Source organism: Staurois parvus, unplaced genomic scaffold (assembly GCF_062004578.1).
Source record: "Staurois parvus isolate SC_StPar_1 unplaced genomic scaffold, SC_StPar_1.0 ptg000421l, whole genome shotgun sequence".
NCBI lineage: Eukaryota > Metazoa > Chordata > Amphibia > Anura > Ranidae > Staurois > Staurois parvus.
Genome location: NW_028318217.1, coordinates 155,112 through 299,290, shown reverse-complemented (window position 1 = coordinate 299,290; position 144,179 = coordinate 155,112). Strand labels below are relative to the sequence as shown.

At 44.7% G+C, this 144,179-nt stretch overlaps 1 protein-coding gene and 1 pseudogene across 2 annotated transcripts; both read left to right on the top strand.

Annotated features, from left to right (window-relative positions):
- Window positions 1–23,957: 23,957 nt before the first annotated feature.
- LOC149454671 (RING finger protein 112-like) lies at window positions 23,958–83,663 on the top strand (annotated as a pseudogene). Its single transcript, XR_016314176.1, has 13 exons — window positions 23,958–24,058; window positions 25,967–26,250; window positions 32,779–32,973; window positions 38,865–39,002; window positions 42,287–42,391; window positions 42,498–42,548; window positions 42,919–42,975; window positions 45,513–45,599; window positions 47,943–48,072; window positions 50,700–50,830; window positions 76,375–76,428; window positions 76,610–76,684; window positions 80,640–83,663. The product of XR_016314176.1 is annotated as an RING finger protein 112-like (transcript).
- Window positions 83,664–108,516: 24,853 nt separating this feature from the next.
- Window positions 108,517–134,957, top strand: LOC149454670 (uncharacterized). Its single transcript, XM_089687226.1, has 4 exons — window positions 108,517–108,649; window positions 118,298–118,580; window positions 122,342–122,416; window positions 134,176–134,957. Coding segments are annotated over exons 1-4 (978 nt in total). The 5' UTR covers window positions 108,517–108,647; the 3' UTR covers window positions 134,794–134,957.
- The last annotated feature ends 9,222 nt before the right edge of the window (window positions 134,958–144,179 follow it).

Genomic DNA, 144,179 nt, shown 5'->3' with positions numbered 1-144,179 from the left:
AAGGTAAAAGGGGGTCCAACCCGGGACTAGGAAGGTGGACCTAATCAAGTGTCCGGTGAGTGTATATTGGAAGGACAATGTGGGAATTAAGAAAGTTACTGGCTGAGCACAGCTATGATATTAAAATGTGATTTAAGAATAATTTATCTTTCACTTTAGAATATGGTTTTCTCTCTATTTTGGGGGAATCTAAAGGCTCTGGAGATATTGGAGAGGTTGCAGCTCTACTGGAGAAATTCATAAAAAGAAACCTTCTGATGCATGAAATGAAAAGTTCTTTTACCAGGTAGTCTGGATTTGAATCCCAATTTGAATTACCTATTGAATGAGAGAATATAACTATTGCCAAAGATGGGTGGAATCGCACTGCTGTCCATCCCAGATACCCAGGTACCCTACATGGAAGAAAAATATATTTTAAATATATTTTTAAAATATTATTCACAAATATATTGACATATATTTGAAATACTACAGCTTTGGCCATATTCTATATATATATATATATATATATACACACACACACACACTGTATATTGAAACGCATTTTTTATATGTTACAAAATATATGAAAAATACTTTTAAAAATATATATTTTTTTAAATTTATTCTGCAGATTTTTTTTAACAAATAAAAAAGTCATTTTAACATATATTTTTACATATATGTGTTAATGCTTTCCAAAAATGTAGATTTTAAAGACATACAGTATATTTGAAAATGTATTTTTTAAAATATTTTTTATATATTTTGTAATATATAAAAAAAGCATTTCAACATACAGTGTATGTATATATATATATCATTTTTTTTTTTTTTTTTTTTTTTAATTTCTAAATATATTGCATACGCGAAAATCGTAGTATTTCAAATATATGTCAACATATATGGGAATAATATTTAAAAACTATATTCAAAATATATTTTTTTCTTCCATGTGGGACAGGCTGAATGATGCAGGGTTGGTCTGCAGGAGTCTGACATTGCACTCCTTGATCACAGGTGCAATGCTTCCCAGGCTCCTTTGGGAAAAATAATAAATGTACGTTTTTTTCTTGCAACAATATGTGCATTTAATAATTTTTCCCAAAAGGTAAACTTATCTTTTAAAAGATTTAAAAAAAAGTGAGTGAGTGCATTGCCTACCACAAGGTGGTGTCTTGCACTGTAATAACCAACTTTACTGAGCAGGTGTAAAGGTCTCCGATTTCTGGCAGGTACAGTTGCAAGAAAAAGTATGTGAACCCTTTGGGATTACGTGGAGTTTTGCATGAATTGGGCATAAAATGTGCTCTGAACGTCATCTAAGTCACAACAATAGAAGAACACAGTCTGCTGAACATAATACTACACAAACATTAGATGTTGCCATGGTTTAATTGCACATAACATGTAAACATTCACAGTGCAGGGAGGAAAAAGTATGTGAACCTTTGGACTTAATAACTGGTTGACCCTCCTTTGGCAGGAATAACCTCAACCAAACGTTTCCTGTAGTTGCAGATCAGACCTGCACAACGATCTGGAGTCATTTTGGACCACTCCTCTTCACAAAACTGTTTCAGTGTAGCAATATTCTTGGGATGTCTGGTGTGAATCACTCTCTTAAGGTCATGCCACAGCATTTCAATCGGGTTGAGGTCAGGACTCTGACTGGGCCACTCCAGAAGGCGTATTCTCTGCTGTTGCAGCCATTGTTTTGTTGAATGACTTGTATGCTTTGGGTCATTGTCCTGTTGCATCACCCATCCTCTGCGGAGCTTCAGTTGGCGGACAGATGGTCGTACGTTTTCCTGCAAAATGTCTTGATAAACTCTGGAATTCATTTTCCCATCAATGACAACAATCCGTCCAGGCCCTGAGGCAGCAAAGCAGCCCCAAACCATGATGCTCTCTCCGCCATGTTTCACAGTGGGGATGAGGTTTTGATGTTGGTGTGCTGTGCCTTTTTTTCTCCACACATAGTGTTGTGTGTTCTTCCCAAACAACTCAATCTTGGTTTCATCTGTCCACAGTACATTTTGCCAGTAGTGCTGTGGAACATCCAGGTGCTCTTTTGCAAACTTCAAACGTGCTGCAATATTCTTTTTGGACAGCAATGGCTTCCTCCGTGGTGTCCTCCCATGTACTCCATTCTTGTTTAATGTTTTCCTTATTGTAGATGTGTCAACAAAAATGTTAGCATGTGCCAGAGATTTCTGTAGGTATTTAGCTGACACTCTGGGATTCTTCTTTACCTCATGCAGCATTCTGCGCTGTGCTCTTGCAGTCATTTTTACAGGACGACCTCGCCTAGGGAGAGTAGCAACAGTGCTAAACTTTCTCCATTTGTAGACAGTCTGTCTTACCGTGGACACATGAACATCAAGGCTTTTGGAGATACTTTTGTAACCCTTTCCAGCTTCATGCAAGTCAACAATTCTTGATCGTAGGTCTTCTGAGAGCTCTTTTCTGCAAGGCATGGTTCACATCACACAGTGCTTCTTGAAACCAGTAAACCCAAAACAGGTGTGTGTTTTTTAAGGGCAGGACAGCTGTCAGCAACACATCCAATATCATCACACTGATTGGAGTCAAGGTTGGCTCACTCCTGGCTCCAATTAGCTCTGGGAGAAGTCATTAAGCTAGGGCTTCACATACTTTTTCCTCCCTGCACTGTGAATGTTTACATGTTATGTGCAATTAAACCATGGCAACATCTAATTTTTGTGTAGTATTATGTTCAGCAGACTGTGTTCTTCTATTGTTGTGACTTAGATGACATTCAGAGCACATTTTATGCCCAATTCATGCAAAACTCCACGTAATCCCAAGGGGTTCACATACTTTTTCTTGCAACTGTAGGTCACTCGCTCCTTTTGTAAGAAATAAAACAAGCTGTGGGTGTACTCCCTACCCCAGGATGGTGACCTTTTCACCTGCTCAGGTGGTACAGTAAGACTTGATAATCGCCAACCTTTGCAAAGATAATGGTTTTTCAATCTGAATGTGTTATAAAATAATATCTGTGAGTGTTCAGTTCCTTGACTACCACAATGTGGTTCTTGCGGTGTAAGGATGGGGTTTAGGCTACCTGCCAATGTGATTCCGGCCAGGCTTTGGAAGACATGTGCTGGCACAGTAGGCTGGGCACCAGGAGCAATGGCCACTTACCTATAAAAGGTAGCTGGATATCAGCGGTGAGCAGTCTGAGAGGCTGCGGGGGAGCGGTAGGTTGTGGTGTTGCTGGCTGTTCGAATGTCTTCCAGGCAGACCAGGCACCTCCCAATGCAGAGAAGGCACCAAGCGGGGAAAAAGCAGAGTGCGGTGGGTGGGCCTGCAGGCTCCGGGAGCCAGGAATATTGGGGCTGATTTACTAAAACCGGAGAGTGCATAATCTGGTGCACCTCTACATAGAAACCAATCAGCTTCTAGTTTTTTTTTTTGTCAAAACGTAATTGAACAAGCTGAAGCTAGAAGCTGATTGGCTGCCATGCACAGCTGCACCAGATCCTGAGTGCTCCAGTTTTAGTAAATTAACCCCCTAGTGTCACTCTGCACAAGGCCGGACCGGTTGCACAGATCACCTTGCCTACACACAATGCAGTGCAGATCACTCTGCTTGACCAATAGCTGCGCTGTTCCTGATTGGTGCAGGTGCAGCAGGATACTGGGCATCTTGGATGGAGTATGGGGGGGGGGGGGGTTATAACCCGTCATTGTTTTTGCCATTTGTGTCCCATTGAAAAGATTTTCCTTCATTTCCTGTCTCATAGCCAAACAGGAAGTGACACGAAATCCCTCCAATGTTAGGAAAATCCCTGGCTGTCGCCAGAACTAGTGTCCCCATTAGAAGGTTGCTCCTCTATTCCTGTTCTGGTGACAACCCAAAATGTTGGATTTTTCCATCACCGTCAGTGGCTCCCATACCATATACAGGTGAATCGCCCTAATGGGACACAGACTGCAATAAAAGCCTAACAAGGGTTCCAAAACTAAAATAAAAGTAAAAGTTTTGTCTTTAGTTCTACTTTACCCTATATAAGGGTCCCGTTACTGGGGTCACCCCTTCTTGAGGGTTACAATCTCTGTCAGGCAATGTGTATCTGTAAGATGAAATGTCCCCATAGGGAGGAGGAGAATTCCCATCCTAGACACGTCACGGGAACATTGAAGGATTCCCCCTCACCTCTCGCTCAACTGGCAACTCTACAATTTGTGGTTTCTCCGTCCTTCCAGTCTGTCAGTGAAGGTTTCATATACACAATAAAGCTAGAAGGCCTGACTAACAGCTAGGATGATTTAGTATGTACCAAAAAATCTCTTCTATGTCCCCTAACCCCCCCCCCCCCTCCCCCCGATTTAGTTTCACTGACACCCATGAGTTTTGGGTTTCCCATCAATTACAGTTTTGTTTTTAGGTTTATTATCACTGTAAGGCGTGGCTCACACCAATGCGCATTTTTAGTGCTTTTTGCAGAATTGCACTGCAGTCCATTTAACATGGTTTCCTATGGGATATGTTCACATCTAGGCTCTTTGGAGCTGCCGTGTTTTTGGAAAGGTCAGGGATTTTTTTAAGTGCAAAAAGCAGCATTTTTACCACAATAGAGTTCAATGGAGAAGCTGCTGAAATGCATGGAGTGCATTTTTGCCACGTTTTCGCTGTGTTTTGCGCTTTGTGTTTTTATTCTGCCGAAATAAAAAATAAAATGTTCCCTTTAACAAACAAAAAAAAAAGAAAAAAAATTAAAACGTGGTAAAAACGTGGCAATAATGCACTGCAAAATGGACAAAAAGCACAATGCATTGGTGTGAACCAGGCCTAAGGCTTTTATGAGCATATTTATTTATTTATTTATTTATCGAGTTTATATAGCGCCAAAGGGTTTGCTCAGCGCTGTACAATAGAGGGGGACAATACATGAAACAGTACAGTAACATCAAACAGTACACGAGGGGTAAGAGGGCCCTACTCTTTCGAGCTTACAATCTAGGAGGGAGGGGGTAGAGGTACAGGAGGAAACGGCTGTGGGGGATGGAGTGGTAGGAGGAGGGAAGGGCAGCGGCTGTTAGGTAAGGGTAGGGTAGGCTTCCCTGAAGAGGTGGGTTTTCAGGGAGCGCCTGAAGGTGAGGAGGGAAGGTGACAGTCTGATGGATTGGGGTAGTGAGTTCCAGAGGATGGGGGAGGACCTGGAGAAGTCTTGCAGTCGTGCGTGGGAGGAGGAGACCAGGGAGCAAGATAGAAGGAGGTCCTGTGAAGAGCGAAGGGTACGGGTAGGGTGGTACCTGGGAATCAGGTCGGTGAGGTAGTTAGGGGCAGTGTTGTGAATGGCCTTATAGGTCAGGGTGAGCAGTTTGAATTTAATGCGTTGGGCAATGGGGAGCCAGTGGAGGGAGAGGCAGAGGGGGGTGGCAGAGGTGGAGCGGCTGGTGAGGTGGATGAGCATATAGCCATAAACCAAGCTGGGCTTTGTAAAATGAGGGTTATTGACGGGGTAAGAAAGTCATAAAATATCAGGGTGTGGCCTGAAAACAAACAAACTAAATAACGCTTCTATGACTGAAACAACTGCCAGGGTTATAACTAGAGACAAGGCTAGCCATACATACATGAACAACAGAAATGAATGGATTCCCCCATCCACACTGATCAGCATGGATCTAGTAATCTCCACCGCCAGATATTAGTGTCAAGCAGCCTCGGCTACCTGAAAAGTGACTGCTGATAGGAGACAGACATTGTTTGGCCCAAAGTTTTCCACCCTTCCTCAGTCAGTCTTTAAATTGACTTTTGTTAAGCCCAAGGGGGTTTCGGATTTTGCCCGATTTGGTAGGAAAAGGCTGAAATTGGAGCCATTTGTGGCCAGCTTAAAATGGTATTAAATAAATGTGTCCCATGCTGGTTTATGCCATGCTAGTATGCCAGGCACCCTAGCCTCTTATGGCAGACGTAACCGTCAAATGGAGCTCTCCTCCTCTTCACTGTCAAGGCTTCCATTTACTCCTTGGCTTCTGTCTCTTCAGTGACTTGAATGGTCAGGCTGTGATGACGTCACTCCCATAATGGCGCATGGATGTCACATTACCACGGCACAGACCGGGCCCCATAAATGTGGTCTGAGCCACCTGTGTGCAGCTCCGATTACATTACCACAGACAGCCGGGGGGGGGGACATTTATTGCTAAAGTGATCAGAAGGATCTCTTCTGGTTTAACCCCTTCCCGCCCAGTGTCATTAATACAGCGTCAGTGCTGTTTTTTAAGCACTGATCACTGTATTGGTGTCACTGGGGATGTCAGTGACACCAAGATAGATCTCCCCAGTGTCAGAATGCAGTCCTGCAGTCCCGTTAAAGTTACTGATCGCCACAATTACAAGTAGGAAAAAAAAAATTCCAGTATCTATACCACCATTTGTAAATACTATAACTTTCACGTAAACCAACTAATTTACACGTATTGGGATCTTTTTTTAGCAAAGCCATGTCGCAGAATGCATTTTGGCCTAAATTTATGACGAAATTTGATTTTTAAAATTGCTTTACTGGACATGTTTAATAGCAAAAAGTCCAAAATATGGTTTTTTTTCTCAAAATTGTTGGTCTTTTTTTGCTTTTAGTGCAAAAGAAAAATGCACAGGTGATCAAATACCACCGAAAGAATGCTCAATTCGTGGGAAAAAAAAGGACATAAATTTCATCTAGGTGCAGGGTTGCATGACCGCACAATTGTCAGTTAAAGTGACACAAAGAATGGGCTGGTCAGGTGTCAGGGTCCTGTCCACGGCAGGAGTTCTGGAAGATCTGGCATTTCTGCCAGTACTCTGCATGGCTGCAGAAGTACACATCAGCCTCAGTCTGGTGCCAGACGGCCTTTATAAGGAGGCTCATCACTTCCTCTGGTTGCTGGATGATCTCTAGCTCCCCGTGCCCTGTTCCCAATGACCGACTCGGCTTGCTCCTGGACCTGTCTACTCTGCCTTACCCCTGATCTGACCTCGGCTTGACTTACGGATACTCTCTCTCCCTCTCGCTCTTCTGTGTATGACCTCGGCTATCCCATCTGACTACGTCTGCTCTGATTCCCACCTGGTACCTGACCTTGGCTTGAACCGACTACCCAGTAAACATCTAAATCCCGGAAGGGCTTGCATACCACACACAGGTGCCTCCTGTCTGCAGACCTATCTCTGTGCACCAGCTGTGCTCCTGAGTGGACCACCAACCAGCACTCCTACAGGCGACCTGTGCAACTTTGGGCCTGACTCCCGCTGTCCCACTCTCAGGGGCGTCCGGAACTTAGCCACAAGGGAAGCCCTCTCTCCATTGGCCTCCATCACCAGGTACATGATATCAGGAAGGGGTTAAACCCCCTGCTATCAGCATGTTAAAGAAATTGACTTCACTATCACATTAAAGAGGACTAACATATTTTTCTGATTCCCTTCCCTTTTTCCTCTGGAACTTGCTGGTGTCCCGGAAGGCAGTAGTGACAGTCCTGGCTGCACAGATGCCCCCTGGGAAGGCAATGTCACCATTGCTGTCAGAGAAACCCTATACCTATCTGAGATCTCAACGGATTGTCGTATTCCACATGTGCGAGATGAAGTGCAAGACATGTGCTTCATCTCATGCATGCACTGTATTACATGATATTCATTTGCTGTGGAGAAAACGTTTCCCCCAACAGATGCTTGCATTGTCATACGGTCATCCTAATTAAAAGGTATGCGCTAATAACAAACTTATACAAAGGTGTATATCATCATCCCAAAAAAAAATGTTTTTTTTTTTTTTTTTTTTAGTGTTTTAAATAAATAATTATATTGTCCAAACATACATTAGTGTCCAAAAAATTGCTCCCAGAGCACAAGCGCTGTTGCTGGTTTATAATCTGACCAGCCATTAGCTCTGGTGAGTTCATTTAATCTCCTTTGGTGGTGGATTTTTCATATATATATATATATTTTTTGGACACTAATGTATGTTTGGACAATATAATTATTTATTTAAAACACTAAAAAAAAAATAAAAAATAAAAAATATATATATATTAGTGTCCAAAAAAATATATATATATCTGAAAAATCCACCACCAAAGGAGATTAAATGAACTCACCAGAGCTAATGGCTGGTCAGATTATAAACCAGCAACAGCGCTTGTGCTCTGTGAGCAATTTTTTGGACACTAATGTATGTTTGAACAATATAATTATTTATTTAAAACACTAAAAAAAAAAAAAAATTTTTGGGATGATGATATACACCTTTGTATAAGTTTGTTATTAGCGCATACCTTTTAATTAGGATTATTGTTGCCAAAATTTATTTTGGGTGGGATATGCTGCTGACACTTTGGTGTTTTTTGTAAGTGGCGCTTTTTTCTTTTTTAATTTGGTATTCATTGTCATACGGTGCATGTGAGAGATGAAGCACAGGACATTGTGTACTTCATCTCATGCATGTGCAGAATCGCAGATTTTTTTCAAAATGGTGGTGTGGGAACGGGGACCCGGGCAGCACAGAGGCAGAACAAAAGGAGAACAATTCGCAAGGATCTAGGAAAGTATGATTGTTTATTTCCTCCCTATTCAGGTTTTACAGGACACTGGGAATGTATCCTAGACAGAAGGTATATTCAGCCAATATGTGAATTGTGATCCCTGTAAGGGGGACAGTTTGGAGACATTACTTGTCATTCAGGGGTTCTCACCCAAGTAGGGTCAGGTGATCCAACTAAGTTTGGCTACAGAGAGGATTGGTCAGTCCGTATTACAGATCTGGAATTTCAGAGGTTCAAAGAGTTTTGGTTGGGAAGAACCTCCAAACCCTGACTACCAGGACTCTGGTCTTCAAGAGGTTAAGCCCCAGGCAAGGGAGGCTTGAAAGGCAGCAGAGGGAAATCAGTACCGGTGTCAGAGAGGCAGTGTGGAGGAGTTCATGAGCTGTGAGGGATCTGAATGCTCTGGGAACTGAGACACCAGTTGCTTAAGACTAGGTTCACATCTGTGCGGGTGGTGCGGCTGTGGATCCGCATGAAAATCCGTGCAGTCGCACCACCCACACAGAGGAATGCGGACCCGCAGGCGGGTGCCATTAGTTCTAATGGCACGCCGCCTGCACTGGAAAATGCAACCGTACTGGGAACTGAAAGTTCCTGTGCAGGCTGCGTTTTCAGAAGAAGTGCAGGGACTTCTTCCCTGTGTGTCACAGGGCACTGGAGTCCATTCAAATGAATAGGCTCTCATGCCCACTCAAAACATGGACCACACGGCCACATATATGTGAACCGGGGTAAAAGAGCAGTGCAGGATTTTATTTTTTGTTGCCCAATCATACTTACCTAGGTGGATGCAGCATCGGTCCCCCACCGCCTCTAAGGGTGAGAACTCAGCGATAACATGTTCACCGAGTTCTCACAGCTGCTCTGAGCAGAGAGCAGTGATTGTCAGTCACCGCTCTCTGCTCTGACCCCCAGCACTCACTGGAGCGCTGGGCTGTTGAAGGGGAGGGGCTGGTTCAGGCTCTCAGTGGATCACTGACATGCTGAGCCAGGCGCCGCTCCAGACTCTGGGGTGGATCCCAACTTTGAAGTCGGGATCTTTCTCCAGCCTGGACCGGCTGAGTGATGTCAGCTGATAGCGGGCTTCTGCCTTCTTCTGTCAGCTGAAAACGGGTCACAGGAGTGCAGAACGAACTTCATCTTTGGCTGTACTTCTCCTTTAACTCCAGCCACTTACCCTAACAAGAAAAAAAGAAAAATAAATGAATATTAAAAAAAAAAGAAATAAGAGCAGATGGAAAAGCTAAAAAAGGAGAAAAATCTAGCAACAAATGATGCAACTGATGATATTTTGTCTATTGGCTAATAAAAAAGGCAAAGCTCAAAAACGCCTAAAATAGGCTGTATGAAAACGTGCAAAAATTGTGGTAAAATATGCACAAGAAATCGTGCAACAAAAACGCTCAACTTCACTGCGCTCAGTCTGTTCCATTTTCTGAAAAGGTTGTAGAAGTTTTATTTTCATTTTTTCTATAAACACGTATACAGTAGATATAAAAAGTCTACACACCCCTGTTAAAATGTCAGGTTTCTGTGATGTAAAAAAATAAGACAAAGATAAATCATTTGAGAACTTTATCCACCTTTAATGTGACCTATAAACTGTACAATTCGGTTGAACAACAAACTGAAATCTTTTAGGTGGAGGGAAGTAAAAAAAAAAACAAATTTCATTAAAATTGTGTTTAGAAAAAAAAAGAAAATAATATGGTTGCATAAGTGTGCACACCCTTACACTAATCCTTTGTTGAAGCCCCTTTTGATGTGATTCCAGCACTCAGTCTTTTTGGGGAGGAGTCTATCAGCATGGCACATCCTGACTTGGCAATATTTTCCCGCTCTTCCTTGCAAAAACACAACAAATCTGTCAGATTGTGAGGGCATCTCCTGTGTACAGCCCTCTTCAGATCACTCCACAGATTTTCCATCGGATTCAGTCCTGGGCTCTGGCTGGGTCATTCCAAAACTTGAATCTTCTTCTGGTGAAGCCATTCCTTTGTTGATTTGGATGTATGCTTTGGGTCATTGTCATGCTGGAAGATGTTCATGTTCAGCTTTCTAGCAGAAGCCTGAAGGATTTGTGCCAATATTGACTGGTATTTGGAACTGTTCATAATTCCCTCCACCTTGACTAAGGCCCCAGTTCCAGCTGAAGAAAAACAGCCCCAGAGCATGATTCTGCCACCACCATGCTTCACGGTGGGTATGGTGTTCTTTTGGTGATGTGCAGTGTTGTTTTTGCGCCAAACATATCTTTTGGAATTATGGCCAAAAAGTTCACCCTTGGTTTCATCAGACCAGAACACATTTTCCCACATGCTTTTGGGAGACTTCAGATGTGTTTTTGCTAAATTTAGCCGGGCTTGGATGTGTTTCTTCATGAGAAAAGTCTTCCGTCTTGCCATTCTACCCCATAGCCCAGACATACTGTATGAAGAATACAGGAGATTGCTGTCACATGGACCACACAGCCAGGACTTGCCAGATATTCCTGCAGCTCCTTTATTGTTTCTGTAGGCCTCTTGGCCGCCTTCCAGACCAGTTTTCTTCATGTCTTTTCGTCCATTTTGGAGGGACGTCCAATTCTTGGTGTTGTCACTGTTGGTGTTGTCACTGTTGTACCATATTTCATCCACTTAATGATGACTGTTTTCACTGTGTTCCATGGTATATCTAATGCCTTGGAAATTCTTTTGTACCCTTCTCCTGACTGATACCTTTTAACAACGAGATCCCTCTGATGCTTTGGAAGTTCTCTGCGGACCATGGCTTTTGCTGTAGGATGCGACTAAGAAAATGTCAGGAAAGACCTAATAGAACAGCTGAACGTTATTTGGGGTTAATCAGAGGCACTTTAAATGATGGCGGGTGTGTACTGACTCCTATTTAACATGATTGTGAATGTTATTGCTTAATTCTGAGCACAGCTACATCCCCAGTTATAAGAGGGTGTGCACACTTATGCAAACACATTTATTTTAGTTTTTTATGTTTACTTCCCCCCCTAGAAGATTTCAGTTTGTTTGTAAATTGAGTTGTGCAGTTTATAGGTCACATTAAAAGGTATAAAAAGTTCTGAAATGATTTATCTTTGTCTCATTTTTTTACATCACAGAAGCACGACATTTTAACAGGGGTGTGTAGAATTGTTATGTCCACTGTAAGTATCTCTGTATAGACAATAATGTGAAATTTCTGGTTGGTGCTGTAATCAGATGACTGAAACCCCTATGGCAAAAATAACACTAAAAGGGTAAAACCAACACACCTCAATACATTGATGTACATTCATGTGTACATACCAGGACAAAGGGCAACCTTTAAAATGTATCTAAAGCCCAGGAAAGAAGGAAGATACTCTAATGGGGACACTTGTTCTGATGACAATTTTTGGCTATAAACAAAAAAAAAGACCACAAATTTTGGAAACAAATTATATTTTTCACTTTTGGTTATAAAAAATATCCAATAAACTCAAAGTTAGTCATAAATTTATTAAAATGTATTCTGCTACATGTTTTTGGCAAAAAAAAATCCCAATACATGTATATTAATTGGTTCGTGTGAAAGTCATAGCATCTACAAAGTATGGTGTATATACAGTGTGTATGTGTATGTGGGTGTGTATATATATATATAGGAATTTAAGTTATTACTTTCTGACTGCCTATCACATTTCTTGAGGTGCTGGGCAGTACAACACCCCCCCCAAAGACCCCCTTTTGGAAAGTAGACACCCCAATGATTTTGCAGAGAGGCATGTTGAGTCCATGGAACATTTTATTTTTTGCCACAAATTTTTAGTATGACAATTTTTTTTTTTTTTTACACATAGTTGTCACTGTATATTGCAAGGATTTCATTCAGTATAACAAGCCAACAGTTCAGACATGTACATCGGAATAACACATCGACACATAATGGCAGTATAAAAAGACAAGGGAAAGCAATATGTTCCCCCAAAATAATAATGGTTAGAATAGAAGGGGGGAAAAAAATCACATAGGTCCAATGTTCAATGGAACAAACAACTAAAATGCATCACAGAACACTCTATGTATGAGAATGAGCAAATCCTTCAAGGGGTAATGACATACTGTAGTGAAACAGGCATAGAATACATAAATAAACAAACAAAACTCTTTTGTATAAGTGGATCCTGTGCGGGGGATCTGTAGAGATTAGAAACAGAAATCAGAAAGGGTTTTGAGGAGGGTAAGGGAGCACCTCCGCTTTCTCCCGTGAAAAAAAGAGGCATCGGATCTGGGGCAGAGGCGTATTTGCCGAGAGACAAACAAGGCATTTGCCTACGGCGGCACTTTTCAGGGGGGTGGCACTGCGGCAGCGCTGCCACTCCTTTACCACAGAAGGGACACTTCTGTGAGAAAGGGACAGGGGCTGCTGTGTCTTACCTGTGTCTGTGTCTCCGTGTCCCATGTCGATCCGGTCCACAAGGCACTGCTGGAGGCGGGGTGCAGTGGGTGTCTGTCCGGTGTCTTTACCTTCCTGGATCTTGATCACGATGTGGGCGGGATGACAAGCCACCCCTGGGATCACTGGGAAGCCTATGGCAGCCTGTCCCTCCCTCTGCAAACTCCGCCTCCTCATAGTGAATGGCCACCAGATCTGAAGCTCAGAAAAGGCACACAGGCGGCCAATCACAGGTGAGGAGGTGGAGCTTGGAGAGGGGGAGCTAAGCGGCTGCGCGAAGGTTGAAGATTGAATGAGGAAGCAGCTGGAGCCGGTGAAGAGCAGGAGAGCGGCTGGAGAAGGAAGACAGCTGATGGGTAAGTGTCTGTGCCTGAAGGAGGGAGCCCGGGCTGGAGCAGGGGTCAACACAGCGATGTAAGTATAATTGGTGTCAGTGGGAGTAATAGTGCCCCATCCCTCTGACACCAATGAGGGGGCACTTTTTCTCCCACTGACACCAATGATGGGGCACTATTCCTCCCACTGACACCAATGATGGGGCACTATTCCTCCCACTGACACCAATGATGGGGCACTATTCCTCCCACTGACACCAATGATGGGGCAAGATTCCTCCCTCTGACACCAATGATGAGGCACTATTCCTCCCACTGATACCAATGATGGGGCACTATTCCTCCCACTGATACCAATGATGGGGCACTATTCCCCCCACTGACACTAATGATGGGGCACTATTCCTCCCACTGATACCAATGATGGGGCACTATTCCTCCTACTGATACCAATGATGGGGCACTATTCCTCCCACTGACACTAATGATGGGGCACAATTCCTCCCTCTGACACCAATGATGGAGCACTATTCCTCCCACTGATACCAATGATGGGGCACTATTCCTCCCACTGATACCAATGATGGGACACTATTCCTCCCACTGACACTAATGATGGGGCACTATTCCTCCCACTGATACCAATGATGGGGCACTATTCCTCCCACTGTCACCAATGATGGGGCACTATTCCTCCCACTGACATCAATGATGGGGCACTGATACCAATGATGGGGCACTATTCCTCCCACTGATACCAATGATGGGACACTATTCCTCCCACTGATACCAATGATGGGACACTATTCCTCCCACTGACACCAATGATGGGACACTATTCCTCCCATTGATACCAATGATGGGGCACAATTCCTCCCCCTGACACCAATGATGGGGCACGATTCCTCCTCCTGACACCAATGATGGGGCACTATTCCTCACACACTGACACTAATGATGGGACACCATCATTAGTGTCAGTAGGAGGAATAGTGCCCCATCATTGGTGTCAGTGGGAGGAATAGTGCCCCATCATTGGTGTCAGTGGGATGAATAGTGCCCCATCATTAGTGTCAGTGGGAGGAATAGCGCCCATCGTTGTCCGTGGGCGGAGCTCTACTAGGAAGAGGTGGAGCTTAAAGAGGAAGGGGTGGAGTTTGCAGATAAAAGGGTGGGACAAATCGGGGTTGCCCGATTTTAGTCTTGCCTAGGGCAGCACAAAACCAAAATACACCACTGACTCTGGGTCCTTGGTTTCCAAATGAGATGCAAAAATTGCTCTCATCAGAAAAGAGGACTTTGGACCACTGAGCAACAGACCAGGTATGTTTTTCTTTAGCCCAGGTAAGACGCTTCTGACGTTGTTTGTTGTTCAGGAGCGGCTTGACGAGAGGAATACGACATTTGAAGCCCATGTCCAGGATCCGTCTGTGTGTGGTGGCTCTTGATGCACTGACTCCAGTCTCAGTCCACTCCTTGTGAAAGTCCCCAACACTTTTGAATGGCTTTTTCCTGACAATCCTCTCCAGGCTGCGGTCATCCCTGCTGCTTGTGCACCTTTTTTCTTCCACACTTTTCCCTTCCACATAACTTTCTATTAATATGCTTTGATACAGCACTTTGTGGACATCTTCTTTTGCAATTACCTTTTGAGGCTTTCCCTCCTTATGGAGGGTGTCAATGATGGTTTTCTGCACAACTCTCAGTTCAGCAGTCTTTCCCATGATTGTGATTTCTACTGAACCAGACTAATGCAGGCCATAGACGGGGAGAAAACCGGCTGCAAATTCGTCCAAAAAAATAATCGGCCGATTTTCGGATCGTTAGTGGCTGAATTGGTCGGCCGGTTTTCTTGATTTTGACACTTTTTTTTCATTGTTCATGTTGGGGAAAAAGCGGCCAATTTTGCCCATCAGCCGATTTTCACTGCAATGATGGGCAAATCGGACGATCTTTTTCCTGATTAAAAAAATGCGCATGAGCCGTGACCAAAGAAAAAGAAGAACATCTGTATCTATTTTTATCCATACAAATAGATACAATGTTTGCAACCGCAATACTTAGAAATGTCCAATCTATTAGCGGTGTCCCTGCAGACAGCTCCGCTATGATATTTGACATTTAAAAGTATAAGGGTTGCAACATTGTATCTATTTGTATCTGAAAAGAAACATCTGTATCCGAAATGGATACAAATAGATACAATGTTGCAACCTTTACTTATTATTCATATTCTATTTCTTCTTCTTTTAAATGTCAAATATAGTGGCGCTCTCTGCAGGGACACCGCTATTATATTAATTGGCGACCGTAGATGGGACGAAAATCAGCCGACTTTTTTTTACCAATGGTGGTAACGTCGGCTGATTGAACAACCGATTTTTCATTTTTCTAAAAAATGGCCGGTTTTCTCCCCGTCTATGCCCTGCATTAGAGACCATTTAAAGGCTCAGGAACCCTTTGCAGGTGTTATGGCTTAATTCGCTGATTAAAGTGGGACACTTTGAGCCGAGAATATTGCACCTTTTCACAATATTCTCATTTTCTGAGATTGTGGATTTGGGGTTTTCATGAGCTGTAAACCATAATCATCACAATGATGTCAAATCACGGCTTGAACTATCTTGCTTTGCATGTAATGAGTCTATCTCATATTAGTTTCACTTTTTAAGTTGCATTACTGAAATACATGAACTTTTGCACCATATTCTAATTTTTCGAGTTTCACCTGTATACGTGATGCTGCGCACAGTTGCCGCCCTGTAGCAGTAAATCGACTGTGGGCTGTCCTAAATCGGTTAACACCCATGACAAAGCAATTGCAGACCCATAACAAAAATGTAAAACTTGTGGTTCTCCATAGGGATGTACAGGTGTGAGGGCTGAAGTGGATAAACAAGAAGTCTTAATATTGTCCCTGACCATGTGTGGTGGTTCTTGATGCAGCCCATAGACTGTCTGCCTAGCTCTACCCTCCTACATTGCTCTCAGGCCATCATTGACATAATGCAGCATTAATCTGGTCCTACCGGACCCTTGTACATGTCAATACCTAGTGACTGGGGACCAGGACCACTCACCCAGAAGAAGGAAGGTCCAGGATACACTCGGCAGGTACATAGGTGCCTTTTCCTCACCGTGCTCCGACCACTAATCCAGAGAAGTCAGATGGAGTTATTAGCACTGAGCCTGGGGAATGCAGGTCGACCAGTTCTTTTCATGAATGTGTATTTCTGTGATAAATAGGAACCAGAACCTCACCCTCAGGTCTATAGAAATCTATATCGCTACGTCACCTTTAAAAACTTCAACAGTCATCAGCTGCTTTTGATGGAAGGATATGCTGAGTCTTGTTGTTCCCCACCAACCTCCGATCCACTGATCTATGGGACCAAGCCATTCAGCTGTAGGAGGAGAATAGATCTTGTGGGGTGGATTGGAGAATGCTTCTATAGAAAACTATCTTCCATATTGGGCTACAAGCATAAAATTTCATGTTTTCCATGTAACCCTTCCATCTGGGTTTTTTCTTGTCTCAGCAGCTGCTTTGGATGGAAGGACATGCTGAGTCTTCTTGTTCCTCACCAAATGGTAGTGCGTGTTTTCCACCCCTCCAGGAAAAATCTCAGCTACACTAATCGGTAGCACCAAGCCATTCAGCTGTGTGGGAGATTAGATCTTGTAGGGTGGATTGGAGGAGGCTTCTATTGAACGCCATCTTGCAGATGGGTCCACAAGCCCCACCAATGGTTCATGTTTCACCAAGTCCCAAACTATCTTGCCATGTAGTCTGGGCATCCAGGGGGCTCCAGATGACTATCCTTTCCCTCGTAAATTCAAAACTTATAAGTATAGCCTGTTGCCCTCTCACAGGTCTTCTACATCTTGACCCGATATCTGTCACGCTTGCTGGGGAGAAATTGTTTGACTGCAAGGCGGCCAGAAAAATTAATAAGGGACTCTTCAACGCAGATGTTTTGCTGGGGAGTATAGACATCTGCAAATTTTTGGTTAAGGTGAATTACGAGGGGACGAATTTTGTGGAGCCGGTCAAATTCAGGGTCACCTCGAGGACGACAGAGTGTATTGTCACTGAAATGCATAAAACACATTATACTTTCATATCTACAAATATATGTTGCGCTCCTAAATACTTCTCAATGAATACTAATTAAATTATTACCATTAAATTAATTCAAATTATGATACAAATAACTAATAAAAGTGTATAAATACCAAAAAATATTTAAATAGATAATTTCAGCTAATCAATCTCCTCCAAATAAATATCAAAATAATTCCACATGAAATACTCCTCTAAAAAATATTTTGCCAAGTGCTCATAAATCATCTATTAGTGACATGATGTACTTACTAATACCCTCAATTTCATTTATATTCATAATACCCTCATTTAATATAATAAAAATAGTAAACCAACTAATAACACTCAACTAAAACGCATTTAAATGATCCCCCATAAATAAAAATAACCAAATGCTCATAAATAATTAGTAGTGATTAGTGTGAATCCAAATATCATCAAAATAATAGTCCCATTGAATAAACAATTGTTTATATATAGTGACTTGGTGCTTGTTGTTCTTCAATTTGTGACTTTTGTGAATCCTTCAAATAGTGAAGATGTGCGCTCACCTCCCCCGATGCCTGCAATTAGGCTATACACGCTTTCGGTTCACTTTCCCTGGAACCTGCTGGACATTCAATGGGACTATTATTTTGATGATGTTTGGATTCACACTAATCACTACTAATTATTTATGAGCATTTGGTTATCTTTATTTATGAGGGATCATTTAAATACGTTTTAGTTGAGTGTTATTAGTTGGTTTACTATGTTTATTATATTAAATGAGGGTATTATGAATATAAATGAAATTGAGGGTATTAGTAAGTACATCATGTCACTAATAGATGATTTATGAGCACTTGGTAAAATATTTTTTAGAGGAGTATTTCATGTGGAATTATTTTGATATTTATTTGGAGGAGATTGATTAGTTGAAATTATCTATTTAAATATTTTTTGGTATTTATACACTTTTATTAGTTATTTGTATCATAATTTGAATTAATTTAATGGTAATAATTGAATTAGTATTCATTGAGAAGTATTTAGGAGCGCAACATATATTTGTAGATATTTCCAACACAGTTGTAGTTATGTGTTTCATGTTTGTGATCCTCTAGTAATTATCACACCTGTGGCTCGCAAGTCACTCTGATTCATCTATACTTTCATATCTATGCCTGGCCATGGCAGCAGAGAACACGGGCATATCATGAATCGGGTCTGTGGACCAATACTACTGCAATTTTTATTTTTTCGTAATGCCCATGTTGAGGGTTAGGTCCAAAAATATTTTAAATCGAAAGCCGTAATGAGTTTCCATGCGAATGGTCTGGCAAGGTTTAAATTTGGGTTGGCGGCGATAAATTGTTGTGCATATAAATTGCTTTGATCCACAATCAATGCATACAGATCTTCCATGAAAAACAGCTCCACCTGAATTCCGGGTTGAGCAGTTAATGGGGGAAGTACGGGTGCTGCAGGATTTGTGGGCTGCCAATCGGGATTTGCAAGCACATCCAGAAGGATACTAGGGGCTCTACTGGCCTGTGTGCGAATTCTTGGTGGTTGCGGGACAATACTTGTGCTTGCCACCACACCAGCTTGTACTGCACTCATGGAACTCACCATGTAACCAAGTGATACTGCAGTGCTGGTATGTGAAAGACCAGGATGTAGTAGGCCGCTGGTACTCGCCAGTTCACCAAAAGGTAGCGTGGCACTAGTACTGGCACTCTGCTGCATATGAGAGTCATCAAAATTTACCGACAAGTGCTAACAGAGATCAGGCCTGATTCTGCCAACACTGCGGTTTTGTGTGCAATGTATCAAGTGACATTGACCTACTGACACTGCACTTGCTGGGGGAGAATGGGAGGTAAGCGCAGGGGCTAAACACAGGTGTTGGCAGGTGCCGGGGATGATCCCGCTAACGCTGCATTTTTGGGGGATGCTATACTAATGCGAACGCTGATATAGTGTTGATCTGATCAAAGATATTGACCCGTTCAGACATATACTAGCAATGGAGGTTTGTTGTGTATGAGCGTGTTCCTGGCAATCAAGGAGTTAAATGTGATTACTGGTGTACTGACGGGCAATCTGACGCTATCTGTAGCAGTATTTCTGCTGTAAGGTGGTCAGGAGGCGGTTAGAGAAGCGGTTTGTGTTAAGGTGCTGCGTTACTTTAACTGACAATTGCGCGGTCATGCAGCGCTGCACCAAAATGAAATTTACATCCTTTTTTTCACCAAAATTGAGCTTTCTTTCTGTGGTATTTGATCGCATGTGCGCTTTTTATTTTTTGCACTATAAAAAAACTGCCAACAATTTTGAGGATAAAAAACAATATTTTGGACTTTTTGCTATAAAACATGTCCAGTAAAAAAATGTTAAAATAAAATTTCGTCATAAATTTAGGTAAAAGTGTATTCTGTGATATGTCTTTGCTAAAAAAAAATCCCAATACGTGTAAATTAATTGGTTTACGTGAAAGTTATAGCATTTGGTGGTATAGATACTGGATTTTTTTTATACTGATAATAGTGGTGATCAGCGACTTATGGTGGGACTGCGGCAGACATTCTGACACTGGAGGGGGAACTGACTTTGTGTCATCCCCAGTGACACCAGTACAGTGATCAGTGCTAATAAACAGCACTGACACTGTACTAATAGCACTGGGCAGGAAGGTGTTGAGAGGCAATCAAAGGGTTAACTGTGTGATGGGAATGTTTTACAAGGGGCGGGGGTGTACTTCACTGTAAGCACATTGATGGGGATGGCTGTGCTCATCCATCCCGATCAGTGTGCCCAAACTGACAGGAAGGAGGGCTGCATTGTAAACAATGCAGCTCTCCTCCCTGTTGCTCTTTGCCAGCAATCACTAGGACCCGGTGATTGACTCCCAGGGCCACGAACAGTGGCGCAGGTAGGGCGGTCGCATGCCTCGCATGTGCCCCCTACCCGGAAATGCTGGTTCCTGTTTATTTACGTGATCCTGAGCACAAGGACTGCCTTGCCGCAGTATATTTATTGTGGGAGGTCCCCTAGTGGATAATAAAAAACGATAATAACAATAATAATTATATGTATTTATATTTTTTTACTTGGGTTATGTTGCTATCAATGCTTATTTGGAGTTGTTGTTGTCTATTACAATTATTATTATTATTGCTAATGTTCATGCGATCGTTCCATTGTTATTATCACAGCCACAAGGATCTGTCCCCCATTCACCTGGAGACCAGTATTGTGTCCCCGGCCTCTCCAATCCAATCCAACACAATTCTATTGCGGGCTCCTTTGCTTTCAGTCTCTGAGAGTCCGTGTCCCCTGCCTCTCCTCCTCCGCTTCCTGTGTGAGGTGGAGGCTTGGTACACGATTCTTTCACACTGGAGGTACCCTTTCCATGGACCGGAGGTTGCGGCTGTAACGCACTGCACAGCCGTTCTTCCGGTCCGTCGTGGGTGTGCGCTCCCAATGGGCTGACCGGGGCACACCGTACTACACTGCACATGTGCAGCGGCCTGTCGGATGTGCGTTCCACTAGCGGCTCCGGCGTGCCCCTTTAAGGCACGCACATACTGTCACGCACATGCGCCCTTTGTGTCACGCACATACTGGCATGCGTTCCACTGTCATCTGTAGCCGATTTTGGGATTTGGCTCTCCCTAGAAGCCCACGCACTTCTAGGCACAGCAAGTGTATTCCGGATGATTTTGGAACGTATATTAATATTTATCTTTAAGGTGCACGTTTTATAAAAAGTGAAATAGCGATTGGCTTTTCAAGTTCTTTTAATCATTGTTATCTTTGGAAACACAATCACTTAATTATCAGCTTTTCTGAATTATATATCATGCGTCTCTGCACTGATGGTATTAATATACAGTGGGGATCAAAAGTTTGGGCACCCTGCAGAGTTAATATCTTGTACTGCCCCCTTTGGCAAGTATCACAGCTTGTAAACGCTTTTTGTAGCCAGCCAAGAGTCTTTCAATTCTTGTTTGAGGTATCTTTGCCCATTCTTCCTTACAAAAGTCTTCCAGTTCTTTGAGATTTCTGGGCTGTCTGTCACGCACGGCTCTTTTCAGGTCTATCCATAGATTTTCAATTATGTTGAGGTCAGGAGATTGTGAAGGCCATAGCAAAACCTTCACTTTACGCCTCTTGATGTAATCCCCCGTGGATTTCGAGGTGTGTTTAGGATCATTATCCATTTGTAGAAGCCATCCTCTCTTTAACTTCAGCTTTTTCACAGATGGCATCAAGTTACCATCTAAAATTTGCTGAAATTTTATTGAATCCATTTTTCCTTCTACTCGTGAGATGTTCCCTGTGCCACTGGCTGCAACACAACCCCAAAGCATGATTGATCCAACCCCATGCTTCACAGTTGGACAGAGGTTCTTTTCATTAAATTCTGTTCCCCTTCTTCTCCAATCGTACCTTTGCTCATTCCGGCCAAAAAGTTCAATTTTAACCTCATCGGTCCACAGAACTTGTTTCCAAAATGCATCAGGCTTGTCTATATGTTCATTTGCAAAGTTCAAACGATGATTTTTGTGGTGAGGACGTAGAAGAGGTTTTCTTCTGATGACTCTTCCATGAAGACCATATTTGTACAAGTATCTCTTTATAGTGGAATAGTGTACCACAACTCCAGTGTCTGCCAGATCTTTCTGGAGGGATCGTGCAGTCAAACGTGGGTTTTGAATTGTTTTTCTCACAATCCTGCGAGCTGTTCTGTCTGATATTTTTCTTGGTCTTCCAGATCTTGCTTTAATTTCCACTGTTCCTGATGACTGCCATTTCTTAATTACATTCCGAACAGAGGATATTGACATCTGAAAACGCTTTGCTATCTTCTTATAGCCTTCTGCAGCTTTGTGAGCGTCAACTATTTTCAGTTTCAGTTTTCTAGACAACTGCTTAGAAGAACCCATGGTGCTGATTGTTGGGGCAAGGTCAGATGAGTCTGGGCATTTAAAACCTTTGAGATTGACATAACCTGGTCTTCCCAGACGATGATTGAGAACAATCCACGACACTGGCAGGTCTCAGCTTGGCAAAGGGGTTATTTTGAAAGTGTAAATGATGGAAATAAAATCTAACTTTTGTTGACATATTATAAGAATGTCTAATCTGTAATTTGATGCCTTTTGGAGATTTTTCCATCTTTCCTTGGCTTCTTTATGCACATTAATACAAATTTTTAGCTGGGGTGCCCAAACTTTCGATCCCCACTGTATATGTGTGTAGATGTATATATATATATATTTCTATTTAATATATGTTATAATGTTAAATGATTCCATTTTGTTTAGCATGATTTTCTGACACCTATGCCCAGCCTTCTTTCTTGGGACTGCCCAGCCCATTTAGGAAGGCTCAGTCTTAGTTTCCCTCTTGATGTGACTCGCACTGGTCTTGTACTTCAATGTTCCTTTCAGGATTTTATACGCTTGTTATACTGCTTTGTTTGTGAATATATATCTCATTTTAATATAATCACAATCACATAATCACAGTTTTTTATTGAGGTAATGCACAAGGTTGGTGCACTTTCTTTTAATTTTCACTATGCATGTCCATCAAATTGCCAGACAGAGAAGCGTGATTGATCACTCCAGAGAACACGTCTCCCCTGCTCTAGAGTCCAGTGGCGGCGTGCTTTACACCACGGCATCCGACGCTTTGCATTGCACTTGGTGATGGAAGGCTTGGATGCAGCTGCTCGGCCATGGAAACCCATTCCATGAAGCTCTCTACACACTGTTGTTGGGCTCATCTGAAGGCCACACCAAGTTTGGAGGTCTTTAGCTATTGACTCTGCAGACAGTTGGCGACTTTTGCGCACTGTGCGCTTCAGCATGCGCTGACCCCGCCCTGTCATGTGACGTGGCCTACCACTTGGTGGCTGAGTGGCTGTTGTTCCCAGTTGCTTCCACTTTGTTATAATCCCACTAACAGTTGAGCGTGGAATATTTAGTAGCCAGGAAATGTCACGGATGGACTTATATCACAGGTGGCCACCTATCACGGGACCACGCTTGGAGTCACTGAGCTTCTGAGAGCGACCCATTCTTTCACCAATGTTTGTAGAAGCCGTCTGCATGCCTAGGGGCTTGATTGCATACACCTGTGTCCATGGAGGGGATTGGAACACCTGAATCAGATGATATGGAGGACTGGCAATACTTTTGGCAATGTAGTGTGTATGCAGGGGCGGACTGACAACTCATGGGGCCCCCGGGCAATAGGGGATCATGGGACCCCTGTGTCCTTGCCCAAACTCAAAAAAGCCTATGAAAAAGGTACCAGGGGCATCTAATGGGGCCCCCTACTGACCCCGGGCCCTCGGGCAGTGCCCGAGTTTCCAAATGGTCTGTCCGGCCTGTGTGTATGTGTATACACACGCACACACACACACAGCGGCAGATCAATGTATGCATCGTATACTCTGTGGTTCCCCTCCCCTTCCATCCCTCAGCGATAGGTTCCAGACTTTCCAGCTCTGTGAGTTTCATTTCTCTGTGATATACGGTCATTCTTTTTAGTGTCATTTACATCTAGTAACAAAGTTTATATTTGCAGATCTCACAAAGTGAGGAGGAACCCCACAGAATCTCATGGGGAACAGCACCAGCAAAATGTAAGTTTATTAGATTCAAATATTTCTGTTTTTATATGCGTGTTTCTTATCTTTAGTCAATGATATAGCTCTACATGAGAATAAATCTTAATCACAAAAATATAAACAATAAAAATGAGTCCACTGTGATATCAAAATACGGACTCCTCAGTCCACAATGAGATTTCTAACACTGTAGGTGTAATCCGGTTTTCCGTTGTGGTGATATGGATAGATTGCCTACTCACCAGAAACACAGTGCAAAAACGCATATCTGGATCACATGCATCCTGGGATCTCGAATGAAGACAGCCCGGTGTTTAGGATCCTCTGGTGGTCCCTCAATGGTGTAAGAAAAGGATACTGATCTGGTCTCAAAGTGCTCACTTCCTCAGGTCCACAGCAATGCCTAAAATACTGGGGCTGAGGTGTGGAGGCTCAGTGCCAGATATGGAGAATGAAGGTGCTCATAGTGTAGTATTTATAAACAATAAATTTATTGCGTTTCAAATCTGAAAAATGTTATACATACATAAATGACTGTATATGATTAAAGACTGCTGCGAGCAATAGTACCCAAAAAGCACTGACCAGTATACATCTAATGTGGGCCGCTGGACCTCCTGATGGCATCACCCCTACTGTAGATGTGTGTTTACACGAAACGCGTCTAGGAGGAGCCTCTGCACGCTTTGACGCTACGCCGCCGGATCAGGAGGTCCGGCGGCCCACATTAGATGTATACTGGTCAGTGCTTTTTGGGTACTATTGCTCGCAGCAGTCTTTAATCATATACAGTCATTTATGTATGTATAACATTGCTCAGATTTTAAACGCAATAAATTTATTGTTTATAAATACTACACTATGAGCACCTTCATTCTCCATATCTGGCACTGAGCCTCCACACCTCAGCCCCAGTATTTTAGGCATTGCTGTGGACCTGAGGAAGTGAGCACTTTGAGACCAGATCGGTATCCTTCTCTTACACCATTGAGGGACCACCAGAGGATCCTAAACACCGGGCTGTCTTCATTCGAGATCCCAGGATGCATGTGATCCAGATATGCGTTTTTGCACTGTGTTTCTGGTGAGTAGGCAATCTATCCATATCACCACCAACGGGAGACCGGATTACACCTACAGTGTTAGAAATCTCATTGTGGACTGAGGAATCTGTATTTTGATATCACAGTGGACTCATTTTTATTGTTTATATTTTTGTGATTAAGATTTATTCTCATATAGCGCTGCACTCTTGGTTTTGTGATTCTATTAGAAAGGTTTTTGTGGTTCCTTTTAGTGCATTGGTCGCTTTTCAGATTGCGCTCACTAACTTACATTTTCTGAATGATATAGCTCTGACATATACCGCAGTGTTGAACAGAGAACATTGAGCCAGTCACATCAGTCTCTGTACCAGAGGAGCTTACACTCTAATGTCCCCTCCCCCACAGTCACATCAGTCTCTGTACCAGAGGAGCTTACACTCTAATGTCCCCTCCCCAACAGTCCCCTCAGTCTCTGTACCAAAGGAGCTTACACTCTAATGTCCCCTCCCCCACAGTCACACACTATTATTATTGTACTGTATATTTGTATAGCTCTGACATGATCCAGAGTGTTGCACAGAGAACACTGAGCCTCCAATATTCGTCTACCTGGTGAAGTAACTACCTGCGTTACGTTCTGCTCGTTGTTTGTCTCGTCCGTCACTTATTGCTGTTCCTGATTAGTCCCTCCTTAGCATATCATACAGTATAATGAGGAACCTGCTATGTACAATACACAGTCCTGTCCACCTCCCAGTTTCCAGTTATCTTCTCGTACTTTATGGCTCTTCTCTGAACACTCCCACCTTTCTATATACTTCAGACTGGATATACTGTCTTCTCTATTTAGGGATAATATTTGTTTTATTTCTCCCAGGACTACCATGCCTCAGGAAGGTGCTGCTAATTTTACAAGTTAGAAGAAGAGATTACATGTTCCATTTGTCTCCATGAGCTCTTGGATCCGGTCTCCATCACTTGTGGTCATACCTTCTGTAGAGGCTGTATAGCCAAATATTGGGACGCCCCGGGGCTTCATAGTTACCGCTCTCCCCAGAGTGCAGGAAAATCTGCCCGAAAGACCAGCTCATACCCAGTTATAAGCTGAAGAACATGGTGACCAAGGTCCAACTGGCTGTTAAGGAAGAGCAGAGCAGACAGGTGAGAGTGGAACATTCTACTATATAGGGTGTGGGTATAGCAGAGAGGAAATGTTCCAATGCTGCCATCTTTATCCTTGCTTGACTGCCGAGTAGCGCATGTATTCCAAACCCTATAACAACTGTAACCTTACCCTCACAGAGAATCAAATTTAATTGGATGAAGGAAAAATAGGTCTTTATTACCAAACATAGATGTAGCACCCTCTAGTGTGGATAGTTATTTAGTGTAGATGGAGGCTTGCTAAAAGCCTGGGTGTGAGTCAGAGGGTAACTTCAGGGCACGCTGGAGGGCTCTACAGGTCATTCCTTTGGTGCCTCCGCCTACTAAAAATGTCATATGTAGCAGCAGAAAAGGAATTCTCAGATTTTCAGTGTGAATCTATATGGCAAATGTGTTTTTGGTAACATACCCTTCTGACCATTGCTTTCCTGGGGTGCAAAAAATGAATGAAGATCCTAGTTCCCCAAAGACACATTAAAAATAGGTAGCAGCCGCCATCAGATGGCACCAGGAGATGTGTCCAAAATGGATGGTGAAGCGATGGAGCGCACGCCGTCCATTGACCGGAAGTACAGCGTGGGCTTGCGTTCCAGCCACCATTAGTAAACGTCACTTCTGATAATCCAGAAAAATGGAACCGTAAATACGTCACCACTTGTGCGATTGGACTATGTGTTGCAGCTGCTCGCAGGACGCATTATGCCCATTATAGCTGGTGATGGTAAATATTAAGAGGTGCCTGACGGAGAAAAGCACTTAACCAGGGAAAGAGGTAGTACATACTGTCCACCGCCCAGTCTTGCCGCATGGCGCCCTGGCCTGAACCTCGCAAAAGGGAGCTAGGAAATCTTAGAATAAGTAGATAAATATAATAAAATTAAAATAAATAAAAATGTTTTATTAATTAGGTTGTGTGTGTGTGTAAATACATGTACAGTCATGGCCGAAATTGTTGGCACCCTTGATATTTCTCCAGGAAATCATGTATTTCTCACGAAACGTATTGCATTAACACATGTTTTGCTATACACATGTTTATTCCCTTTGTGTGTATTGGGACAAAACAAAAAAAGGGAGGAAAGAAAGCAAATTCGACATAATGTCACACAAACCTCCAAAAATGGGCTGGACAAAAGTATTGGCACCCTTTCACAACTGCGGATAAATAAGAATGTTACAAGCATGTGATGCTCCTGTAAACTCACCTGGGGCAAGTAACAGGTGTGGGCAATATAGAAATCACACCTGAAAGCAGATAAAAAGGAGAGACGTTCACTTAACCTTTGCATTGTGTGTCTGTCTGTGCCACACTAAGCATGGACAACAGAAAGAGGAGACGAGAACTGTCTGAGGACCTGAGAACCAAAATTGTGGCAAAATATCAACAATCTCAAGGTTACAAGTCCATCTCCAGAGAACTAGATTTGCCTTTGTCCACAGTGCGCAACATTATCAAGAAGTTTGCAACCCATGGCACTGTAGCTAATCTCCCTGGTCGTGGACGGATGAGGAAAATTGATGAAAGATTGCAACGCAGAATAGTCCGGATGGTGGATAAGCAGCCCCAAACATGTTCCAAAGACATTCAAGCTGTCCTGCAGGCTCAGGGAGCATCAGTGTCAGCGCGAACTATCCGTCGACATTTAAATGAAATGAAACGCTATGGCAGGAGACCCAGGAGGACCCCACTGCTGACACAGAGACATAAAAAAGCAAGACTACAGTTTGCCAAAATGTACTTGAGTAAGCCAAAAGCCTTCTGGGAAAACGTCTTGTGGACAGATGAGACCAAGATAGAGCTTTTCGGTAAAGCACATCATTCTACTGTTTACCGAAAACGGAATGAGGCCTACAAAGAACAAAACACAGTACCTACGGTAAAATATGGTGGAGGTTCAATGATGTTTTGGGGTTGTTTTGCTGCCTCTGGCACTGGGTGCCTTGACTGTGTGCAAGGCATCATGAAATCTGAGGATTACCAAAGGATTTTGGGTCGCACTGTAGGGCCCAGTGTCAGAAAGCTGGGTTTGCGTCCAAGATCCTGGGTCTTCCAGCAGGACAATGACCCCAAACATACGTCAAAAAGCACTCAGAAATGGATGGCAAAGAAGCGCTGGAGAGTTCTGAAGTGGCCAGCAATGAGCCCAGATCTAAATCCCATTGAACACCTGTGGAGAGATCTTAAAATTGCTGTTGGGAAAAGGTGTCCTTCCAATAAGAGAGACCTGGAGCTGTTTGCAAAGGAAGAGTGGTCCAAAATTCCGGGTGAGAGGTGTCAGAAGCTTATTGATGGTTATAGGAAGCGACTGATTTCAGTTATGTTTTCCAAAGGGTGTGCAACCAAATATTAAGTTAAGGGTGCCAATACTTTTGTCCAGCCCATTTTTGGGGTTTTGTGTGACATTATGTCATATTTGCTTTTCTGCCTCTGTTTTATATTTGTTCCAATACATACAAAGGGAATAAACATGTGTATAGCAAAACATGTGTTAATGCAATACCTTTTTTGTGTGAAATACTTGATTTTCAGGAAAAATATCAAGGGTGCCAACAATTTCGGCCATGACTGTATGTATAAATAAATTGACATCCCTGTATTGTCTTAGCGATCCAGATGGTATTACATGTCAGAAAATGTATTTCATATTTGTATTGATTAAAATGATACTAACTTAGAATATTGACATGAATTGATATATGTATTAAGGGGAATAGGTACAATGAATGAATATGTACATGTATATACAATCATGTAAAGAAAAAACTGTGTGCATAAATAGATAAAAAAATATTAAAAGAATGATTTGGCATAATTGCATGTATATAAATATGAGCGTACATGCACACACATATAGTGCATTTCCCGATGGATACTATGTCCCAATAGAGTTGAGTCAATAAATAACCAGTTGCCCTCGCCCTATAGCAGAAATACTGCTGCAGGGTGGCAGGGCTGTGCAAACCCATGTGTATATATACGTGATTTGCATTTACGGGCAGTGGGGGGGCGTGCGCACCACCCTACCCACGCTGCCATTGGCGATAGAACACTGACAGGGGAGACACCTGTGTTTAAACAACACAGGTCTCTCTCCTGCCAGCAATAACATGATGCTGTGTATTTCTCTGCACAGCATGTCTCTCTAGTAAAACACAGCACACAGTTAACCCTTTGATCGCCCCAGATGTTAACCCTTTCCTGCCCAGTGCCATTAGTACACTGTCAGTGCTTTTTATTAGCACTGATCACTGTATTAGTGTCATTGGCATGTCAGTGACAGTCAGTTCCCACCCAGTGTCAGAATGGCCACCGCAGTCCTGCTATAAGTCGCTGATCGGCGCCATTACCAGTAGAAAAAAATCAAATTCCAGTATATATACCGCCATTTGTAAATGCTATAACTTTCAAGGAAACCAATTCATTTACATGTATTGGGATTTAGAGCAAGTGCTTAATTAAGCCTATAAATCCTGCATTAGCATTAGGCTGGAGGGCTCTACAGGTTAATCCTCTGGTGCCTCCCTCTACTCTAGAAGCTTGGAAAATTTCTAGAAGTCAGTAGGTGAACGCTAGGAGAGGCTGATCTGCATATTTATTGGGAGTCTGACCAATCCCTGGCAGAAGGTCTGGCAGTGTGGTAGACTGGCCCAAAAATATGAGAGCCTGGCCAGCAGGAGATTCAGGTGGAAGACGGATGGTTGAGATGCTGCTGTGTAGCCTGGGAGGGGACCCTGGAAAAGAGGGGTTTTGCCTCCAGGCTGAATGTTGGAGGTAGGAGGAAAGCTGAAGGAGAGAGCTCTACAGATCTGCAGTCCACTGGGGAAGGACAGCCTGCATAGCCTGGAAAAGAAACAGCCCAGTGGAAGGCCTGAAAACAGTTCTATCCATAGCTGAAGGACAAAGACAGTGTAAGTACCCCTACACCCCCGGGGCCTATAAGGGAGAAGTCTGCTGGATGCAAGTTCCTGGCAAGTCTTCTGGGGACAGTCTAATGCTTACCAAATCCTCTGTCCTGGGACCAGATACTGTAGCCACATGGGCTGGTATTTTTTTCACTAAGGGGACCAAGAGCTCTTACAAGTTGTCACTTTGCTGAAAATTCACTCTGAGAACACCCAATTTCTAGGAGGGGATTACTTTCCTAAAGACTGTTGTGGTTCCGGCTGGAACAGCCAAATATCTGTCATTTTGTGTACTAGAGAAGGAAAATGTTCTCATTTTGTTATTCTTCAATCAAGTTGGGCGTAACTATTTTACCCTATCCAAGTTGATTTCCATAAAAAATCCAAAAAAACAAGCCCATGGATTGTTTCTTTGTTTCTGGATGCAAACTGAAAAAGGCATGTTGCCTGACTGTGCAGGAAATAAGTGGGACCCAAAACCAGCGGCTTTCAAGGGGGTAGCGCTACATGGATAAAGCTTTCAACTTGCTTCCAAGCCCTCTATCATGGGTCAATCTTTTGCTGATCAGGTACAAACACCCAGCAGTACTCCTAAAGAAAAACAGAAGGTGATACACCATAAAGTCCAGCGAGCTTTATTAGTCCAGGACAAGCAACACAACGCCCTGCCACATTTTTCACACAACTAGTCCTAACTGTAGAGAATGTTTTGCTACAATTAAGCCCAGTTGGGTGAAATGCAGCAGAGGAGGAGGTTCCAGGAGAGGATTCATGCTGCTTGTCAAAAACCAACAAAGTTTAAAAACTTTGGACATTGGAGTATGCCCCCAGCTGTTCTTCTCTTTATTAACAAATATCATTAAACACAAGCCCCCTTTTCAATATAATGTTCAGTTAAGTTACAGTTCAGCTACAGTTTCAGTTACAGGTATACTTTGAGCCCCCAAACCTTCTCATCTTAGCCTAAATGCCTGCCCTTACCAAGTGTGCCAGAGTTTGGGACTCTGCTCTTTGTTTCTTGCTCTTAAATTTGCCTCTCTCTCAGCAAAGATGGGTAGATCTTCTTTCCAACTCTAAATGAGGGATAATTTCAGGGTTTATGTTCATACTTGTGCACCATTCACAAGTCAAATGGAGAAATGTGTCCCATTCTAGATCTGAAGGCTCCCAATTTATTTCTGCAGGTTCAAATGTTTTGCATGAGATCAGCAAGGACAGTCATTGCCTCCATCCTTCTGGTCCTGTCCAGAATCTTCCTACCTTGCAAAAACAAACTTTTGTTCCCCCACTCTTGTGCTAGATTTCTTCAGTTTCAGATTCACCTCAATTTGTGTCTGCATGAGGATCGTTGGCCTTAACCTGGTTCTTTTTGCCCTTGAAGGTAGTGCTATATGCCCAGTTTCAAGCCAAAAAAAATGCAACTTAATATTCTGGCAGTGTTGTATAAACAGTCTTGATTTATTATTTCAGGTACTTATATAGTGTCGTCAATTTACACAGCACTTTACATATATATTGTACATTCACATCAGTCCCTGACCCTGAAGGGGCGTACAATCTATGGACCACCCTGTGCATCTCGCCTGAAAGATGCCAGTCTGTCAGGCTGGGGAAGAGTCCCAGATGCCTTCTTGGTGCCTCAGACTTTGCAGTGTCATGACCGTGGCCTACATCAACAATCAGGCAGTCACTAGAAGCCACGCCAGTCAAAGCGAAATGGACTTGATCCTCTTGTGGACAGATTTGCACATTTTGGCTCTGTCTGCCCTTCCACATTTCAGGCATGAAACATTGGAGGTGGAATTTCTCAGCTGTCAGCATCTGAATCCAGGGAATTGGATATTCAGCTGGAGGTGTTCCCAGGCCTTTACCACAGGTTAAGAATGTCAGATGTGGATCTTCCAGTGTCCAGGTTCAACAACAAACTGGACATGTTTGTCTCCAGATCCAGGGACCCCCAAGCTTTCACAGTGGAATTGGTTACATCTGATTTATGCCTTTACACGTCTGCATATACTCTCATCTGTATAACAGGACATGATGGAGAGCATTATGGTGATTTCCATCACACCAAACTGATTCAGGAGGGTGTGGTACTTAGACATACTCCTGTTCCAAGGGCCAGTCCATAGCCCTGCTTCCCAGTAGCTGTCTGTAATCACTTGGCTCACTATTGCATCCCAGGTCCTAAGGGATGGTGGTTATCAAATTTAGTCACCCCTACTCTCTTTGAGACTAGGAAATTGACTTTGCACAAAGCCTACCATCAGGAAGTGTCACTGTCAGAAAGACATCATAGAGCAATAATGTACAGCTGATGCTGGAGTGAGTGCTTGTGGACAGGAAGTGGTTGAACAGGACTCCATGAAGCCAGATGGGAATAAAAGGTAAAAAATGGTAAATACAGTATTTTATAGAAAAAATGAAAATTGTTTGGCACACAGTGCTTTAGCAAATGAAATACAGTATCATCCAGTTAGGATTAGTTCTACTTTAAGACTTAAGATAAGATGCCTCGTTGTGACTCCTGGGAGGATCTCATCTCACCACCTGAGCAGTCCTAGTGCTCAAATATGAAAGGATCGGTTCCCATATTACTGGTGACTTTTTTTCTCTTAATAGATTCCACCTTCAGCCCTTCAACTGGCGTACACAGATCATGATGGAAGATTGCAGCTGGATGAGTCGGTGGTACAGAGATGCTTCTTGGATGCGGAGGTGTCAGAATACTCCCTGTGCCTTATATGTGTGATTGGGGAGACGCGTAGAGGAAAATCCACCCTACTGAATTATATCATGAGAGCTCTTCACTGCCTGGTGAGTAAACCCGTCCATATCATATCCTGAGAGCCCTTCACTGCCCGGTGAGTAAACCCGTCCAAACCATATCCTGAGAGCCCTTCACTGCCTGGTGGGTACAGCCGTCCATATCATATCCTGAGAGCCCTTCACTGCCTGGTGAGTAAACCCGTCCAAACCATATCCTGAGAGCCCTTCACTGCCTGGTGGGTACAGCCGTCCATATCATATCCTGAGAGCCCTTCACTGCCTGGTGAGTAAACCCGTCCAAACCATATCCTGAGAGCCCTTCACTGCCTGGTGAGTAAACCCGTCCAAACCATATCCTGAGAGCCCTTCACTGCCTGGTGGGTACAGCCGTCCATATCATATCCTGAGAGCCCTTCACTGCCTGGTGAGTAAACCCGTCCAAACCATATCCTGAGAGCCCTTCACTGCCTGGTGGGTACAGCCGTCCATATCATATCCTGAGAGCCCTTCACTGCCTGGTGAGTATAGCTGTCCATATCATATCCTGAGAGCCCTTCACTGCCTGGTGAGTAAACCCGTCCATATCATATCCTGAGAGCCCTTCACTGCCTGGTGAGTATAGCTGTCCATATCATATCCTGAGAGCCCTTCACTGCCTGGTGAGTAAACCCGTCCATATCATATCCTGAGAGCCATTCACTGCCTGGTGAGTACAACCATCCATATCATATCCTGAGAGCCCTTCACTGCCTGGTGAGTATAGCCGTCCATATCATATCCTGAGAGCCCTTCACTGCCTGGTGGGTAAACCCATCCAAACCATATCCTGAGAGCCCTTCACTGCCTGGTGAGTAAACCCGTCCATATCATATCCTGAGAGCCCTTCACTGCCTGGTGAGTAAACCCGTCCATATCAAATCCTGGGAGCCCTTCACTGCCTGGTTGGTAAACCTGTCCAAACCATATCCTGAGAGCCCTTCACTGCCTGGTGAGTAAAGCTGTCCAAACCATATCCTGAGAGCCCTTCACTGCCTGGTGAGTACAGCCGTCCATATCATATCCTGAGAGCCCTTCACTGCCTGGTGAGTACAACCGTCCATATCATATCCTGAGAGCCCTTCACTGCCTGGTGAGCGGTGGTGTATTTATGTTTTGTGCTGCCCTGGGCAACACAAAAATCGCCGCCGCCCCCCCCCCCCCCCCCCGTGCACCCCCACTGTCTCTAGTGCCCCAACGTTTGCTGGGTCGAACTTAGTGGTCAGCCACATCTTTCTGTGGTGTCCTTGGTGGTATGAGCTGCGAGAAGGTGTCATTAGTGGGATGAGTAGCGAGAAGGTGTCATTAGTGGTATGAGTGGCGAGAAGGTGTCAGTTAGTGGTATGAGTGGCGAGAAGGTGTCAGTTAGTGGTATGAGTGGCGAGAAAGTGTCATTAGTTGTATGACTGACTAGAAGGTGTCAGTTAGTGGTATGAGCGGCGTGAAGGTGTCAGTTAGTGGTATGAGCCGCGTGAAGGTGTCAGTGGTATGAGCGGCGAGAAGGTGTCAGTTAGTGGTATGAGTCAGTCACCTGGCAGTCTCTCTCTGGTCAGTCTCTGTCAGCTCTCTGCCCCCCCACAATAGTATTCATGGTATACACAGTAGTAGGATGGAGATCACTCACCAGGCTTGGTGAAGGGGCAGAGACCAAGGGGGCAGCCATGTACTGCCGGTATGTATTCTCCTCACAGCCTCGCCTTCCCTCTTCTCAGTGACAGAGATCCTTGCCTCCCCTGGACACTGCCATCCACTGTGGAGAGTTTCGACCCTCAGAACAGCCTACAACCTGGCCGGGCGCACTGGATGCTGGGAATTGTAGTCCTTCCCCCGCACACCCTGCCGGGATTGTAGTTTGCTCCTGTGGAGGCGGCATGTCGGAGGCGGGGGAAAGACTATAACTCCCAGTATGCAGTGCGCCCGGCCAGGCTGTAGGCTACTCTGAGGGTCGGAGCTCCCGGAGCTCTCCGCAGTGGATGGCAGTGAGAAGCCAGGACTGAGAGATGATCCCGGAGGATGGCAGTGTCCAGGGACGGCCTGATACTCCCACTACTCACAGGATTCCTCTTCTGTAGTGACATCACTTGCAGAGGTGCGGCGCCGCCCCCCTCCTGAAAAGTGCCGCCCTAGGCAAGTGCCTTGTTTTACTCGCAGCAAATACGCCCATGCTGGTGAATACACCCGTCCATATCATATCCTGAGAGCCCTTCACTGCCTGGTGAGTACAGCCGTCCATATCATATCCTGAGAGCCCTTCACTGCCTGGTGAGTTCAACCGTCCATATCATATCCTGAGAGCCCTTCACTGCCTGGTGAGTACAACCGTCCATATCATATCCTGAGAGCCATTCACTGCCTGGTGAGTACAACTGTCCATATCATATCCTGAGAGCCCTTCACTGCCTGGTGAGTACAACCGTCCATATCATATCCTGAGAGCCCTTCACTGCCTGGTGAGTACAACTGTCCATATCATATCCTGAGAGCCCTTCACTGCCTGGTGAGTACAACTGTCCATATCATATCCTGAGAGCCCTTCACTGCCTGGTGAGTACAACCGTCCATATCATATCCTGAGAGCCCTTCACTGCCTGGTGAGTACAACCGTCCATATCATATCCTGAGAGCCCTTCACTGCCTGGTGAGTACAGCCGTCCATATCATATCCTGAGAGCCCTTCCCTGCCTGATGGGTAAACTAATTCATATCTCTCATTTTGAATGTCACTTCAGCTCACTAGGGCAATGTATCTTTAACGCACATGCATTGCAGCACACCACAAAGCACATCACTACTGTGCCAATACTGGTGCACATTGCACATTTTGGTGTGTTCTAGCCTATTCATTTGCATTAACGTAACACACCAGGATATCAGGGTCTGAATTGGACCCACATTTATTTTTATTTCATCCTTTTCTACTCCCAGTACTTTCAGTAGATACATTCAGTCATACATAACTACCACCCCATTCTTCCATTATCTTTGCTGTGCTGTCTGCAGCTTGACAATGTGGTAGAGAAGTTTTTCATGCAGTTTAATTTTCACACTAAATACATATGTAACGGAACCGGACCCAGGACGCACTTGGGTATTTTCCGTTATACTCCCGCTTCCCTGTCCGAACACAAATCCCCGGACACCACCCGCTGATCATGCAGGAAATAGACAGCACCAGACTCTTCTTAAGACAGGAAGTCAACTCCTTTATTTTTACATAAAACACAAGATATATACACAGGGCAGGGAAACACAACCAGGGACAGGAAACATATCATCAGCCCGCCCCATCAGTGGGAAGGGCTACAGGAAACACCTCCCCACCCAACCAAGACACAGAACAATGGCATGCAGCACATGGCAGAGGACAATGGACAAGCACCTGGAAGAGAACAAAGGACAACACAACAATACACAGTAGACATTACCACCCTGTACCCCTTAACAGGCACAGGGTGAGTTAAACATAGGAATTTGGGAAGATGATACAGGGGTCCCCCCACCCCCAAAAGTCACTCCTGTCACATATCTCCCCTTTCGGCAGGAGACTAACGCAGGAGTAAATCCCAGATGGATGTACTCTGAAGTTAGTCTGTACCTCCAGTCCCTCAATGCCAGCACCCACACAGTACCCCATGCAAATTGTCCCACACCAAGCATTACTCACCCAGCCAACCTCTGCCTCTCCCGTAGAACATACCCACCGCTGGGGAGAAGTACAGTCCGTACTTCTCCCCAGCGGTAGGTATGTTCTACGGTCCGGTCCTTCTCCCTGAAATCCTCTCAGCCGCTGGAGAGATGACAGGGTGGCTGGGCCGACTCCATAATGCTGTGGGGGATCTGGGCCGACTGCCCAACATCCCTGGGGTATCCAGGTGGTGACTGTAGTCTCATCCACAGACATCAGCTCAAGCTGCTGTTGTGAGGTGCTGATTGCATCCTCTTCCTGTAGCTCCTGCGGTGCTGGTTGTTGTGGGCAGAGGTCGACAACACCATGCCCTGGTGCCAGCTCTTCTGCGGGAGATGTGTCAGCTGGTTCCTCCTCAGCAGAAAAGTCAATCAAATCCCCAGCCTCTGGAACTGGTGTCTGGGGATAGGGGTTAACCATCTCCTGTCCATGGAACTCAGAAGACGTTGCCAGGTCTACTGTTGGTTCCTCCTCAGCCGAGAAGTCTATCAGATCCCCAGCCTCTGGAATTTCCACTGCTGATTCTTAGGCATGCTGCTGAACATGTTTTAGCAGTTGCCTGTATGCCCTTTCCAGATGCTGTTCTTTCATCAGCAGGTATTCCAGATCTGGTTCAAGCTCTGAGACCCCTGTGAGACCGAACATAGCCTCTCTGCCTTCTCGCAACTACTCCAGGGTAGGTTCTTCTTCATCGCCAAACACAAAATGATCTGTAAGGCTCTCCCACAGCAATCATATCCCTCTGGAGAGCATTCTGTTGTCACCCCTAAATATTCCTGCTCTGCGTACCATTGCAAAGCCCGATATCTGTTGTCCAGTTGTATCTCCTGGACCAACCTGTCCAACTCAGTCACCCATTGCTCCTGAGGTCGCTCTCCCAGGAATGGCATCCGTAACTTCCAATGGTCCCTGGCCCTTTCCCCTGGGGTTGGATAACACTTGCCTTTGTCTATACCAGCAGCCTGAAGAACTCCTTTCCAAAGCACCTCCCTAATCCGCTGCCTGAGCTCCAGGTACTGATCTGTAGACACAGTCCTGGGGTATGTTGCAAGAACAGTCTGTAGCAGCCCTGGGAACTCTGATGCCAGGTCCATATCTCCACTGGGGTGACTGATGTCTCCTTTCCTGATCTTGGATCCCGATGGTGGTTTGGACGTGTACACAGCTTGGAAGCACAATCCCACCGCTTGCCACCAATGTAACGGAATCGGACCCAGAACCGCACTTGGGTATTTTCCGTTATACTGCAGCTTCCCTGTCCGAAAACAAAATCCGCGGACACCACCCGCTGATCATGCAGGAAATAGACAGCACCAGCCTCTCTTAAGACAGGAAGTCAACTCCTTTATTTTTACACAAACACAAGATATATACACAGGGTGGGGAAATACAACCAAGGACAGGAAACACATCATCAGCCCGCCCCATCAGTGGGAAGGGCTACAGGAAACACCCCCACCCAACCAAGACACAGAACAATAGGATGCAGCACATGGCAGAGAACAAAGGACAACACACCAATACACAATAGACATTCCCACCCTGTACTCCTTAACAGGCACAAGGTAGGTTAAACATAAGAATTTGGGAAGATGATACAGGGGTCCCCCCACCCCCAAAAGTCACTCCCGTCACAACATACATGAAATGTATGGTATTACTGACCAACTAACCGTAAGATTTACACACAGGAGGAAAACTGTTTTTTCTCTGCAGCAGTTAAAATGCAGCAGAAACTGACACCTCCCAGCAGTGGGTTTTAATGCCCAAGCGGAGCAGATTTTCTATCAAGTGACTGTTGTGATTGGACATTCAGCGAATCAGTGTGGACAGTGAAAGGACAAAAAGCAAACTGATAAGCACCTCTTTCTGTCTTTCCGCTTTCTCCTCCTATCAGCATGCTTCTTCTTAGCACATGAGCACGCCAGCACAACTGATTGGCTCTTTGTGAAGCTTCTGTCTCTCAGTCTGAGCTCTGCTGTACAGGAATGACAAGAGGCCACATTAAGGTGCTTATACTGCTTGTATTTCAAAATACAGTTAATGATGTAATATTGAATGTAGAGCTGCTTTAATATTTGTCTTTTTCATATCTGCCTGGAGTTCAGATTCAACCTATACATGAATCTGATTGATAAAATCTACTTTTTATGTTTGTGGTGTTGTGTCTTTTACAGACTGAGCATGTTGAAGTGACAGTGATTTTCCTTTTTTGTAGGAAAGACACCAGCCGGTCAGTCTTGGGCAGGACGAGGAGCCCCTCTCAGGGTTTGAATGGAGAAATGACACTGACAGTGTAACAAAGGGGATCTGGATCTGGAGCAAACCCTTCATCCTGGAGAGGAATGAGGAGAAGGTTTGATGGAGACATTCTCTATTAAATTATAAGCTGATCTATTCTCATGTACAGAGATGGACAAATTGATGGGGGATACACTTCATTATTGCCTTGTCCTGCCATTGACCAAGCTAGAGCTGAGCAAACAGACAGCAAATCTGGATCCAAACTGTACAAATGGATCATCTCAGGATCACTGCCAATCCATCTGTGACTTTGATCTGTCAGTAGATGTATTGCTTGCCTGCAAAGGTGTAGCGGAGCCCCTCATCCAGGGAAATAATCCTAACAGAGGCTAGCGCCAAGAAAACACAGGGCCGGTACTCCTAGAGGTAATGATAGTGAGGCCTACATGTGTTCCAGCACACGGTCGGTACCTATAATATAGGAGCACCAAGGACACAAAGGTACATGTCCTTCTAAAACTGGTGCTGGGTTGTAGGGCAGAGATGAGCTCTTTTTCCATTTTCCTGGCTCAGAAGATATGTTGCAAGGATCAGACTTTTTGTACTTGTAGTCTGGCCTCTTTTGGATTTAACAGGCAAAATGCAGTGAGAAAAAAAAAAGATAGTTCTGTTCAGCTGGACTTGTTCTGCAATGTTTTGATTCCCTCACTGAGTGTTATGAGCACGCTCAATCATTTTTAACAATGTAGTGATAAGGAAATCAACAACCTCTACTCTGCGGTGAAGGTTCTGGTGTGGACATCCTTTAGTCATGGCTGATGTACCAACTATTTGGAGGTTTTTAAGCTCCAGTCCTGGACAGCTGCCATGAAGGAACCTCCCCAACATAAACAGTTTACTTACGAGGGGCATTCAAGTCAAACTGGGACTTTTTAATTTTCCAGGTATAAAAAGGGATGCTGGCGAGGTGGAACTACATGCAGTAGTAAGTGGCCAGTGTGTCCTATTACTGATACGCGGCGTACATGTCGGGGGCCAGTCCAGAGTCCATTAATCAAGATGGCAGACGGCGGTGTTAGTGCATGCATGGAACAGAGTGTGGTGATGATGTTTCTTGTGAACAAAGGTGTAAAATTTGCGATTATCTACAGAAGACTCCAAGCACAATACGGGATGAGGCGTTCAGCTGCAGTAAGATATTTGAATGGTGTAAACATTTCAAAGATGGCCGTACGTCCGTCAATGATAGTCCTGGCCATGGTGGTTTCCAGCCCACAGCAGTCATTCCTGTGAACATTCAAAGCCTGTAACACCTGATTCTGGATAATTGATGCATAACCTGTTGTGAAATTGTACAAGAGACAAATCTTTCTGTGGGAACGGTGAACACCATGATGGGGAAGTGAAGCCGGCTGTCCTAGGATGGTTCAGGGGTACTGACAAATCTTTCTATGCCAAAGCACTCCACTCATTAGCTAAATGTTGGGATCAGTGTATAAATGTAGCAGGGGAGTATGTCGAAAAATAAATGCAGTTTCCAATTGAAATTTGTTGCAATTTGTTCTTTTATTATATAAACATATATAAAAATCCTGGTTTGACTTGAACATCCCTTGTATTAAGATGCGGTGTAGGTTGTGATGTTACCACTCCACCTTTCCACCTAGTCCAGTCAGAGAACACATTGAGATCATTGAGAAATTGCAAAGTGCTCTCTGCATTGGCGCCCAACCCAAATGGGTGACCCTCTTTGTTCAGTAAGCAGCAGGACGACCGCTCAGTACAGGACCCAGAAGCTAATGAACATCACCTTTAGTAGCTGTGCCTATCACAGTGATCTTCAGCTTCCATTGAGATCCCACAGGTATGGTATATGCAGAGTTACATTGACCCAAGCTGGACCAATGTAACTATGGAGGAATATCCATACCTGGAATTCAGCTTTAGGAATTTGCACAAGAAAATCATCATTACTTACAAGAGACAATACATTCTGTTATCCCAGAACACCTTGTTAGTTTGACTGACCTCCAGACTCCCAAATGCCTAACATTAGAACAAGGAGACTAATTGTCTTTATCTTCCATAACAAGACATTTGAAGAATGCAGTGAACAAAACATTCTTCTAATAAAATCTTTCTTCAAAGTCATTCTAGCAAGTGAACCAAACATTGGCATATGAGCACTTAACTTTGGTCTTTTTTAATTAGTAAAACTCATGATAATTCTTTTTCTTTATAAATATGTAACTGTATAAATGCTGGGGTATGTTCCTGACACACGTTAGAACTTGGGAAGCCATGTGGATTAGTGGTAAAATGTCCTTAGTATCTGGAATTCCAATTAATTATGCCTAACTACTTTTTGCTAGATCATGACAAATAAGCTTTGATCATTTTATAAACACCATTCACCAGTTCAGTAACCACTTTACTACCGCATTATAGCTGAATGATGGCTACAGCGCGGTCATTCAGTTCTGGGAGGGCATCATATGACGTCCTTCCAGAACGTGCCCCCACGGCATTGTCTGTGATCGCTGTGTCCTTTGGACATAGCTGATCACATGACACAGTAAAGTGCCAATCACAATGGCCTTTTACTACTTGATCAGCTGTATCCAATCACAGCAGGCCACCATGTAAATACACTTGCCCGTTATTGTCAGTACTTTCCTCACACTGTTGCAGCATGAGGAAAGTACTGTCGGTAACTGGCAACTGTCCAAGCAGACATCTACACTGATAATCAGGGCAACTGATTATCAGTACAGCCCCAAAAGTGCCCATCAGTGCCCAACAGTGCTTCCAATCTGCCTATCAGTGCCACCTATCAGTGCTGCCAACCAGTGCCCTTCAGTGCTACCTATTAATGTCCATCAGTGCCACCTATAAGTGCCCCATATCAATGCGGCATCATCAGTGCTTCCTCATCAATGCCTGCCAGTGCAGCCTATCAGTGCCTATCAGTGCTGCCTATCAGTGCAGTCTCATCAACGCACATCAGTGAAGGAGAAAAATCACCTGTTTGCAAAATTTTATAATAAAGAAAACTTTTTTCCGAAATGTTTGCTCTTTTTTTTGTTTTATAAAAACCCCAGTAGTGATTAAATATCATCAAAGAAAGCTCTACTTGTGTGAAAAAAATTCTAAAAATTTCATATAGGTACAGTGTTGCATGACCGCGCAATTGTCATTCAAAGTGTGACAGAGCTGGAAGCTGAAAATTGGCTTGGGCAGGAAAGGGGTGAAAGTAACTGGTAGGCAAGGGGTTAAGCAAGTTTGGACATAATAGATGTAAATTATTCTTTCAGTCAAAGTCTGATATAGTCCAAGAAATGTCCATTGAGATCAGTTCATTGAATGCTTTGGTGACCATTTACCTTCTCCTCACAGATGGCAGTATATGTCCTGGACACGGAGGGTTCGCTGGATATTGAAGGTGACCCGGAGACCTGCCTTAAACTTTCTGCACTTTCTATGTTACTCAGTTCATATCTGGTACTGGAATCTAGAATTCTTCCATTTTATATTGAATTCTCCAGTGATGTTGTGATGTATTCATCATAAGTTGATAATAATGTGCCAACTTTCATGTTTTCTGCAGATTTTTAATGTGAATGCGTGTCTGAAAACCACAGAACTGGATTATCTGGGGGTAGGTGGTCTGTGATATCCCAAGTTCTAATCAGTAATATGTATTGAGTAACTTCAAGGGATAGCCACCGGTCCTCCCTCTATGTGGTTAGCTCCATAATAGACCAGGTATGTGTCCACACATGCATGCAGCAAAGACACATTTCACATCCACATGAATTTTTGGACACCACCTGTGTTTCGGAGGGTTCTCTTCCTTCTCTCCATTTATTGTCTGCATCTCACTCCAGCCCTGCTGTAATATTGTAATTCCATATCTACTTTTGTGGACAAGAATAGACTAGGTTAGCCATAGTGGAAGGGACAACATCCCGATAGGTTGGAGAATCTCATTGATACACCTTGTTTTTTTTTCTTTTTGGTCTTTTCAGATGTATCTTCATGTGTCCGAACTGACAGGAGAGTCATTTTCACTACAACATCTGCAGGTAACTGAAATAGTTTATTAACTTACAGAGTTCCTTTTATAAAGTACTAAACTTTCTGAAACATCATGTATCCATACTCTTCTGTCAACTAACTACAGACACTAGACAGCTAGTGGAAAGGGTTGTGTGATGTGATGAACAGCTTCCAATTGTTTCATTGCTGAGTTCAGAGCTATGATGGATGTGATGACAGTGACATCTCCAGTATTCCCTGTGATCTGTGTTCCTCATTTTGTATACAATGTATTATAGTTCGGTGGTTGTTGTTATATGTAGTGTTCACTTGTATCTTAATATTTGCTGTGTTTTCTGTTTGCTGGTGTTTGGATGGATCTTGGTTTCACTGTAAATATAGCAGTCTTTTCTCAATCTCCTAATTGTAGCCATGCAGATCTGGCCATCCCTGCTGCTGATTCCTGACAACCCCTCAACTTTAAACCATATTCCATAACTCCTACAGTAATGCAGTTACCTTCCTAAAAGGTGGCTACACTAATGTAGATTAGATTTTCATTTACATAGACACAAACAATGCCTATTTTACAAGGTCCAGAGACATTGTGACTGTAGTCTGCTAAACCATACGCCTGTTTTTGGTTTGTAAAAACCTTTTAATAAGGAAATACAGATGTACTCAGGATAGTTGACTTTAAGGGTGTGTTTGCAAGGCATTTTAAAAAATTACTCCAGCCTACCTAAAACACGCCGCTCAAACCCTTCGATGGAGTGCAGTAAGCTGTGAAATACCCTCTCCAGGTACAAGAAAAGGCTCCTGCATTTGGCAGTTGGGTGCTCTCGTTTTACAATTAAAACAGCTTAGGATTCCGAGAGTCATTTATGAGGGCCAGTGACTCTGCCATATCAGATTTGACTACTTCTCTACAAGTGATCCAATCTGATTCTGGCACAAACCCAAAGACCAGACATTTCCACTTAGGGCTTATTTATACTTGCTACAACTTTACCACACGTTACAGCGCCTGCCGCTTCAACATGCTTTTTTGATGTGTTTCTGATGCTTCAGTGATGCTTTGGCAGTGCTTCAATGATGTTTCGGTGATGCTTTTGTGAAGCATTAATGAAGCTTGGCAAATGCCCTGTGTGTGTTGATTTTCAATTTATTTTAAAGGGGCCTGGTAGAACCCCATCTCAGTAGTACCCCTGTTCAGGTGCAGATCCCCAGTTCATTGGTGTCCTCATTCCGAAGATCCCCTGCCCAGTAGTAATCCCAGCTCTGCTGATCTCCTACTCAGTAGTAACCCCCAGCTCGGCTGATCCTCTGGTTTTTTGATGTTCCTCTCTCTCTGGTCCTGGTCACCTCCTACTCTATTGCTCACAAACTGTGCACTGTATGTGACTTCTCCTGACATCTCCTGCTCTGGTCCCCCTGATCTGCTGATCCTCTGCCACTCAAGGCCTCTTCCTCTCTAACCTTCCTCTATAGCGTTTCCATGTTGCACACCACATGTGCCATCTGCTAATTGCTCCACTCCAGTCCAGACCCTGCTCACCTTCCTGCTACTGCACACCAGATGTGACGTCTGCACAAGACACTCCCAGAATACATACACATGAACTAGAAATGACTGCTGGTGACATCTTTCCAGTTCACTTGTTGGTTTAGCAGTGCATCCTGGGATATTTCATACCTGCAATATCTACAAAACAAAGGGAAGCTAAAGCTGAATAAAAGACTTTCAAAATCTTCAGGTGCTGCTGATGAGCGTTGTAATAGACTTCTATGGGGGCTTTAAAGATGCTCTAAAGCACCAAAAAAGTGACATGGGGTATCATTTTTGAAGCACAGCAAACATAAGTGTGGACAGGACTGTAAGGTGACCATTTTATTTAGTGACAGGGGATTTGATTGGCATTCAGAGCACTTTACAAAAGTGTGTCCAATGCCAGGTTTTGAAGCGAGTGTAAACGAGCCCTTAAGGATTTTTTCACTTTTAAACCTCTTTATTTTACTTTTTTGCTTTTGCTGTTTTGTAACATATTTTCTATAAATACAGTTTTTCATTGAATAAAACAATAATGCAATATGGTGAAAGGCCCCCCAGCTCCCCTCATTTTTCTTACATGAGCAGATTCGATCCAGTGATGTGCACAAGAGCAGTGACTCTAGCCGCTGCCTCCCTCCTCATTGGCTCCCACTACTGTCAATTAAATGCTGTTACACGGAAGTGGGGGTGGGGCCGGGCCACCCGCTCTTTGTCAATGGATGCAGAAAGGGCAGCTCGGAAGCGAGGCAGCACATGTTCCCCCATGGAAAGCTGCTTTCTGTGGGGAGCACCCACTGAGGAGGAGGGGCCAGGAGAGCTGGGTGGGGGCTCAAGAAGAGGAGGATCAGGGCTGCTGTGTGCAAAAGCATTGCACAGAGCAGTTGAATATAGACATGTGTGTTGTTTTAATTAAAAAAACAAACAAAGGTTTAACATCATTTTAGGCTGAATCCATGAACACTCTAACTAAAAATATAAAAAACGTTGTCTCTCTGGAGAAGTTATTGTCATGTGTCCTTTTTTTTTTTTCAGCACTTGGATGTTCTGGTGAGAGACTGGCAGGATCCTGACAATTGTGGCCGTGAAGCTGCTCGTACCTACCTACAGAAGAAGAGTGAGGTATGATGGTAAATGCGAGGAAAGCTCAGAACATAGGAGTTGTTTTCTACAATCATCACCAGAAATTGAAATCATATTGCTTAACTGCTTCCCATCCGCCCTATAGCAGAAATACTGCCACAGGGCAGCCCAGGTGTGCAAAATCACATATATATATAGGGTAGGGGACACGTGTGGCCTTGGCTGTCAATCACCTGGTCCCAGCTGGTGATTATTTGCCGACAATACAGATCTCTCCCCTGTCAGCTCCTGCACACTGCTTTGTATGGCTCTGCATAGCACAGCCATGAAAAACAGTGCGCTTATGAAGGAAAACTGAGGGCTGGGCCCACAGATTCAGAGGGTACATGATGCCACACAGAAACAGACAGTGGTTCTTTCACAACAATTACGTTTACTGAGCAGTTATAGTGATCATGTAGCTGAGCATACGTAAACAGAATGATAACAGCGCATAACCATACAGTAAGAATAATACTGTCTAACGCTAACCCCGTACTTGCGGACTTTTCCCCAATGTCCAGAAAGCAGCCTGGCTGCGCCTGAATGTTCCTGAGCAAGATATAACCTTGGGGTGCACCCTAAGTATTGCGCAATACTATTTGTAATCCAAAGAAAAGTGGAGTGTGTCTCTTGTAGCTTTCTGGTATATCCAAAATGTCACTGAACATGTGTGGTGCAATGTGCTGTGGCAAAGCCGCACTTACAGTTCCTTGGCAGGCTCTTGGTATTTTTCCTGATCCACTGGTCCACTCCAGAACCGGACCATACAGTCACTTGTTTCCCAGTCTCGTCGCAGTGAATCTTCCCTAGGTGCCGTCGCCGGACTCCACTGTGAGCCGTAAATCCTCTTCCAGGCCCCACACAGATTCTCCAGACATCGTCAGCATACACCAGCCAGACACAGACTCCCCCACTTCCTCCTCTGCACAAGATCTCCTCCCCTTCCCATAGAGTTTGTGATGCAGTAAGTAATTTCTTAATTGCAGCCTCAAACCTGTATTTACAGTTCACTATGACCCTTCTGAGGGTCCTACTCAACCCGTAAATTAGCATTCATTAAACTATATAGGGTAAATAAGTATTTATTTTGTCTTAGCAAACTTCACTGCAAAATCGATTCTTGTACTTTGCTGCCATCTACTGACCAAAGAGCATATTGCAGGCATATTACAGTTTAACATTATACATCATTATTTATCCATGCCTCCACACCCTTACACTTACAGTGAAGCACAAACACAGCACACTATGTAAAACAGCACACAGTTAACCCTTTGATCATCCCAGATGTTAACCCCTTCCTGCCCAGTGCCATTAGTACAGTGTCAGTGCTTTTTATCAGCACTGATCACTGTATTGGTGTCACTGGAGATGTCAGTGAGACCAAGTCAGTTCCCTCCAGTATCGGAATGCCCATTGCAGTTCTGCTATAAGTTGCTGATCAGCGCCATTACTAGTAAAAATAAAAAAATCCCAGTATCTATACCGCCATTTGTAAATGCTATAACTTTCATGTAATCCAATTAATTTACACACATTGGGATTTATTTTTAGTGAAGACATGGAGTAGAATACATTTTGGCCTAAATTTATGCCCAAATTTTATTTTATTTTATTTTTTTACTGGACATGTTTAATAGCAAAGTCAAAAATATTGTTTTTTTCTCAAAATTGTTGGTCTTCTTTTTTATAGCGCAAAAAAATTAAAAACGCACAGGCGATCAAATTCCACCAAAAAAACCCCTCTATTTGTGGGAAAAAATGATGTAAATTTAATTTGGGTGCAGCATTGCACGACCGCGCAATTGTCAGTTAAAATAAGACAGTGCAGTATCGCAATAAATGGCCTGGTCAAGAAGGGGGGAAAATCCTCTGGAGGGCGGGGGGTTAATTTACTTTAGGAGGCTCATAGTGCTCTTCCAACTTTGGCCAACAGTTTGGTGAAGACCCTTTTCTGTTCCAGTCTGACTGTGCCCCTGTGTACAAAGCTCCATAGAGACATGGTTGTATGAATTTAGTGTGGAGAAACTCAAGTAGCCTCTACAGAGCCCAGACCTCAACCCTACTGAACACCTTGAATTATAACCTCGATTGCAAGCAAAGCCTTCTTGTCCAACATCAGCACCTGACCTCACAAATGTGAATTTAGAACAAATTCCCACAGATACCCTCCAAACCCTTGTAGAAATCCTTTCCAGTGGAGTGGCCACAAGGGAGGGTCAACTCCATATCAATGGCCATGGTTTTGGAATAGGATACTCAAACTGATATTGGCATGGCAGACGTCTATAAACCTTTGGCCATATATTAATAATAATTGTGAGTTTATTTTTGTTACAGAAACTGAGGGAGCAGAAAAGTTCTGAATACCAGCGTGTGCTGGACACTCTTAGAAGTTCATCTGTCAGCGGCTTCCTGTTTCCCCACCCGGGGAAGAGGTTCCTAAGAGCAAGTCAGGGAACATTGTCAGGTAATTCAGCCTCCCAGGCACTGTTACTGTGTAGGAAGTTTTCACAGACAAATTATCCACATTTATTCCATAATATTTATTAGCACCATACAATTTCCAATATATAAACAAATTGGCCATGTACAGATAACAGACATTTACTCTCAGGTCTATGAGCTTTGTACAGATGTAGGTGCATAGAGCTACTAAAGTGATTCTAAAGGTTACATTAAAAATATAGCATGTTCTACTTACCTGCTCTGTAATGGTTTTGCACAGAGCAGCCTCCATTCTCTTCTTTTTGAGTCTCCCGCTGGCAGTCCTGTGCCCCCCCCCCCCCCACCACCAAGTTCCCACAATAGCAAGACTCTTGCTATGGGGAATGGGGGTACTTGAGCAGGCTCACTCCTGAGCTGTGCTTCTTTGACTGGCGCCACCCCCCGCTCTCTCCTCAGTGGCCCACTGGCTGTGATTGACAGCAGCAGGAGCCAATACCAGTGTGAGCCAATAAGGAGAGAGAGAGTCCTGAGACAGCCAAGACTCCCATGCACATAGCTAGATCCAGATAGGGCTCAAGCAAGTATGAGGGGGGCTGAGGGGGGTGCTGCACCCAGAAGGTTGTTTATCTTCATGCATAGAATGTATGAAGGTAGAAAACCTTCTGCCCTTAGAACCACTTTAATATAACGTGCGTGTTTCTCTGCACTGACTATTTCACTTATCTCTGATGAAAGTTAAGCTACTACAGCAACTAATCTAAAAAAACAGATATACATATATGCATAAAGGAAACCTAAAATATAAAAAGTGCTCTACAAGTATATCACCAACAAGTGAATCATCTGAAAGATCCCTCTGAAACCTTATGAATAATAATGTGAATCTCCATATGTGATCCATAATTACAGAGTAATAGAATGTAACACTCTTCCTAAAACTTACATTTATATAAACATAAAAATCAGAACAAAGGGAATACCTTCCATTACAATGTAGTATGATGGGCCCCTTGTGGTGATTCTTCTCCTTTTAGCAGAAATCTTCACTTGCCCTACCCTCCCTCTATCTCCTGTCTGATCAATGTTTATAAACAATGTTACTATGGGGGGGAGTTGATGAAACTGGAGAGCACAGATTCTGGTGCAGCTCTGCATAGAAACCAATCAGCTTCCAGGTTGTATTGTCAAAGCTTAATTGAACAAGCTGAAGCTGCTTGGCTCCCATACATGGCTGCACCAGATTCTGAGTGCTCCAATGTTAGTAAATCTCCCCCTTTTGTATCTCTTCATCATCCATCTGAACAACATTTTCAAACAGTGCTACTTTGCATCTCTTTATTTCCCATCTGGTATGTTTATAAATTATGTATCTCTGTAAACCATCTGAACATTGTATCTCTCTTTCTCCCATCTGATCAATGTTTATAAACAATGGCAATTTGTATATATATATCCTATCTGAACAATGTTTATAAACAATGGTAATTTGTATATATATATATCCTATCTGAACAATGTTTATAAACAATGTTACTTTGTATCTCTCTATCTTCCATCTGATCAATGTTACTTTGTGTTTATCTCCTGTCTGAACAATGTGTATACAAACTCTGCCAGACAGTTATTTTATACAGTAGCAGCTTCTATGGCTGCTGTATTTACACAGCCAACTACCACTGTCATTTTAACAGTTAGGAATTGCTGGCAAGTGCTGTAGGTGGGGGGGCGGGTGTACTACACATGTCTGGTGTACCTCTGTCATGTTTCACATGACTGTCATATTGACTGTCATATGCCTTTAAGTGTTTTATATATTTTGTCTCTTAATGGTGTATAGATAGCCCACCCCTTTTCCCAGTAAGGCATTGCAGCTCTAGCTTCATATCATGGAGCAGGAAACATTATGATCTTTTGACCTATCAGATGTTCATTGTTGTAAGATTCTCTCAGTTTATGGAATAAACTTCACAAGATCTACAAGATGTCTTCTGTATTGAGTCACTGACTGTGGTATCCAACTGAGATTGGAGTTATCTCTATCTCATCACAACTGTAAGTTACAGAGATCACACTATCAATGCTTAGATTGGAGAGACAGAACAACCTCGATAACGTTTTTTGGGTTTGTAGCACCTCCCAGTGTCCACAACTGGTTAAACAACAGTCTGTAGATATCCATAAATATCTGTCTAGCCCTTAGCTCCTTCATTCTCTTGTGATCTCATTCACTGTTGTGTTTCCTGAAACTGGAAGATCGCTCTCCTGTCTTACATACATTCTATTACAGAAAGGGTATAGCACTCAATGACTCTAATAAGGCTCCAGTTTGGTAGGAAACCCTCCCAATTTATTACAGACAATAGACCTCCCAACAAAGTGTCACTAGATCAACTCAAATGTAAGACAAGTCCCCTCCTCCTAGTACACCCTATTTATCAGGTCGTGGTTACCAGCTCCAATGGCAGCTTTGAGTTAAGTGCATGGCCTGTGTGCTCCAACCATCCATCTCCTCACACTCCATCTGGTACATGCAATGGCTCCACCTGGTTCATTTCTTTGCTGGGATTTTGGTGTATTGGAGCCTTCTACAAAATCCTCTGCTGACATCACGTGTATTTCCATCCAATCAGAGTGCTTCTGTATTCACAGACATGGATGAAGATTTCAGAAATCACCTCACAAGGTACATCTCCGAACTTATGGCAGGAATTTGGTTCCACCAGAAAACTGATACCAGTGGAGAGAAGATCACCTCCGGCCATGTGGGGAGAGTGCTGAAGGTCAGTCCATCGCAGAGATCTCTGGTCATACTATTGGAATATAGAAACCAGTGCATGGGGGAAAGTATGATGATCCATAGCAATCAATCAGAATTACTGATGTCAAACTGCTGCAAGATGGAATCTGGTTGCTGATCAGAATTATACAAGTTGAAGTCTTGCAGCTTCTACTACAGCTCAGGTGGAGGTTCTAGAGAAGATAAAGTATTTCAAACTCTCTAGCTCAGTCACCTAAACCCAATCACCATGGAATGTGTCAAGGCAGATGTTGATTGTCCTGCTCTATTTTCATACTCCAGTCCTGTACCATGAAGTATAGGACACGTGTTAAAGCCCAACTCCAGGCAAAAATCCAAATAGTGCATCAATTGTCGTACTCAGTAATGATTCCAGGCACCTCTTCCTAAGCCATCCTACAGTGTAATGGGTCAGAATCACAGTTTCCTTTATGAGCCAAGCTAATTTCCTTTTCGGGGGACTAGACCTTTTTCCCCACTCATTGTCTTCTCGGGCACTGGTCCCCTCACTGCCCCTTGAGTTCTCCTGCCTCTGGAGCCTATGAAAGAGGACCCGGCCACTGGAAGTGTCACCTCCACATCACACAGGCAGTGATGTGAATATCTGAAGAGGAACCCCAGGAATTAAATAGAAGAAGAGGGAAGGATCAGGATGGAGGTTTCATATGACTGCAGCTTCAGGTAAGTAAAATGGGCAGTAGGATAGCGTTTATATACAGGGCCTTGAGAGTTTTTTTACTCCTTGAAATTTTCCACATTTTGTCATGTTACAACCAAAAACGTAAATGTATTTTATTGATATTTTATGTGATAGATCAACATCAAGTGGCACAGAATTGTGAAGTGGAAGGAAAGTGGTAAATGGTTTTAAACATTTTTTACAAATAATTATCTGAAAAGTGTAGCATGCATTTGTATTCAGCCCCCTTTACTATGATACCCCTAAAATCTAGTGGAACCAAATGCCTTCAGAAGTCACCTGATTAATAAATAGAATCTAAATACAGCTGTTCTGTGAAGCCCTCAGATGTTTGTTAGAGAACGTTAGTGAACAAACAGCATCATGAAGGCCAAGGAACAAACTTGACAGGTCAGGGATAAAGTTGTGGATATGGTTAAAGCAGGGTTACGTTATAAAAAAATATCCCAAGCTTTGAACATCTCACGGAGCACTGTTCAATCCATCACTCGAAAATGGAAAGAGTATGGCACAACTGCAAACCTACAAGGACATGGCCGTCCACTGGGCAAGGAGAGCATTAATCAGAGAAGCAGGCAAGAGGCCCATGGGAACTCTAGAGGAGCTGCAGAGATCCACAGCTCAGGTAGGAGAATCTGTCCACAGGACAACTATTAGTTGTGCACTCCACAAATCTGGCCTTTATGGAAGAGTGACAAGAAGAAAGCCATTGTTGAAAGAAAGCTATCAGAAGTCCCATTTGCAGTGTACGAGAAGCCATGTGGGGTACTCAGCAAACACGTGGAAGAAGGGGCTCTGGTCAGATGAGACCAAAATGGAACTTATTGGCCTAAAAGCAAAACGCTATATGTGGCGGAAAACTAACATTGCACATCACCCTGAACACACCATCCCCACCGTGAACCATGGTGGTGGCAGCATCATGTGGTGGGGATGCTTTTCTTCAGCAAGGACAGGGAAGCTGGTCAGAATTGATGGGAAGATGGATGGAGCCAAATACAGAGCAATCTCAAATACAGAGAAAACCTGTTCAAGGAGCCTAGATGGGGGGCATTCGTGAGCAACGCAGGGAATGGCCACTTGTTAGCCGCGCTCCTCCACCACCGGGCACATTGCGCTTCTCTCTGCCTCCTGGGGAGCCCGTTCTGTCCCCCACCCTTGCCCTCACCCTCTGCACCTATGGGGAAAAAAGCAACGGCCTCCCGTGCCTCCAGCGCTCGCTTGCCGAGCCGGTCTGCTGATGCGGCCTACTCACGAGCAGAAGTCCCGGCCTTGATTTGGCCGCATCCCCACCGCTACCTTCGGGCGGCCCGGACCCCATCTCAGACATGGAGAACCTGCCTGACATCTCTGCAGACCTCCCACAGCCCCTTTTGCGGGACGCCGACCTCCTACAGCCTCCCTTGCGGGCCACAGACCACCCACAGCCCCCCTTGCGGGTCTCAGACCACCCACAGCCCTCCTTATGGGCTGCAGACCTCCCACAGTCCTCCTTGTGGGCCGCAGACCACCAACAGCCCCTCTTGCGGGATGCAGACCTCCTGGCCAGATTCAAGACCATGCTGCAGCAGGAGCTTCACACTTCCACCTCCAGACTAGCGACTCATCTCACCAAGGAAATTCGTGAATTGGGCAGCCGCACTGATGTTCTTGGAGATAAGATGGACACCGTGGCTATGGTGATCGAAAATCACGAACAGGACCTTTCAGATCTGAGCAGAGAGCTTGACACGGCTCTTCTGCTCCTGGAAGATTTTGAAAATAGGTCCTGTCGGGGTAATCTTTGCCTGCACGGCCTGCCCGAAGCCATCGTTGACCTCACGTCCACTGCTACCGTGCTTTTTCAAGAGTTGGATCTGGCGATACCAATAGACCGTCTGGAGTTCGATCGCATTCACCGGGCCCTGGGTCCGAGGAGGTCTGAGGGTCCTCCCAGGGACATCATAATTAAATTCACCTATTACCGTACGAAAGAATCGCTCCTTTGCTTTGCAGGAGACAAGCAGGATCTTCGTTTTCAAGGTCATCCGTACCAGCTGTTCACGGATCTGGCACCATCCACCATACAGAAATGTCAACAGATGAAACCCTTCGCGTCAGTCCTCTTGAACCGTCACATCAAGTAACAATGGGGCTTTCCATTTAAGCTTACGTTTGCGTACCAAGGTCGGAGCCATGTTGTACACAATCCGGAAGAGGAGATGTCGACCCTGGAGGCGCTACACCTTCTGTAATCGCGGGAGACCTCCGACAGCCTGATGCGGCCCTCTGATTCCCATCCTTCTTCATCTCAGCTGGGGCGTATATGGGAGAAAGTTGGCAGCCATAAACGCTCCCTCCCTAGTTCCCCTCTGTTGTCCGGATCCTCCCGCTCTGATCCAGGTAGAGTACGGTTGGATGGGTAAGATTTTCACTTTTCAGATGGCTTGATCCACTGCCGTGACTCTCCACGTTTCTGATGGGGTGGTGACCTTGACTGGCCCTTGTTGGGCGAACTTTTCGTATGTTTTTGTATGTTGCTTGTTTTTAGTTTTACAGTTTGAAATATTGTTCTATGCAATACTGGTCAGTACTGGTGGTGATCATCGTTCCCCGCCGGCTCCTCGCGGTCCAATTTTGAGTTGCATTTTTAATTTTTTTACATTTTTTTTTTTGGGTTAGGCGATTTGTTTGTAAGCTTTGTGTCCTATCCCCGGTTTTTTTTTTTTTTAGGGGTGGGGGGTGTTATTGTACTTCTTTTTATATACCGGGGGCCGTCCTAGCTCATGGTCCTATGCCTTAAATGATTGGTGCCGGCTTCTGATCTAACGGGGCCATGACCCGGGAATGCCTCATTTCTACTATGCTGATATGTCTGTCTACCTGTTTACATTTTTTCTATATATTATGGTGTCATATTATGCATTTCTTAAGCTAACATACTTGATGTTGTCTTTTTGCCTATTATTTCTCCCCCCCCCCCTTTTTTTTCTCCTCCCTTCCCTTCCCCTTTTTTCCCTCCTTTTCCTTCCCCTTCCCCCTTTCTTCCCCTCCCCATGAAGGTTCTTTGTATTATGTTGTTTATGACGCACCCATGTGCCCGGTGGTGGAGCCACCCCCTGTGTGTGTCCGGTTGGGACGCAATTGCCACTGATTGTGGTTTCGTTACACTACCTTAGAGTGTACATTTTCTTCTTCTGTCTCTTGTTTCTTGTCTGTTTATTTTTTTCTCTTTTCTCACGCATCCGGGGCAGCCCAGGGTAAGGTTGCATTTGAGGATTGGACCGTTATTCCTGGCGTACTTTGGCAGCTGAATTCCCTTGACTCAGTATGGCTTTAAAACCTTTAAAGATTTTTTTCTCAAAATATCCATGGTTTTAATTTTCCCGACCAAGGGTTCTAAAGTGTTCCATCATCTTTAGTCCTAAGACGTGGACGTAGTCTTCTGTATTCTGTGGGTTCTGTATCCTCGGCCGTATCTTGTGGGAGGCTCACAGAGCCACCATTAGGGGTCATTTGATTCAGATCGCCTCGTCCAGGAAACAGGCCAGAGAGAAGAGGATGTTGGAATTCACCTCGAGATTGGCCGCGGTAGACGCTACTTGGAAAGCCTGCCCGACTATGGCCAATGGAAAAGCTTGAGATGTGGTGGCTGCTGAACTTGATCTTCTCTCCACTACATGAGCTGAGAAGGCCTTACGTTGAGCCGGACATAGATTTTATACATGCGCCAATAAACTGAGGCCCATGTTGGCCAAGAAACTTAATTCGCTTGGCCGCACGCATAAACCTGTTTAACTCTGAATGAGGAGCAGTGGCCTTACCTCGTACCCTATGAAGATTACTCATAGATTTGCAGATTTTTTTTGTCCTCTCTTTACCAAAAACCAAACACCTCTGTCGCTGAACATGCTAATAGTTTTTTCGCTGAACTGCACCTATCCTCTTTATCCGTTGCAGCCCGAGATGCCCTGAATGCAGATATCTCTGAATCTGAACTCTACCAAGCCATCAAATCTTTGAAGGCCTCCAAGGCTCCAGGCCCAGATGGGTTTTTTGGGCTCTACTGTAAAAAATTTGTCACCATTCTGGTTCCTCATTTGACAGCCTTTTTCAATTTATTGAAGCAGGGTTCCTGGCTTTCTTTGGAGTCTCTTTAGGTGCATATTACTATGATCCCTAAGAAAACTGAAGATGCATTTGAACCGCAAGCTTTCAGACCGATCTCGCTGCTAAATGTGGACTTGAAGATTTTGGGAAAGGTTCTGAGTACCTGAATTAATAAGTATCTACTCTCACTTATTCAACGATGAGATCAGGTTGGCTTCGTTCCAGGGCGACAAGCTGCTGATAACATCCGTAAAGTCATCCATCTCATTCACAGTTTACATCGCCATAGGATACCAGGATTCCTTTTATCCCTGTACAATTATAAAGCGTTTGATTCACTTTCTTGGGAATATTTGTCATATACGCTGTCTAGATGGGGGTTTGGTGACGTATTTCTGGCTTGGATCTCAGCTTTATATCCGTCTCCCTCGGCCTCTGTTAAATATGCAGGTTTTTTTTCCTCATCCTTCCCTATTTTAGGGGCACAAGACAGGGATGCCCATTATCGCCTGCTCTTTTTGTTCTCGCTATTGAACCTTTAGCTGCAGCCATTCAAAATCACCCGGATATTTCTGGTGTCCCCTATGCCGGCACTCAAGGCCAACTTTTATGCGGATGATGCCCTTTTGGTTTTAACCAATCTTCTCATCACTCTCCCAAATCATATTGGACCATTTTTCACCTATATCTGGCCTTCATATCAATTTGTCTAAAACCACGGCATTGAATATTACGCTCCCTGCCGACCTGGTTGAATGGTTGCAGACACAATTTCCCTACCGTTGGGCATCCCATTCTGTGGCTTATCTTGGCGTTACACTTACTTCCTCCTACTCTGCCTTATTTTTGGCTAATTATTACCCCTTACTGCGTTCTGTTACTTCCCTGCTTCATTCTTGGCAGTTTCCTTCTTTATCAAGGATTGGCAGGATACATGCTGTCAAGATGACTATCTTGCCGAAGATCCTGTACTTTTTCCGCACTCTCCCTATTCAGGTCCCTGCGTCTTTTCTTCATGTACTGCAAAGCCGGATTCTCAGTTTTATTTGGGCTCATAAACGTCCCAAAGTGCCTAGAGCCACTCTGTATACTCATAGATTACAGGGAGGTTTGGGAGTTCCACATGTTTCTAGATACTACTTGGAGGCTCAGATTTCCCAGTTGTCTATGCTTCATGCCATGACAGATAACCCGTTATGGGTACTCTTGGAATTACCCAATTGTGCTCTGCTTTCCTTAACTACATTGCTTTGGCTCCCGCCTAAGTTGCACCCTCCGGATTTGAGCCCTATCATGCTTCACAGTTTATGAACCTGGGATTCTGTCAAATATTCCGGTAATTTTGATTTCATAATTTCTACCTCTTTTGCCGATTACGCATAATCCTTTATTTCCGCCAGGCCTAGAACATCCCCCTTCTTTCTCTTGGTGGACCTCCCATGGCTTTGTTATTGTACATGATTTTCTGAGCGCTCGTACGTTTCCATTATGGGAGTCTCTTCGAGAATCAAGGGGGGTCCTGCCACGGGAATATTATCGGTATTTTCAATTGCGCCACTGGGTCCTATCCCTCCATCGTACCTCTACATGTTTGTAAGCATTCCCCAGGGTCCCCTGGTCTCATTTCTGTAATTTATGCCTCCCTTAACAGTAGGTCCTCTCACTACCACTGTCATATGTCTCTCAATGGGAGCGAGATCTGGGTGTCTCGATTGCAGAGGAGGATTGGCGTAGGGCCTGGGGGATAGTGGCAAAATGTTCATTCAATGCAGTCACTCTTGAGGCAGCCTACAAAGTTCTCCTGTGGCGGTACTGGGTCCTGGCTCGGACTGCTCACTTTAATCCGACTGGTGGAGATTAGAGATGAGCGAATTATTCATAAATTCGATTCGGCTGATTCGCCGAATTTGCGGGAGAAATTCGATTCGATGCAAATTTATTCGCCGCAAATTTAACTTATTTAAAGGGTTTCTAGGCTTCAGAGAGCCTTTATATTAGTGCAGAACACTGTACCTTTAATTTAAATGCCCTTGGAGTCTGCTGGGGAAGAGAAATAATACTGTCAGTCAGTATGACATGCAGATGAGTGCCGTCGATCTTAGAATCACCACACACTTCACTCATTTGGGCAGTCACGGGGCACGACGAAGAATGAAAAGAAGAATGAAGAGAAGAATGAAGAGAAGAATGAAGAGAAGAATGAAGAGAAGAATGAAGAGAAGAATGAAGAGAAGAATGAAGAGAAGAATGAGAAGAATGAAAAGAAGAAGAAGAAGAATGAAAAGAAGAAGAAGAAGAAGAATGAAAAGAAGAATGAAAAGAAGAAGAAGAAGAAGAAGAAGAAGAAGAAGAATGAAAAGAAGAATGAAAAGAAGAAGAAGAATGAAAAGAAGAAGAAGAATGAAAAGAAGAATGAAAAGAAGAATGAAAAGAAGAATGAAAAGAAGAATGAAAAGAAGAATGAGAAGAATGAAAAGAAGAATGAGAAGAATGAAAAGAAGAAGAAGAATGAAAAGAAGAAGAAGAAGAAGAATGAAAAGAAGAATGAAAAGAAGAAGAAGAAGAATGAAAAGAAGAAGAAGAATGAAAAGAAGAATGAAAAGAAGAAGAAGAAAAATGAAAAGAAGAAGAATGAAAAGAAGAAGAAGAAAAATGAAAAGAAGAAGAAGAAGAAGAATGAAAAGAAGAAGAAGAAGAATGAAAAGAAGAATGAAAAGAAGAAGAAGAAGAATGAAAAGAAGAAGAAGAATGAAAAGAAGAAGAATTCCAGTACAGCAAAAAGTGTATCTGCAGAGAGCTCCGCTATTTCTGACAGTTCTCTGACAGTTCTGACAGTTCATTTACAGCGGTTGAAACATTGTATCTATTTATTTCCGAATAAAAACATCTGTATCCTAAATGGAAACAAATAGATACAATGTTTCAACCGCTGTAAATGAACTGTCAGAACTGTCAGAGAACTGTCAGAAATAGCGGAGCTCTCTGCAGTGACACTTTTGCCGGCTGATCGGGGAAAATTCGATTCGTGCATCCGAAGTTGGCTAAAATTCGGATTCGATGCGAATCAAATTTTTCCTAATATTCGAAACGAATTCCACTTCGCCAAGTTCGATTCGCTCATCTCTAGTGGAGATAGGTGTTTCCGGAACTGTGGTCTACGCGGGGACGTCTTGCACATCTGGTGGTCGTGCTCATGATTGATAGGCTTCTAATCCAGGGTTTTTGGTTTGCTACAAACACTATTTCATATTATGTTCTGTAGGGATGCAAGGGCGGCCCTCCTACATTGCCCAATTTTGGGACTGTCAAGGTCTCAGCAGAAATTGGCATCCTACCTATTTATTTCGGCCAAACGTGCTAAAGCTCAGGCTTGGAGGACCCCTTCGGTTTTCTTCCAGGGGGTGAAGACCCGGATGAATGCTATGTTGATCAATGAACAGATGTCTAGCATTCGTCATGATTCTCATCCGAGATTACTTAAGGTTTGAGAACCTTGGATACGTTATTCCTTGCCATCCTTGCCTCCTACTAGGTATGGCCTCTTATAGTCACTGCCTGTTCCAGCCCTGGATCCATGATTCTTCTAGTTTCTCTTCCCTCCATGTTTTCTTTCTGATTCCCTTTTTTTTTATTTGTTGTTTTGTTTTTCCTTTCTTCAAACTTTTTTTTCTTTCCTGTTCTTTTTCTGGTAATATGTTGCATTACTGCTGTTAATATTTGGTTCGGCTTTTTGTCATCCCTCCTTCATTATTTGACTAATGCAAGTCAGCTGGATGTATCTGTTTATGTGTTATTGTTCTGCTCTGCCCCTGCGTGGGCGTATCTTGAGCGTGTTGTATTCTTAAAACAAAACTTTCTTAATAAAAATATTGAAACAGAGTTAGAGTCTGCAAAAGACTTGAGACTGGGGCAGAGGTTCACCTTCCAGTAGGACAACGACCCGAAACATCCAGCCAGAACTACAATGGAATGGTTTAGATCAAAGTATATTCATGTGTTAGAATGGCCCAGTCACAGTCCAGACTGAAATCCAATGGAGAATCTGTGGCAAGACTTGAAAATTGCTGTTCCCAGACGCTCTCCATCCAATCTGATAGAGCTTGAGCGATTCTGCAAAGAAGAATGGGCAGAAATTTCCCTCTCTAGATGTGCAAAGCTGGGAGACACATCCCCAAAAAGACTTGCAACCAAAGGGGGTCCTGCAAAGTATAGACTCCATGGGGCTGAAGACAAATGCCACCACACTTTTCACAGATTTATTTGTAAAAAATGTTGGAAACCATTTTCCTTCTACTTCACAATTATGTGCCACTTTGTGTTAGTCTATCACATCAAATCCCAATAAAATATATTTATGTTTTTGGTTGTAACATGACAAAATGTGAAAAATTTCAAAGGGGTATGAATACTTTTTCAATGCATTGCATATAATTTAATCCTATCTAAAAAAAAATTAAAGGAACACTTTGAAAACACATCAGATCTCAATGGGGAAAAATATCATGCTGGATATCTACACTGATATGGACTGGGTAATGTGTTAGTGCTCTTCCTGTTCCTCCTTGCACAAAGGAGCAGATACCGGTCCAGCTGATGGGTTAAGAACCTTCTACGGCCCTGTCCAGCTCTCCTAGAGGAACTGCCTGTCTCCTGGAATCTCCTCCATGCTCTTGAGACTGTGCTGGGAGACACAGCAAACCTTCTGGCAATGGCAAGTATTGATGTGCCATCCTGGAGGAGTTGGGCTACCTGTGCAACCTCTGTAGGGTCCAGGTATGACCTCATGCTACCAGTAGAGACACTGACCCTAGCCATATGCAAAACAAGTGAAAAACAGTCAGAAAAGATGAGTAGGGAAAAAAATGTCAGTGGCCTCCACCTGTAAAACCATTCCAGTTTTGGGGGTCGTCTCATTGTTGTCCATCTAGTGCACCTGTTGTTAATTTCATTAACACCAAAGCATCTGAAACTAACAACCCCCTCTGCTACTTACCTGACCAGATCTATATCCCAGGAGTTTCATTGACTTGATCCTAGACTCTGATATTTTTTGAGCAGTGTATATCAATGGTTATTTAAAGGAGGGGTTGCCAATATCCTGGAATTGGGCTTTAACTGTTCCAAATACATTTATTGCAGTGTCTCCCTGTTGTCTTTAGTAATCATATTTTAATACAACACAAATACAAGCGGTTACTGGGCTGAGCTTTTAAAGTAGAATCCTGGGTACTTCTCCCTCTCTCTCCCTCCCCCGCTGTCTTTTTTTTAATATAATATAAAACGTACTTACCTTTTTCCTACGCTATTGGAGCTGCTCCAGTGATGTTCCAGTGGGGTTTTCTTCTTTTGATGGCATTGTTCCAGGACTGAGTGGTGCTTCTGTAATAAATTGGGAGTGCCTCTCAGACTTGGGAGTATTATAATTATATATATACAGTCAGGTCCATAAATATTGGGACATCGACACAATTCTAACATTTTTGGCTCTATACACAACCACAATGGATTTGAAATGAAACAAGATGTGCTTTAACTGTAGACTGTCAGCTTTAATTTGAGGGTATTTACATCCAAATCAGGTGAACGGTGTAGGAATTACAACAGTTTGCATATGTGCCTCCCACTTGTTAAGGGACCAAAAGTAATGGGACAGAATAATAATCATAAATCAAACTTTCACTTTTTAATACTTGGTTGCAAATCCTTTGCAGTCAATTACAGCCTGAAGTCTGGAATGCATAGACATCACCAGACGCTGGGTTTCATCCCTGGTGATGCTCTGCCAGGCCTCTACTGCAACTGTCTTCAGTTCCTGCTTGTTCTTGGGGCATTTTCCCTTCAGTTTTGTCTTCAGCAAGTGAAATGCATGCTCAATCAGATTCAAGTCAGGTGATTGACTTGGCCATTGCAGAACATTCCACTTCTTACCCTTAAAGAACTCTTTGGTTGGTTTTGCAGTCTGCTTTGGGTCATTGTCCATCTGCACTGTGAAGCAACGTCCAATGAGTTCTGAATTATTTGGCTGAATATGAGCAGATAATATTCCCGAAACACTTCACAATTCATCCGGCTGCTTTTGTCAGCAGTCACATCATCAATAAATACAAGAGAAGCAGTTCCATTGGCAGCCATACATGCCCACGCCATGACACTACCACCACCATGATCACTGATGAGGTGGTATGGACGGATCATGAGCAGTTCCTTCTCCATACTCTTCTCTTCCCATCACTCTGGTACAAGTTGATCTCGGTCTCATCTGTCCATAGGATGTTGTTCCAGAACTGTGAAGGCTTTTTTACATGTCGTTTGGCAAACTCTAATCTGGCCTTCTTGTTTTTGAGGCTCACCAATGGTTTCCATCTTGTGGTGAACCCTCTGTATTCACTCTGGTGAAGTCCTCTCTTGATTGGTGACTTTGAAACACATACACCTACCTCCTGGAGAGTGTTCTTGATCTGGCCAACTGTTGTGAAGGGTGTTTTCTTCACCAGGGAAAGAATTCTTCGGTCATCCACCACAGTTGTTTTCCGTGGTCTTCCGGGTCTTTTGGTGTTGCTGAGCTCACCGGTGCGTTCCTTCTTTTTAAGAATGTTCCAAACAGTTGTTTTGGCCACGCCTAATGTTTTTGCTATCTCTCTGATGGGTTTGTTTTGTTTTTTCAGCCTAATGATGGCTTCATTGATAGTGACAGCTCTTTGGATCTCATCTTGAGAGTTGACAGCAACAGATTCCAAATGCAAATAGCACACTTGAAATGAACTCTGGACCTTTCATCTGCTCATTGTAATTGGGATAATGAGGGAATAACACACACCTGGCCATGGAACAGCTGAGAAGCCAATTGTCCCATTACTTTTGGTCCCCTAACAAGTGGGAGCCACATATGCAAACTGTTGTAATTCCTACATTGTTCACCTGATTTGGATGTAAATACCCTCAAATTAAAGCTGACAGTCTGCAGTTAAAGCACATCTTGTTCGTTTCATTTCAAATCCATTGTGGTGGTGTATAGAGCCAAAAATGTCAGAATTGTGTAGATGTCCCAATATTTATGGACCTGACTGTATATATATATATATATATATTTTAATTTGATTTCAGGTACTTATATAGCGTTGTCAATTTATGCAGCACTTTACATATATATTGTACATTCACATCAGTCCCTAACCCTCAAGGGGCGTACAATCTAAGGTCCCTAACTCACATTCATACATACACATACTAGGGACAATTTAGACAGGAGCCAATTAACATCCCAGCATAAATAAGATATAGTGCTGTTGTGCTTAAAAATAGATATTCGGGGCATGGTCTGCTGAGATCCAAGATGGCTGCGTGACACAGGAGCTCCTGCCAGCCAGAGACCTTGCATCGATATCAGCAGAGGAGCGGGTGAGACAGAGCCATTACATGATGGGGAAAGTGGACCGGAAGGTCACCGGCTCCTGTTCCCGCTCTCCGTGGGCACATAACCCCCAGCAATCCAGACATATTCAGGAGCTGTTCAGCTCCCAGCAGAGGGACAGACCACATGCAGCATCCCCCTCTCCCTCCACTACAGTAACATGTGCTCAGAGAGTACAGAGCACAGACACTGGGGCTGGCATGGAATCTGTCCCACAGCATGATCTCTCTTCAGGCTCACATACACTTTCTTTAAGAGATCTGCAGGCAGTTGCAGCTGACATTAAAGCTACATTTACCACAGCCCTCAGTGACCTAAGGGAAGACCTCCATTTGTTAGGTACAAGAATAGAGGAGGTGGAATTCACAAGCAGATCTAATGCTGATGCCATAGTGGAGATCCAGCAGTTGTCAGTATCGCACACATCTCATATCTGTGATTTTTTAGACAGATTGAAGATCTGGATAATAGAGGTCCCAGACATAATATCAGATTGCGTGGCTTGCCTGAATCTGTGGAGCCGAGAGACATCCCCAAAACAGTAATTGCGATCTTCAATGATCTGCTGGGCCGTCCACCTGCTGCACCCATTGATCTGGAACGTGCACACAGAGCGCTTCGCTCCAGAGGCAGAGATTCTGACCCCCCAAGAGATGTGGTGTGTTGCTTGGTCAGCTTTCCAATCAAAGAAGACATTCTCTGAAGGGCCAGAGAAAGAAGACGCCTTTTATTTCAGGGTAATGAGATACACCTGTTCCAGGACCTCTCCTCCATATCCTTGCAACAAAGGCGAGAACTTCGCCCCCTGCTGGACACACTTCGCTCTCATAACATACCATACAGGTGGCGATTTCCATTCTCTCTCTCCGCTCAAGCTCAGGGGCGCACAGCTTACCTGCGAGTTCCAGAGGATCTCCCCAGCTTCTGTTCCGCACTGGACATTCCTATAGTTAAGCTTCCAGATTGGTACAGATCTTTGCATCTTCCAAATGCTATTGAATCTGGTCGAGTACCAAGTGACATGGATTGGCAAGGCCCCCATCTCCACCGCTGCCGATCGGTCCCTTCCACTCCTCTGAGACTTCCTGCCAGAGGCTCCATTACCAACAACAGCCCCACGGCCTCTCCTGCACATCGCAGACCCTGCCATGATGCCTAATGGTCTTTCTTCGATCTCTTCCCTGACTTTCTCTCATCACCAATACTTATCCAGATTATGATCTTACCGTATCCCTCTCATCCGACTCCAGGACCATGCCGGTAGCACCTCGGGTCCTATTTGGCCCCTTAACTGGACACCTTCACCCTTTCATTTTCTGTTCTTTAACCCATCTGCCCTGGTCCAGGTCTTTTGATGCCCCTGTAGATGTTGCCAAATGCGTCTCATCGATCATGAAGACCTTTTCCCTCTCCGTCTCAGCTTCTTCAATGGACCGCTAGTCCTGATGTACCTCCACAGGCACCCTCCATGTCACTGGCCTTTTTATTGCTGCATTTTCACTACCTCTGATGGAAGCCTGGGGAATGGTCCTACAGTTTTTCTCTAACCCGGTTTGTAATGTACAGTTGTGTTGAAAATAATAGCAGTCAGACATCACTAACCTGATCAATCACTGTTTTTGGTAGAAATAATATTTCTACATGGCAAATAATTTACTAGCAGGTGTAGTAGAGTAATAGAAATCCAACAGACCCAACAGTCATGGCATGCATGCTGCTGATTCTGTGTCATTGAATCACTCATTGAAAGGGGCGTGTTCAAAATAATAGCAGTGTGGAGTTCTATTAGTGAGGTCATTCATTCTTTGAAAAACAGGTGGAAATGATTGCCCTTATTTAAGGAAGGAAGGCAGCAAATGTTGGACATGCTGGTTACAGTGCATTTCTCTCTGAAGTTCTGAGGAAAATGGGTCGTTCCAGACATTGTTCAGAAGAACAGCGTACCTTGATTAAAAAGTTGATTGGAGGGGAAAACATATAAAGAAGTGCAGAAAATGATCGGCTGCTCAGCTAAAATGATCGCAAATGCTTTAAAAAGGCAACCAAAACCTGAAAGACGTGAAAGAAAACGAAAAACTACTACTGGAATGGATAGAAGAATAGCCAAAATGGCGCGGACTCAGCCAACAATTAGCTCCAGGAAGATGAAAGAAGGTGTGACGTTCCCTGTGAGGACTGTTACAATTAGAAGACGCCTATGTGAAGCCAAGCTATCTGCAAGAAGCCCCCGCAAAGTCCCACTGTTGGAAAAAAGACGTGTGCTGAAGAGGTTACAATCTGCCAAAGAGCATATTGACTGGCCTAAAGAGAAATGGCGCAACATTTTGTGGACTGATGAAAGTAAGATTGTTCTTTTTGGGTCTAGTGGGCGGACACAGTTTGTCAGACGACCCCCAAACACTGAATTCAAGCCACAGTACACTGTGAAGACAGTGAAGCATGGTGATGCAAGCATCATGATATGGGGATGTTTCTCATACTACGGTGTTGGGCCTATTTATCGCATACCAGGGATCATGGATCAGTTTGAATACATCAGAATACTTGAAGAGGTCATGCTGCCTTATGCTGAAGAGGAAATGCCCTTGAAATGGGTGTTCCAACAAGACAACGACCCCAAACACACCAGTAAACGTGCAACATCTTGGTTCCAGACCAACAAGATGGACGTTATGGAGTGACCAGCCCAATCCCCGGATCTTCATCCAATAGAAAACTTGTGGGGTGACATCAAAAATGCCGTTTCTGAGGCAAAACCAAGAAATAGAGAAGAACTGTGGAATGTGGTCCAATCATCCTGGGCTGGAATACCTGATCACAGGGGCCAGAAGTTGGGTGACTCCATGCAACACAGATGTACAGCAGTTCTCAGAAACAGTGCGACTACAACCAAATATTCATGAAGTCATTCAAAGGAAAGCAAAATCTTCAAACATTTCTCAGTTTATATAGTGAATGTTTGAGTTTGTAAAGAAGAATACAAACACTGCGATTTATTTGAACCGTCTAATATTCACTTTTCTTCCATTTTTTTAGAGGAACAACACAAATTTGATGTATTTTCTTCATGTTGTGATTTGGAATAGAATGTGTCGTGTTCCCAATGCATTTGTGTATATGGAAATAAAAGCTATTAGAAGGATTTTGAGCTTTGTTCACTATTTTCAACACACTGCTATTATTTTGAACACAACTGTATATGCTGATTTGTCTGGAGAGTATGGATCTCCAGACCCTCTATGCCCATCCCCTGTTTGGTTGGATGGCCTCCCAGGGGTCTTATTATGATCTTGCAGTGGTCAGAGGTGATTTCCATGCCCTCCATTACATATTGTCTGTATTTCCCTGACCATAATCCCTACTGTTCTTCATTAGAGTTTACTGTGAGAGGCTTCATACTCCAGCTCGCCTTTATACCTTTTCCAGGGGTGGTGTGGGATGGTGGGGGGAGACTGGGTTGGGGGGAGGAAGGGATCCGGGACCCGGGCTGTCATTTCCATACTATTATTATGTTACATATCTGTTTGAAATCAAGTATCACCTCGTTACACTCTCCAGGTGTTGTTCCCTGTGGGGTCCGGCCCCCTCCTTCACCTCATGTCATAACACCCATCTAAACCACATCTACTGCTTTCAGGTTTTGAAACCATCATTTGGAGCTTCTGCTGAGCTCCCCCCCCAGTCCCGTCCTCTTTCCTCTCCCCTTGCCTAGCTACCGCTATTTTTTCTTTTTAGACATGAGGTGCTACTTGATTTTTAGAATGTCGTGGAGTCCTGCGGGAGCGGAGTGGGAGATGGATGGTTTGAGTTTTTGGGAGGAAGTCGGGAAGAGAAGAGTTAGGACAGATAAGAGATACCTTAGGGTTCCAAAAAGAAATGGTGCACTATGTCTCATTTTTCCCAACGGTTTCCTTTGATGGTTGCTTTTTTTTTTTTTTGAATGGTTGCGCTGCTGTTTCTGCGATGTTGCATTGTTTTTGCCATAAACAGATTATGATACAATTTGCTTTTCATCGTAATGATATGCAGGTTTTCCATCTGGCTTTCACTGATGTTTTATTTTCAGCATGGACTCGCACACTGGCCCTACCACGGCACACCTACGATGCCACAACTCTGCCCATAACTTTAGGATCATGCCACAACTGCATTCCACTCCGATGTGCATTTTCTCATTTCCCTAGATACAATGCTTCCACCACGATACGCCCTAATTATATATATTCGGCCTCCTTGCCCTCATGACATTTGTTACATTTTCCTTCTGATATCCCTAAGCTTGTTGCTGCGTCTTACCTCACCCATTATGTTGGACGATGGCGGTTGTGCCCCCATCTATATCTTCATTCAAACGAATTGTGCTCACCCTCCCTCCCCAATTCTTGCATTTTTTAAGGTCCATGGCCCGGCAGACTATTTCATTTTGGATCTAAGTCCACCACGTTTCCCACACAGCGAGCTTTGAGAGCTCTCGCTGAACTTTTTCCGGCCGTCTTTACTCCCCTGTCCTCTGCCTCTCATCTCCTTTCATTCCTTGTTCCTCTTTCTGCTATTTCCCTCCTACCCCTTCTTCTATCTTGTTCTTCTTTCCTCCTTCCCATATCTTGGTGGGTCAGCTGGTCTACCCCCACTGCCGGTTATCTCTCTCTCTCTCTCTTTTCTCCCCTAATTTCCCTCTTCCTTTTCATTTCCTTTCTTTTCCTTCCCCTCTCCCCCCCTTTTTTTTTCTTTCCTCTCTTTTCTCTCTTCCCCATACCACCTTTCCCATCCCTTTAGGTTCCCTTTACTCTCCCGGATATGTCTTCTCTCAACTCCCTGTCAGGACATCTTTCGCTGAAAGTTCTGTCTATTAATGTGAAGGGTCTGAATACCCCTAAAAAGCGCTCTCTCCTGCTTTCGCACCTTTTTAAACAGAGAGCGGATATTGTTTTTCTTCAGGAAACGCACTTCCATCACAATGCCATACCCAAGCTTACCAACTCCCATTTTCCGACAGTTTATCATGCTCCTAACCCTCATGCTAAATCTAAAGGCGTTGCCATTTTGATTGCAAAGCACCTCCCTCTGGTTATCTCGTAGTCACTTCTGGATCCGGATGGTAGATTCCTGTTTCTAAAAGGTAATTTTGCCAATAGGCCCATCACTTTTGCAAATCTTTACGCACCCAACACTAGACAGGTATCCTTTTTCCGCTCCATTATCTCTTCACTCTGCTCCTTCCTGACGGGTATCCTAATCTTGGGAAGTGATCTTAATGTTCCCCTATGCCCTTTATTGGACTCTTCCTCGGGAAGCTCTTTCTTGCCATATAAATCCATTAGACAGATTGACACTCAACTTCAAGATCTGCAACTTCACGACTCTTGGCGAGTCCTCCACCCGAATGTCAAAGACTATACATTTTTCTCCCCTCCACACAACAAATATTCCAGAATCGATTACCTCTTCATCACGCAAGCTGACCTCTCTTTCCTCCATGATTCCTCCATCGAACCGATGGTCCTCTCTGATCATCACTCTATCACTATGACATTACGATTTCTGGAGAAACATTCCCGTTCTAACATATGGCGTTTGGATGCCTCTCTTCTTTCTGACTTAGCCAATGAAGCAGAGGTTCGCTCCCAATTAATGGACTACTTTTCGAACAATCAAACTCCAGATACCTCTTCGTTAACTCAATGGGAGGCACATAAATGCGTCATTCGAGGAGTCCTAATAGCTATGGCCACAAGACGTAAAAAATAGAGACAGACTCGCTTACAACTCTTAGATCGCATTAAATTCCTGGAAAAGGCGCACAAACATAATCAGGCCTCCTTGACTTTATCTGATCTTACGGTCACCCACACACAGCTCTTAAACGAACTAGGCAAGACAGCTAAGCGCAGATTCATTTTGTCGCACAAACGTTTTTATGAATTTGCTAACAAAAGCGGGAGATTCTTAGCCAGATCCCTCCAGACAAAAAAGTCGAGTTTAACGGTTCATAAGATTAGGAGCTCGGATGGCTCTTTGGCCACCTCAAATGCGGATATAGCATCTCACTTTGAGCAATACTACAAAACATTATACAATCTCCCTCCAGAACGTCGCCCTTCTGAGACCAATAAGTCTAGAGACACCCCAATCTCTGACTTTCTTCACCTCTATAGTCCTTCCACTGTAACTGATGATACTGTTCAGGATTTGGAACATCATATCACAGCGGAGGAACTCTCCCGAGCCATCCAGCAAATGAAACCTGGTAAAAGCCAGGACCCTGATGGTCTTTCTGTGGCATATTACAAAGAGTTTCTAGATATTTTAAGTGGACCCCTCCTCTCCGCCTTCAACAGTTTCTCTTCACCCTCCACGCAACATCATCGCCTCCTGGAAGCTCATATCACTGTCATCCCCAAAGAAGGTAAAGATGTCACTTTGGTTACCAATTATAGACCCATCTCTCTTTTGAACGTAGACATCAAAATCTACGCAAAGATCCTAGCCAACCGTCTCCTTCCCTTCTTACCCTCCCTGATTGACCTTGACCAAGTGGGCTTCATCCCGGGAAGGGAAGCAAGGGATAACACCATCAAAGCTCTTAACCTTCTCCACAGGCTTCATGATTCTCGCAGTCCAGGATTTATTCTTTCCCTAGATGCCGAGAAGACTTTTGATAGGGTGTCCTGGGATTACTTAAAGGCATCCCTACAGGCGATTGGTTTAGGGGACACCATGCTCAATTTTATTATGGCACTGTATTCTGGTCCAACGGCTCAGGTCCATGTGAATGGGCATCTATCTCATCCATTCCCTCTTGGGAATGGTACGCGCCAAGGTTGCCCCCTACCCCTGCTTCTTTTTGTGATATCACTAGAACCATTGTTACGCAAACTCAGATATCCCAGATATCAGGGGTATTTCCGTGGCGAACAAGGAATACAAACTTGCTGCCTACGCAGACAACATTCTTTTGTTTTTGACGGAGCCAAGGATCACCTTGCCCAACCTACTTAAGGATTTTTCCTTTTTTGAGTATATCTCGAACCTCAAAATTAATAATTCCAAATCCTATGCCTTAAACATTACTCTTCCTCTAGACCTGGTTTCCTTTTGTCAGTCACAGTTCCCATTTCAATGGGAAACAGACTCCCTTACCTATCTGGGAATACAGCTTACGAGTAACCTCTCTGATCTTTATGTCAAAAACTTTCTTCCAACTCTTGGTGCCATCCGAGCAGACCAAACTAGGTGGCATCGCCCATGCTTCTCCTGGTTTGGTAGGGCTGCTACACTAAAAATGAATATCCTCTTGTGCCTCCTCTATCTATTTCAAACCTTACCTATCTATTTACCACCTGCCTTTTTCGTTTCATGCAGAAGAATGTGCTCTCTTTTTCTCTGGAATCATAAACGGCCACGTATTTCCTTCTCCCAACTTGTGCTCCCCAAATCCAAAGGGGGGATTGGACTACCTGACCTGCAACTCTACCCTCGGGCCTGCCATCTTACTAAGATAATCAATTGGAATATTCACTTTATCACCAAAGTATGGGTCCAGCTGGGACACTCTTGTTCCACTTCCCCCCTGGCATCGATCCCGTGGCTTCTGACCAAACACATTCCTCAAGACCTCCTCCTACATCCAATATTCGGTCCTTCCCTTAAAACCTTTTGCTTAGCCTGTAAATCGACCTCCATTTCCGATGCCCCCAACCCACTAACTTCTCTTTGCCTCAATCCGGACTTCCCTCCCGGTATGCATAAGTCCTTTCAATCAGCACATTGGCCACACAGTCAAATTTTAGCGAACCATTTTTTTCACAAAGGTCAGCTGAAGTTCTTCCCTGGCAAGTACTGTGGGTGATCTAACCTTTCCCTTTTGGGCCTGTCTTCAAATCAGACATTTTCTTCTCTCTCCTGCATATCGTCATAAATGGGTCCACCCTCTTACCTCCTTTGAGTCACTCTGTTCAAAGGTTGAACCACGGAGGCATTTAGTACCATTTACCTATCTGCTTCTTCTTGGTGACAGAACCTCTGATTCATTTCCTGCCTGCAAAGCTTGGAAAAGAGACTTAAACATTTGCTTTTCTTCCTCTGATTGGGACCAAATCTTTACCTTTGCTCATAAATGCTCCTTGAATGTTTCGGCACAAGAAAACGGATACAAGTTGGAGACACGTTGGTACAATACACTTTCTAGAATCCATAATTTTAATCCATCCAGACCCAGTATTTGTTGGAGATGTGGGGCTCCTGTTGGATCTCTTCTTCATATCTGGTGGGACTGACCTATGGTTCAGCCCTTTTGGCAGGAGGTACATCAGATTACTTCTTCAGTGTCTACTCTTGATAATGAATTCTCTCCGGCCCAACTCCTCCTCCACCACACTCCGCTTCCCAAACGTCTATATCTCAAATCTCTGGCTATGCATATGCTTAACGCGGCTAAACTCAGCTTACCGGTTCTCTGGGGGTCTGTTCACCCCCCCACAGTGCGAGATTGGTTCATACATTTGAACAGAATTGCTGAAATGGAAGAGCTGATTGCTTCTTCTCTGGATAACCCTACAAAATTTTCTCATACGTGGTCCTGTTGGATTCACTTCTGAACGACCCCTGAATATCATTCTTTCTTGGGCCTTGCTGACTGATTCTGAATCTCTCTGGTACCCCGTAGTTTTTCTGGTGATATATTGGCTCTCTGTTTTTTTTAAGGTTGTGATTGAGGTCCTTTGTCTCGATGTCCTGTACTGCTTGGAGCAAGTTACGCTTGGCACCCTGCTACGCCGGCAACTGTCCCCAGCTCGCTTCTCTGCCAGAGTTGCGCATATCTCTCATGTCCTGGGAGTCTAGAGTAAAGGTGACTTACCTACCCTCCTACTCCTCCACACCTCCTTCCCGTCTGACCCTTCCCCAACCCCCCATCTCCCTCCACCCCTCCACCCCTCTTTTTTTTTTCTTTTTCTTTTTCTCCTCTCTTCCCTTCTTTTTCATGCTTATTCTTAAATTCTTAATCCCCATTTCCTTGCTTTCCTACTCAGAGTTTAGCTTTCATTCTCCCCTTTCTATTTTGGTACACTTCTCTACGCATAGGAGCCCTACTCCCTATCTGCAATCCAGCTGCACATATGTTTTACTTTTACATATCTCCTTTCCCGAACCCTTTACCCGCGTGCTGGCAACCTGTAGTGGGTTTCCTCAGTTTCATCAAAAGTAAAAGGTCATATCCTACAAGCCCTTGCACCCCCCCTCCACACCTACTGTATACATTTCCAATGCATACCTTTGACTCACTGGCCCCGCTCTTTGCTGCTGCTCAGTAACTGAGGTTATATATCATGGACCTGCCAGTGATGTGATTCCAATATGCTGAATAAGGGCTTGAGACCAGATATGCCTTTAGTGTTCCTGTGCTCGCATGTCCTCATTTTTCCTCTGTTTTCTTTTCCCTGGGATGACTTATGTCCGATTCTTTGTCTATGTATTGCTATGTATCTTTTTGTTTGCTGTATGTGTATTACCTCCTATTGTATTTCTGATACAATACTAATTGGTGAACTTCGTGCAAAAATGACAGGTGCTCCTCTGTGCTCAATCAGTGCCCCACATGGATGTGCACTCAGCGTTAGCCGTGGACCACCTATCTCTAGGTTGGTCTTAAGCACCTGGTTAGGGACTAGCTCAATGCGTGATGGCAAGAATGGCACCAATATTCATTCCTGGGAATCATGTGATCTGGCTGATTGTAACCAATAGGATGATGACCAACGTGGATATAAATGATAGTGTAGTTTCAAAAGAGCCTTTTAAACTTTCTCCTCTCCTCCCCGGCAGTAAACCAAGTTTCAGCATGTGATCAGAAACAAAAATAAACATCCCATAGTGCAAAACCATAAAAAACTTTAATGATGGGGATAAACTATAAGAATAAAACTCACAAGCAAAGTGCCCATAACCTGGCAATCAGTGTATTCAGCCTTTCTGCCTGTGAAAAGAAACCAAGATGGTCGCTGCGTTCCAAAGGGCGGAAATGATGTCAGCAAAAGTTACGTCTTCAAACCTCAACCGGTTTCAATCAATAGATCGTCATCAGGAAGTGCAAGATCTGCCATTTTGGAGATGGTATTTATACACAGCAGTGATGACATCACTTGCTGCAGCTGTGTCACATAATTACTTGCCCAAATCTATCCATAATTACCTGCAAAATTTATTTATTTCAGGTACTTATATAACACCATCAATTTACGCAGCACTTTACATACATATTGTACATTCACATCAGTCCCTAACCCCCAAGGGGTGTACAATCTAAGGTCCCTAACTCACATTCATACATACACATACTAGGGACAATTTAGAAAGGAGACAATTCACCTCCCAGCATGTCTTTGGAGAGTGGGAGGCAGGGGCGGACTGACCATTTGGAAACTCAGGCACTGCCTGAGGGCCCGGGGTCAGTAGGGGGCCCCATGAGATGCCCCTGGTACCTTTTTCATAGGCTTTTTTGAGTTTGGGCAAGGACACAGGGGCCCCATGATCCCGGGGGCCAGTCCACCCCTGGTGGGAGGAAACCGGAGTACATGGAGGGAACCCACGCAGGCATAGGGAGAACATGCAAACTCCAGGCAGGTGGTGCTGTGGTCGGGATTTGAACCAGCGACCCTAGTACTGCAAGGCGGAAGTGCTAACCATTTAGCCACTGTGCTGCCCACTGCTGAATACAGCGTACATTGCCGGATATGCTTGGACTAGTAAACAAAACTTAAAATTAAATCATAAAGTAAATTTAGTGCATAAAATACAGTGATGGGGTTCTTAAAGGGAAAAACCCCGCTTACCAATAATGCCTAAATCCTTTATCAGAATATTAAACAGATGTAAAACCAACCAGTATATTCCCAAAGGGAGTCATAAATTCTGTCAGATTTGCATACTTTGAGCTGTATACTACATACAGTTTAAAAACTGTCCTGTGTCAATCTCTATGCTGAAAAAGCTAATTAAGCCCTTGGCGCCGGTGCCTCCTGGCCCTTTAAGGGTTTCAGAAGCCAGAAGGTGGGGCGGGTGTAAGGGATTTCCGGCAAGAAGAATCACAATCGGGAATGCACATGCGCATAGGAATTCCTGCAGAAGAATTGCCGGTTGTGCGCATGTGCGCAGGAATGCGCGATCATGCACGTGCACACGCACCGCGAAGATTGGCGCCAGACGGCCCATTTAAGGAGTGCCTCTGCTCAGGTTCAGCGCTGACTGGTCTTCAGCTCCCCCCGTGTCCTGCTTGTTCCTGTACGATTCCTCCATTACCAACCCAGCTTGTTCCTGACCCGACTTCGATTACTCTCCTGTTACCGGTTCCTGACTTCGGCTCTACTCCTGACCTTGGCTTTTCCTTCTGATTCTGTACCACGCTGCCCGACTGTTGATGACCCTGGCTATCCCATGACTCTGCTCCAGTCTCTTGTCCTCACTACCTGCCTTGCTCTGCTGCACGCCTGGCAATCCACAAGACCTGCTCTGCCTATTACTACGGTGTCCAAATCAGAGGATCATCCGCCTTCCAAGGTCATCATCTGCAAGAGCTGCAAACAACAACCACTGGTGCTCTTGTCCCCCTGGTCCCTAGACTCCCTTTGTTCCAACTTCAGCGGGGTCTGGGCTAGTGACACAAGTGAGGCCGACCTCGTCAATTCAGTCTCCCATCAGGTACGTGACAGTGGGGTTTACGGTCATGTGACCGCTGTGACACGACGTCACGGCGGTCACATGATTGGTAAAGGTCCCAATCGAAAGAGGAGATCGGGACCTTTCTGTGAGTACTGGACATTTGTGCTGGGAGTGCGTAGGGCACGCTCTCTTAGCACATGTTTTTTTTTAATAGAATGCAAATGTGCGGCCGCTCGGCATCTAGGCCCAGACGCTGGGAGGCCACACATTTACGTTTGGCCAGCGCAAAGAGGCTAAAGGGGAATATACTCTCCCAAGCTTTACTAAACTGCCTGATATCAATCAAAATTGGTCTTAAAGGGGACAAGCCACTCAGAAAACTTCTCCCAGAATAATGGATGTTACATACTGTAAGCTGTACTCTAGATACGGTCTATAAAAAAGGGTAATCGATAGCAATCTAAATGCTAAAATAACTTTTTAAAGGGGGGATGTGTTCTCCCAAGCTTAGTGGAACCGTCTTATATAATCAGAAATCTAATAGAGGACAGTTCACTCAGGTTGATTAGCCCAGAGTAAGAACCATGTTCCAGAAATGGGGGTACCCAATCTATGAAATATGGGTACCTATCTATATATAAATATAGTATGGAGTTCAAGATCGACCCTAAAGCCCCCTTAAGGGGGAACTCCGACTATACAATGGATGAAACTAAACTAAATAGTCCCATTGCCTGGTTTTAGAGTTACTAATAAGTACTCTTGGGATTTCAAACCAGACCAAAACCCCCCATACAGTAATGGCCTTAAAGGGGAACTCTAAATATATTGCAAAAGGCATCCATCTATGTAATACGTAGACTAGATGATAATTCCTTGTACCTCATAAATGGGGCTAATAGCAAGGGTCCCTAAAAATTGGTCAAAAAACAGTTTTGGTCTATTTCTACATTTAACCCTGCTGATGATAAAGTTTGAAGTTTGTAAATCCACTGGGTTTTATTTTTTTAAATTTCCCTGATCATATGTGAGCCTCTCCAGTGTTTATCTATTTTGTCTATAGCAAAGAAGGAAAGGTAGGAAGGGTCCTTATTATGTGCCACTCTGATATGGTTGGATACACTGTTTTTGGTGTATCCTTCTTTTTTAATATTGGTTATATGTTCGCTAATTCTCTTAGTGAGTTTGCAGGTTGTTCTTCCTATATACTGGTATCCACAAGTGCAGATCAGCATATAAGTAACATATTTAGACTGGCAGGTAATAAAAGGTTTAATGGTATACTGTTTGTAAGAACCAGCATGTCTTTATAATTTGCAAGGAAACCAAAGTACTCAGAGGAAACCCACACAGGAACAGGGGGAACATGCAAAGTTCAGGCAGGTGGCGCTGTGGTTGAGAATTGAACCAACAACCCCAGTGCTGCCAGGGGGAAGTGCTAACCACTTAGCCACTATGCTGCCCAGATTATAGATTGCATGTAAAAAACAGGCTGGGCTCACAGGATATAGGCAGAGTGTCATAAAAGGGACCATTGGTGCTGAACCGTGGAGGAAACTGTGTATAGAAGCTGAGGCTTGGCACTATTTATTCATATGGAGTTGGGGAGACTTGAAATGTGATAAATGTGAAGTTCCAGTTTTAGACAATGACACAATATCTTATTTTATAGGAATTTGTTATCATGTTACAGAAGAGATCGTTCTGCTTTACTTCCCCTTTGCAGGTAATTATTACATCACATTAGAACTGTATATATAATGGAATAATGGACGCTCCTAATGACCTGTCTGTAACATGTTATTTGTGCTATTTTAACTTCTAATGGGCTATTGATTTTTAGTGAGCTTTTATTTGGGTTGGAGTTCTGCTTTATTCAACTCCATTATATCCAACTCTCTCAACAGATGTTTTATGAATTCGAAAACTGGAAACACATGAACAGTGTCTTAGAGAGCTTTCAGGATTTCTTGGACCAGCAGGTAACAATACAGAGACCCCCTCATTACCTAACACTACTGTGTGTCTTTTTAGGAAATTTCAAAATTTACATGGAGCTTAGAATTTATTAAAATGACAACATCTGAGCTGCATTCCTAATGATCAAAACTGCCTGTAAAATAAATACCGAATTAAAAATCTAAAAAAAGGGGTTTGACAGTAAAAGTTAAAGTAAATGTGAACCAAATCACTAAAATTAATTTCAGAACTTTTTTTAATCCCATCCCATCAAGCCCTGACAGTGTCCATTTAACTGGGCTATTATGCCAAGAGGGCGGAAAGGTCTGCCTGATCATGTGATAACTGTGATTGGCTGTCACAGTGGTCACATGATCAGGAGCCGGTCCTGACGTCACAGATGGGGAGAAAAAATGTCAGGTCCTCTTTCTCTGTGCTGGTCGGATCGGTCCCGGGTTTCCCAGTGGGATGTGAGATCCCAGGAAGGGCAGCGCAGTGGCGGAAGGGGGGAGCCCCACTTATGCCACAGGAAAAAGTGATTGAGAGACTATATAGTGACTCTGATCATGTTTACCAGATAGGGAATCGCCTCCTGAAAAAATGGTAGCTTCAACCATGATCGTTGTATAACTACCTCAATACAAGGTTGTATATATAGTCGAAATACAGCGGTGTGGAGGTGGTTAAAATGTTTCCCAGTGATTTTCCCATGAAGGTTGTTCAGAAACGTCCTTTTTGATGAGAACCATTGACCAATTGTCCTCCTCCTGTGTTGTCACCCAGTCACATGCTGTTCTGGTGGAAAGTACAAGCTGCCATGGCTATACACCAGTGGTGGAACTACCAGCGTCGCACTTGTGACTGGGCCCTGATGCTCAGCCAGTGTGGGGGTGGGGGGGCCACAAGCAGTTTTGTGAGTAAAAAAGGGCACTTTTCTGCTGTCCGTAAAGAGCTATATTTGTCCCCAAGCTTTCTCTAGCCCATGCCCCCCTCCTTGCGCTCCCAACCAGCAGACTGCCTCCCTGCCCGAGCCAAGCTCAGCCAATTACAGATAAGTAAATGGCTGAGCTCAGCTCGGGCTCGGTGTCAGCTGTGGTCAGCTTGAGCGGGTGCTGCAGTCCTCTTGTCTGGTACACGGTGACATCATGGCGCTTGGAACCTTTCTAGCAAATATGGAAGTGACTACAAGGAAGGGGCATTGGGGGAGAGGAGGACCAAAGCCTGCAGGCAATTACAGGTCAGTGTGTAACAGCTCCAGGCCACACAGACCACAGCAGTTGGTCACTCTATGGGGGGTCACTGATGTAAGGGGGAACACTGATATAAAGGTCCCCCTTATATCAATGTCCTCATTCCCCTCTTACATCAGTGATCCCCTTTACCTTAGTGTATTCACTCTGCAGACTCTGGTGTAAAGGTGAACTCTGTGGGCCATGATGTAAGGGGGACTCTGGTGTAAAGAGGAACTCTGGTGTAACTCTGGTCCCCCCACCCCCTTTATATCAGACGTCCCAGCATCCTTCCTTACATCAGAGTCAGCAGAGTTCACTCTTACACATCAAGGGGAACTCTGCATATAGACAAAAAGGGGATGAACAAGGCTACAAGAGATCAGTAGCACTAAGATAAGGAAAAGGAGGAAAAAAAGTTAAGGGTTTTATGAAAAAAGAAAAAAACTTGGTAAATGCTTAGAATTAACAGAGCAAACTAAATGTCATCCAGTTTGGGTTTACATCTATCTTGAATTACTAACAGCAAGTATCAGCTAGCATAGTCTTTAGATGCAACCTCACAGAACACTCCTTAGTAATTGGGCAAAATTATTTGTGGATTTTACATACACACAGGAGTATTCAGGAAACAATATCTCTAAATAATGGGCAAACGTATCTTGTGCCGGGCGTTACCAGCATTTGCAACCTGTGCCTTTACCGGTGTCTCCACTGCTGATGCAAAGACAAATGGGAGCAGAACACAAAGAGCAGAAATGACTTTGAAAGGGTTCCAATACTGGTGTACATTGTCAGGGAAGAAGGAGCAAACCCTCTTGTAGGTATCCAGACTCCATCTTGGTTTGGGAAGATCTGCTCATTCTAAAGATCCTCTCTCACTTTCCTCTACATTGCTGCCTCCATATTGCTGTAGGAGTGGTACGAGTTCAAGAAGGGGTGATGTCTGAGTATCAGGGGTACCAGTGCATAAACAGGATGTTTTGGAGCGTTCATTGGGTATAAGTTTTGCTTACAAACACATAAGCCAGGATAGTAAGAGAGACTGATGACAGGCCAGAGTCAAACATAACTTGGTGATGAGGGTTTAGGCTTGGAGCTTTGTGAACAGTGTTAGCTGTGAGAATCTGCAGTATCAGCAGAATATTCAGCAAGGGGTCAGGTGTGAGATTCTGCAGCATTGTCTGTCTGGCTACGGTTCAGGAGTAAGTACAGTTGGGGGCCAGTTATACCAATTTGCAGCATAGTCCTGTTGCAGTGCCGAAGAAATCCAGCAGGGGTCAGGTGTGAGAGTCTGTCACAGGTGCAGAAGTATGTCCAGCAGGGATCACGTGGGAGAATCTGTAGCATAGTTCTACTGCAGTGCAGGAGAACATCCAGCAGGGGTCTGGTGTGAGAATCTGTAGCATAGTTCTACTGCAGTGCAGGAGTACGTCCAGCAGGTGTCAGGTGTGAGAATCTCCAGCATGGCCTGACTGCTGTTCAGTAGAAGGTCCAGTATTTGGTCGTCCAGAAAAGGAGAGCGAATTGGCTGTCTGATTACTTGTTGTAGACAGATTGCTACATTAATAGTAAGTCAGAAGTCCAAAAGCGAAAGGAAGAAGTAAAAGAGGTAATCAGAATAGAGACAACGGGAACAAAAGAGCAGAAGCTTGGGAAGGTGGTAGAGGAAGAGGGAGCGCTCTCCTCTGTTCAAACAAGGTTGGCATCTACGATCTTGTCCTAAGAAGATCCAGTGACTTGATGGATGGAGCCATGTTACTATTACATTTATTTATTTCAGGTACTTGTATAGCGCCATCAATTTACGCAGCGCTTTACATATATATTGTACATTCACATCAGTCCCTAACCCTCAAGGGGCGTACAATCTAAGGTCCCTAACTTACATTCATACATACACATACTAGGGACAATATAGACAGGAGCCAATTAACCTACCAGCATGTATTTGGAGTGTGGGAGGAAACTGGAGTACCTGGAGGAAACCCGCACAGGCACAAGGAGAACATACAAACTCCAGGCAGGTGGTGCTGTGGTTGGTATTTGAACTGATGGCCCTAGTACTGCCAGGCAGAAGTGCTAACCTCTTAGCCACTGTGCCGCCCAATTACATCACTTATTTCTCCATAGCTCCATAGAAATGTCTAATATTTTTCTATCGAACGTTAACAAATTATAAAGAGCCCTGAAGATAGGTGTTTTTTTTTTCTCATTTTTTTTTAGGAGAAATACTGCTCGAAAGGGTCATGTTATTTCTGCCCTTTATTTCTTTAGGAGAATATTTAAAAAACTGGCATGTTCATTCATACTGTAGATCAGCCTTTCTTAATCAGGGTCCATGGAATCTTTGGGGTTTCTCCAGAGTTTTCTAGGGGTTCCTTTTGAGCAATGAGCAGTTTCTGCCTCTCGGATGAGTATCTACTGAGACCAATGATATTTTTAGTTATCTTTAAGAGAGAATTCTTCCTACTGACCACAAATGTAAGGAGCATTCATCCAGTGACCATCAAACTGTAACTGATGTAACGGGATCTGCAGATATAGTTAAACACTAGCGGGGGTTCCCTAAGACCAGTAAATTATTTCAAGGGCTCCGCCATACTAAAAAGGTTGAGAGAGGCTGTTGTTGACATCCAAAATTCCAGGTTTTTATGCAGGTGGTATGTAGCACCAAATGTTCTAGTTTCATACTAAGAGGGGCAAGTACAACATTTGATTTAAGTTTCACCGTTCCTTTCTCCTACAGCTCCCCGCCAATGCTTCTCCATTCAGAGTCCTTTGGGTGACACCATCTGAGATGATGACCAGGGTCAGCGAGCAGACCGATGTTCATCTTGATAAGTATGAGGGTATCCTGAGCAGATATAACACTGCAAAGAAAGAGATGCACATGGAGGAGATGAAATCTCAGTTGAAAGAAAAACAAGAAAGTTTCTGCGCTGAATATTCAAAGCGCTTCACCAAATGTGCAGTGGGTATTGGCTGTGTTGTAGGAGGAGGAGTCCTGAGCCTGGCCGGTGGGGCCATAGGGGCAGCAGTGGCTGAGACTGTGCTCGCTGTTGAGGCATTCGGAGGCGCCATCGCCCTTGGAGCCATTGGAACTGGTGTTGGAGCGGGCGTTGGTCACGTTATTGGAAATGTGGAAAAGGAAAAAGTCACAAAAGCTGAGCGAAGTACAGAGACATCCAAAGAAGACACCCATCATCTGGTGGACAAAAAAGACTGACACCATTCCTGGAAATGTCTCTGGAATCACCCGGACTGTCCTTACTTATGAGCTGTTTACTATAATGATGGCTCATTCTTTATATCTTCAGATATCTTTATATGTGTATTTACTATTATTAGCTCTATATTTTGGGTAATTCTTTTTTAATTCACTTGAAAATGGATTCCATATTTACATTAAATACATTGCAATATAATGCATATAGTCCGTGGTGTATTTAGGTTTTGTACTGCCCTAGGCAACACAAAAATTGGCGTCCTCCACAGAGAGAGCCTGACATTGACCAAAAACACCCCTGCCTCCCACCCAAAAGAGCCTTCCACTACCACTGCCCCCATGCACCAGCCACCATTCCCCATGGTGACAGAGAGAAAGACACTTACCTTTACAGCTCCGGACATCCCCAGTAACAAGAGTCGGCCTGGGTACACCATCACGAATCCCGCAGCATCTCTCGGAACCCACCAGGTCCCCATGCTGTATGCGTACCTTCTTCCGTCCCTTCTTCCGAGGTGCTGCCCCCCCTGAAAAATGCCGCCCTAGGCAAATGCCTTGTTTGCCTTGTGATAAATACACCCCCTGATTATAGAAACCAGACACAAGGCCTGTGCCAATGGACTTTTTGCATCAGAACTTCTTACTTTACCCCATACAAGTCAACAGGCATGCAGAAACAGTTCATAGCAGGTTGATGTTGCTTAGAAGGTTAACTGCACCTCCTAATGAACTGCAAATGACCTCTGAAGCATCTAAACTCATCTCAAGTACAAGTGAGACCCATCTGAAGGCAAAATGCTCAACTTCATAGGCCCACACAGGGGACATCACTACAGTAGATATAAAAAGTCTACACACCCCTGTTAAAATGTCAGGTTTCTGTGATGTAAAAAAAGAGACAAAGATAAATCATTTCAGAACTTTGTCCACCTTTAATGTAACCTATAAACTGTACAACTCAATTGAACAACAAACTGAAATCTTTTAGGTGGAAGAAATTAAAAATAAAAAACTAAAATAATATGGTTGCATAAGTGTTCACACCCTTAAACTAATACTTTGTTGAAGCCCCTTTTGATGTGATTCCAGCACTCAGTCTTTTTGGGGAGGAGTCTATCAGCATGGCACATCCTGACTTGGCAATATTTTCCCGCTCTTCCTTGCAAAACCACTCCAAATTTGTCAGATTGTGAGGACATCTCCTGTGCACAGGCCTCTTCAGATCACCCCACAGATTTCCCATCGGATTCAGGTCTGGGCTCTGGCTGGGCCATTCCAAAACTTTCATCTTCTTCTGGTGAAGCCATTCCTTTGCTGATTTAGATGTACGCTTTGGGTCATTGTCATGCTGAAAGATGAAGTTCGTGTTCAGCTTTCTAGAAGAAGCCTGAAGGTTTTGTGCCAATATTGACTGGCATTTAGAACTGTTCATAATTCCCTCCACCTTGACTAAGGCCACAGTTCCAGCTGGAGAAAAACAGCCATAAAGCATGATGCTGCCACCACCATGCTTCACAGTGGGTATGGTGTTCTTTTGGTGATGTGCAGTGTTATTTTTGCACCCAACATATCTTTTGGAATTATGGCCAAAAAATTCACCCTTGGTTTCATCAGACCAGAACACGTTTTCCAACATGCTTTTGGGAGACTTCAGATGAGGTTTTGCAAAATTTAGCCGGACTTGGATGTTTTTCTTTGTAAGAAAAGTCTTCCATCTTGCCTCTCTACCCCATATCCCAGACATATGAAGAATACAGGAGATTGTTGTCACATGGACCACACAGCCAGGACTTGCCAGATATTCCTGCAGCTCCTTTCATGTTTCTGTAGGCCTCTTGGCAGCCTCCCAGACCAGTTTTCTTCTTGCCTTTTCATCCATTTGGGAGGGACGTCCAGTTCTTCGTGATGTCACTGTTGTGCCATATTTCCTCCATTGTTTGATGACTTCACGTGTTCCATGGTATATCTAATGCCTTGGAAATTCTTTTTTACCCTTCTCCTGACTGATACCTTTTAACAATGAGATCCCTCTGATGCTTTGGAAGCTCTCTGCGAATCGTGGCTTTTGCTGTAGGATGCGACTAAGAAAATGTCATGAAAGACTGACTAGAACAGCTGAATTTTATTTGGGGTTAATCAGAGACACTTTAAATGATGGCAGGCGTGTACTGACTCCTATTTAACATGATTTTGAATGTGATTGATTAATTCTGAACACAGCTACATCCCCTGTTATAAGAGGGTGTGCACACTTATGCAACCACATTATTTTAGTTTTTCTTATGTTTACTACCCCCCTAAAATATTTCAGTTTGTTTTTCAATTGAGTTGTACAGTTTGTAGGTCACATTAAAGATGAACAAAGTTTTGAAATGATTTATCTTTGTCTCATTTTTTTACATCACAGAAGCACGACATTTTAACATGAGGTGTGTAGACTTTTTATATCCACTGTATATACACCAATGTCCCTCAGGTCCATTGAAGGCAAGCGCTGTTCTGCATCTGACTTTATTTTTCCAATAAATTAACAGTTCCTAATTATCTTTTCTGTTTGATTTTTGTCTTTGTAAAATATTTTATTAACTAATCTGTTTGAGGAAAATTATAAAATTTTCCAGCTTAATGAATTTGGCAAATAATATAATTTGGAAATGACTTGGGAGGAACAAACAGGTGGAGGAGCTTATAACTAGGGATGAGCTGAGTGTCTGTCACGTGCGCCCACCCTGAATATCCTGAACTTGCGTTTGGACCAGTTTCCAGCTCTAAATAGTTGCTAAGGAAGCAGTCAGTGCCATGTCCTTACCAATCCCAGATGTTACCCGGACAGGCCAGGTAAGCAAAGGGCTGGAGATGAAGGGGGGGGGGGGGGGTTACACCATTATCAAATATGGCTACATTTACATGGGGGCGGTATCTGGATGCCCATTATTTTTAAAAGGGGTTTCTAGATTCCAAAAGCCCTCCACACACAGACACCCACAACCACCAGGCCAGGGTTGTAGGAAAGAGGCCCTTATCCACATCAACATGGAGACGTGGTGCTCCCTAACAAGTTGAGGGTATGTGGCCTGGTACGGTTCAAAAGGGGGTGCATGCTCACCATCCCTGCTTTCCTGGCCTGCCAGACTTCGTGTTCGGATAAGGGTCTGGTATGAATTTGTGGGTGAGACCTCACTTTTGTTCTTTTTTTTGTTTCCCCCTTAAAATCCAAAACATACCTAAAGGGTCTAGTTTGAAATGAGACCTCACTTTTGTTTTGTTTATTTTCTGTGGGTTTCCTGCTTAACATCCAACACATATCTAAAGGGTCTGGTTTGAAATGGTGGGGAGGAGGGAGTCCCAAGCCTTTTGTTTTTTATGGGAGCCTCCTATTAACATCTGTCCCGGACCCCCATGTAGGATAACAGTCTGGTATGGATAATGGACCCTCTGACTTTTGTTTGCCAACAAAACAAAGCAGCTGAGAGTTATTTCAGCATCAATTTAACCACTTAAGGACCAACTGCCTGCAATATACTGCGGCAGCTACAGGACCAAAGACGTACCCATACATCACTGTGGCTGTACCAACCAGGGACGGACTGACCATTTGGAAACTCCGGCACTGCCTGAGGGCCCGGATTCAGTAGGGGGCCCCATGAGATGCCCCTGGTACCTTTTTCATAGGCTTTTTTGAGTTTGGGCAAGGACACAGGGGCCCCATGATCCCCTATTGCCCGGGGGCCCCATGAGTTGTCAGTCCGCCCCTGGTACCCACACAGGGGCTGTGCCCCCAATCCCCCCACACCCGTGACCACTGTGCCTGGTGGACACCACAGAATGCAGATCCTGGTACTTGGGACCTGGTGATCATGTGATCACTATGCAATCACATGATTACAATGTTAGCAAGGCTGTTATGAATCAATCTGATTCGTAACAGCTTTGCTTCTCTTCTTAGTAGGCTGTGATTGGCCCAAAGCTCTCACATGGTACATGGGCCAATCACAGCACCCTGTATCATGTGATTATGTAGCTATAGACAATCACAGACCACTATTATTTTGAACTGTCATGAACTTAACCCATTCATGACAGTTCAAAGCAAGCATTGCATTGCAGGAACAATAATCTTTTTTGTTCCTGCAATGCAAAGTGTAAAAAAAAAAAATCCCTGATCAGTACTATGGTAACATTGAACTACTCTGGTGAAAGTATTTAAAAGAAAATTGTGAAAAAAAAAAGTTTAAAAAAAAAAAATTATTTTTTTTCTATCTACTTGCCACCCACCTGCAATGAGCGGGCGAGTGGCAGCTCTGGCCAAAGCGGCTTACCCTACACATGTGACTACACGTTAGATTAGCACATTTAACCCTTTGCTTGCCACTATTAGCCCTTTGATAGCCCCGTCACCCTGCCAGTGCCATTAGTACAGTGTCAGTATATAGAATTTTGTCACTGATCACTGTATCACTGCCACTAGCGACATCAAACAATGTCAGAGTCTGTTAGTTCCCCTCCCAGTCAGGGTCAGCTAGCGTTAGCTTGCCCTCACACTATCGCGCTCACGCTATAAGTCGCTGATCACCACCATTACTAGTATAGTGTTTGTACGGATCAATATATTTAATATGAACAGAACTATACTAGTGCCTCCTTAGTATAGTGTCCCCATAAATGCAGTGTTAGTGGGATCAGCCCCGTTCGCTGTCAGCACTAGTGTTTAGCCCCGCCGCTGTTTTTCACAAAAGATTTGTACCAATTGATTGTGGGCCAAAGCAATTTATACACAACAATACATCACCGCCCACCCAACTTCAGCTCTTGCCAGACAATTTGCATGGAAACCGATCACGGTTTCTGAATTAAAAACTTTTTTGGGTCTAACCCTCAACATGGGCATTACAGAGAAGAATGAATTTTGGTCATATTGGTCTACAGACCTGATTCATCATATGTCCGTGTTCTCTGCTGTTACATACAGTTGTGTTCAAAATAATAGCAGCCAGACATCACTAACCGGATCAATCACTGTTTTTGGTAGAAATGATATCTCTACATGGCAAATAATTTCCTAGCAGGTGTAGTAGAGTAATAGAAATCCAACAGACCCAACAGTCATGACATACATGCTGCTGATTCTGTGTCATTGAATCACTCATTGAAAGGGGCGTGTTCACAATAATCGCAGTGTGGAGTTCTATTAGTGACGTCATTCATTCTTTGATAAACAGGTGGCAATTATTGCCCTTATTTAAGGAAGGAAGGCAGCAAATGTTGGACATGCTGGTTACAGTGCATTTCTCTCTGAAATTCTGAGGAAAATGGGTCGTTCCAGACATTGTTCAGAAGAACAGCGTACCTTGATTAAAGTTGATTAGAGAGGGGAAAACATATAAAGAAGTGCAGAAAATGATCGGCTGCTCAGCTAAAATGATGGCAAATGCTTTAAAATGGCAACCAAAACCTGAAAGACGTGGAAGAAAGCGAAAAACTACCATTGGAATGGATAGAAGAATAGCCAAAATGGCGCGGACTCAGCCAACAATCAGCTCCAGGAAGATGAAAGAAGGTGTGACGTTCCCTGTGAGGACTGTTACAATTAGAAGACGCCTATGTGAAGCCAAGCTATCTGCAAGAAGTCCCCGCAAAGTCCCACTGTTGGGAAAAAGACGTGTGCTGAAGAGGTTACAATCTGCCAAAGAGCACATTGACTGGCCTAAAGAGAAATGGTGCAACATTTTGTGGACTGATGAAAGTAAGATTGTTCTTTTTGGGTCTAGTGGGCGGAGACAGTTTGTCAGACGACCCCCAAACACTGAATTCAAGCCACAGTACACTGAAGACAGTGAAGCATGGTGGTGCAAGCATCATGATATGGGGATGTTTCTCATACTCCGGTGTTGGGCCTATTTATCGCATACCAGGGATCATGGATCAGTTTGAATCCATCAGAATACTTGAAGAGGTCATGCTGCCTTATGCTGAAGAGGAAATGCCCTTGAAATGGGTGTTCCAACAAGACAACGACCCCAAACACACCAGTAAACGTGCAACATCTTGGTTCCAGACCAACAAGATGGACGTTATGGAGTGGCCAGCCCAATCCCCGGATCTTCATCCAATAGAAAACTTGTGGGGTGACATCAAAAATGTCATTTCTGAGGCAAAACCAAGAAATAGAGAAGAACTGTGGAATGTGGTCCAATCATCCTGGGCTGGAATACCTGATCACAGGGGCCAGAAGTTGGGTGAATCCATGCAACACAGATGTACAGCAGTTCTCAGAAACAGTGCGACTACAACCAAATATTCATGAAGTCATTCAAAGGAAAGCAAAATCTTCAAACATTTCTCAGTTTAGTGAATGTTTGAGTTTGTAAAGAAGAATACAAACACTGCCATTTTTTTGAACCGTCAAATATTCACTTTTCTTCCATTTTTTTAGAGGAACAACACAAATTTGATGTATTTTTCTTCATGTTGTGATTTGGAATAGAATGTGTCGTGTTCCCAATGCATTTGTGTGGATGGAAATAAAAGCTACTAGAAGGATTTTCAACACACTGCTATTATTTTGAACACAACTGTATATGCCCAACATGGACCAGCAATGTACTGGTACGTTGCTGGACTTTGAGTGGTTATACCGGGATGATGCCTGCAACTATAGACATCATCCTGATATCATTTTTTTCAGCTGGAAGAAGGCTTTCATCTAAAAGCAATCCTAGTGGCTAATTAGCTTTTAGAAGCAGCAGGACAGGACTCCGATCTTGGTGTGATCAGATGTTTTAAGGGCAGAGAAGAGATCTAGAGTCTAACAGACCCCAGATTTCTGAGAAAAGAGTACCTGTCACTGCCTATTGCTATCACTGTGGATATTTACATTCCCTGTGATAACAATAAAAGATATGAAAAAAAGAAAAGGGACAGTGTAAAAAAAACAAAAGCAAAATAGAAAAAAAATCACCCGCCCCCTTGCTTGCATGCAAAGGTGAACGCAAGCATCGTTCCAGTGTCAGTATGTAAAAAGAGATTTTGCCATGCACGTGAGATATCACTGCGAACACCAGGTCGAGTGCAGTAATTCTTGCACTAGACCTGTGTAAAAAAAAAAAATGGTAAGAAGGCTTTTAAAGCTATTGCACAGGTTTGCGCAACTTTAAAGAAAGTCATGTTTGGTATCCATTTACTCAGCTTTTTATTTATTTATTTATTTATATATATATATATATATATATACAGGGGTGGACTGACAACTCATGGGGCCCCTGGGCAATAAGAAATCACGGGGCCCCTGTGTCCTTGCCAACACAAACCACACCCAAAAAAGCCTATGAAAGGTATCAGGGGCATCTCATGGGGCCCCCTACTGCCCCCGGGCCCTTGGGAAGTGCCTGAGTGCTCGAATGGTCAGTCCGCCCCTGTGTGTGTGTGTGTATGTATGTATGTATGTTGCTCCCCCAACACTCCGCACCTTTGACCTTACTACCATCGAAGAAGTCTCCAAGATCCTCTCTGATGCCCGCCTCACCACCTGCCCCCTTGACCCTATCCCCACACAACTCCTACAACCTCCCTCCCCCTCCATCCTACGCTCCCTCACCCACATCTTCAATCTCTCCCTCTCCTCCGGCACTTTCCCTTCCCCTCTGAAACATGCACACATCACCCCCATACTTAAAAAGCCCTCCCTGGACCCCAATGACCCGAACAACCTCAGACCCATCTCCCTGCTCCCATTTACATCTAAACTCCTCGAGCGCCTAGTCTACGCCCGCCTATGCTCTCACCTCAACGACAACAACCTCCTCGATCCCCTACAGTCCGGCTTCCGTCCCCTACACTCCACCGAAACTGCCTTACTCAAACTCTCCAACGACCTGCTAACCGCCAAAGCTAATGGCCACTATTCAGTGCTCCTACTCCTTGACCTCTCTGCGGCCTTTGACACAGTCGACCACCCCCTCCTCCTCAAAAAACTACACTCCCTCGGCCTCAGAGATTCTGCTCTCTCCTGGCTCTCATCCTACCTGTCACAACGCTCTTTCAGCGTTACCTATAATGCCACCACCTCCCTCTCACTCCCCCTCTCTGTTGGGGTCCCCCAAGGCTCTGTCCTCGGGCCCCTTCTCTTCTCCATCTACACCTCCTCCCTTGGCCAACTCATACACTCTCACGGCTTCAACTACCACCTCTATGCCGACGACACACAAATCTATCTCTCAACCCCCCACCTCACCCCCTCGGTCTCCGCCCGAATCACACACCTGTTGAGCGACATATCAGACTGGATGTCGCTCCACTTCCTTAAACTGAACCTCTCCAAAACCGAGTTTCTTGTCTTCCCTCCAGCCCGGACACCACCCCCCATTGACTTCTCCATCATGTCCAACAACGCCACCATCAAACCCGCCCCGCAGGCCAGAGTACTTGGTGTCATTTTGGACTCCAACCTATCCTTCCAGCCCCAAGTCCACTCTTTAACAAACTCATGCAGACTCCACCTCCGCAACATCGCCAAAATCCGCACGTTCCTAACTCCAGAAACCACTAAACAGCTCATCCACTCCCTCATCATATCGCGACTCGACTACTGCAACTCCCTCCTCACTGGCCTGCCTCGCCGCTGGCTATCCCCGCTTCAGTCCATCCTGAATACGGCTGCCAGACTCATTCACCTTTCCAACCGCTCCGTTTCCGCCACCCCCCTCTGCCAATCCCTCCACTGGCTTCCGATTGCGCAACGGATCAAATTCAAAATCCTAACACTGACGTACAAAGCTGTCCACCATACTGCCCCGAACTACATCACTGACCTAATATCCAAGTACCGCCCAGCACGCACACTCCGCTCCTCACAAGACCTCCTTCTCTCTAGTTCCCTGGTCTCCTCCTCCCATGCCCGCCTCCAGGACTTCTCCAGGGTGTCACCCATCCTCTGGAACTCCCTGCCCCAACCCATCAGATTATCACCTACTCTCCTCTCCTTTAGGCGCACCCTGAAAACCCATCTCTTCAGGGAAGCCTACCCCGCCCCCTGCTAACTTGCCGACCTCCTCCACTCTTCCTACCACTCCATCCCCCACAGCTATCTCCTCCTGTGCCACCATCCCCTCCCTCCTAGATTGTAAGCTTGAAAGAGCAGGGCCCTCGATCCCCTCATGTTTTGCATTGTATTGGTATTGTTCTGTCACATGTTCTGTCCCCCTTTGTAATGTACAGCGCTGAGCGAACTATTGGCGCTTTATAAATACTGAATAATAATAATAATAATAATAATGTGTGTGTATGTATATATATATATATATTTTTTTTATTTATTTTTTTAAATCAAACAATTGCTGTGTATTCATGCATTCAAGATTCAAAAAAGTGTATTTGTTCAAAATAATTTAATCGCTGCGCAAATACTATGTGACATAAAAAATTGCAACACCCAGTGTTTCATTCTCTAGTGCCTCTGATTTAAAACATAGATAATGTTTGGGGGTTCAAAGTAAATTTCTAACAAAAAAAAAAACATTTTTTTTTTATGTAAACAAAAAGTGTCAGAAAAGGCTTGGTCTTCAAGTGGTTAGAAGAGTGGGTTGTGTGTGGCATAAACTTCTAATGTTGGCCCTGAAATGCCAGGATAGTAGAAGCTCAACCCCCGCCCCCAAAATGACCCCTTTTTGGAAAGTAGACACTCAAAGGTATTTGCTCAGGCTCTGTGCACACTGGGCTAAAAAGAAAAAAAAATGTCAGTTCCCTTGGCAGAAAAAAATGCTGATATAGAGTTTTTGTAAACAGTTTAGGAGAGTTTAGAATTTTTTCAGCCACAAAGCTACAATCAAAAACCAAAAGGGTTTTTTTTTTCTGCCTCTAAACGTTCAGCTTAAAATATGTCATATTTAATCATCTTAATGTGCATGGACACATAGGATGACATTGAGCCGCTTCTACAGGCAACACACAGAACCCCTGTAGAAGCAGCGATTTTTGAGCCAGTGTGCATGGAGCCTAAGAGGCACGGTGAGTATTTTGCAGATCTAATTTGCTGCCACTAATTGTTGAAAAATGAAGACAGAAAACAAAAATGTATTTTTTCTTTTCTTTTTTCTTTTTCAAACCCCTGTGACAAACAAATTATATCTGAAAATTACCCACCATGCCTCTTATCAAATTCCCTTTTCTAAAAGGGGTCATTTGGAAGGGGGGGGGGGTCTTTGTACTATCCTGGCATTTCAGGGCCTCCGAAATTGTGAGGAAGTGATATGAGGAAATATGCTGTTTAAAAGCCTGAAGGTGGTCATTGGATTTTGGGGGTCTGTATGTAGCTAGGCTGCCAAAAAGTCTCACACATGGTGTATCCCTATACTCGGGAGAAGTAGCAGAATGTGTTTTGGGGTGTAATATCCACATATACCCATGGCACATGTAAGCAATATATCATGACAACTTTGTGTAAAGAAAAAAAAAATAGTTTTGTCATTTTCCAAACATTTTTGGCAAAAAAAATTAAATCTTCCATGGACTCAACATGCCTCAAAGGTGTCTGAACCAGCGGTAAATGATTGCTGCTCAGTTCTCCTGTGAATACCTTTTATGAAGCAGTGTAGATCAGTTCTCCAAACGAAGGGAGAACGGTCTACAAACGCTGGAGAACGGTCTACAAACGCTGGAGAACGGTCTACAAACGCTGGAGAACGGTCTACAAACACTGGAGAACGGTCTACAAACACTGGAGAACGGTCTACAAACGCTGGAGAACAGTCTGCAAACACTGGAGAACGGTCTACAAACACTGGAGAACGGTCTACAAACACTGGAGAACGGTCTACAAACACTGGAGAACGGTCTACAAACACTGGAGAACGGTCTACAAACGCTGGAGAACAGTCTACAAACACTGGAGAACGGTCTACAAACGCTGGAGAACAGTCTACAAACACTGGAGAACGGTCTACAAACGCTGGAGAACAGTCTACAAACGCTGGAGAACGGTCTACAAACGCTGGAAACAGCTGCTTTTACTATAATTTCGGAAGATTACAGCAAAAGAGGTAAATTATCTCTGCTTAGTTTGCGGTTCCTCTGATTCTCCAGCTCTGGGCTGGAGAATCTGGAGGGAGAACACAGATCTCCAGTGAAGGGCTGAACATGTTCTCCGCTGATCTCCTGAGTGTCATAAACTCTGAATGACCAGAGAATATCTGTGATCCTCTGAATCGCAGATATTCTCTGTGTCACAAACGGACACCTTAGCAAGTTCCTCTTGGTGTCTATTTTCCAAAAAAGGGTCATTTGGGGGGGGGGGGGCTACTGCCCTAGCTTCCACTGCTTTCTCGTGCTCTCCTGTACCACCGGGGAACCAGAGAATGCAGCCGGCAGTTCCTCCAGCTAACCATAGAGCTGATCACAGACCAGAATGCCTCCAATCATCTTTATGGTCTAAGAAACCGGGGAGCTAGGAGCATTTCATCATTTTGATTTCTCTGGATATAAACAGCGCCGGTTTAAAATTTAGAAAGCGGGGCGCATGCGCGGCCAGCACTGAAGGTGGACGTGGAGTAGAACCGTGCCGTCCACCCGCCAGCCTAAACACGGCTCAAACCGGCCCTGGGTACCTGTAAGTGCGAGGCACCGATACACATAAGGTGCCCGCACACCCGCTACAATGCCAAGGAGGAAAAAACCCCTGGATCAGCCAGGGAAACTAACACAATTCTTCCCGGGCGTCGGGCCGGGAATCCAAGATGGCGCCCGCGGCTGCAGACAGGGAGACAACAGCAGCACTCAGCAGGAGGACTACAGGGCTCAGCACCCGGATCCCAGGCTGCAACAATCACTATACCCAGGGGACCCTGGTGAGTTGTCTCCCCCACTGTCCCCTACACTACGCAGCCCAGCTAAATCCAGGCCATGGCTAGATCAGGATACTAGCTGTCAGGGATCTCCTCGATCCCTGCCGCGATGGTCCCGGCGCAGGCGCAGTGCACCGCCCTGTGCAGGGACACGGGCACTAGGTCCGGGCCGGCCGCGGCGTTCGAGTTCGCGCATGCGCAGTAGAAGCCGCGGCCGCCCGCTGGGCACCAATGGCAGCGCAGGGCGGGATATTTAAATGGCCCTGAGCTGTCATTCAGTGCCTTCTGGTCTTTCCTGCATCCTGTATCCTGTGAACCTGTACCCTGTAAGTTATTGACCCGGATTGTACCTGACCTTGCTGTTTTCTCCTATTCTGACCCTTGCTTTGCCTGACCTCTCTCCTGAATGCCCCCTATTGGATTTGACCTGCTGTTGCTGACCTGGCGTGTGACCCGACCATTCTATGCCCGCTGCCTTGTACCTTGCCGCCCTCTCTGTTACTGACCCGGCCCGTCTGACCTTGCTCATCCATCCATCCATCCCGTGCAGTGGGGTCTTCTGACCTTCTCACATCAGACTCTTCCCCGTGGGAGCCCCTTGCGCATACTACTACCACTGACGGACGCACCCAGTAGTCACGACCTGGTCTCAGGGAGCTCCAAGTCCATCCCCACCATCAGGGGCCCTGGTGAACAAGCACCCTGGGACTTAGACTCCGTGCGCTGGGGACGCCTATTCAGTGGAGTGCTAGTAGTACCGCCGGGCGGTCCCTTACAGTACCAGAAGGCCAAGACTGAGTCTAGAGGAGGTCCCTCGCCGCTGGAGGAGATCTGCAGGCACCTGTCCAATTTGACACAGACCGTATCGGCCCTGCAGGATAGATGTCAGCGGATGGAAACCCAATTCCAGACCTGCACTATATCCGCTCCCGCCCCACAGGCCGCGGTCCCCACATCTCCAGCTGTAGCAGCCCCTGTGCTGGTGTCTGGGGCATCCGCACCACTCCCGGCGGCCGACCCCCGAGTACCCTTACCGGAACGTTTCCACGGGGACCGCACACGTTTCAGATCATTCCGCGAGTCCTGCCTCCTCTATTTTGAGCTACAACCCCGAACCTTCGTGACTGAATCCATGAAGGTGGGGTTCGTCATCTCCCTCCTGCAGGGTGAACCCCAAGACTGGGCCCATCGATTACGGGGAAAAAACGACCCTCACCTCAGTTCGGTTGACAGTTTTTTTGATGCTATGGCCATCCTTTATGATGACCCGCAGCGGGCAGCTTCTGCTGAAGCTACTCTGTACACGCTCCGGCAAGGCCGCCGAGCGGCGGAGGAGTACGCAGCTGAATTTAGGCGGTGGATGGGGGATACTCGCTGGAACGAGTTCGCACTCCTGCATCAGTTCCGTATTGGCCTATCAGATGGCCTGAAAGACGAGCTCGCCTGGGTGGAGGTACCTGAGACTTTAGAGGACTTAATAGCACCGACCATTAAAATTGACCGTAGACTGCGGGAACGCAGGTTTGAGAGGTCCGGCCAGGGTCATGGAAATCCCTGGGGATCATTTCAGGGTCCCAGTCAAACACCTAGGCCAATCATCCAAAACCGGCCACCTGGAGACAACCCCGAACCCATGCAGCTCGGCCTGGCACGGCCTAAACTATCCCCAGAGGAACATCTGCGCAGACGATCCCAGAACCTGTGCCTCTATTGTGGCGAAGCTGGTCATATGGCGCGTTCCTGCCCGCAGAAACTGAGTAAGTGCACCTCTTCTTCCTTATCCATTGGCAATGTTAGTCCATCCCAATACTTAGTGGTACCCCTTTCCTTTCAGCTTCCAGAAAGGACCGTGGAAGTATCGGCCATAATTGACTCTGGGGCATGCAGCTGCTTCGTGGATATTAATTTTGCTCACCAGCAGGGTATTCCCCTTCAATTGAAACAGAAGGGGTTCAATATTTATTTGGCCGACGGTTCCCGAATAAAATCGGGGGTAGTGAACCAGGAAACCCCCTCCCTCACCACTGTCATTGCCGGCCAGCACCAGGAATTCCTCCGCCTGGATGCTATAGCTTCACCCCTCTTCCCAGTCATTCTGGGGCTCCCATGGTTACGGGCCCATAACCCCCAGATTGACTGGGAGACCGGAGTAATCATGTTCCCTTCCCCATACTGTCGGATATACTGCCGCACTTCGGGCCCGGGGGCCCCCCAAATCCTCCTGTGCTCTGAGGGGGAAGCCGAATTAAAACAAGTAATCCCTGCGGTCTACCATGGGTTTCTAGATGTGTTCAGCAAACGGGGAGCTGATACTCTACCCCCCCACCGCCCTTATGACTGCCCCATTGACCTGTTACCCGGCTCAGAAATTCCTTTTGGGCGAATCTTCCCCCTTTCAGAGCCCGAATTGGGGGCCCTAAAGGAATATATCGAGGACAGCCTCCAGAAGGGGTTCATCCGCCACTCCACCTCACCGGCGGGGGCGGGAATCTTCTTTGTTGAAAAGAAGGACAAAACCTTAAGGCCATGTATCGATTACAGGGAATTGAACAGGGTCACGATAAAAAAACGTTACCCACTGCCGTTAGTACCTGAGCTGTTCAAAAGTTTAAAGTCAGCAGTGGTTTTTACCAAGCTGGATCTGAGGGGGGCGTACAACTTGATTCGCATAAGGGAGGGGGACGAGTGGAAGACGGCCTTCCGCACCCGCTTCGGTCATTTTGAATATCTGGTCATGCCGTTCGGGTTGTGCAATGCTCCGGCCACTTTTCAACACTTTGTAAATGATATTTTTAGGGACTTTCTGGATGTCTTTGTGATCGTTTATTTAGACGACATTCTGATTTTCTCCCCGTCTTTGGGGGAACACAGAATACATGTAGCAAAAGTATTGGGGCGGTTGCGGCAGCATGGGTTGTACGCCAAGGCAGAAAAATGTTGTTTTGAACAATCCAGCATTGCCTTCTTGGGCCTGATTATCTCCACCGCGGGGGTCACGATGGATCCCCAGAAGGTCGCTGCAATACTGGATTGGCCTGAACCCACAGACAGGAAAGGCGTCCAACGATTCATCGGCTTTGCAAATTTTTACCGGAAGTTCATCAAGAACTTCTCGGGTCTGGTCTCCCCCATTACTCAGCTAACCAAGCTGGGAACCCGATTCAGATGGACACCAGAAGCGCTGGGAGCTTTCGAAGTCTTAAAGAAGCTGTTCACTTCGGCACCCATTTTGGGTCACCCAGACGCCGCTCTGCCCTATATCTTGGAGGTAGATGCATCGGAGAATGCGGTAGGCTCCATCCTCTCCCAACGAAAAGGCACCAAGGAACTGCTCCACCCTGTAGCGTTCTTCTCACGGAAGCTGACCCCAGCGGAGAGGAACTATGATATCGGTGATCGAGAGCTACTAGCGATCAAAACGGCGTTAGAGGAATGGAGGTACCTGCTGGAAGGTGCGGTGCACCCCATCTTAATATTTACTGACCACAAGAACTTAGAGTATCTGAGAACCGCCAAGCGTCTACGCCCGCGACAGGCGAGATGGGCACTATTCTTTTCGAGATTCAACTTCCACATTACGTACCGGCCGGGATCAAAGAACACTAAGCCGGATGCGTTATCACGGATGTACGAAGACGCCAAGGAGACCCCAGTACCTGACACCATCCTGTCCTCGGGTAACTTCTTGGCCCTTCAGTCGGACCTTCGTTCCAGGCTAATGGAGGCATCCACAAACTTCTCTACCCCAGGCGGAGGGCCGCTCCGGAACAAGGGGGGACTCCTATGGAGGGAAGACCGAATTGTGGTGCCGGAAGAAGCCCGAACCCTGGTCTTGGGGCATTGCCACGACCACCCAATGGCGGGGCACTTTGGCCCAGAAAAGACCCTGGAACTTCTCCGACGCTCATTCTGGTGGCCAGACATGGCTAAGGATTGTAAGGGCTATGTCAGGTCCTGTGTCACCTGCCAGAAGAACAAGCCATCAAGAAACAAGGTTTGGGGTCTGCTGCGACCCTTACCTATTCCTGAACGGCCTTGGCAAAAGATCTCACTAGACTTTATAGTCGAGCTTCCGCCATCCCGAGACCACACGGCAATCCTGGTAGTCGTGGACCGCTTGTCCAAGATGGCCCACTTCATCCCGTTGAAGAAAACCCCCTCGGCGGCCGAGACCGCGCGAGTCTTCATTCGTGAGGTAGTCAGGTTGCATGGGGTCCCCGAAGACATTGTCTCGGACCGAGGGGTCCAGTTCACGTCCAGATTCTGGAGGGCACTGTGCAAAGCCCTGGACATCAAATTATCTCTCTCCTCTGCGTTCCACCCTCAAACTAACGGTCAAACCGAAAGGACCAATCAGACCTTGGAGCAATACTTAAGATGCTATACCTCGTTTACTCAAGATGACTGGCTGCCACTTCTTCCTTTAGCGGAATTTGCGTATAACAACGCCCGCCACTCAGCAACAGGGCAGTCCCCGTTCTTTGCCAACTATGGCTTTCACCCAGTCTTCCTCCCGGATTTGGTGTCGGAATGCCCAGTACCAGCAACACAAGATGTGGTAACGTTCTTCGCTGCGAACAATAAGAAGCTTCAAGTGGCCATCAGTCGGGCCCAGGAAGACTACAGGAAAGCATTCAACAGGAAACGGAGAGGAGATCTGGTATTGCGGCCTGGGGAGAAGGTTTGGCTGGCGACGTCCAATTTAAAGATGCTTTGCCCGTCAAAGAAATTGGGACCCAAATTTATAGGCCCCTTCTGCATTAAACGGATGGTTAACGAAGTAGCCTACGAACTCGCCCTCCCTGACACGCTCAAGATCCACCCGGTCTTTCATGTGTCCCTGCTGAAGCCAGTGGTCCCAGATGCCTTCCCTGACCGGGAATCTAGACCCCCGGAAGCGGTAACGGTCGAAGGAGAAGAAGAGTTTGAGGTTGAAACAATCCTGAAGTGTCGAAGGAGGGGAGGCCAGACCCAATTCCTTATCAAATGGAAGGGCTATGGTCCTGAGGACAATTCTTGGGAACCAGCCCATAATGTCCATGCACCCAGACTTGTCCGGAGGTTCTTTCGCGATCACCCGTGGTGGAGAGATCGGGTGGGCATTCGGAGGCTGCCCGTAGGGGGGGGGCAATGTCAGGGATCTCCTCGATCCCTGCCGCGATGGTCCCGGCGCAGGCGCAGTGCACCGCTCTGTGCAGGGACACGGGCACTAGGTCCGGGCCGGCCGCGGCGTTCGAGTTCGCGCATGCGCAGTAGAAGCCGCGGCCGCCCGCTGGGCACCAATGGCAGCGCAGGGCGGGATATTTAAATGGCCCTGAGCTGTCATTCAGTGCCTTCTGGTCTTTCCTGCATCCTGTATCCTGTGAACCTGTACCCTGTAAGTTATTGACCCGGATTGTACCTGACCTTGCTGTTTTCTCCTATTCTGACCCTTGCTTTGCCTGACCTCTCTCCTGAATGCCCCCTATTGGATTTGACCTGCTGTTGCTGACCTGGCGTGTGACCCGACCATTCTATGCCCGCTGCCTTGTACCTTGCCGCCCTCTCTGTTACCGACCCGGCCCGTCTGACCTTGCTCATCCATCCATCCATCCCGTGCAGTGGGGTCTTCTGACCTCCTCACATCAGACTCTTCCCCGTGGGAGCCCCTTGCGCATACTACTACCACTGACGGACGCACCCAGTAGTCACGACCTGGTCTCAGGGAGCTCCAAGTCCATCCCCACCATCAGGGGCCCTGGTGAACAAGCACCCTGGGACTTAGACTCCGTGCGCTGGGGACGCCTATTCAGTGGAGTGCTAGTAGTACCGCCGGGCGGTCCCTTACACTAGCACATTTCCACAGGCCTCAATTTCTCCATTACATCCACCCCAAGCTGCTATGCCTGACTTAGAAGCATTCCCGGTGTCAGACATACCACTGACAGAAATATGCATGAAAAATATGCTTACGTCATTGCGCCAATCTTTACATAACGATATCTTTACGCCACTTAACCAACTATCAACTTTAGTACAACAGCAAGAACATAGAATCAGCCACATTGAAAATGCCATGGGAGACATAACAACGGCGCACAACAACCTAATTGATGCGCACACAGAGCATTCGGCTGATATTGAGCAAATCAATCAAAAACTAGCTGATCTGGAAGACAGATCACGTCGCAACAACATCAAACTCAGAGGCATTCCCGAATCTGTCACCAACGCTGACTTAATACCATACATACAGCAGTATGTCAAAATACTCCTCCCTACTATCTCTGACTTGGAGCTCGCAATTGACCGTGCACATCGCTTACCTAAGCCCACTTTTTTGCCGGCATCCATTCCGAGAGACGTGTTGGCACGCATTCATTTTTTCCACGTGAAAGATAAAATTATGTCGGCGGCTCGAAACCCACCGCCGCTCCCACCATTATACACGAATATCCGATTATATGCTGATTTGTCCAAAGCTACCCTCCTTAACAGAAAACGAATGATATCTATCACCAAGGCCCTAAGAAACCATGGCATAGCATATCAATGGGGGTTTCCCACCAAACTATTGGTGCGTCATCAAAGTAGAATTTTTACTATCAAAACTTTGGAGATGGGCCTAGATCTACTGAAAACTTGGAATATACTCCCTGCTGATCCGCAAGAACCCACATATAGCTCTATGGAGGCAACTTGATCTTCACAAGACATACTCTTCCTCCTTTCCTTATATATCTCCATACTTTTACCCAGGAGCAATTTTTAATCCGATTGTCTGGCGTTTGGCCTACATTTGGTTCAGTTTGTTCAAAATGGTTGTAATTGGCTCGACCCCCGTCTGGCGGTCAAGCCCACCTGCATCCCCCAGTTTTGAGGTAGCAAAGTTGGCTACTCGGGACATTTGCATTTTTCGCAAATCCTTTTTTATTGTTATTCTTCCTATCCTTACCCCTTCCCTACCATGGCACCTTTGGATACCCACGCAACGCCCATATATCAACTATTTCGACACATCTTGGAATACTCCCCTCAACACTCCGATTGAGTCACAATTCTATCACCTCCTCCTACCTGCTTGTCTCCTAGCTAGACACAGGATCATCTGCCTCTCCCAAATACCACCTCAAGTTATGGAAAAGCGAGAAATCATGATTCCAAATGATTAGTCTTACATCACTTAACGTCCGAGGTCTGAACTCGCCATACAAACGCTCATTACTCTCTAGAGAAGCACGGAAGTCACAAGCGGACATACTCTTTATTCAGGAAACACACTTCGCTACTGAAAAGACGCCTAAATTATACCTCCACCGTTTCTCTCAAACATTTATGGCAACTAACCCAAAAAAAAAAATGGAGTGATCACGGCCATTAAGGATTCTCTTTCCTTTCGCCTTTTGTCACAGAAGGCGGATCCACTTGGACGCTTTCACATTTTAGTATGCCAAATAAATGACAAGACTTATACCCTGGTAAATGTTTATGGCCCGAACTACAAACAGCTATGTTTCTACCGTAAACTTTACAAAACCATCTCCATACTTAAACAAGGGAAACTCATCATTGGCGGGGATCTTAACATTACGGGTAATTCGAACATAGACTCTTCTTCTACTTCAAAATCCACGAAACCAACTATCAATCAATTTCTACACGACAATGATCTATACGACATCTGGAGATGTCAACATGGCTCTGAAAAAGACTATACTTATTACTCCCCTTCACATCTTTCATACTCACGGATAGACATGTTTCTCACGGACAAATGGACATTGCAACAAGTGACAGCATCCAAAATTGGAACTATAACTTGGTTGGACCATGCCCCGATCCATATCTCATTAGACGACGACCAAAACACAGCGCTCCCACCCATCTGGAGACTCAACTCTTCACTTCTGATGACGCCGGAGAACCAGAAGCGTATCCAAGAAGCCCACAAACTCTTTTTTGACACCAACACCACACATGATATTTCTATTACCACACTTTGGTTGACTTACAAGGCCTATATGAGAGGTATTCTTATCCAGTTAAACGCCCATGCTAAGAGACAGCGGTCTCAACAAATTGATCAGCTCATGACTTCCATTCGCGCTAATGAAAAACTAAACAAACAGAATCCAAACCCTGACATAACAACGACTCTAAACTCAGATAGGAACAAACTACGTGCCATTTTACTCCACGCATACGACACTAACCTACAAAAAACAAAAGCAAAATTCTATGCACTCGGTAACAAGGCAAATTCACTCCTTAGTAAAATTATCAAACAAAAACGTCTTAAATCCAAAATATCCACAATCCGACATCCTGCTTCGCACGACACTCTGACAAACCCACAGGATATCGAAAATGCTTTTGCGGTCTACTATCAGACATTATATAATCTAAAAGACGATGTCAATACAATCCAACCCACGACACATTCAATAGAACAATTTCTATCTAACATTAACCTACCACACATAACCCCGTCTCAACTTGAATCCATTTCTATACCAATCTCTTCGGCGGAGATTGAAAAAATCATACGCACCCTTCCTCTGAATAAATCACCAGGGAACGATGGCTTCACTAATGAATACTACAAAGCCTTTGCCCTCGACCTTTCTCCGCACCTATCCCCCCTCTACAACCATGTCGCTACTTGTGGCGCATTCCCCCAAGAAATGCTGCAATCTATAATTACCACCATCCCGAAACCAGGAAAAGACCCTCAACTGGTACAAAATTACAGACCAATTTCACTCCTTAATACAGATATACGCTAAGATAATCGCCCTAAGACTGATCCCTTACCTACCGACTTTAATCCATCCTGACCAGGTAGGATTTATCCCTGGTAGACAAGCCCCTGATGCCACCAGACGGATTATATCCCTGTTACACCACCTTGAATTAGATCCTCAACCTTCGCTCTTATTATCGCTTGATGCAGAAAAAGCGTTTGACCGAATCCACTGGAAGTTTATGACACATACGCTCCAAAAATTTGGAATATCTGACTGGATACTTTCGGCCATTTTGTCCCTTTATTCCAAGCCATCGGCCAGGGTCCTGACTGACGGCACACTTTCTCAACCCTTCTACATTTCTAACGGAACTAGACAAGGCTGTCCGTTATCCCCTATAATTTTTGCGCTACTCATTGAACCATTGGCAACCACCCTTAGAAATGACCCCAAGTTCACGGGAATTAGATGCTTAAAATCCGAGCACAAAATAAGCCTATTTGCCGACGACATTATCCTAATGGTCACTAATCCATACAACTCCCTTAAAACTATACAAACGCATATTCGAAACTACACATCCGTATCTTACTATAAACTGAATGAACCGAAATCTTCTATTCTGAACCTACACACACCAGAGGTCACCCAAAATCTAATTTCCAAACACTTCCCCTTCACATGGGAAAAAATTAGCATACCATACTTGGGAATCAAACTGACTCCAAAGACTAACCAACTATATACCGTTAATTTTAAACCATTACTTGAATCCATTCCGCAAGAGATTAAAGGCCTACGCACCACTACTCTCTCCACACTGGGCAGATTGGCGACAGTTAAAATGTGTATCTTACCCAAGATACTTTATATCTTTCGCACGCTCCCTATACCAGTTCCTCACATCTTTTTTACAAAACTTCAGGCAATATTGAACAAATTCTTTTGGAATGCGAAAAAGCCTAGATATGCTACAAATCTACTAATCCGTCCATCCTCCAGAGGCGGAGCGGGATTCCCACATGTGAAATCCTATTACCTAGCCACTTTACTTGACCAGCTCTTTTTTTGGTGGCAGCCCACGTTCAACAAAACTTGGACTCTTTTGGAAGCTTCCTTATCCCTACCACACAACTTGTCAGACTTATTATTCATACCTCGAGGGACACACCTTACGCATTTACATGGTCACCCTTGTATAATAGCCTCTCTAACAGCTTGGTATGACTTTATTTCTCATACCCAACTACATAAGGACAACCTCCAACTTCTCACCCCGCTCTCATCCCTACACTTCCTCTCTCCTTATTTAAACTTAAAATTGTGGAATGACTATGGCTTATTCTACATACAAAACCTGTACACCAACAATACAATACATTCCTTTCAGACTATTAGAGAAAAATACCAAATCCCAGCTACTGAATACTTCACCTATCTACGTATAACCCATACCCTCAACAAAGCGAATGTACCCTGTAGTATTAAAATCCCAGCAACTACACAACATTTCTTACAAAACTCAACCTATCCAAAAAAAGGCATTTCCTTGTTCTACAAACTCCTAGTTGAATCGCAATTTAATACACACACATCGTCCATAACAAACTGGGAAAAAGCAATTCAACAACCCATATCTCTGAGCACGTGGGAAAAAACATTTACCATGACTTATAAATCTTCAAAGTGCAGTTCGCACTGGGAATCGTACCTGAAAATACTTCATCAAGGGTACTTAACTCCTGTCAAATTAGCCCTATTCTATCCCCAACACTCGCAATCCTGCTGGAGACATTGTGGGGAATCAGGTACTCTCACACACTTATTATGGGCGTGCAGGTCCCTGACCTCCTATTGGAATCAAGTCTTTCAAATAATCTCTTCCATTACAAAGACACCGATTGCCCCAAACCAGGCTTTAGCGCTCCTCCATATCGGAATAGGTAAAATTCCACTGTCCTCACGCACCATCACTATACATATTCTGTCAGCTGCAAAACTCAATATCACCAGACTTTGGCGGTCTACTAACACTCCCTCTTTATCCCGACTGGTGTCCGATCTTAACTTCCTATGTGAAATGGAGAGGAGAACAGCCCTCCATAACTTCTCATACCCCAAATTTGAGACTCAATGGACCCGATGGTTACACAACCCCAACTGCTCGATAAAATGATTATATATTATTCGACCAACTACAGGATTATGATATCCTAGGTGCCTCCACCCCCTCCTCCCCCTTCCTCTTTTCCCTTCCCATTTTCTCCTTTACTGCTCATACCACAATTCAAATAAGGTGCACTAAATTAAGCATACCTCTCATGTAGCTGAACCAAGATTTCGCATAGTACCTCGGCCGGCTGGCGTGGTACCACTACCCCATTTTACCTTACCTATACAAGATGTTGTATTAATTGTGCACCTCTCTATGCTAATGCTTTCAATTATTTTGTATGTTTCAAATTTTCCAATAAAAATATTTGAATATAAAATTTAGAAAGCATCTGATTGCACCGATCTTGGTGTGATTAGATGCTTTAAGGGCAGAGGAGAGATGTAGAATCTAATAGACCCCAGATTTCTCAGAAAAGAGTACCTGTCACTGCCTATTGCTATCTCAGGTAATATTTACATTACCAGGCAGTCAGAAAGTAAAAGATGTGTAAATTCCAGTGTATATACCATAGTTTGTAGACGCTACAACTTTCACACTAAGCAATAATTATACACGTAATAGGATTTTTTTTTTTTACCAAAGACATGTAGCAGATTTTGGCCTAAACTCATGACTAAATTTGAGTTTATTGCATATTTTTAGAAAATATGAAAATGTTGTTTTTTTCCTAAATTTTCAGTCTTTTATCATTTATATCAAAAAAAAATTAAAATCCCAGTGATGATCAAATACTAACAAAATAAATCTCTATTTGTGTGAAAAAAAAAAAATCTGGGTACAGTGTTGCATGACCGTGAAAATGTCAGTTGAAAAACAGCGCCAAATAGCTAAAAATGGCCTAGTCGGGGGGGTAAATCTTCCGTAGGGCAAGTGGGTAAAATAGAAAAAAAACAAAGAGTGGTTATAAACATCAGACATGAAATCTGAGCAAATCAAAACATATCTGTAGTGTTTACTTGTCTCTAGGTATCTAGGATCTAAGATCTAGGTGTTGTTTCTCTCTGGTGCTTCTGTTATCAGCATCAGGAGACCGCTTGTCTACAGTATTTACAACACAGTTCCTGTGTGCTGTGTATGTGAAGGGGGATGTGTCCCTCTCCACCAATCAGCTCTCATAGAGCTCTAAGTGCAGCTCCCTGCCCCCTCCTCTGTGATATTGACAAATGCAGAACGATTTTACCTAAAATCTGCCCTTTTGAAGGGATGTAGTAAATAGAAGGCTGTAGATGTCAGGGCAGGGCTGAGGAACAGACAGGTAGGCCTAGTGGCAGGATAACGCACTGGCTGACGACAACCACCACCAACAGACCGAAGTCCCTCAGGGCGCGGAGTCTAAGTCCCAGGCTGCCCTTCACCAGGGCCCCTGATGGTGGGGATGGACTTGACGCAGCCAGGAACCAGGTTGCGGCCCCCGAGACACCCCGGCTGCGGTAATGACCGCCGCCAATGGCGTGTAGCTGGTGAGAATGACAATAGCGTAGTCAGACAAGCCGGGTTGACAACAACGGGACAAAACGGTACAGCACAGTAGACAGAGAATAACAGGTCACAGGCCGGGTTCAGCAACGGAAGGTCAGATCGAAGGAAAACACAGAGAATGGTCTAGTCACAAGCCGAGTCAAATACCAGAAGAGTCACGAGCTGTAGCAAGACCAAGACACAAGACACAAGTGCAAAGAGCATGTGCGGATCCCAGGCTTATATGTATTCAGCCACACCCCTCTGGGGGATGGACCTCAGAGACCTGAAGGCATAAAAGATTCCCACCATGCTCAGCAGAGATCCAAGATGGATGCCAGCACATGGAGTACCATAACCTCTGGGAAAAGGTAGGACCTTGATAGTAGATAAACAAGTAAAACTTATGTAGGAGACTTTGTTTCATCTCTGTGTGTCATCTGAGGCCAGGCACTTCACTGGGTATATGAGAGGGTTTACAACCACTTTAACTTGTCAATGGCTTGCAACCATTCTTTTCTCCTCTTCCGGTTATGTTCAATGCTTTTGTCACCTCCTAAATAATGAGCACACGTAGGATCAGTTTATATTCCTGTGTCAGGTCTCTGCATTGATTTCAGTCTGGAGTCTGTAATTCTCACATTTTTTGTTGTGCTGTGTGATAAAGCTGGGGTCAGAACATATTGGCCCCATGAAAGATGGTCAGGGGACGTTGGACGCAAATGATGGGGAAAAGGCAACTGTTTAACCATTAGCCGCCCGGCCTATAGCCGTTTGGCGGCCGCAAAAATGCTTTAGCTTTCCGGGTGCACGCCATTTGGCGTCCTCCCGCACATGCGCAGTTTACGCGGTTGAACGGCCGATGACAGATCTGAGTACTGGCCCCCGTTGCCGGTACCATGTGACCTGCTGTGATCAATCACAGCAGGTCACATGACAGTTGTATACAATGGATGGCTTCATTCATGCCATCCATTGTATACTAATGCCTAGCTGTGAATGGTCACAGCAGGTCACATGCACATGTCATGTGATTAGCTGTGGCCAAATCACAAAAAAAAAAAATAGTAACATTGTACTACTTTGGTCATAGTAAAATATGAAAAAAAAATCTTAAAAAAAATAAAAAAAAATGTAATAAAAAATTAAAAATAGCAAACAGAAAAAAAAATTAAAAAATATATATATATTTTTTTTTTCATACTGTCACCAGTCAGTGTCCCTGTTCACCGCCATGCCAGTTATATGATGACGCTGTACTGCACTGGTGACAGTATGTAAAAAAAAAATTGTGAAAATAATTTTTTACATTTTTTAATTTTCCGAAAAATTATGACAAAAAAAAATACAACTTCAAAAAACTCGCCATGCCTCTTATGAAGTACGTCAGACTGTCTACTCTGCAAAAAGAGGTCATTTGTGGGATATCTGTACTGTCCTGACATTTGGGGGATATCTGTACTGTTCTGACATTTGGGGGATATCTGTCCTGTCCTGACATTTGGGGGATATCTGTACTGTTCTGACATTTGGGGGATATCTGTACTGTTCTGACATTTGGGGGATATCTGTCCTGTCCTGTCATTTGGGGGATATCTGTACTGTTCTGACATTTGGGGGATATCTGTATTGTCCTGACATTTGGGGGATATCTGTACTGTCCTGACATTTGGGGGATATCTGTACTGTTCTGACATTCTTGGACCTCAAGAAATTAGATTGGCTGTCAGTACTTCAGGATTGATCAATATTCAGATCTATCCCATAGTTTGTGAACTCTATAACTTTCCTACAAACTAAATAATACATCCTAATTTGGGTTATTTTCACCAAAGACATGTAGCAGAATACATCTCGGCCTAAATTTATGAAGAACAATTATTTATTTGTAAACTTTTATAACAGAAACAAAGAAAAATGTTTTTTTTTTCTAAATTTTTGGTCTTTTTTTGTTAATTTAGCAAAACATAAAATCCCCAGCGGTGATTAAATACCACCAAAAGAAAGCTCTAGTTGTGTGAAGAAAATGATAAAATTTTAGTTTGGGTACAATGTTGTATGACCGCGCAATTGTCATTCAAAATGTGAGAGCGCTGAAACCTGAAAACTGGCCTGAGCAGGAAGGGGGAAAATTGCCCGGTATTGAAATGGTTAAATATGTTCTTCCCCTCTGTGTATACAAATGAAAATGATGGGTTAAATTAACCGCTTCCGTGCCGCTCCATAGCAGAAAAACTGCTACAGGGCGGCATGGGTGCGCAAAAACCCGTGTCAACAAAGACTGTGCGGAGGGAACTCCATAAGCAGAACATTCACAAGCAAGCTGCAATTGCCAAACCACCGATAATGCTGAGAAGAGGAGAGAGTGGTGCAACACTCATAAATCGTGGACAGTCGATCAGTTGAAGACTATAATATGGCCAAATGAATCGAGCTTCACATTGTTCCCAACCACCAGACGTGTTTAGGTGTGGTGAGCACAGTCCCAAGAGTATGGCCAGGACTGTTTTGTGCCAACAGTAAAGCATGGCGGCAGCACAATCATGGTTTGGGCAGCCATATCTTGGTATTCTGCAGGCCCCAACATCGCCTTGAAAGGCAGAGTCACTGCCAGCGACAATGCACAAATTTTGATCGACCATGCGCACCCCATGGTGCAGACATTGTTTCCCGAAGATAGTGCCATTTACCAAGACGATAAATGCTCCGATTCACACAAATCGTGGTTTGACAAGCATGCAGATGATGCCTTGCGCCTTCCCTGGGCGCCGCGGTCGCCGAAACTCAATATCATAGATCCACTATGGTCAGTTTAGGAGAACAAGATTCAGGCTCGTCTTCCACCTCCGGCATCTCTGTGAGAACTGAAATGAATTTTTGCATGAAGAATGGCATCAGAATCCCATATCCAAGACTTGTATTTGTTTTTTTGCAGGAGAATTCAGGCCGTCTTGGGTGCCAAAGGAGGTACAAAAGCATATTAAGTATCAATTTCGTTCTTTTACCTGGTGTTTCCATATTTTTGTCCAAACTCTGTATGTGTAGGTATAATATCATATTTATGTTCTTCTCACTTTACTTGCCCCTCCTTCCCAATAATTTGCAGAATTTCAAGTTTTACATTTCTGCAGTTTATGTTCTATACACACACACTTCACTTCACATAACAACCCCCCCCCCCCCCCCTTCGGGACTCAGAAACTTCCTGGTCTACGGAGTTTCGTTTCTCAATAACATCTGTTGTCCTTTCTCATCAGCAACAAGGATCAGTTTATAGATTCCACACAGTGAAAAGGAACCCCCCGAGAATTGCATAGGCAACAGCACCGGCAAAATGTAAGTTCATTAGATTCAAATATTTATCTGTGTATTTATATAGCTTTATTTTATTACCTTTATACATTTATATAGTTCTGACATACACCCTAATGCCCCCCCCCCAGTCACATACTATTGTTATACATTTATATAGCTCTGACATACACCCTAATGCCCCCCCCCCAGTCACATACTATTGTTATACATTTATATAGCTCTGACATACACCCTAATGCCCCCCCCAGTCACATACTATTGTTATACATTTATATAGCTCTGACATACACCCTAATGCCCCCCCCCCAGTCACATACTATTGTTATACATTTATATAGCTCTGACATACACCCTAATGCCCCCCCCCCAGTCACATACTATTGTTATACATTTATATAGCTCTGACATACACCCTAATGCCCCCCCCAGTCACATACTATTGTTATACATTTATATAGTTCTGACATACACCCTAATGCCCCCCCCAGTCATACTATTGTTATACATTTATATAGCTCTGACATACACCCTAATGCCCCCCCCCAGTCACATACTATTGTTATACATTTATATAGCTCTGACATACACCCTAATGCCCCCCCCAGTCACATACTATTGTTATACATTTATATAGCTCTGACATACACCCTAATGCCCCCCCCAGTCACATACTATTGTTATACATTTATATAGTTCTGACATACACCCTAATGCCCCCCCCAGTCATACTATTGTTATACATTTATATAGCTCTGACATACACCCTAATGCCCCCCCCAGTCACATACTATTGTTATACATTTATATAGTTCTGACATACACCCTAATGCCCCCCCCAGTCATACTATTGTTATACATTTATATAGCTCTGACATACACCCTAATGCCCCCCCCCAGTCACATACTATTGTTATACATTTATATAGCTCTGACATACACCCTAATGCCCCCCCCAGTCACATACTATTGTTATACATTTATATAGCTCTGACATACACCCTAATGCCCCCCCCAGTCACATACTATTGTTATACATTTATATAGCTCTGACATACACCCTAATGCCCCCCCCAGTCACATACTATTATTATACATTTATATAGCTCTGACATACACCCTAATGCCCCCCCCAGTCACATACTATTATTATACATTTATATAGCTCTGACATATACCGCAGTGTTGTACAGAGAACACTGAGCCAGTCACATCAGTCTCTGTACCAGAGGAGCTTACACTCTAATGTCCCCTCCCCCACAGTCACATCAGTCTCTGTACCAGAGGAGCTTACACTCTAATGTCCCCTCCCCCACAGTCACATCAGTCTCTGTACCAGAGGAGCTTACACTCTAATGTCCCCTCCCCCACAGTCACATCAGTCTCTGTACCAGAGGAGCTTACACTCTAATGTCCCTTCCCCCACAGTCACATCAGTCTCTGTACCAGAGGAGCTTACACTCTAATGTCCCCTCCCCCACAGTCACATCAGTCTCTGTACCAGAGGAGCTTACACTCTAATGTCCCCTCCCCCACAGTCATATCAGTCTCTGTACCATAGGAGCTTACACTCTAATGTCCCCTCCCCACACTCACGTCAGTCTCTGTACCAGAGGAGCTTACAATCTAATGTCCCCTCCCCCGCAGTCACGTCAGTCTCTGTACCAGAGGAGCTTACACTCTAATGTCCCCTCCCCCACAGTCATATCAGTCTCTGTAGCAGAGGAGCTTACACTCTAATGTCCCCTCCCCACACTCACGTCAGTCTCTGTACCAGAGGAGCTTACACTCTAATGTCCCCTCCCCCGCAGTCACGTCAGTCTCTGTACCAGAGGAGCTTACACTCTAATGTCCCCTCCCCCACAGTCACGTCAGTCTCTGTACCAGAGGAGCTTACACTCTAATGTCCCCTCCCCCACACTCACGTCAGTCTCTGTACCAGAGGAGCTTACACTCTAATGTCCCCTCCTCCACAGTCACGGCAGTCTCTGTACCAGAGGAGCTTACACTTTAATGTCCCCTCCCCCACAGTCACGGCAGTCTCTGTACCAGATCGATATACGAAATAAGGAACAAACACCAAGTTCCTCCCACTGAACTCTTCCAATACCTCCAAATCAAATACTAGCTGACCTTGGTGCTCGCTGATAAAGACCCGACGACACAACTGTCTATATTTGAACGCATTTGTCATCCAGTCATCCAACACCCTTTTCCCCCAAACGTATATCGATCCTCTACTCACAGTTGAACAACCTTCAAAATCCTAACAACCACACTTTTACGTTTCCAGGGATCTTAACAGTACCAAAGATGAGGGTTGCTGGTCTCAAATCTGGACCACCTTGATCTCTTGTTCTATTAACATCCTCACTATCAAATCGGCCTTCAAAACTGTTACGAGGTGGTACCTGGTCCCATCCCGCTTGGCTCATCTTCCCCCATCAACCTCTGGTACCTGTGTCCGGGGATGCTCTATCACAGGAGACGTCCTCCACATGTGGTGGACGTGTCCCATGCTTTCCTGGTTCTGGACAAAAGTACTTAAGCTCCTACACTCATTACTTAACTATCCCTTACCAAAGGACCCGTGGCATGTCCTTTTATATTTGCGCCCCTTGGGCCTCACCAAATACCAATTTCAACTGGCTATCTACATGCTACTGGTGGCAAAACAAACCATAGCTAAAGCCTGGAAACAGCAATTTATTTCCTTCATGGATGTCCACTGCCGCCTAGACTTCTTTCTCATCAATGAAAAATATTCAAGTATTCTCTTGGACACCCAATATGGACTCATGGATCCAACATGCCCACCCTACTATGTCACCAGCCAGTTTCACATCATTATAACTACTGAGACCCTATGGCTCAGACTCGGGTGCTCCAGACGTCCTTCTCTTGTTACTATTTTTTGCATCTTCAATTCTCTCTTTCCCCCTCCCCCCCCTTTTTCTTCTCTCTCTTGACTTTTCCGCAGTGATGATATATGGTTTCTTTCTCTATGTTTCCTACTTCGACTTTTAGTTCACTTTACAGATACTTCTCTCACCAACACCTGTTCTGGTGGCAAAGGCGACTTGTCTGGTATCCTTATTATCTCATTGTTGTGGCATGTTTACTGTACTTCTGCTGTGCCAACTATCTTCACCTTTGTTTTGGCATTACAGATTTATACACAGCCGCATTCATTTCACCATTGTTGATTTTATACTTTTACCTGTATACATAACTACAGCTGCCATTGTATCTTTTAAAAACAAACATTTTTCAATAAAAAATCTATTGAAAGGAAAACTAATAGGGCACAAAAGTTACAAAAAAATCTGATACGACAGAATACACCTTCGGAAGTGGTGTAACGTGTTGTATTGTGATGTATTCTTTCTTTTCCGTGTCTCCGTGGTCTTGGTCTTCTGATTTTTTCCAGACAAATACTGTACTGATCAAACGAAAATCATTTGTTCTGGTATCAAACGAGAAACATTTTTATGTTTGTCCCTTTGGATAATTTCACATGAACTGTCGTGATCGGCTCTCAAAAGCTGCGTACTAACGATCAGGCTATCGTACAATCAATTCAAAAGCAGTATTTTTTGTCTGATTTTCTCATCGTGTGTACTAGACTTTATTATTATTATACAGGATTTATATAGTGTCAACAGTTTGCTCAGCACTTTACACATTACGCTCTAACGTCCTCTCATAGTCACTCACTATTATTATTATACATTTATATAGCTCTGACATATACCACAGCGCTGTACAGAGGACACTGAGCCAGTCCCATCAGTCTCTGTACCAGAGGAGCTGACACTCTAATGACCCCTCCCCCACAGTCACATCAGTCTCTATACCAGAGGAGCTTACACTCTAATGACCCCTCCCCCACAGTCACATCAGTCTCTGTACCAGAGGAGCTTACACTCTAATGTCCCCTCCCCCACAATCACATCAGTCTCTATACCAGAGGAGCTGACACTCTAATGACCCCTCCCCCACAGTCACATCAGTCTCTGTACCAGAGGAGCTTACACTCTAATGTCCCCTCCCCCACAATCACATCAGTCTCTATACCAGAGGAGCTGACACTCTAATGACCCCTCCCCCACAGTCACATCAGTCTCTGTACCAGAGGAGCTTACACTCTAATGTCCCCTCCCCCACAGTCACACACTATTATTATTATACATTTATATAGCTCTGACATATACCGCAGTGCTGTACAGAGAACACTGAGCCAGTCACATCAGTCTCTGTACCAGAGGAGCTTACACTCTAACAGGGGCGTACTGACAATCCATGGGGCCCCCAGGCAATTGGGGATCATGGGGCCCCTGTATCCTTGCCCACACTTAAAACACACCCAAAAAAGCCTATAAAAGGTACCAGGGGCATTTTATGGGGCCCCCTACTGACCCCGGGCCCTCGGGCAGTGCCCGAGTGCTCAAATGGTCAGTCCACCCCTGCACTCTAATGGCCCCTCCCCCACAGTCACATCAGTCTCTGTTCCAGAGGAGCTTACACTCTAATGGCCCCTCCCCCACAGTCACATCAGTCTCTGTTCCAGAGGAGCTTACACTCTAATGGCCCCTCCCCCACAGTCACATCAGTCTCTGTTCCAGAGGAGCTTACACTCTAATGTCCCCTGCCCCACAGTCACATCAGTCTCTGTACCAGAGGAGCTTACACTCTAATGGCCCCTCCCCCACAGTCACATCAGTCTCTGTTCCAGAGGAGCTTACACTCTAATGTCCCCTCCCCCACAGTCACATCAGTCTCTGTTCCAGAGGAGCTTACACTCTAATGTTCCCTCCCCCACAGTCACATCAGTCTCTGTTCCAGAAGAGCTTACACTCTAATGTCCCCTGCCCCACAGTCACATCAGTCTCTGTACCAGAGGAGCTTACACTCTAATTTCCTCCTATAGTCCACTATGAACAGCCAGGGTATCATGTGATCTTTATGACCAATCAAAGGAATCACATGATGACAATGTAAACAAATTGTAATGAATGGATTTCCATTCTTGAACAGCTTGCTTACTGTTGTGATATGTGATTGGCCCACAGCAATAACATGATACCTGGCTACCTGTACCACATGATTAGCTGTAGCCAATCACAGATCACAACTATTAGGCAGGCTGATCATAAATGTTAACCCATTCATGAGAGCTAAAACTATTGTTTATACAGCACTGTTTCGTGCTAAGCTTCAATGTGCTGTGAGTAGTGTCTTGGTGAAATCTAGAGCCTGTGTGTTACGGAACCAGACCCCGACTGCACTTGGGTATTTCCGTTAGACCCCCATTTCCCTGTCCGAACACAGATCCACGGACACCACCACTGGCCATACAAGACAAAACAGCACCAGACTCGTCTTAAAACAGGAAGTGGACTGCTTTATTTTAACATAGATACAAGATATATACACAGGGCGGGGAAATACACCCAGTAACAGGAAACACATCAGCAGGACGTCCCATCAGGGGGAAGGGCTGCCAGAAACACCCCTCACCAAGCCAGTACAAACACATATATCCCTTAATCCTTTGCTCCCAAGCAAGACACACAATAGAACAATGGGATACACCACCTGGCAGTAGACAATACATGAACACATATATCCCATAATGGTTTGTTCCCAAGCAGGACACTCAATAGAACAATGGGACCACGTGGCAGTAAACAATGAACAACCCCCACCCCCCACCTATACATGTCTACACAATATCAGGACAGATCACCCTGTACCCCTAACAGGCACAGGGTGACTTACAGATAATAGGAATATGGAGAGCTGAGACAGGGGTCTCCCCACCTCTCCAAAGGGGGCTGTGTTCCATCGGCCCCCCACCCAAAGTGACTACCGTCACACTGTGAATTCAGCTAGGTGCAGGCCCAGACTGGGGCATTTTAGACGGAGCAGCCAGACCAGGGGGTAGGGGGGATTGGGCATTCGCGGGGGTGGTCCTCCGCTCTGTAATGTAATAGGGCGCTGTGCTATAAAGGGGACAGCAGGGCAGAGGCAGGATGCAGCCTCTGTGTCTTCTCGAGGGTCTGCTTCCCCGCTGATGATATCATCCTATCAGCAGGGCAGGGGGGTGGGAAGAGCTGCAGATCTAGATCATATTAACAAGCGGGTGATTACCTGCTTTGTAATGTAAAGAGACTCCAGCTCTCCGCGCAGATCTCCAGTTCCTTCCACCCCCTGCTCTGCTGATAGGATGACATGGCGAGGAAACAGGCATGGCCGCATAGTGGGAGGCGAGCAGTGACTGTGGTCACCACTTACGTCCCGCTGTGTGGCCTGATCATCAACAGGCCAAAGACTGGGCAGCCCTGCTGTATAGCCAGTCTGGGCCTGGCTGGGTGTGTCAGAGTGGTTGATATATTCAAACAAACTAAAGCTCATAAAACAAACACAAAACTAATGACAGTCAAGTCTGTGTGTCAATAGTAGGATGTCTATGCAAACAAAAAATTTCTCTGTGAATTAAAATTAAAGTGATCTTCATATGGTGTAAAAAAATGTCCTCCAAGTGAAAAAACAAACCCAACGCATTGCATTCTCCCACACCAGTGCCCAAATCAAAGGCTTACCGGAACGGTATGACCCTCACAATGAGAAGTGCTTGAAAGTGACCAGCTCAGGTCCTGGATATATGATGTCACCACCTCACTCCACCATATAAATACGTAGACAGCCACTCGGGGAGGGGGGGGGGATGTGCATAAAAAAATGGAAACGCTTCACATAGTACAGGGGTTGGCAAACTTTTTGACTTGAGGGCCGCAATGGGTTCATATATTGGACCCGGGGGCCGGACCAAGAGTAGATGAATGATGTGTATGTGTCATCCATAGTAAGTATAGTAATATTCCCCCATAGTAAGCATAGTAATTAATCCCCCATATAGTAATTCATCCCCCATAGTAATTCATCCCCCATATAGTAATTCATCCCCCATAGTAATTCATCCCCCATATAGTAATTCATCCCCCATATAGTAATTCATCCCCCATATAGTAATTCATCCCCCATAGTAATTCATCCCCCATATAGTAATTCATTCCCCCCTATAGTAATTCATCCCCCATATAGTAAATCATCTCCCCTATAGTAATTCATCCCCCATATAGTAATTCATCCCCCATAGTAATTCATCCCCCATATAGTAATTCATCCCCCATAGTAATTCATCCCCCATAGTAATTCATCCCCCATATAGTAATTCATCCCCCATATAGTAATTCATCCCCCATATTAAGTCCCCAAGTCCCCCCTGTGTCAATTCACTTACCTTTGCTCTGCGCGTTCCTCTCGCCGTGTTCCCGCGCCGTTCCGGTGTAGCATGAAAATCTGTCTCCTATGAGGATCTGTCCCCCTCGACGTATCTGCGCATGTGCCAGTTTCAGGCATTAGCAGCCGATCGGCGATCTCCGGCACATGCGCAGATACGTCGAGGGGGACAGATCCTCATAGGAGACAGATTTTCATGCTACACCGGTCTTCAGGGCGGACTGTGAGAGGAGTCTAGCTCCGCTGGCCGGATTAAAAGGTCCGCCGGGCCGTATACGGCCCGCGGGCCGTAGTTTGCCCATTGCTGACATAGTATAATATCAATGATGACCAATATTTATTAAAAACATTGCTACTCACATATATAAAAATATGGATAGCGCCGTACAAGTCAAACTCTACCCCCAGGTTCACACGTAAGCATTTTCTGCAGAGTTTTGCAGAAACACAGTACAGTCCATTTAACATAATTTCCTACGGGACATGTTCACATACAGAGTTTTCAGCTGGCGTGGTTTTTGGAAAGGGTCAGGGACTTTTTTTGAACGCAAAAAATTGTGTTTTTTGGTTCTATAGACTTCAATGGAAAGGCTGCAGAAAAGCATGTAATGAGTTTTTGTCGCGTTTTCGATACATCTGTGATGTGTTTTGCTTTTTAAAGTTTGCCTAGCAACAAGCAAAATTTAAAAAAATGCAAAAATCATCCAAAATGCAGGCGCAAGAATGCAAAATGCAATGCAACACACAATGCAAAAAGGCTCAAATGCAACCTGTGTAGCTGTTAACCCGAGCCTACAAAGAAATGCACAAATGGCTTCCATATTTTGTGATGACGTCATGGGCGTGGGCTCTGCTTTACATGTTATGGCAAAAATTACATCTTCTGAAGCTTCTCATTCATTGGGGACCCCCAGGTCATCAGAACTAGTGTCCCTATTGCAAAAGTTCCCCTCTATTACTTTTCTTGGAACAGCCCAAATTTTTTTTTTTTTTATATATATATACTTTCCCCTTCAATGATAATGGTAGATAGGACAAACAGAGGGGATGAATCTCCCTAACAGGGCACAGACAGCAGTAAAAACTGACAGATGTTCTAATCCCTCTCCAATCCATCCAAAACTAAAAGAAAAGAGGTATTTAAACAGCCATGGCCAGTATCCTTTTGGCTAAGATCAAGTGTAGTATCTGTTCTTATCAGTGTCCAGTGGGGGTGCTCCACGGTCATTCTAGCTTTGCGGGGATGACTGTTGTATAGTACCCTCACTGGTATGATGGGGGTCCGGAAGGCTAGTACCGGAGGGACAGAAACCAGGGAGCGCCATGATTCGTGCTGGGGCCTTGGGAGTAATTCCTCTGGGAAGACTGGAAAGACCCAGTACCTCCTGATTTGGACGGATCTACCTTGGTCTGGCCAGGGGCTGGGGATGCAAAAAGTCCACAAACTCAGTGCCCCCTGGGGAAGACGCTCTCAGGGGTGTCACTAGTAACACTTGGGTGTGGGACCCCACGGTGTGAAGATGACACATGGTCACTGTTTTTCACCTCTTTTTGCACAGCGCCCTAAGGACCAGGTCTTTTGGCTAAGTCCAGGGCAATTTTTGCTACGGGCCTCAGGGCCTGGTCTGTGCACAATTTGGCACTGTACCACTTTTTTATTTTCTATTTATTTAATTTATTCACCTCCCACGTTTGTCACTTTTTCTGTTCTTATGTGTGTGTTTTCACGGATGGAGGGTGTGGGTCCTCGGGCCTACCCTGAAGTCTAGGGGGAGGATGTGTGGCCTTTTGGTTCCTTCCTCCCCTGATCCCTAGGGGTTTTTCTCTTCGGGAGAACCCCCTGACCTAGTACTGGATGTCCGGCTTCGGCTGGGCATAAGGAACAGTGGTCCACCAGGCCTTTTGGCCAGGAGGACCAAATGGGAACCTTGTCCCTGTCAGCAGCTTCGTGCCCCGGGGGATCAGGGTAACGGTTCAACCCCTCCGGGGGTAGGACAAACACACCCCTAAGTGCACTTTTTCGTGTGGTGTTCGCACTTGCACATTTTTTGTGATCACTTACGGGTTTTTCGTTGTAGTTTGCACGTTTGCGGACTTAAAAAAAAAAAACATGGCCAGTATCCGAGAAAACCCAGCGGCCCCTTTGGGGGTGGTGCTACTTTACTTATGTGACGTCCTCCTTGTTGATTGTCTTGTCCATCCTTCATTTGCTGTAACTAATTAGTTCTTCAATACAAAGTCCCGTCCACCGCCCAGTTTGCAGGAATCTTCAGGTACTTTATGACATTTCATCTTCTATGAACATTTCCAGCTCTCTATGAATTTCTCTGCTTTACATTGGGATAATATTTGTTTTATTTCTGCCAGGAGCGCCATGTCTCAGGAAGGTGCTGCTCATTTGTACAAGTTAGAAGAAGATATTACATGTTCCATATGTTTTGAAGAGCTTTCGGATCCGGTCTCCATCACCTGTGGTCATACCTTCTGTAGAGGCTGTATAACCAAATATTGGAACAGCCCGAAGCTCCAAGAATACCGCTGCCCAGAATGCAGGAAAGTCTGCCCCAAAGACCAGCTCATACCCAATTACAGGCTGAAGAACATGGTGAACAAGGTCCAAATGGCCACCAAGGAAGAAAAAAAAAAACAGGTGAGAGATTGGAGCATTCTACTATATAGGGTGTGGGTATACCAGAGAGGAAATGTTCCTATCAGGACAGGAGGTGTTAGGCTGGCCATACATTATACAATTTTCTTGAGAAATTTGCTTTAGATTTACCATAAACCATATAATAGGAGGTCAAACCTAAACAACACTTTCAATTGTATCCAATTAGATGGGCCCATGCACTATATACCCTAGTTGAAGGAGAATCTAGAGGAAATTGGGCAGAAATTGGACAGAAATTTGGAAGAAAATTGTATAGTATGGCCAGCCTAAGTTGTTATCTTTATCCTTGTTTGACTGCTGAGTAGCATAAATGTTCCAAATCCCATAACAACTGTCACCCTCAAACAGAATCAAATTCAATTGAATATGGGAAGAACCTAGATTTATTATAGTAGTATTAAACCCAAAAACAAAAATGTAATATATTGCAGTTTACCAATCCTTGGATGTGGTGGCTGCACTAGTTTTCTTTTCTTTTTTTTGGCCAGATGATCCTGCCAATATGTCTGTTATTTTTCACCTTTTTGTAACAGACCAAGCTGTCCAACAAAAGTTGCAATTACAGGTGAAACTCGAAAAATTAGAATATCGTGCAAAAGTTCATTTATTTCAGTAATGCAACTTAAAGGGTGAATCAATGTGACAAACTCCTGCGCTCCTACCTAAAAACTAATACCTACCAACAAAGGTAAAGTTGCTACTTACAGTCATATACCCATTGTGGGAGCTTGCTTCAAGTGGTAGAGCTCTTCTCGTTAAAGCACACAGCAACTCGCTTCTTTAAGGGCCTTTTTGCCCAATTTTATTTAAAAGAAAGTTCACATAACACAAATGCTTCCCACACAGGGGTATCCACCATCAAACAAATTCAGCCTTCTGGCTCTTTCAGCTACACAGCTCACTGTCTGTCTCCTGCAGACTCTTCCCAAATTATGACCACTAGCACACAGCTAGTCTGGCTTCCACCTGCCTCCAAGGCAGAGACCTCCCGTCTGCCAGGCTGGAGCCCTCCTGACTCCGTTTGCCGGGGTGGAGCCCAGAATCATGGCCTGGCCTCCCCTAAAAGGCCTGCACACACCTGTGCAATCAGCACGCTGGCTGCTCCCAAAATATGGGCCCAGGATTGGAGATTTCATCCCTCCCAAATCTCTAAGAAATCTCCAGGCTACAGGTCCCAAAACCGGCTTTACAAACCAAAGAGGAAACTGATAAACCAGTTTCCTCTGCATTATGAGATCTGCCTGGAGCCCCTCAACCTGCATGGTTGAGAATCCTGGGTCTCCATCGTGCTTTCCACCGTGGCAGGATACCGCACTGCCACACCATAGACAAAAAATATAAATGAAACACAAATGATGCAGCGCTACTACCATACAAATTCTTCACACATAAATGAATAAGTGAAACAGTGCAAAATTAGTGACACAAATAACATAAACACACAATATTAAACAGTGCCAAAAAACTCATAAATAATCACGTATGACAAGTGTGAATACGAGGTCCTAAAAGGACCAAATAACACAAATGGTGCCCCAAGTAATCCAATGGGATCCAAATCAAACAAGTAAGTCACAACAGGACTCAATGTGCTAGAAAACCTCCCACCGGAACTAAAAAATAGTTCCCACCATATAACACAAAACACACGTGCATCCCAATAAACGCATAACCTAAGAACTGATCATGCAAACAAACATGAATAAATGAATAAATATATAAAGTTGTGTTTTACACCTCACGGGACTTTATATATTTATTCATTTATTCATGTTGGAACAGGAAGGGACCATCCCCTAACTCTTCCCACAAAGTTGGGAGCATGGAACTGTACAAAATATCTTGGTATGGTGACACCTTAAGAGTTCCCTTCACTGGAACTAGAAGGCCAAGCCCAACCCCTGAATAACAACCCCACACCATAATCCCCCCTCCACCAAACTTTACACTTGGCACAATGCAATCAGGCAAATACCGTTCTCCTGGCAACCGCCAAACCCAGACATGTCCATCAGCTTTCCAGATACAGAGAAACATGACTGGTCACTCCAGAGAACACGTTTCCACTGCACTAGAGTCCACTGCACTAGAGTCCACTGTTGTTGGGCTCATCTGAAGGCCACATCAAGTTTGGAGGTTTTTAGCTATTGACTCTGCAGACAGTTGGCGACTTCTGTGCGCTTCAGCATGCGCTGACCCCGCCCTGTCATGTGACGTGGCCTACCACTTGGTGGCTGAGTGGCTGTTGTTCCCAGTTGCTTCCACTTTGTTATAATCCCACTAACAGTTGAGCGTGGAATATTTAGTAGCCAGGAAATGTCACGGATGGACTTATTGCCCAGGTGGCCACCTATCACGGGACCACGCTTGGAGTCACTGAGCTCATGAGAGCGACCCATTCTTTCACCAATGTTTGTAGAAGCAGTCTGCATGCCTAGGGGCTTGATTGTATACAATGTGTGCTAACTAAACCCCTGTTTTTTAAACACATGTTCTTAGACGGGTTAATTTGGTTTTTGATAGTTGGCTAACTGGCTGGCAGTTTGAACTGGCTTTCTTATCCCCCTCTTTTGATAAGTTATACTTATCCATGTTCCTGGCCGACAATAGCCATTATTAGACTGGGGTAGTCTGGCAAGTTGAACTGGATAGTCCTATTTTTTACTTTGTGCCGCCTTCCATGTTCACTGTTTAAAAAGCCAGTTATAGACCTGGGTAGGTGACCAGTTTTTTCTTTGTCAGTTTTTTCTTTGCTTGATTGTATACACCTGTGGCCATTGAGGTGATTGGATCACCTGAATCACATGATTGGGAGGGCGGGCCCAATACTTTTGGCAATATAGTGTAGCTGCACTGCTCACAAATGCACGTCTGAACAAGAATATGTTCACTCCCCAAGATGAAGCTGATTTGCAACAGGGAGAGATATCTGCCAGACCCACAGTTAAGCCTTCCTTGAAACTTAAAAGAGAAGAATGGGATTTTTTAAATTTCCACATTATACTTACCTAGGTGGATGCAGCATCAGTTCCCCGCTGGCTCTCAGGGCGGGAACTCAGAGATCACAGGACCGCTGATTGCTGAGTTCTTGCTGCCACTGTCAGTCACCACTGGCTGCTTTGCCCCCTCCCCCCACGCTCACTGGAGTGCTGAGCTGTGGAGGAAGCGGCTTACTCAGGCTCTCAGCGGATCACCCACAACCCTGGATTGGCTCCTGGCTCAGCCTTTCAGCGATCTACCAAGAGCCTGAGCCAGCTCCTCCCATCCCCTCTACAGCCCCATGCTCCAGCGAGTACTGGGGGAGGCAGAACAGAGAGCTGGAGACTGATAGTCACGGCTCTCTGCCCAGAGCAGAGAAGAAAACTGAGCGATCAGCAGCGTATGATCGCTCAGTTCTCACTGCAAAGTCAGTGGGGGACAGATGCAGCATTGGATCTATGCTGCATCCACATAGTATAATTTTTTGTTTTTTTAGAAGTTCATATTTCTCTTTTAATGCATTTAGGTAAAAAAACATATGTGTGCAATTCCACCCTCAGTCCCCCTTACATTTACCTGAGCCCCATCTCAATCCATGTGCATAAGAGCAGCGACTCGCCTGGGTCTCTCTCTCCTCATTGGCTCAGACAGCAGTTTATTTTTTTTAATTCTCTTTGCATATGATTGGGTAGGCTTTGCAAATTGAACGTGAATTTTGTCTTGCTTAATTTACTAAGGCAAGTGTCCAATTCTCTCATCAGGTTTCTCTTCCAAATGAAAACGCGAAAAACATGAAAATCATTGAAAAAGAATTTGAAACATTCCTGGAGCAGCAGGTAAAAAAACAGAACGCTCATTGAGGAAAGAACAAAGAGGGGGCGCAGGGGCCTAGTACATTACCATAAAAAATGTTTAATAAGAAATAAAGTAGGTGTTGTACTCAGAAACGACAGTAAAGTCACGGCACGTCATAAAGGAACAGCTGGGTCAGCACCGCGCTACATGACTATCACAAAAGGGAGTGTAGACATCCAATAGCTGACGCGTTTCGAGGACTTGCCTCTTCCTCAGAGCCAACTGACCAAATGTCTGCTCCCTCTTTTATATGTTCACTACTAGTAGAACCAAAGGTCACATGGGCCGTCCTGGACACTCCCCTAAGCAGGTTGAGGAGTCACAGGGGCTAATGACATAGTATAAGTAAACACAAGAAATCTATAAAAATATATAAATATATATATATATATATATATAAATAAAATCACTGAAACTAGTGACAATCATAAAATTATAAGAACCATAAGAAGTGTGCAAATAAAAAAGAAAAAATATCTATCTATCTATCTATCTATCTATCTATCTATCTATCATCTATCTATCATCTATCTATCTATCTATCTATCTATCTATCTATCTATCTATCTATTATCTATCTATTATCTATCTATCTATTATCTATCTATCTATTATCTATCTATCTATCTATCATCTATCTATCTATCATCTATCTATCTATCTATCTATCTATCTATCTATCTATCTATCTATCTATCTATTATCTATCTATCTATCTATCTATCTATCTATCTATCTATCTATCTATTATCTATCTATCTATCTATCTATCTATCTATCTATCTATCTATCTATCTATCTATCTATCTATCTATCTATCTATCACATGGCAGGGACAATAGGCAACCACATGGCAGGGACAAAGGACAACACACCAATACACAATACTCGGACATTCACACCCTGTACCCCTAAACAGGTACAGGGTGGGTTAAACATAATGGGGGGAACATGACCTGACACAGAGGTCCCCCCACCCCCAAAAGTCACTTCCATCACATATCTCCCCTTTCGGCAGGAGACTAACACAGGAGTAGATCCCAGACGGATGTACTCTGAAGTTAGTCTGTACTTCCAGTCCCTCAATGCCAGCATCCACACAGTACCCCATGCAAATTGTCCCACACCAAGCATTACTCACCCAGCCAACCTCTGCCTCTCCCGTAGAACATACCCGCCGCTGGGGAGAAGTACGTACTGGTCCTTCTCCCTGAAGTCCTCTCAGCCGCTGGAGAGAAGACAGGGTGGCTGGGTTGACTCCATCATTCTATGGGGGATCTGGGCCGACTGCCCAGCATCCCTGGGGTATCCAGGTGGTGGCTGTAGTCTCATCCACAGACATCAGCTCAAGCTGCTGTTGTGAGGTGTTACTTGCATCCTCTTGCTGTAGCTCCTGCAGTGCTGGTTGTTGTGGGCAGAGGTCGTCAATGCCATGCCCTGGTGCCAGCTCTTCTGCTGGAGATGTGGCGTCTGGTTCCTCCTCAGCAGAAAAGTCAATCAAATCCCCAGCCTCTGGAACTGGTGTTTGGGGATCGGGGCTCACCATCTCCTGTCCGTGGAACTCAGGAGAAGTTACCATTGCTGGGCAGAGTTCAGTAATGTTTGGCCCTGTTGCCAGGTCTACTGCTGGTTCCTCCTCAGCAGAGAAGTCTATCAGATCCCCAGTCTCTGGAATTTCCACTGCTGATTCTTGGGCATGCTGCCAAACATGTCCTAGCAGTTGCCTGTATGCCCTTCCTAGATCCAGTTCTTTCTTCAGCAGGTATTCCAGATCTGGTTCAAGCACTGAGACCCCTGTGAGACTGAACATAGCCTCTCTGCCTTCTCGCAACTCCTCCAGAGTAGGTTCTCCTTCATCGCCAAACACAAAAAGATCTGTAAGGCTCTCCCACAGCAATCCAGGCCCTCCAAAGTCAAGTCCCTCAGGAGAGCACTCTGTTGACAACCCTAAATATTCCTGCTCTGCGTACCACCGCAGAGCCCAATTTCTATTGTCCAGTTGTATCTCCTGCTGGATCAGCCTGTCCAACTCAGTCACCCATTGCTCCTGAGGTTGCTCTCCCAGGAGTGGCATCCGTAACTTCCAATGGTCCCTGGCCCATTCCCCTAGGGTTGGATAGCACTTGCCTTTATCCATACCAGCAGCCTGGACCGCTCCTCTCCAAAGCACCTCTCAAATCCGCTGCCTGAGCTCCAGGTACTGATCCGTAGACACAGTCCTGGGGTATGTTGCAAGAACAGTCTGCAGCAGCCCTGGGAACTCTGATGCCAGGTCCATAGCTCTACTGGGGTGACTGACGTCTTTTCCTGCTCTTGAATCCCGGTGGTGGTTTGGATGTGTTTACAGCTTGGAAGCACAATCCCACCGCTTGCCACCAATGTAACGGAACCGGAACCCAACCACTCTTGGGTATATTCCATTATGGTATATTATTAGGTGACAGGACTGCTCATCCAATGACAGGAGAAGCGCTTGAGAGGCGGGAACACATGAGGGAACAGCTGTGCACTGAGGTACCGGGCCATGAGGGATATGCTGACCAGATCTGACCAGACCAGGATGATGACACAGGAGGTCTAGTGATATTTTCACACAAATGCGCATAAAGATTGCGTATCTGGTGAGTGCGCAGTCTTTATATTTTATCACCTGACGGTCCTGTACATTGGACGTCTGAAGATCACCCTGGATCTTAAGAGCACCCCTTCATTGGACTGTTTTTCACTCTCTTCACCTAGAGCCACCACATAGTGGCATTACTAACTTACAGTCACTGTTTACTATTGTGTAATTATTCATTATTTGTTTAGTTATACAGCGCTGCACCTCCCTTTTCACATATATTCCATTATACCGCAGCTTCCCCTGTCCAAACACCATCCACGGACCACACCCTTGAAATCCCTCAGGAAATAGACAGCACCCAGCTCTTCTTAAAACAGGAAGCCAACTCTCTTTATTTTTTCACAAACAACATGTTTTATACACAGGGCGAGGAAACACAACCAGGGACAGGAAACACATCATCAGCCCGCCCCATCAGTTGGAAGGTCTACAGTATAGGCAGGAAACACCTCATCACCCCTCCCCATCCAACCAAGACACAGAACAATGGGATAGCACATAGCAAGGACAATAGACAGCCACATGGCCGAGACAAAGGAATAACCACATGGCAGTACAATAGGCAACCACATGGCAGGGACAAAGGACAACACACCAATACACAATACTCGGACATTCACACCCTGTACCCCTAAACAGGTACAGGGTGGGTTAAACATAATGGGGGCAACATGAGCTGACACACAGGTCCCCCCAGCCCCAAAAGTCACTCCCGTCACACCAACTATCCTGGGTGAGTTTATATTTCCATATGGAAAGGTTTATATTCTGGCAGCACATTATCTAGGAGAATTTATTTATTATACACCAAATATTATAGGTCTATGAAGTGTCTTTCTCCTAGGAGATCTAATGTTCCCTATTACCGTTCTGGGCCTTGTAATGTACATTATATTGACAAAAGCATTGGGCCAGAGTTCCAAATCATGTGATTCAGGTGTTCCAATCACCTCCATAGTCACAGGTGTATATAATCAAGCCCCTAGGCATGCAGACTGCTTCTACTATAATTTGTGAAAGAATGGGTCTCTCTCATGAGCTCAGGGAAGATACCGTGATAGGTGGCCACCTGTACAATAAGTCCATCCTGACATTTCCTGGCTACTAAATATTCCACGCTCAACTGTTAGTGGGATTATAACAAAGTGGATGCAACTGGGAACAACACCAACTTAGCTACCAAGTGGTAGGCCACGTCACATGACAGAGCAGGGTCAGTGCACAGAAGTCGCCAACTGTCTGCAGAGTCAATAGCTAAAGACCTCCAAACTTCATGTGGCCTTCAGATTAGCACAACGACAGTGTGTAGAGAGCTTCATGGAATGGGTTTCCATGGCCGAGCAGCTGCATCCAAGCCTTCCATCACCAAGTGCAATGCAAAGTGTCAGATGCCATGGTGTAAAGCACACCGCCACCACTGGACTCTAGAGCAGTGGAGACGCGTTCTCTGGAGTGACCAATCACACTTCTCTGTCTGGCAATCCGATGGACCTGCCTTGTGCCAAGTGTAAAGTTTTGTGGATTTGGTTTGGCCTCTTATTTCCAGTGAAAGGAAATCTTAAGTCGTCAGCATACCAAGACATTTTGGACAATTTCATGCTCCCAACTTTGTGAGAAGAGTTTGGGGATGGCTCCTTCCTGTTCCAACAAGACTGCGCACCAGTGTACAAAGCAAGGTCCATAAAGACATGGATGAGTGAGTTTGGGGTGGAGGAACTTGACTGGTCTGCACAGAGTCCTGACCTCAACCCGATAAAAAACCTTTGGGATGAATTAGAGTGGAGACTGCGAGCCAGGCCTCCTCCCCTGACATCAGTACCTGACCTCACAAATGTGGTTCTGGAAGAATGGTCAAACTTTCCCATAGACACACTTTTAAACCTTGTGGACAGACAGAGATGGTTGTGCATGAAAATCCCAGTAGATCAGCAGTTTTTGAAATACTCAGACCAGCCCATCTAGCACCAACAACCATGCCACGTTCAAAGTCACTTTAATCCCTTTTCTTTCCCATTCTGATGCACGGCTTGAATTTCAACAAAATAAAGAATAATATAAAATGGAATAAAATGCAACTGACACAAATGTGGGGTGAGATAGGCAGCTATGAGAATATCATGCATGGAAGTGAACATAAGGTGAATAATGTCCTTGTAAACATAGGTGAATAGTGTCTTCAGTGGATCACATAAACTGCATGCAGGTGTGAGCCACAATGTGCCAATCCTCTAAGGCTGGGGTGCCCCCTCACCTTCCTGCTCAGGCCCCCAGGGACCAAAGAGCTTAGAATGATATCTGTAATGATCCTCCAGATAGCCGGTGGATCCTGCTGGTAATAATGGTGTCACTCACTCCTCCTGGTAAGTCTTAGCATTAGATGGTAAACCTCAGCACTTGTTCATGCCCGTGATGTCTCTCCGATAAGGGCTCTCCAGTACGGTCACCGGTGAGGCAAGAGAGACTTACATAGTGTAAAACCTTTTATTATAGATTAAAAGAAACTAAGAGCCTACTTACACAGATCTTGAAAAAAGCGGGCCTTTACACCTCTCCAAGGGTGTACTGTGTACATGAATCGGAGCACCAAGATGGCGCCCGCGCCGGATATGACGTCAAGCCGTCGATCGTAGGTAGCTCCTCCCACTGGCGTATCTACACGTTACGTCACTCAAACACGTGACTTCATCAGGATATACGCCTACTAATGGTGGAGCTTAATTTATTGGTCGATTAACCAATCAGTGTTGCTAGTGGGCGGTGCCGGCCGCCATCGGGATGGAGTACAATGAGGCGGACAATCTTCTAAGTAACTTGGTGGCAATCAAATCTCACACAGAGTGATCATAATAAATATTGAAATAATATGTAAAGTAGATATAGGTGCGGGTGGATTTAGATAACTCAGGTGCAAGCTCCGATCTCAAAGCTAAGCATCCTAAGGCGGCACTCTAGCCACAGCGACCACCATATAATAACAAAAATTGATAATAAAAAATAAATAAAATTAGGGGATCTAGTATGAATCAAAGAGCCCCTAATAATGCCTGCTAATAAAGGATTACTATATGTAAAAAATATGTGTATTAAAACCAAAGAGCCCATATAAACAGTACACCTTGTCCTCCTATTGATAGCTAATATTGTCTTGGAGTAACATGAACCCCCTGAACCCCTCTCCTGTTTCAAGTTATTCAGCAATACATTTCTAAAAGGTGTCCCCTAGACCAGGTTGGCAACCCATTGATGACAATCTACTTATTGACTTTGGGCAGGTGACAGGTAGATCGTGTTCAAGTTTCTGCCTTGCCAACCCGCAAGTGCTTCTCCCCTAGATTGGCAGAGCTGCATGAGGAAGCAATGAGCTCAGATGGCTGGGAAGCTGTCAAATCCAATCCTAGTAGGCATTCCCTACCTCGTAGCACACCCCTTGCTTACGTCCAGCTGGGGAGTGGGGAATTCTTCTGCCACCAATGTTTCGCTGTCGGCTTTGACAACTTTCATGTGGGGTAGCTAAGGCAGGTTTGGGCTATTGTACAAATGCGCCTGAGCACACTCCCGGGGAGTACTGCGCTGATCCACATCGGCCTTCTTCTCCAGTCAATCCAGGATGCTTGTGGATGATATTGTGTGAAATGGGCAAAAGAGAGGAGGACAAGTGGGGATATGAGCATCAGAACAAGCAGATCAGCCACAACAGCTTTCCTGCTCTACTTTGCATCAGGAAAACCGCTTTTGTGCCCTCCTGGGCCCCCCTGTGGTGTGCCCTCTTTAGCCCCCCCTGTACTATACCCCTCCTGAGCCCCCATGTGCAGTGCCCTCCTGAGCTGCCCTGTACTGTACCCCTCATAAGTCCCCTGTACTGTGTCTTCCCAAGCCCCCCACCCCCCCCCATCCCATGGTGTGTCCTCTTGAGCCCTACTATGGTGTGCTCTCCAGATGCCCCTGTAATGTACACTCTTAAACCCCCCCAGTACCACGCACTCCTAAGCCCCCCTGTACTATGCCCTCCTGTTTCCCAGTAGCCTGCCCTCCTGACCCCCAGTACCGTTCTATTCTGACCCCCCTGGTCCAAGCCCTTTTGAGCCCTTTGTACACTGCCCTGTTGTCCCCCTGTCTTTTGACCTACTGATGCCCTGTCCTCTGCCGTGCTAAGCCCATCTTCTATCTTGCTGCCCCCCTGTCCTCTGCCCTGGTTTTACCTGTACACTCCCCTACCTACTACTGACCCCTGGGCACTGCCCTACCTACTAGTGACCTCAGTGCACCTTACTATTTACTACTTACCCCTGGGCACTGCCCTACCTACTAGTGACCTCAGTGCACCTTACTCTTTACTACTTATCCCTGGGTACTGCCCTACCTACTACTGACCCCTGGGCACTGCCCTATCTACTAGTGACCTCAGTGCACCTTACTATTTACTACTTACCCCTGTACACTCCCCTACCTACTACTGACCTCAGTGCACCTTACTATTTACTACTGACCCCTGGGCACTGCCCTACCTACTAGTGACCTCAGTTCACCTTACTCTTTACTACTGACCCCTGGGCACTGCCCTACCTACTAGTGACCTCAGTACACCTTACTATTTACTACTGACCCCCGGACATTGCCCTACATACTATTTACACTGTCCAAAAATCAGAGCAGACAACCAGACCTGAAGCTAGTCAGGCAAGTCTGCCTGCAGTTCCAGATATCCTGCCTTCATGATGAATTCCTGCATCAGACTTTTAGAGGTGATCAATTACTCCCCAGACATGAAAAAAAATCACAACTGAAAGTGAATGTAGAGTTTCTTTCTAAAGTTTATATATTTATATTGAGATTAGCTTTATAAGATTTTTGTAAACTTTCTTATATACTTTTTATTGGGGGCTTGCTAGGTACTGTCTTATAAAAAAAGGGGGGGGGGGTTTGCCACACCTTGGTGATCTTTGATCTCCTCCATATTGTCTGGGTGGATATCCGCCTCTCTCAAAGGTTGCCTACCCCTGCCCTAGACTGAGCCTGTGTTGTGGTTGTGCATGGAATTGTGTCTGTGGATGGCAGCCTCTGTACTGTTTTGGGAGAACCTGTGTATTCTAAGTGGCCCCTCTGGGGTTGAGTGCTACGTAAGGCTTGTTCAAACTCTAAATAAATGAGTATTTTAAGGATGTCTTCCATTGAATACATTTTCAGAAGGCTTGTGGTCTCTGTGATGATACTTGGTCTCGGGACAGTCAGCTATGTATGCCAGACCTCCACAGTCTGCTCTAACAAATCCCTTTTGTGTATATATAAATATGCAGCGCTAAAAGGAAAAGAGTAGAAATAGATAATTGTAACTATCAATGACATCAAACAGAGTCTCAATAGCATTAAAGACCAAAGGGGTAGACACCAGTCTCAAGTGTGTAGCACAAAAGGTGCATAAAGTGACATGTGTGATAAAGTCAATAAAACTTGTGATGAAAAACATCCGTGACTCCTGTGGTAATGAGAATGGATATAGATTGCACTAACCAGAAAGCACAATCGCTTGCGAATGCAGTATATAAGACCTACTCCTGGTTCTCTGGATCTGGAACACTGCAAACGGATGGAGTCATCAGGGCATCAACCACCAGGTGTCATACATCCGGCTATGGCATTGGTGGGCAACCTTTTTTTTCAACTGAGCCAAATCTCGCCAAAACCACGATTGAAATTTATTTTGAGAGCCACATTTTTAAAACTGAAAATACATCCCCCATATAGTAATTCATCCCCCATAGTAATTCATCCCCCATAGTAATTCATCCCCCATAGTAATTCATCCCCCATATAGTAATTCATCCCCCATATAGTAATTCATCCCCCATATAGTAATTCATCCCCCATAGTAATTCATCCCCCACATAGTAATTCATCCCCCATATAGTAATTAATCTCCCATATAGTAATTCATCCCCCATAGTAATTCATCCCCCATATAGTAATTCATCCCCCATAGTAATTCATCCCCCATAGTAATTCATCCCCCATATAGTAATTCATCCCCCATAGTAATTCATCCCCCATAGTAATTCATCCCCCATATAGTAATTCATCCCCCATAGTAATTCATCCCCCCTATAGTAATTCATCCCCCCTATAGTAATTCATCCCCCATAGTAATTCATCCCCCATATAGTAATTCATCCCCCATAGTAATTCATCCCCCATAGTAATTCATCCCCCCTATAGTAATTCATTCCCCATATTGTGTCAATTCACTTACCTTTGCTCCGCGCGTTCCTCTCGCCGTGTTCCCGCGCGTCTTCAGGGCGGACTGTGAGAGGAGAGGAGTTTGTCACGCTGCCCCGCCTACATCCTGACAGCCACGCTCCACGGGCCGGATTAAAAGGTCCGCCGGGCCGTAGTTTGCCCAATGCTGGGCTAGCTGCAGAGTCCTGACTTTTGGGGCGGCCGCCCGAGAGGAGGGAGGGGAGCGGGTGCCCGGCACACAGAAGAGCCGCACTAAAGTGTGTAAAGAGCCGCATGTGGCTCGCGAGCCGCGGCTTGACGACCACTGGGCTATGGTAACCAGCCTCCAGATATGCAGATATCAGCCACCAGGGGGATCATGTACATTAGCATGCGTCAGGCCAACAGGAATCACCTTCAAAGAGGGGGGCTCACAGGAAAAGACAAGCCCAAGAAGAAAGCCTCCAATGGTGTAGTATTTTTATTAGTCAAAATAAAGCATAGTAAATGAATCACACTTACATTAAAAATCCAAGATGGTCACCGGCCGTCCATATAGGCCATGCGGTGTGTACACAATGCTTAGGGGCACCTCTCTAATGCGTTTCGTGTTCATACACTTTATCAAAGGGAATCTTTTTAAAACATTTTGCTTTATTTTGTAACTTTCACTTCTAAATACATTTTCAAAAAACATTCATTGTGAGCAAAGGTTGTTTGCAGTTTTCATTTACCAAGCTCTAATGCAGGGTTTCTCAACCAGAGTTCCGTGGAACCCTAAGGTTCCTCCAGAGGTTGCCAAGGGTTCCTTGAGCAATGAACAATTTTTGCCTCTCAAGTACAGGTGTAACTCGAAAAATTAGAATATCGTGCAAAAGTTCATTTATTTCAGTAATGCAACTTAAAAGGTGAAACTAATATATGAGATAGACTCATTACATGCAAAGCAAGACAGTTCAAGCTGTGATTTGTCATCATTGTGATGATTATGGCTTACAGCTCATGAAAACCCCAAATCCACAATCTCAGAAAATGAGAATATTCCATGCAATCAATAAAACAAGGATTGTACATAGAACAATATCGGACCTCTGAAATGAAGAAGCTGCATATGTACTCAGTACTTGGTTTGGGCCCCTTTTGCAGCAATTACTGCCTCAATGCGGCGTGGCATGGAAGCTATCAGCCTGTGGCACTGCTGAGGTGTTATGGAAGACCAGGATGCTCCAATAGCGGCCTTCAGCTCTTCTGCACTGTTCGGTCTCATGTCTCTCATCTTTCTCTTGGCAATGCCTCATAGATTCTCCATAGGGTTCAGGTCAGGCGAGTTTACTGGCCAATCAAGCACAGTAATCCCATGGTCATTGAACCAGGTTTTGGTGCTTTTGGCAGTGTGGGCAGGTGCCAAGTCTTGCTGGAAAATGAAGTCAGGAAGCATGAAGTGCTCCAAAATCTTCTGGTAGACGGCTGCGTTGACCCTGGACTTAATGAAGCACAGTGGACCAACACCAGCAGATGACATGGCTCCCCAAATCAACACAGACTGTGGAAACTTCACACTGGACTTCAAGCATCTTGCAGTGTGTGCCTCTCCATTCTTCCTCCATACTCAGGGTCCTTGGACCTCTCCATTCTTCCTCCATACTCAGGGTCCTTGGGCCTCTCCATTCTTCCTCAATACTCGGGGTCCTTGGTTTCCAAATGAGATGCAAAAGTTGCTCTCATCAGAAAAGAGGACTTTGGACCACTGAGAAACAGACCAGGTCTGTTTTTCTTTAGCACAGGTAAGACGCTTCTGACGTTGTTTGTTGCTTGACAAGAGGAATACGACATTTGAAGCCCATGTGCAGGATCCGTCTGTGTGTGTTGGCTCTTGATGCACTGACTCCAGCCTCAGTCCACTCCTAGTGAAAGCCCCCAACACTTTTGAATGGCCTTTTCCTGACAATCCTCTCCAGGCTGCGGTCATCCCTGCTGCTTGTGCAGCTTTTTCTTCCACACTTTTCCCTTCCACATAACTTTCTATTAATGTACTTTGATACAGCACTTTGGGAACATCCAACTTCTTTTGCAATTACCTTTTGAGGCTTTCCCTCCTTATGGAGGGTGTCAATGATGGTTTTCTGCACAATTGTCAGGTCAGCAGTCTTTCCCATGATTGTGATTCCTACTGAACCAGACTGAGAGACCATTTAAAGGCTCAGGAACCCTTTGCAGGTGTTATGGCTTAATGAGCTGATTAGAGTGGGACACTTTGAGCCGAGAATATTGCACCTTTTCACAATATTCTCATTTTCTGAGATTGTGGATTTGGGGTTTTCATGAGCTGTAAGCCATAATCATCACAATGATGACAAATCACGGCTTGAACTATCTTGCGTTGCATGTAATGAGTCTCATATATTAGTTTCACCTTTTAAGTTGCTGCACTGAAATAAATGAACTTTTACACGATATTCTCATTTTTCGAGTTTCACCTGTAAGTTCGCACTGACACCATTGATCTTTTTAGCAATCTGTAGGGGGTTATTCTTCCCAATGACTAGAAGTGTAAGGAGCATTCTTACCTCTGACTATCACACTATTGTATCATGAATTGTAGATAAAGTCATTTTTAGCCGGGGTTCCCTGAGACCGGAAAGTTACATCAAGGGTTCCTCTAGCCTGTCAACGAACATGTAGGACATACCTAGGCCGACTCTGCTCTGTAATTTTTGGACATGTCTTTTCCCTAACCACCCACCTGTATCTGCAAACAGGAGGCGTGTAATTTTGCATGGGACATGCCCAGTTGTCCATCTAGGATAGTCCCAAAAGTGAGTGTCATTGCACCAAATGTTCTAATTCTATGCCAAGCTGGGCATATGCAACATTTCATCATCTCACCATTCTTTTATCCTACAGATTCCTGCCGACGCTTCTGAATCGACGATCCTCACGGTGAGGCCATCCGAAATGAGGACCATTGTCAACCAAAAGCTTAATGCTCTTCTGAAAAAATATGAGAACATCTTGAAAGTAAACAACAAAAGGGAGAAGAGGAGATTCATGAACGAGATGAAATCTCTGTTGAAAAAAAAACAAGAACGGTTTTGCACTGAATATTCAAAACACTTCAACATGTACGCTGAAGGTGATGGCTTAGAAGATGGAGTCCTGGACCTGGCCGGTGGGAGGGCAGGGGCACCAAGAGCTGAGTCTGTACTCATTGTCGAGGTTGTGGGTTCATCTGTGACAAACATCACATTGGCGGTTGCAGGGCTGCCATTAGGGTGTGACAGCCGATGCAAATGTAGGGGGCCCCAGAGGCCCGGCCGTCTGCAAGGCCAGGAGAAGGTACGAGTGGGTGCAGGGAAGCCGTGTGGTGTACTACAGAGGAGAAGCCAGAAGCAGCAGCAGCAACATCATCTTCTGGTGCTGTTCTTTGTAACTGAGGGCACACATCAATCTCATTACCGCCCCCTCTTGCTACTTCTTGCACTCTTTGTGTATGTGCTGTATGTACTGTGGTTTGTGAAATGATTGGCTGCAGCTCCTCTGTTTCAGCCATGTGTAAGCCTTCTGTGACAAGAGCTGGGACTAGGAGGACTAGAAGGACCTCATTTACAAGTAGGGGCTGTTCAAGTGAAGGGAAGGGGCTTTCTGTGCACAGGTAGGGGGGCTGCAGCTGTGTGTGTTACAGATGTCTGTGGGGGGGGGTGAGTGTGTACAGGTGTGTGTATGGGGGGGCTGAGTATGTAGAGGTGTGTGTGGGGGGGGTGAGTGTGTAGAGGTGTGAGGGGGTGTTGAGTGCGTACAGGTGTGGGGGTGGAGTGCATACAGGTGTGTGGGGGAGCTGAGTGCATACAGGTGTAATTGGGGGGGCTGAATGCATACAGGTGTGAAGGGGGGGTTGAATGCATACAGGTACATGCAGGTGTGGGGGGGGCTGAGGGCATACAGGTGTGGGGGGACCTGAGTGCATACAGGTGTGTGGAGGCCTGAGTACGTACAAGTGTGAAGGGGGCTGAGTGCATACAGGTGTGGAGGGCCTGAGTACATATAAGTGTAGGGGTGATACGTGTATACAGATGTAGGAGAGCCATGGGTATACAGGAGTGGTTGGGCCCTGGGGAATGTTGGTGGTCAGGCCGAGGGGGGGAGCCTAAAGCTGTGTAAGGGTACCAAAAATGTCTGATGGCTGCCCTGGGTGGCACTTGGTGCTGTTGGAGTGTTGGAGCGGGCATTGGAGCGGGCATTGGTTGTATTATTGGACTTGTAAAAGATAGTAAAACCACAAGCACTATACCCTACCAGGACCCAGCCTCTACAAAGGACTCTTACAAAAAAATCGATCTTACAACACCTTCTTAACGCTTCTATATTTATGCAGTGGTGTATTTAGGTTTCCTGCTGCCCTAGGCAACACATAAATCACCCCCCCCCACAGAGAGACCCTGACACCGACCAACACCCCCCTACCCCACGAAGAAACCCTTACATTGTCCAAGAACATCCCAGTCGAGAGAGAAGACACTCACCTTCCCAGCTCTGGGCATCCCAGAACAAGAGTCAGGCTCTGCATTCACCATCAAGCAGCCCTGCAGCCTCTCTCAGATCCCACTTGGTCCCTATGCTGCTTGTGTCCCTTCTTCCATACCTTCTTTCAGGGGATGGAGCTGCCCACACACAGAAAAATGCTGTCCTAGGCAAGTGCCTTGTTTGCCTTGTGGTAAAATACGCTTAATTAAATGTGTTAATTCTGTATAAAATTGTGTTCTATTGTGTATGCTTAGCCTATGTATTGTACACTGCGCTCATTGCGCACACGGCGCTGAGATGGAAAGACCCAAACCCCCCTTCTATTTCTATATGGCTCATGAGAGTGGAAGAGCTGAATATGATGGAAGACTTTGTACTATCAGCTCAGATTAAACATGAGTCCTGCTCTAAAACTTGGATCCATTGGAACGTGTTCACATTTTCCTACGAGGGTAAGGACCTTTTCAGACCCAGCACCTAATAAGCCCCCATACCTTTCTCCCTCCATCCAGTGACCCTCCGTCTTTCTTCCCCTTCCACCTCCTTTTCTTTATTTTTCTTTTTTTTTTCATGTTCTCCTTCCCTCCTTTCATCCCTTTTCCCTGCAGTCCTGTTCTGGCCCTGTACACCTTCTATATTTATGTAAAGTTGTAAATTCTGTATAAAATTGTATTCTATTTTGTATGCTTAGCCTATGTATTGTACACTGCACTCATTGCGCACACGGCGCTAATGCATTCATTACGTTTGCATTTCTTTCTGGTCTTGATTAGAAATGAGCCTGTCTATGTAATGCCCCTTGTTACCATAAAAGTACAATTGTAATATAAATGTGATACCTACATAATCATGTGTATAAAAAAAAAACTTCAAATGCGGCGAATAAACAGAACAGTGATTTGGAAAGATGCTGAGTGTATTTTTTGTGTCTGTTCCCTACTGCCATAGTTATTATTCATTTGGAACCACTAATCAAGATGAGGAAAGGAGTTGCCTATCTATAAAATTTTCAGTATTACTGTCCAGAGCAGATGGTGAGCTTTGCCTTGGAGGGGATTTACAGGTGACCCTGAGAATCCAAAACGAGGAGCCTGAGAAGATCTGGGAATTTCTGATAATCAGCCTCCTGAGGTAAGCCCTTTGCTTACATTTTGAGATATCAGAATTCCTTGATCGGTAAGGCATTTCTGGGACAAAGGGTACCTATTTTACTCCCCTTAATCGAACTGTATTGATTGGTCATTATATTATTATTATTATTATAAGGATTTATATGGCACCAACAGTTTGCGCAGCACTTTACAAAATGAAGATAGACATTACAGTTACAATACAATTTGGTACAAGAGGAAACAGAGGCCCTGTTGTCTTATATCAATGTGGAGGATGAATAACGATGTATATATTTATAAATCCATTTTTCCCACAGTAGCTAGTCCAGTTCTTTTCCAGAGAGATGCATTTATTCGGATAAAGATATTTGTTACAGATGACAGAAATCCAGCTGAATACTTGTAAATATTACAACGAACAACAGCCCTCAGAGTCCCAATTAACCCCTTGGCGCTGGCGCCTCGCGAACCTTTAAGGGTTTCAGAAGCCCGGGAGGCGGGGCGGGGTTTAGGGACATGTGACCGCCGTGACACACCGTCAGGCGGTCACATGATTGGGAAAGGTCGCAATCAAAAGAGGAGATCAGGACCTTCCCGTGAGTACTGGACTTGTGTGCTGGGAGCGTGCAGGGAGCACGCTATCAGCACATATGTTTTTCTTAACCACTTGCCTACCAGGCACTTATAACCCCTTCTTTACCAGGCCAATTTTCAGCTTTCAGCGCTGCCGCACTTTGATTGACAATTGCACGGTCATGCAACATTGTACCCATATGAAATTTTGATCATTTTTTTCTCACAAATAGAGCTTTCTTTTGGTGGTATTTAATCGCCACTGGGCGCTTTACTTTTTGCGCTATAAATAAAAAAAGTGCAAAAAATTTGAAAAAAAAAGAAAAAGTTTCTTTGTTTCTATTATAAAATTTTTCAAACAGGTAATTTTTCTCCTTCACTGATGTGCGTTGATGAGGCAGCACTGATGGGCACTGATAGGCGGCACTGATGGGCACTGATAGGCAGCACTAAAGGGCACTGATAGGCAGCACTAATGAGGTGTCACGGATAGGCGGCACTAATATGCAGCACTGATAGGCGGCACTGATAGGTGACACTGATGATGGGTACTGATAGACGGCACTGACTGGCATCACTGCTGGGCACTGACTGGCAGCACTGACTGGCACAACCCCTGGGCACTGACTGGTGGCACAACCCCTGGGCACTGACTGGCGACACTGACTGGCAGCACTGCTGGGTTGCACTGGTGGGCAGCACTGGTGGGTGGGCACAGGTGGGTGGCACTGGTGGGCACAGGTGGGTGGGCACAGGTGGGTGGCACTGCTGGGCACAGGTAGGTGGCACTTCTGGGCACAGGTAGGTGGCACTGCAGAGTGGCACAGGTGGGTGCACTGCTGGGCACAGGTGGGTGCACTGCTGGACACAGGTGGGTGATCTGCTGGGCACAGGTGGGCGGAGCTAGTGGGCGCACTGCTGGGCACAGGTGGGCGGAACTTGCGGGTGGCACTGCTGGGCACTGATCATTAGGGCACTGATCATCAGTGCCCTGATGATCGGTGCCGATCCCCGCTCTGACAACTGCCGGTTCTCGGCAGTACTTTCCTCACGATATGACAGCGTGAGGAAAGTGCAGCCGAGAACCGGCACTTGCATTTCCCTCTGATCAGCGTGTCATTGGACACCGCTGATCACGTGGTAAAAGGCCGCTGTGATTGGCCTTTTACCACATCACGTGATCAGCTGTGTCCGTAGGACACAGCGATCACGGAGATCGCCGGGTGCGCGCCCCCTGGGGCGCGCAGGAGAGCGCGTTCTGGGAGGACGTCATATGACGTCCACTCAGAACTGGCCGGCCGCAGTGTAGCCGTCATTCGGCTATCTGCGGTCGGCAGCTAGTTAATTGCACACAAATGTGCACCTCTCAGTGTCAAAGCCCAGACGCCGGGACGCTGCACATTTGCATGCGGCCGGCGCCAAGAGGTTAAGATACTTCATATCAAACATGGAGATACTGCACCATCTAGCATATGTCAGATCTATAATATGCACCTAGGTAGCTTCCATGCATGCAATAATGTGAGCTATGACCTATACCTGTGCTCCCACAATTAATGAAAGGAAGAAGCTCCTCATATACACATTCTCCCAATTCTGTAGAATGAAAAGCACTCTGATTGGACACTTTTAGTAGCCCCTTTGATCTTCTGGGTGACAGGTAATGCCTTTTGGGCTTGGACAGCTGCAGTCATAAATTATCCTAAAAGTCCTAAAAAAAGTCCTAAACTGCATTCTTTTACCATTAATTAGATAAACAAGAATGATATTTACCATACTTAATTCTGACTGAGAAATCTGCATTTTATCACCTTTGCAAGTTTGCAAATTACCTCCTTTGAAATGTAGCAAGTTGGCTGCCAAGGGCCAAGGTGATCTTGGCTAAAATTAACATAGCAAAGAGTTCTTTTGATGTGTAAAGTGGTCTTGTCACTGGGGCCTGTCCAAGAATGAACAGTATGTGTCTCAATATCTTCAACATATATATATATATATATATATATATATATATATATATATATATATACAGTGGGGATCGAAAGTTTGGGCACCCCAGCTAAAAATTTGTATTAATGTGCATAAAGAAGCCAAGGAAAGATGGAAAAATCTCCAAAAGGCATCAAATTACAGATTAGACATTCTTATAATATGTCAACAAAAGTTAGATTTTATTTCCATCATTTACACTTTCAAAATAACAGAAAACAAAAAAATGGCGTCTGCAAAAGTTTGGGCACCCTGCAGAATTTATAGCATGCACTGCCCCCTTTGCCAAGCTGAGACCTGCCAGTGTCATGGATTGTTCTCAATCATCGTCTGGGAAGATCAGGTGATGTCAATCTCAAGGGTTTTAAATGCCCAGACTCATCTGACCTTGCCCCAACAATCAGCACCATGGGTTCTTCTAAGCAGTTGTCTAGAAAACTGAAACTGAAAATAGTTGACGCTCACAAAGCTGGAGAAGGCTAGAAGAAGATAGCAAAGCGTTTTCAGATGTCAATATCCTCTGTTCGGAATGTAATTAAGAAATGGCAGTCATCAGGAACAGTGGAAGTTAAAGCAAGATCTGGAAGACCAAGAAAATTATCAGACAGAACAGCTCGCAGGATTGTGAGAAAAACAATTCAAAACCCACGTTTGACTGCACGATCCCTCCAGAAAGATCTGGCAGACACTGGAGTTGTGGTACACTATTCCACTATAAAGAGATACTTGTACAAATATGGTCTTCATGGAAGAGTCATCAGAAGAAAACCTCTTCTACGTCCTCACCACAAAAATCATCGTTTGAACTTTGAAAATGAACATATAGACAAGCCTGATGCATTTTGGAAACAAGTTCTGTGGACCGATGAGGTTAAAATTGAACTTTTTGGCCGGAATGAGCAAAGGTACGTTTGGAGAAGAAGGGGCACAGAATTTAATGAAAAGAACCTCTGTCCAACTGTTAAACATGGGGTTGGATCAATCATGCTTTGGGGTTGTGTTGCAGCCAGTGGCACAGGGAACATCTCACGAGTAGAAGGAAAAATGGATTCAATAAAATTTCAGCAAATTTTGGATGGTAACTTGATGCCATCTGTGAAAAAGCTGAAGTTAAAAAGAGGATGGCTTCTACAAATGGATAATGATCCTAAACACACCTCGAAATCCACGGGGGATTACATCAAGAGGCGTAAACTGAAGGTTTTGCCATGGCCTTCACAATCTCCTGACCTCAACATAATTGAAAATCTATGGATAGACCTTAAAAGAGCAGTGCGTGACAGACAGCCCAGAAATCTCAAAGAACTGGAAGACTTTTGTAAGGAAGAATGGGCAAAGATACCTCAAACAAGAATTGAAAGACTCTTGGCTGGCTACAAAAAGCGTTTACAAGCTGTGATACTTGCCAAAGGGGGCAGTACAAGATATTAACTCTGCAGGATGGCCAAACTTTTGCAGACGCCATTTTTTTGTTTTCTGTAATTTTGAAAGTGTAAATGATGGAAATACACTCTAACTTTTGTTGACATATTATAAGAATGTCTAATCTGTAATTTGATGCCTTTTGGAGATTTTTCCATCTATCCTTGGCTTCTTTATGCACATTAATACAAATTGTTAGCTGGGGTGCCCAAACTTTCGATCCCCACTGTATATATATAAAACACACAATATACTATAGTGCCCTGCTCATTAGAGTTTACAATCTAGGAGATTATATGTTATGTTGTCACTGTCTACTGTCCATTGGAGTGTTATAGATAAGAGAAGGAGGAATACTGTCGGTTGACAGGTTATATCAAGCTCGCACCTGCTGTAATAGTAGATCTAGAGGCAAGAGGGTATAGGCACATGTAGAGGAGAGAAAAGACTGGCCAGTCATTATGGGCATTAAAGTAAGCAAGTAAGGGATTGAAAGGTAAGAGGGTACCCTCAGAAAATGTCCAGCTCAAGAGGAGCGCTAGAGAATATATGAACCGAAGGTGCGGTTCTGCCTATACCAGGCCCCTAGATAAATGGTAAATGTGGAAAGGGATCCACAATGGGTAACAGGATTACCAGGTCCACAGAGACTATGAATCATGCAGAATAAATAGCTAGAGGAACAGCTATCTGCTTGAGCAGGATGGGTGAAGGGAGACTGACAATGTAACATTAGACATAAGGGGAAATTGTGATGGAAAGTTGTAGAATGAATGTAGAGTGAGGCACCACAACTAGTAAACATGGAAAAAAGTCAAATATCACCCAAACCATACACTCCGCTCCATGCAAGACCTCTTACTCTCTAGCTCCCTTATCTCCTCCTCCCATGCCCATCTCCAAGACTTCTCCAGGGCGTCACCCATCCTCTGGAACTCCCTACCCCAATCTATCAGACTATCACCTACTCTACTTGCCTTTCGGCAATCACTGAAAACCTTTCTCTTCAGGGAAGCCTATCCCGCCCTCTGGAATCCTCCACTCTTCCAACCACTCCATCCCCCACAGTGACTACCTACTGTACCATTCACTCCTCTCTCCTAGATTGTAAGCTCCAAGGATCAGGGCGCTCCTATCCCTCTTGTATTGAACTGTATTGTTACTGTATTGTCTCCCACTATAATGTAAAGCGCTGAGCAAACTGTTGGTGCCATAAATCCTGTATAATAATAATAATCATAATTGTGACCCAGAATAAAGAAACGACTGCCTTAAAAGTGACTGCAGCACTCAATCTCAGTCTACCTAAGCCCGTGTCCACAAAAACTGTGCGGAGGGAACACTGCAATCCCAAGCGTATGACTAGGGCTGTTTTGTACGAACGGTAAAGCATGGTGGTAGCGCAATCATGGTTTGGGCAGCCATATTTTGGTATTCTGCAGGCCCCACCATCACCAGTGAAAGGTAGAGTCACTGCCAGCGACTATGTTCAAATTTTTGTTGACCATGTGCACCCCATGGGACAGACATTTTTTCCCGAACACACCGCCATTTACCAGGATGATAATGCTCTGATTCACACAGCTGTTGTTGTCAAATTGTGGTTTGAGGAGCATGCAGATGACGTCTTGCTCATTCATTGATGGAACTCAATATCATAGAGCCACTATGGTCAGTTTTGGAGAACAAAGTTCGGGCTCGTTCTCCGCCTCCAGCATCTTTGCAAGAACTTTGCATGAAGAGTGGTATCAGATTCCATTATCCGCCATCCAAGACTTGTATTTGTCAATTTCCAAAAGAATTCAGGCCATCTTGGATGCCAAAGGAGGTTCAAAAGCATATTAGGTACTGTAACTATTTCATTCTTTCACCTGGTGTTTCCATATTTTTGTCCAACCCCTGTATGTGTAGGTAAAGTATCATAATTATATTCTTCTCACACTCCCTGTGCCTCTTTCCCAAGAATTTCAAGTTTAAATTTCTGCAGTTTATGTTCTATACACACACACTTCTCCACCTTCACATACCTCCCCCATTCAGGAATTTGAACATTTCTGGTCTCTGGAGTTTCGTTTCTCAGTAATATCTGTCATCTTTTAAGTTTCATTTTCATTTAGAAACAACGATCAGTTTACAGATTCCACAAAGTGAAAAGGGACCCCCCCCCGAGAATGTCATAGGGAACAACACCTGCAAAATGTAAGTTCATTAGATTCAAATATTTATCTGTGATTTTACTGTATATACAGTTGTGTCCAAAATTATTCAACCCCCAATGCTGTAAAGGGGTTTAGGGACTATAGTGTACATTTGGAATTGTATTCAGAATCAAATCCTACAAGGACGTTGTAACTACCCAAATGCAACTAAAATGACATCAATTGTTTATGTAATACAGTAGTAAATGGTTCTTATGTGGTTTCTTCATTGCCACAATTATTCAACCCCTTAAAGACTACCACTCTGAAGAACAGAGGTTCATACAGGTGCTTTCCATCAGGTATTGAAAACACCTGTGGATGTCACCGAGCAGCAATCAAGCATAATAAGCACCAATTAGGCAGCTTTAAAATGACTGTGATACTCAGCTCCTTCTAGACATTTACTGGTGTGGTTACAAACATGGTGAAGGCAAGAGAATGGTCCAGGAAGACAAGAGAAGAGGTGATTTCTCTTCACAGGAAGGGCAATGGCTATAAGAAGATTGCAAAGATGTTAAACATACCAAGAGACACCTTAGGAAGCATCATTCGCAAATTCAAGGCAAAGGGCACTGTTGAAACGCTACCTGGTCGTGGCAGAAAGAAGATGCTGACTTCGACTGCTGTGCGCTACCTGAAGCGTAGAGTGGAGAGAAGTCCCCGTGTGACTGCTGAGGAACTGAGAAAAGATTTGTCAGATGTGGGTACAGAAGTTTCAGCCCAGACAATAAGACGCACACTGCGTAATGAAGGCCTCCGTGCCAGAACTCCCAGGCGTACCCCCTTGCTGTCTCCAAAGAATAAGAAGAGTCGACTGCAGTATGCCAAAAGCCATGTGGACAAACCACAAAAGTTGTGGGATAGTGTTCTGTGGACTGATGAAACAAAATTAGAACTGTTTGGGCCCATGGATCAACGCTATGTTTGGAGGAGGAAGAACAAGGCCTATGATGAAAAGAACACCTTGCCTACTGTGAAGCATGGTGGAGGGTCAATCATGCTTTGGGGCTGTTTTGCTTCTGCAGGTACAGGGAAGCTTCAGCGTGTGCAAGGTACCATGAATTCTCTTCAGTACCAGGAGATATTGGATGGA

What these genes read in the sequence shown, in the direction of transcription:
- LOC149454670 (XM_089687226.1), top strand. An exon ending in AGGAAGAAAAAAAAAAACAG is followed by an intron (nt 118,581 to 122,341) that starts GTGAGAGATTGG and finishes TTCTCTCATCAG; the next exon opens with GTTTCTCTTCCAAATGAAAA. An exon ending in AAACATTCCTGGAGCAGCAG is followed by an intron (nt 122,417 to 134,175) that starts GTAAAAAAACAG and finishes TTTATCCTACAG; the next exon opens with ATTCCTGCCGACGCTTCTGA.